At 39.7% G+C, this 144,179-nt stretch overlaps 3 protein-coding genes and 1 long non-coding RNA gene across 27 annotated transcripts; 2 read left to right on the top strand and 2 right to left on the bottom strand.

Moving 5' to 3' along the window:
- Positions 1 to 27,317: 27,317 nt before the first annotated feature.
- Dram2 (DNA-damage regulated autophagy modulator 2) lies at positions 27,318 to 54,861 on the bottom strand. 7 transcript variants are annotated; one of them, NM_026013.3, is made up of 9 exons: positions 54,739 to 54,861; positions 50,379 to 50,503; positions 47,351 to 47,495; positions 40,843 to 40,910; positions 36,475 to 36,614; positions 31,789 to 31,966; positions 30,966 to 31,048; positions 29,594 to 29,686; positions 27,318 to 29,084 (listed from the first exon to the last, which is right to left on the bottom strand). In NM_026013.3, exons 3-9 carry the CDS (start codon positions 47,479 to 47,481, stop codon positions 28,974 to 28,976), a joined length of 804 nt encoding a protein of 267 aa, NP_080289.1. In that variant the 5' UTR covers positions 47,482 to 47,495; positions 50,379 to 50,503; positions 54,739 to 54,861; the 3' UTR covers positions 27,318 to 28,973. The 7 variants fall into 7 exon arrangements, with proteins under 7 accessions (NP_080289.1, NP_001273915.1, NP_001273916.1 ...); NM_001286986.1 differs by having other exon boundaries at positions 47,351 to 47,492; NM_001286987.1 differs by lacking the exon at positions 50,379 to 50,503.
- On the top strand, positions 54,857 to 100,399 carry Cept1 (choline/ethanolaminephosphotransferase 1). Of its 10 annotated transcripts, XR_001783786.2 has the most exons (11): positions 54,889 to 54,979; positions 63,056 to 63,469; positions 69,157 to 69,304; positions 71,381 to 71,522; positions 82,566 to 82,650; positions 88,066 to 88,204; positions 89,772 to 89,856; positions 96,807 to 96,938; positions 97,351 to 97,509; positions 98,008 to 98,133; positions 98,915 to 99,679. XR_001783786.2 is itself a non-coding variant. In NM_133869.4 (9 exons), the coding sequence occupies exons 2-9, from the start codon at positions 63,131 to 63,133 to the stop codon at positions 99,032 to 99,034; spliced, it is 1,251 nt and encodes a 416-aa protein (NP_598630.2). In that variant the 5' UTR covers positions 54,857 to 54,979; positions 63,056 to 63,130; the 3' UTR covers positions 99,035 to 100,399. The 10 variants fall into 10 exon arrangements, 6 of the variants coding, with proteins under 6 accessions (NP_598630.2, NP_001280623.1, XP_011238638.1 ...); XR_001783787.2 differs by lacking the exon at positions 82,566 to 82,650; XR_003954431.1 differs by lacking the exon at positions 88,066 to 88,204.
- Positions 99,629 to 120,228, bottom strand: Dennd2d (DENN/MADD domain containing 2D). 9 transcript variants are annotated; one of them, NM_001278941.1, is made up of 13 exons: positions 119,946 to 120,209; positions 119,497 to 119,594; positions 115,611 to 115,786; positions 114,696 to 114,808; positions 114,018 to 114,087; positions 112,247 to 112,324; positions 111,293 to 111,433; positions 110,082 to 110,230; positions 107,651 to 107,828; positions 103,800 to 103,841; positions 103,354 to 103,438; positions 102,665 to 102,904; positions 99,629 to 102,123 (listed from the first exon to the last, which is right to left on the bottom strand). In NM_001278941.1, exons 7-13 carry the CDS (start codon positions 111,395 to 111,397, stop codon positions 102,053 to 102,055), a joined length of 870 nt encoding a protein of 289 aa, NP_001265870.1. In that variant the 5' UTR covers positions 111,398 to 111,433; positions 112,247 to 112,324; positions 114,018 to 114,087; positions 114,696 to 114,808; positions 115,611 to 115,786; positions 119,497 to 119,594; positions 119,946 to 120,209; the 3' UTR covers positions 99,629 to 102,052. The 9 variants fall into 9 exon arrangements, 5 of the variants coding, with proteins under 5 accessions (NP_001265870.1, NP_001087223.1, NP_082386.2 ...); NM_001093754.2 differs by lacking the exon at positions 119,497 to 119,594 and having other exon boundaries at positions 119,946 to 120,228; NM_028110.2 differs by lacking the exons at positions 119,497 to 119,594; positions 119,946 to 120,209 and adding an exon at positions 116,339 to 116,619.
- On the top strand, positions 116,746 to 120,673 carry 2010016I18Rik (RIKEN cDNA 2010016I18 gene). Its single transcript, NR_033207.1, has 2 exons — positions 116,746 to 116,855; positions 119,226 to 120,673. It is a non-coding gene; the product is annotated as an RIKEN cDNA 2010016I18 gene (long non-coding RNA).
- Positions 120,674 to 144,179: the final 23,506 nt, after the last annotated feature.

Genomic DNA, 144,179 nt, shown 5'->3' with positions numbered 1-144,179 from the left:
AGTTGTGTCCAATGTATGGTTTCTGCAATAGCCAAAATCCTTGGGTCCACTAAATAAGGGGTGAGAAAAGGGAATAGCTCCACTTACTATCACTTCTACTGTTCCACATGAAAACATTGTGTTTCCTGTGCCAGGAACTGTAAGTTTTGCTGGAGTAAAAATACTGGTTCCAACTTCTGGCTACTATAAATATGGCTGATTTGAACATAGTGGAGCATGTGTCCTTATTACATGTTGGAGCATCTTCTGGGTATATGCCCAGGAGTAGTATAGCTGGCTCCTCAGGTAGAACTTTGTCTAATTCTCTGAGGAACTGCCAGACTGATTTCCAGAGTGGTTGTACCAGCTTGTAATCCCAAGAGCAATGGAGGAGTGTTCCTCTTTCTCTGCCTCCTTGCAAGCATCTTCTGTCAACTGAGGTTTTGATCTTAGCCACTCTGACTGGTATGAGGTGGAATCTCAGGGTTGTTTTGACTTGTATTTCCCTGATGGCTAAGTATGTTGAACATTTATTTAGGTGCTTGCTGGCCATTCAAGTTTCATCAGTTGAGAATTATCTGTTTAGCTCTGTTCCCCTTTTTGATAGGGTTATTTGGTTTTCTGAAGTCTAACTTCTTGAGTTATTTGTATATATTGGATATTAGCCTTCCATCAGATGTAGGATTGGTAAAGATCTTTTCCCAATTTGATGGTTGCTAGTTTGTCCTATTGACAGAATCCTTACAGATGACCTGCAATTTTATGAGGTCCCATTTGTCGATTGTTGATCTTAGAGCATGAGCTATTGGTGTTCTGTTCAGGAAATTTTCCCCAGTGCACATGTGTTTGAGGCTTTCCCCCACTTTCTCTTCTATTACCTTCAGTGTATCTGCTTTTATGTGGAAGTTCTTGGACCATTTGGACTTGAGCTTTGAACAAGGAGATAAGAGTGGATCAATTTGCATTCTTCTGCATGATGACCACCAGTTGAACCAGCACCATTTGGTGAAAATGCTCTTTTTTCCACGTGATGGTTTTAGCTCCTTTGTCAAAGATCAAGTGATCATAAGTGTGTGGGTTCATTTCTGGGTCTTCAATTCTATTCCATTGACCAACCTGCCTGTCACTGTACCTGTGAGGAGCGGGTGCAGCCGCTGCCCCAAGATGGCGCCCCAAATGGCTGCCAGGTCTTATGACCTGCACCTGACTTCCTTATTATCTCAGACTTAGCCACACCCCAGTGGCGGCCTGCACTGCGCAGATGCCATGCCTCGTCAGCTCGCCTGAGGTGTAGTCACTTGCTGTGAACCTATGGACTGGAATGATTGGGAGGAGTCAGTAGGGTATTTAAGGCGTGCCCCCAGAGTTGTTAGAGGGATTCCTGTTCCTGGATTGCAATGCTAAGTGTTCCTGAATAAACCTGCTTGAAGAAGGACAACATGGTGTTGCATCTTTCCTGCTGGTGGGGTGGATGTGACATGTACCAATATCATGCAGTTTTTAATCATGATTGCTCTGTAGTATAGCTTAAGATCAGGGATGATGATTCCCCCAGAAGTTCTTTTATTGTTGAGAATAGTTTTCACTATCCTGGGTATTTTGTTATTCCAAATGAATTTGAGAATTGCTTTTTAACTCTATGAAGAATTGAGTTGGAATTTTGATGGGGATTGCACGGAATCTGTAGATTGCTGCTGAAAAGATGCCCATTTTTACTCTATTAATCCTGCCAATCCATGAGAGTAGGAGATCTTTCTATCTTCTGAGGTCTTCGATTTCTTTTGTCAGAAACCTGACATTCTTTTTCTTTGTTTGTTTGTTTGTTTTTCAAGATAGGGTTTCTCTGTATAGCCCTGGCTGTCCTGGAACTCACTGTATAGATCAGGCTGGTCTCGAACTCAGAAATCTGCCTGCCTCTGCCTCTGCCTCCCAAGTGCTGGGATTAAAGGAATGCGTCACCACTGCCCAGCAAACCTGACATTCTTGTCATACAGATCTTTCACTTGTTTGGTTAGAGTCACACCAAGCTATTTTATATTGTTTGAGACTATTGTGAAAGGTGTTCTTTCTCTAATTTCTTTCTCAGTCCATTTATTCTTTGATTAGAGGAAGGCTACTGATTTGTGTGAGTTAAATTTATATCCAGCCACTTTGTTGAAGTTATTTATCAGGTTTAGGAGTTCTCTGGTGGAATTTTTGGGTCACTTAAGTATGTATACTATGATATCATCCTCAAATAATGATATTTTGACCTCTTCCTTTCCAATATGTATCATTTTGACCTCCTTTTGTTGTCTAATTGCCCTGGATAGATCTTCTAGTACTATATAGAACAGAGAGGAGGAGAGTGTGCAGCCTTGTCTAATCTCTCATTTTAGTGTGATTGCTCCAGTTTTTTCTCCATTTAATTTGATGTTGGCTACCTGCTGTATATTGCTTATACTGTGTTTAGGTATGGGCACTGAATTTCTGATCATTCCAAGACTTTTATCATGAAGGGGTGTTAGATTTTGTGAAATGCTTTCTCAGCATCTAATGAAATGATCATGTGGCTTTTTCTTTGAGTTTGTTTATATAGTGAATTACATTGATAGATTTCCATATATTGAACCATCCCCAAATCACTGGGATGAAGACTACTTGATCATGGTGCATAATCATTTTGATGTGTTCTTATATTCGGTTTGTGAGAATTTTATTGAGTATTTTTGCATCAGTTTTCATAAGGGAAATTGGTCTGAAGTTCTCTTTGTTGGGTCTTTGTGTGGATTAGGTATGAGAGTAATTATGGCTTCATAGAATGAGTTGGGTAGAGTCCCTTCTGTTTTTATTTTGTGGAATAGTTTGAAGAGTATTGGTAGTAGGTCTTCTTTGAATGTCTAATAGAATTCTGCACTAAACCTATCTGTTCCTGGCTTATTTTGGTTGGGAGACTATTAATGACTGTTTCTATTTCTTTAGGGGTTATGGTTTATCTGATCCTGATTTAACTTTGGTACTTGGTATCTGTCTAGAAAATTGTTCATTTCGTCCAGATTTTCCAGTTATGTTGAGTATAGGTTTTTGAAGTAGGAACTCATGATTTTTTTTGTTTCTTCAGTATCTGTTGATATATCTCCCTTTTCATTTCTGAATTTGTTAATTTGGATACTGTCTCTGTGCCCTCTGGTTAGTCTGGCTAAGGGTTTAATCTATCGTGCTTATTTTCTCCAAGAACCAGCTCTTGGGTTTGTTGATTCTTTGTAGTTTTTTTGGTTTCTACTTGGTTGACTTCAACCCTTAGTTTAATTATTTCCTGCCATCTACTACTCTTGGGTGTATTTGCTCATTTTTGTTCTAGAGGTTTCAGTTGTGCTGTTAAGCTGCTAGTGTTTTCTCTCTCCAGTATCTTTCTGGAGGCACTCAGAGCTTTCATTGTGTCCCATAAGTTTGGGTATGTTGTGACTTCATTTTCACTAAATTCTAAAATGTCTTAAATTTCTTTCTTTCTTTCTTCCTCGACCAAGTTATCATTGAGTAGAGTGTTGTTCAATTGCAATATGTTTGTGGACTTTCTGTTGTTTTTGTTGCTCTTAAAGACCAGCCTTAGTCCATCATGATCTAATAGGGTGCATGGGATTATTTCTATGTTCATGTATCTGTTTTGTGACTGATTATATGGTCAGTTTTGGAGAAGGTACCATGAGGTACTGGTAGCTCTGCAACTATTCTTTCTTCTTCTGTGCCATCCTCCTACCAAGATTCATGTTGGATGTATGTAAATGCACATAATAATGTACCATAAGATCTTTAGCTTCTACTCAACTTTCTTTTTGGGAAAAAAAATGCCTTACAAGGAAAGAATAACTTTTAACTTTATCTTACCTGAAAGCTAAATGTTTTTATATTGGTTGATTTATTTTTTTAATTATTTATTTTTTTAATTAGGTATTTTCCTCATTTACATTTCCAATGTTATCCCAAAAGTCCCCCATACCCTCCCCCCCCAGCCCCCTACCCACACACTCCCACATTTTGGCCCTGTGTTCCCCTGTACTTGGGCATATAAAGTTTGCAAGTCCAATGGGCCTCTCTTTCCACTGATGGCCGACTAGGCCATCTTTTGATACACATGAAGCTAGAGTCAAGAACTCCGGGGTACTGGTTAGTTCATAACGTTGTTCCACACATAGGATTGCAGTTCCCTTCAGTTCCTTGGGTACTTTCTCTAGCTCCTCCATTGGGGGCCCTATGATCCATCCAATAGCTGACTGTGAGCATCCACTTAGGTGTTTGCTAGGCCCCGGCGTAGTATCACAAGAGACAGCTATATCAGGGTCCTTCCAACAAACGCTTGCTAGTGTATGCAATGGTGTCAGCGTTTGGAGGCTGATTATGGGATGGATCCCTGGATATGGCAGTCTCTAGATGGTCCATCCTTTTGTCTCAGCTCCAAACTTTGTCTCTGTAACTTCTTCCATGGGTGTTTTGTTCCCAATTCTAAGAGGAGGCAAAGTGTCCACACTTCAGTCTTTGTTCTTCTTGAGTTTCCTGTGTTTTGTAAATTGTAACTTATATCTTGGGTATTATAAGTTTCTGGGCTAATATCCACTTATCAGTGAGTACATATCATTTGAGTTCTTTTGTGATTGGGTTACCTCACTCAGGATAATGTCCTCCAGATCCAACCATTTGCCTAGGAATTTCATAAATTCATTCTTTTTAACAGCTGAGTAGTAGTCCATTGTGTAAATATACCACAATTTTTGCATCCATTCCTCTGTTGAGGGGCATCTGGGTTCTTTCCAGCTTCTGGCTATTATGAATAAGGCTGCTATGAACATAGTGGAGCATGTGTCCTTTTTACCAGTTGGAACATCTTCTGGATATATGCCCAGGAGAGGTATTGCATGATCCTCCGGTAGTACTATGTCCAATTTTCTGAGAAACCACCAGACTAATTTCCAGAGTGGTTGTACAAGCTTGCAATCCCACCAACAATGGAGGAGTGTTCCTGTTTCTCCACATCCTTGCCAGCATCTGCAGTCACCTGAATTTTTGATCTTAGCCAATCTGACTAGTGTGAGATGGAATCTCAGGGTTGTTTTGATTTGCACTTCCCTGATGATTAAGGATGCTGAACATTTTTTCAGGTATTTCTTATATTTTTGGTTGTGAGCCTAGCCTTTAACGGCTGAGCCATCTCTCCAGCCCTCAGGTATTTCTTAAGTGAGAATTTTTTGTTTAGCTCTGAGCCCCATTTTTTAATGGGGTTATTTGATTTTCTGGAGTCCACCTTCTTGAGTTCTTTATATATATATTGGATATTAGTCCTCTATCTGATTTAGAATAGGTAAAGACCCTTTCCCAATCTTGTGGTGGCCTTTTCGTCTTATTAACGGTGTCTTTTGCCTTATAGAAGCTTTGCAGTTTCATGAGGTCCCATTTGTCAATTCTTTATCTTCTTTTTTTTTCCTTTTTTTCTTTTTTATTAGGTATGTTCCTCATTTACATTTCCCATGCTATCCCAAAGGTCCCCATAACCTCCCCTCAACTCCCCTACCCACCAATCCCCACTTTTTGACCCTGACGTTCCCCATTCTAAGGAGGGGCATAGTGTTCACACTTCAGTCTTCATTCTTCTTGAGTTTCATGTGTTTCACAAATGGGGCATATAAAGTTTGCAAGTCCAATGGGCCTCTCTTTCCAGTGATGGCCGACAAGGCCATCTTTTGATACATATGCAGCTAGAGTCAAGAGCTCCAGGGTTCTCGTTAGTTCATAATGTTGTTCTACCAATAGGGTTGCAGTTCCCTTTAGCTTCTTGGGTATTTTCTCTAGCTCCTCCATTGGGGGCCCTATGATCCATCCAATAACTGACTGTGAGCATCCACTTATGTGTTTGCAGCGCCCCGGAGTAGCCTCACTAGAGACAGCTATATCAGGGTCCTTTCAGCAAAATCTTGCTAGTGTATACAATGGTGTCAGTGTTTGGACGCTGATTATGGGACGAATCTCTGGATATGGCAGTCACTAGATGGTCCATCCTTTTGTCTCAGCTCTAAACTTTGTCTCTGTAACTCCTTCCATGGATGTGTTGTTCCCAACTCTAAGAAGGGGCAAAGAGTCCACACTTGGGTCTTCCTTCTTGAGTTTCATGTGTTTTGCAAATTGTAACTTATATCTTGGGTATTCTAAGTTTCTGGGCTAATATCCACTTATCAGTGAGTACATATCATTTGAGTTCATTTGTGATTGGGTTACCTCACTCACGATAATGCCCTCCAGGTCCAACTTTTTTTTTTTTTCCTGTATCGTCTATTGAATATGTTATAATAAGGTCCAAATTCTTGTCAAAACAACAACAACAACAACAACAACAACAACAACAACAAAACAGGTGAATGTGCATATGATTTAGTTAATTAATGGTTTCATTTTCTGATCATTGTTCTATGTTTCAACTTGATTCTGCCTCTGTGATGCTCTCTAGATAACAATGCTACTTCCAACATTTGGTGTCCACTTCTTCTGGATGTTCCACCTTTTGTCACTATTAGTTGAACTCTATGACTTACTTGTGAGTAGTTTGGTAACTTACTGGCTCATATGACTTTTTTTTTGTTTGTTTGTTTTTTTGTTTGTTTTTGTTTTTTTATTTTCCATTTTTTATTAGGTATTTAGCTCATTTACATTTCCAATGCTATACCAAAAGTCCCCCATACCCACCCACCCCCACTCCCCTACCCACCCACTCCCCCTTTTTGGCCCTGGCATTCCCCTGTACTGGGGCATATAAAGTTTGCTTGTCCAATGGGCCTCTCTTTCCAGTGATGGCCGACTAGGCCATCTTTTGATACATATGCAGCTAGAGTCAAGAGCACCAGGGTACTGGTTAGTTCATAATGTTGTTCCACCTATAGGGTTGCAGATCCCTTTAGCTCCTTGGGTACTTTCTCTAGCTCCTCCATTGGGAGCCCTGTGATCCATCCAGTAGCTGACTGTGAGCATCCAGTTCTGTGTTTGCTAGGCCCCGGCATAGTCTCACAAGAGACAGCTACATCTGGGTCCTTTCAATAAAATCTTGCTAGTGTATGCAATGGTGTCAGCGTTTGGATGCTGATTATGGGGTGGATCCCTGGATATGGCAGTCTCTACATGGTCCATCCTTTCATCTCAGCTCCAAACTTTGTCTCTGTAACTCCTTCCATGGGTGTTTTGTTCCCAATTCTAAGGAGGGGCATAGTGTCCACACTTCAGTCTTCATTCTTCTTGAGTTTCATGTGTTTAGCAAATTGTATCTTATATCTTGGGTATCCTAGGTTTGGGGCTAATATCCACTTATCAGTGAGTACATATTGTGTGAGTTCCTTTGTGAATGTGTTACCTCACTCAGGATGATGCCCTCCAGGTCCATCCATTTGCCTAGGAATTTCATAAATTCATTCTTTTTAATAGCTGAGTAGTACTCCATTGTGTAAGTGTACCACATTTTTTGGTACAAATTTTGGAGCTGAAACAAAAGGATGGACCATCTAGAGACTGTCATATCCAGACAGGCTCCAGACACAAGTAAACCATCTAAAAGTTGCTAAGTGTGTCCTTGAAGAGAATGTTCTCTCCTGCAGCCATTAAGCTCAAGTTGCAGAAAATCAAACTGAAACCCTCATTGTAAGGTAAGCTGAACTACAGCGAAAATTTAAGTCTCAGCCTCAGAGTGTGTCGACAGTTAAAGTAAGGGCACTAATTGGCAAAGAATGGGATCCTATAGCTTGGGACGGGGATGTGTGGGAAGACCATGTTGAAGCTGAGAATTTTGAATCTTCAGATTCTCAAGGGTTTGCCCCACCCTCAGCCCCACCCCTTGAAATAATGCCTTCCCCACATGAGGAGATTAATTCTGCAGAGTCTGATTAAACCAGCAATGACTTTCACTGAAGAAAATGCCAGACAAGACAATACTGATGTTTCTCAAGGCCCACCAATCGTTTCTTCTAGACCTGTAACCAGACTCAAAGCAAAACAGGCTCCTAGAGAGGAGGTAGAAAGTGTAGTCCATGAGGAAATTCACTATGCTACTAAGGAGCTTAATGAGTTTGCTAATTCACTCAAGCAGAAACCTAGCGAATATGTGTGGGAATGGATTTTAAGGGTGTGGGATAAGGGTGTAAGGAACATAAAACTAGAGCAGGCTGAGTTTATTGACATGGTCCCTCTGAGTGGAGATTCTAGGTTTAATATGGAAGCTCGCATAGTTAAAAAAGATGTCAAAAGTTTGTTTGAATGGTTGGCTGAAGTGTTTATCAAAAGATGGCCTACTGGAAATGGCTTGGAGATGCCTGACATTCCGTGGCTTCGTGTTAATGAAGGGATTTTAAGACTTAGGGAAATTGCAATGCTAGAGTGGATATAGTGTGTAAAACCTAATGTTCCACAATGTGAAGGTCCAGAAGATATGCCCTTTACCAGCTCTATAAGATGCAAATTGGTGAGAGGGGCACTAGCACATTTGAAGGGTTTTGTTCTTTCCCTTTTCCTTGTGCCAGACCTTAGCATTGGAGATGCTGCTGCTCAATTAGATGAATTAAATTCAATGGGTTTAATTGGATTCCAAGGTAACAAGGGCCAGGTGGCAGCATTGAATCACCAGAGACAAAGTGATCCTAGTTATTATAATGGACAGCGTAGACAAAACAATGTTTATAATAACATACCAGGTAATGGTCAGCACAGGAGAGGTGAAATTTATAGTGGCATGACTCGTTTGTACCTTTGGTACTGGCTAATCAATCATGGTGTTTGCAGGAATGAAATACATAAGGAAGCCTACTGCATATTTGTTTGATCTGTATAAGCAGAAAAATTCTCAAACAAATGAAAGAAAGGCTACATTAGATCATGGTAAATGGCAATCTGGGCCAGTGAATCAATTTCCAGATTTGAGCCAGTTTGCAGACCCGGAACCCCTTGAATGAAGGGGTGGCCAGGTTCTGCTAAGGAAGGATCCTGATAAGACACCCAAAGGTTTTACTGTTACCCTTTCTCCAGTTCTTCTCCAGAGGGACCTACGGCCTTTTACAAGGGTAACTGTACACTGGGGAAAAGGAAATAATCAGACTTTTGGGGGTCTGCTGGATATTGGTTCTGAGTTGACACTGATCCCAGGAAATCCCAAGAAACATTGCAGCCCTCCAGTTAAAGTAGGGGCTTATGGAGGGCAGGTGATTAATGGCGTTTCGATTGATGTCTGACTCACAGTAGGTCCAGTAGGTCCCCAAACACATCCTGTGATCATTTCCCCATTTCTAGAATGTATAATTGGGATAGATATACTCAGAAATTGGCAGAATTCTCATATTGGTCCCCTGAACTGTAGAGTGGGGACTATTATGGTTGGAAAGGCTAAATGGAAGCCTTTAGAATTGCCTCTGCCAAAGAAGATAGTGAATCAAAAACAGTATCATATTCCTGGAGGCATTGCAGAAATTACTACCACTATCAAGGACTTGAAAGATGCGGGGGTGGTGGTTCCCACCACATCTCCCTTTAACTCTCCTATCTGGCCAGTGCAGAAAACAGATGGATCATGGAGAATGACAGTTGATTATCGAAAACTAAATCAGGTAGCAACTCCAATTGCAGCTGCTATACCAGATGTAGTTTCGTTACTCGAGCAAATTAACACATCTCCTGGCACCTGGTATGTGGCTATTGATCTGGCAAATGCCTTCTTCTCAGTACCTTTTCATAAGGACCACCAGAAGCAATTTGCTTTCAGTTGGCAAGGCCAACAGTATACCTTCACAGTTTTGCCTCAAGAATATATTAACTCTCCTGCCCTGTGTCATACTTTAGTTAGAAGGGATCTTGATCGTTTGGCTCTTCCACAAAACATCACATCGGTGCACTATATTGATGACATTATGCTGATTGGACAAGTGAGCAGGAAGTAGCAACCACTTTGGACTCATTGATAACACATATGCGTATCAGAGGAAGGGAAATAAATCCAACCAAAATTCAAGGACTGTAGTGGCTATTCCTGGTTGTCAACTTGACAATATTTGGAATGAACTACAATTCGGAATTGGAAGGCTCACCAGTGACCCTTATCTGGAGGCTTGGAGATCCTTATCTGGATCTTGGTTTGAAGATCTTGAGCCATAGTGGCTATGGATTCCAGAAGATTGAATCTCCGAGTTAAGGAACACACCTTTAATCTGGGCTATGCCTTTCATCTGGGATTAAAGGTGTGGTGGAACACACCTTTAATCTGGGCTACACCTTTTGCTGGAGACAATATAAGGACATTGGAAGAAGGGAGTCTAGCTCTTGCTCTTGCTCCTGCTCCTTCGCCTGCTTGCTACGTGAGACTGAGTAACTGCTAGATCCTTGGACTTCCATTCACAGCTGCGACTGAACAATTGTTGGGAATTGGGCTGCCGACTGTAAGTCATCAATAAATTCCTTTACTATCTAGAGACTATCCATAAGTTCTGTGACTCTAGAGAACCCTGACTAATACAAGGCTGAAGTTCCTACTTCTGTGGGCCACTGACCTTCCCTCCCCAACCCCCCCCCGCCCTCCATCAAAGAACGTCCTTGCTATAATAGTTTACCTACCCCTTCCATACGCGCTGAAAACCTGAACACACAGCAGAGGGTGAGTGGGGCCTTGTGCCTGATGAGGTGGTTAGGGGCAGCCATGGATTAAGTGTGTTAACTAGTTTGTATATCCTCAGAGAATCAGCGCTCGATATATGGTACAGTTTCACCCATAGCCAGGATTCATGGGTCCAGGAATCAAGGGGTGGAAAACGGAATAGTTCCACTTACTATCACTCCTAGTGACCCTCTAGGAAAATTTTTGCTTCCTGTCCCCATAACTCTAGGTTCTGCTGGCCTAGAAGTTTTGGCTCCAGAGAGGGGAGTGCTCCTACCAGGAGCTACAACAAACATTCCATTGAACTGGAAGCTCAGACTTCCTCCTGGTCATTTTGGGCTTCTAATGCCCTTAAACCAACAGGCTAAAAAAGGAATAACAGTGTTAGGAGGGGTGATAGATCCAGATTACCATGGGGAAATTGGATTACCTCTTCACAATGGTGGTAAGCAAGATTATGTCTGGAGTGTAGGAGATCCCTTAGGGCGTCTCTTAGTACTACCATGTCCTGTGATTAAAGTCAATGGGAAACTACAACAGCCTAATCCAAGCAGGATGACAAAGGACGCAGACCCATCAGGAATGAAGGTATGGGTCAATCCTCCAGGAAAAGAGCCAAGACCTGCTGAGGTGCTGGCTGAAGGTGAAGGAAATACAGAATGGGTAGTAGAGGAAGGTAGTTATAAATACCAATTAAGGCCACGTAACCAGTTGCAGAAACGAGGATTATAAAGTAATATGAATGCCCATTGTAAATTTACTAATGCGTTTGCGATTGTACGAGGGATAGTTATATCATGTTAGGCGTATTTACAACCTTGTTATTGTTTCATATGAACATGAGATATTATTTGTGTCAAGTTGACAAGGGGTGGATTGTAGTGGCTATTCCTGGTTGTCAACTTGACAATATTTGGAATGAACTACAATTCGGAATTGGAAGGCTCACCAGTGACCCTTATCTGGAGGCTTGGAGATCCTTATCTGGATCTTGGTTTGAAGATCTTGAGCCATAGTGGCTATGGATTCCAGAAGATTGAATCTCCGAGTTAAGGAACACACCTTTAATCTGGGCTATGCCTTTCATCTGGGATTAAAGGTGTGGTGGAACACACCTTTAATCTGGGCTACACCTTTTGCTGGAGACAATATAAGGACATTGGAAGAAGGGAGTCTAGCTCTTGCTCTTGCTCCTGCTCCTTCGCCTGCTTGCTACGTGAGACTGAGTAACTGCTAGATCCTTGGACTTCCATTCACAGCTGCGACTGAACAATTGTTGGGAATTGGGCTGCCGACTGTAAGTCATCAATAAATTCCTTTACTATCTAGAGACTATCCATAAGTTCTGTGACTCTAGAGAACCCTGACTAATACAAGGACCATCTACCTCAGTGAAATTCTTAGGAGTCCAGTGGTGTGGGGCATGTAGAGATATTCCTTCTAAGGTGAAAGATAAGTTTTTGCACCTGGCCCCTCCTACAACCAAGAAAGAAGCACAATATTTAGTGGGTCTATTTGGATTCTGGAGATAGCACATCCCTCACTTGGGTTTGTTACTTAGGGGTATTTACCAAGTGACTCGGAAAGCTGCTAGCTTTATGTGGGGCCTGGGACAGGAGAAGGCCCTTCAACAGGTACAGGCTGCTGTGCAGACTGCTCTACCAGTTGGACTAGATCCAGCAGACCCTATGGTACTTGAGGTGTCTGTGGCTGATAGAGATGCTATTTGGAGCCTCTGGCAGGTCCCTGTAGGTGAATCACAGAAGAGACCTCTGGGATTTTGGAGCAAAGCTCTACCATCATCTGCAGACAACTATTCTCCCTTTGAAAAACAGCTCTGGGCCTGCTATTGGGCCTTAGTGGAAACTGAACGTTTGACAATAGGATACCAAGTTACTATGCGACCTGAACTACCCATCATGAGCTGGGTACTATCAGACCCTGCAAGTCATAAAGTGGGACGTGTACAGCAGCAGTCTATTATCAAACGGAAGTGGTATATACGTAATCAGGCCAGAGCAGGTCCTGAAGGCACAAGCAAGTTACATGAAGAAGTTGCTCAAATGCCTATGGTTTCTACTCCAGTTACAATGCCATCTGCTGCCAAGCTTGTGCCTATAGCCTCATGGGATGTTCCTTATGATCGACTGACCAAAGAGGAGAAGACTAGGGCCTGGTTTACTGATGGCTCTGAACGTTATGCAGCCACCACCCAGAAGTGGACAGCTGCAGCATTACAACCCCTTTCTGGGACAACCCTGAAAGACACAGGTGAAGGGAAATCTTCACAGTGGGCAGAACTTCGGGCAGTACACATGGTATTGAAGAATAAAAATTTTTACTGAACTCTTCTTCACCCCAGAGCCCGACCCCTCCCATCTAGGGATTGTTCCCGGAACACTCCTAAACTCTTCACCCCAGAATGCATTCCTGAACTCCTCACCCTAGAGTTCGAACCCTCCCAACTAAAGACTGTTCCAAGAACATTCTTGAGATAAGGGCCTCCTGGAACAACCTCAAAATAAACCGGGTACAATGCCAAATGATAGGACATGACCCCTTAGTTACGTAGATTCCCTTGGCAGAACCCCCTAGTGATGTAAACTTGTACTTTTCCTGCCCAGTTCTCCCCCCTTGAGTTTTACTATATAAGCCTGTGAAAAATTTGGCTGGTCGTCGATTCTCCTCTACACCACTAGTTGTATGAGTTTCGACCCCAGAGCTCTGGTCTGTGTGCTTTCATGTTGCTGCTTTATTAAATCTTACCTTCTACATTTTATGTATGGTCTCAGTGTCTTCTTGGGTACGCGGCTGTCCCGAGGCCTGAGTGAGGGTCTCCCTTCGGGGGTCTTTCAGTATTAAAGTTTGTTTGTAAGAAGAAATGGCCAGATGTATGATTATTCACTGACTCATGGGCTGTAGCCAATGGATTGGCTGGATGGTCAGAGACTTGGAAAGATCACAATTGGAAAATTGGTGAGAAAGACATCTGGGGAAGAAGTATGTGGATAGATCTCTCCAAATGGGCAAAGGATGTAAAGATATTTGTGTCCCATGTAAATGCTCACCAAAAGGTGACTTCAGCCGAGGAGGAATTCAATAATCAAGTGGATAAGATGACCCGTTCTGTGGACAGTCAGCCTCTATCCCCAGCCATCCCTGTCATTGCTCAATGTGCACATGAACAAAGTGGTCATGGTGGTCGAGATGGAGGTTATGGTTGGGCTCAGCAACACAGACTTTCACTCAACAAAGCTGACCTGGCTACAGCTCCTGCTGAATGCTAGATCTGCCAACAGCAGAAACCAACACTGAGCCCCAGATATGGCACCATTCCTCGAGGTGACCAGCCAGCAACCTGGTGGCAGGTTGACTACATTGGACCACTTCCTACTTGGAAAGGACAGTGTTTTTTTTTTTTTTTTACTGGAGTAGATACTTATTCTGGTTATGGATTTGCCTTTCCTGCATGTAACACCTCTGCTAAAACCACCATCCATGGACTGACAGAATGCCTAATCTATCGTCATGGTATTCCACACAGTATTGCTTCTGACCAAGGAACTCATTTCACAGCCAGAGAAGTACAACAGTGGGCCCATGATCATGGAATTCACTGGTCTTACCATGTTCCCCATCATCCTGATGCAGCTGGTCTGATAGAAAGTTAGAATGGCCTTTTGAAGACGCAGTTACAGCGCCAATTAGGTGGTAATAGCATGAAAGGCTGGGGCAGAGTTCTTCAGAAGGCAGTATATGCTTTGAATCAGCACTCGATATATGGTACAGTTTCACCCATAGCCAGGATCCATGGGTCCAGGAATCAAGTGGTGGAAAAGGAAATAGTTCCACTCACTATCACTCCTAGTGACCCTCTAGGAAAATTTTTGCTTCCTGTCCCCATAATTCTAGGTTCTGCAGGCCTAGAAGTTTTGGCTCCAGAGGTGGGAGTGCTCCTACCAGGAGTTACAACAAACATTCCATTGAACTGGAAGCTCAGACATCCCCCTGATCATTTTGGGCTTCTAATGCCCTTAAACCAACAGGCTAAAGAGGAATAACAGTGTTAGGAGGGGTGATAGATCCAGATTACCATGGGGAAATTGGATTACCTCTTCACAATGGATTATGTCTGGAATGTAGGAGATCCCTTAGGGCATCTCTTAGTACTACCATGTCCTGTGATTAAAGTCAATGGGAAACTACAACAGCTTAATCCAAGCCAGATGACAAAGGACACAAACCCATCAGGAATGAAGGTGTGGGTCAATCCTCCAGGAAAAGAGCCAAGACCCGCTGAGGTGCTGGCTGAAGGTGAAGGAAATACACAATGGGTAGTAGAGGAAGGTAGTTTTAAATACCAATTAAGGCCATGTAACCAGTTGCAGAAACGAGGATTATAAAGTAATATGAATGTCCCTGTCTTATTTTGCTAACGAATATATTTGTCTTTCTTCCAATTTCTTTAACATCAATTTGTATTTCTTCCAATTTCTTTAACATCGATTTGTATTTAAGTTGAGACACTAAAAGGATGTTCCCAAGGGACATTGCCCCATTGTAAATTTACAAGTTGTACGAGGGATAGTTATATCATGTTAGATGTATTCACAACCTTGTTATTGTTTCATGTGAACATGAGATATTATTTGTGTCAAGTTGACAAGGGGTGGATTGTAGTGGCTATTCCTGGTTGTCAACTTGACTATATTTGGAATGAACTACAATCCAGAATTGGAAGGCTCACCAGTGACCCTTATCTGGAGGCTTGGAGATAGAAGTGTCTGATCTGGATCTTGGTATGGAGATCTTGAGGCATAGTGGCTATGGATTCCAGAAGATTAAATCTCCAAGTTCAAAGTCATCTGGGATTAAAGGTGTGGTAGAACACACCTTTAATCTGGGCTACACCTTCTGCTGGAGACAATATAAGGACATTGGAAGAAGGGAGTCTTGCTTTTGCTCCTTCACCTGCTTGCTGTGTGAGACTGAGTAACTGCTAGATCCTTGGACTTCCATTCACAGCTACTACTGAGCCATTGTTGGGAATTGGGCTACAGACTGTAAGTCATCAATAAATTCCTTTACTATATAGAGACTATCCATAAGTTCTGTGACTCTAGAGAACCCTGACTAATACAATATCTTCTTAGCATCTCATGGAATCTTCTCAAAAATTAACCATATACTTGGTCACAAAATATGCTTCAACAGATACAAGAGAATTTAATTAACCCCCTTGTATCTTATCAGATCACCATGGATTAAAGCTGGAGCAAAAACAACAAATACATCAGAAATTCTACAAAGTCTTGGAAACTGAATAACTCCCTATTCAATGACCACTGGGTCAAGAAATCAATAAGAAAACAAACCTAAAGACTTTCTAGCATTCAATGAAAGTTAATTCACAACATACAAGAACTTATGGGGTACAATGAAAGTTGTGCTAAGAAGAAAGTTCATAGCATTAAATACTTTCATAAAGAAATTGGTGAGATCCCATATTATAGATTTAACAGTACATACTAAAGGTCTAGAACAAAAAGGAGCAAATACACTCAAGAGGAGCAGATGGCAGGACTCACTTATGGGGTGGTATGTACACCTCTCTATCTCCCGCCCTTATATTTTTCTCTACACAAAGAATAAAGAGGATGAGAAAGAAATTAGGGAAACAACACCCTTCTCAATAGTCACAAATAATATAAAATAACTTGGTGTGACTCTAAGGAAGTGAAAGATCTGTATGATAAGAACTTAAGTCTCTGAAGAAAGAAATTAAAGAATATTTCAGAAGATGGAAAGATCTCCCATGCTCATAGATTGGCAGGGTCAACATTGTAAAAATGGCTATCTTGCCAAAAGCAATCTACAGATTCAATGCAATCCCCATCAAAATTCCAACTCAATTCTTCAACGAATTAGAAAGAGCAATCTGCAAATTCATCTGGAATAACAAGAAACCTAGGAAAGCAAAAACTCTTGTCAAGGATAAAAGAACCTCTGGTGGAATCACCATGCCTGACCTAAAGCTTTACTACAGAGCAATTGTGATAAAAACTGCATGGTACTGGTATAGCGACAGAAAAGGAGACCAATGGAATAGAATTGAAAACTCAGAAATGAACCCACACACCTATGGTTACTTGATCTTTGAAAAGGGAGCTAAAACCATCCAGTGGGAAAAGGACAGCATTTTCAACAAATGGTGCTGGCACAACTGGTGGTTATTATGAAGAAGAATGCAAATTGATCTATTCCTATCTCCTTGTACTAAGGTCAAATATAAGTGGATCAAAAAACTCCACATAAAACCAGAGACACTGAAACTTATAGAGGAGAAAGTGGGGAAATGCCTTGAATATATGGGCACAGGGGAACAATTCCTGAATAGAACAGCAATGGCTTGTGCTGTAAGATCAATAATTGACAAATGGGACCTCATAAAACTGCAAAGCTTCTGTAAGGCAAAAGACATGGTCAATAAGACAAAAAAGTCACCAACAGATTGGGAAAGGATCGTTACGTACCCTAAATCAGATAGGGGACTAATATCCAATATATATAAAGAACTCAAGAAGGTGGACTCCAGAAAAATCAAATAACCCCATTAAAAATGGGGCTCAGAGCTAAACAAAGAATTCTCACCCGAGGAATACCGAATGGCTGAGAAGCACCTGAAAAAATGTTCAGCATCCTTAATCATCAGGGAAATGCAAATCAAAACAACCTTGAGATTCCATCTCACACCAGTCAGAATGGCTAAGATCAAAAATTCAGGTGACAGCAGATGCTGCGAGGATGTGGACAAAGAGGAACACTCCTCCATTGTTGGTGAGATTGCAAACTTGTACAACCACTCTGGAAATCAGTCTGGTGGTTCCTCAGAAAATTGGACATAGTACTACTGGAGGATCCTGCAGTACCTCTCCTGGGCATATATCCAGAAGATGTTCCAACTGGTAAGAAAGACACATGCTCCACTATGTTCATAGCAGCCTTATTTATAATAGCCAGAAGCTGGAAAGAACCCAGATGCCCCTCAACAGAGGAATGGATACAAAAAAAATGTGGTACATTGACACAATGAAGTACTCTCAGCTATTAAAAAGAATGAATTTATGAACTTCCTAGGCAAATGGTTTGTACCTGGAGGGCATCATCCTGAGTGAGGTAACTCAATCACAAATGAACTCAAATGATATGTACTCACTGATAAGTGGATATTAGCCCAGAAACTTAGAATACCCAAGATATAAGTTACAATTTGGGAAACACATGAAACTCAAGAAGAAAGAAGACCAAAGTGTGGACACTTTGCCCCTTCTTAGAATTGGGAGCAAAACACCCATGGAAGGAGTTATAGAGACAAAGTTTGGAGCTGAGACAAAAGGATGGACCATCTAGAGACTGCCATATCCAGAGATCCATCCCATAATCAGTCTCCAAACTCTGACACCATTGCATACACTAGCAAGATTTTGCTGAAAGGACCCTGATATAGCTGTCTCTTGTGAGACTATGCCATGGCCTAGCAAACAAAGAGGTGGATGCTCACAGTCAGCTATTGGATGGAGCACAGGGCCCCCAATGGAGGAGCTAGAGAAAGTACCTAAGGAGCTAAAGGGATCTGCAACCTTATAGATGGAACAACAATATGAACTAACCAGTACCCCGGAGTTCTTGTCTCTAGCTGCATATGTATCAGAAGATGGCCTAGTTGGTCATCACTGGAAATAAAGGCCCATTGGTCATGCAAACTTTATATGCCCCAGTACAGGGGAATGCCAGGGCCAAAAAGTGGGAGTGGGTGGGTAGGGGAGTTGGGGAGGGGTATGGGGGACTTTTGGGATAGCATTGGAAATGTAAATGAGGAAAATACCTACTTAAAATATTTTTAAAAAGAAAGAAAATATCATCCTTAGTGAGGTAACTAACCCAGATGCAAAAGAATATGCATGGTATGCACTCACTTATAAGTGAATATTAGCCATAAATTACTGGTACCATGTTACATTCTACAGATGCAAAGGAGCTAAACAAGAAGAAAGGCCCAAGAGAAGAAGCTTGAATGTCACTTAGAAGGGGAATAAAATAGGCAGATGAATGAGTGAACTGGGAAAGAGTGGACATAGAGAGGTGAATAGGTGGTTCAGGATCAGGTGTGGGGAAGGACAGGAAAGACAGCCAGATGGCAATGGAAATGAGTGGAAATATGCAACTGACAGGGATGAGGAGGTAGGGGGCATCTTCAGAAAGATATAGAGACCTGACATAAGGAGACCCCAAAAATCAATGGGGGTGGCCTTAGCTGTGACTCACTACATCAGGGATGTGGAACCTGAAATGCCACTCCTGTACATAGGCAGGAATCTCAATGAAGGGATAGAGACACCAACCCACCTACAACATGTTCAACCTTTAATTGTCTATAAGAAATGCAGGCAGGAAGGATGGAGCAGAGATTGAATGAATGACCAACTGTACTGTTGTGTCAACTTGACACAGACTGGAGTTATCACAGAGAAAGGAGCTTCAGGTGGGGAAGTGCCTCCATGAGATCCAGCTGTAAGGCATTTTCTCAATTAGTGATTAAGGTGGAAAGGCCCCTTGTGGGTGGGACCATCCCTGGGCTGGTAGTCTTGGGTTCTATAAGAGAGCAGGCTGAGCAAGCCAGGGAAAGCAAGCCAGTAAGAAACATCCCTCCATGGCCTCTGCATCAGCTCCTGCTTCCTGACCTGCTTGAGTCCCAGTTCTGACTTCCTTTGGTGATGAACAGCAATGTGGAAGTGTAAGCTGAATAAACCCTTTCCTCCCCAACTGCTTCTTGGTCATGATGTTTGTACAGGAATAGAAACCCTGACTAAGACACCAACCAATACTCAGCCCAGTTTGAGACTCATCCCATGGGCAAGCACCAATCCCTAACACTATTGATGGTACTCTTTTATGCTTGCAGATAGGAGAATGATGTCCTATGTGAGGCTCCACTCAGCATCTGACTCAGACAGATACAGACACCCAGAGCCAAATAGTAGATGGAGCTTGGGGACTCTTTTGGAAGAATAGGAGGAAGGATTGAGGGCCCTAAAGAGGATAGGAACTCCACAGGAAGACTGTCAGTCTACTAACCTGGATCATTGGGGCTCTCAGAATCTGAACTACTAACCAAAGAACATACATGACCTAGGCCTCCACGCACAAATGTAGCAGATATGCAGTTTGATCTTCATATAGGTCCAGAACAACTAGAACGGGGGCTATCCCAAAAGTTGTAGCCTGTACATGGGATGTTTTACTAGCTGGGCTGTCTTGGGAGAGGAACTGCCTAAACTCACAGAGACTTTAAGTGCTAGGGAGTGGGGTATAACCTGGGGGATCCCTAACCACTCAGAGGAGAAGGGGGGAATCGGGGAAGGATTGGGGAGGAGGTGACCAGGAAGGGGGCAGTGGATAGAATGTAAAGTTAGTAAGTAAAAAAATTAAGTTAAATTAAAAATTATACCTATTATTACAATCTATTATTTTTCTTCTTTTGAGAAATACATATTGCCATTAATTTTCATTTTCTCTTTATTTTTGAGATTATACTACAATTACATCATCTCTGCCTTCCCTTTCTCCTTTGATAGTGTCTAGATTATTACTAGTACCATGAACTCTAGTTTACTAGAAGGAACTAGATAGGCATCAGCATAAATGCTCTTTTGATTTACTGGTCTGGCATTTTTATTACTGTATATTCTTGGGTGTGGTTAACTTCTGGCTGAAATTTTCCTTCTAGTGCCTCTCATAGGGCTTAATTTGTAGGTGGATAATGCTAGAATTTGGTTTTACTATACACGTTTTTCTCCATTTTGACCAAAAGTTTTGCTGGCTATAGTCTGGAATGGCAAGTCCTATACTCTTAAGAGTTTATACAACATCTATCCAGTTCCATCTAGCTTTTTGCATCTACATTGAAAAGTGAGGTTTTATTCCGACAGGTCTGCCTTTATATGTTGTTTGGATTTCTTCCCTTGCAACTTTTAATGCTTTTGTCCACTATACATTTATGTGCTGTGGAGAATTTCTTTCCTGATCCAGTCTGTTTGTAGTCCCATATGCTTCCTGTACCCTGATAGACAACTTCTTTAGATTAGGAATTTTTTTCAATGATTTTGAAAACATTTTCTGTGCCTTTGACCTGGGTTTCTTCTTATCATTTATTTATTTATTTATTTATTTATTTATTTATTTATATTTTTTATTTATTATATGTAAGTACACTGTAGCTGTCTTCAGACACCCCAGAAGAGGGCATGAGATCTCATTTCGGATGGTTGTGAACCACCATGTGGTTGCTAGGATTTGAACTCAGTACTTTTGGAAGAGCAGTCAGTGCGCTTAACTGCTGAGCCATCTCTCCAGCCCTAGGTTTCTTCTTTTATTCCTACTTTTCACAGTTTTGCTCTTTTCAGTGTCTCAGATTTTCTGAATGTTTTGTGCCTGGATATTTTAGATTTAACACTTTCTTTGACCAAAGTATCCATTTCTTCTATCGTGTCTCCAATACCTGATACTCTCTCTTCCATCTCTTGTATTCTCTTAGTGAGGCTTGCCAGTGAGGTTCCTGAATTTTTCATTTCCAGATTTCCCTCAGTTTGCTTTTTAATTTTTCTTAATTGAATCAATTTCCACTTTCATGCCTTGAACTGTTTTCTTCTCAGGTATAGGATATGGGGCTGCTTTAAACTGTCCACAGCACCTAACTCTGATTTGCCTTAAGCCCTGGTAGGGGCATGATTTTGCCACCTGAAGAAAGCTTACCTTTGGAACTCTGGGAACTCTTGACAGGGTATAAAAATGCCAGAGCATGAAAGCCTGAGGCAGTTGCTTCGAGTACTGCTGCTCTTTAGAGATATCCTGATAATGAAGTTTGGACTTGCCCAAGGAACTTGATGCCCTTAATCAGCAGGAGTCTAATGAGTTTGACACTCCTTTTCCCTTCTGACCTTCTTCCTCTCCTGCCTAGTATTGTGGGGTTGGAAGAGTAGAGAAGTGTGGTGAAGTAGAATCCAATTTATTAGCTAAAAGTACTGATACAGAGCCATCACTACATTTTAGTCCTAGACTGTCTTCCTCATTTCTATCAGGCTTATTGGGGAGGTGGGGAGGGGGACCACTCAGGCATATATTCTCCTTAATTTACTGAACTGCGTCTTTGTGTTTTCTTCAAACTCCTTGGATTCTTTGGTGAAGTTTATGATTGTTATCTCAAAGTCTGTGTCCTAGTGTTCATCCAGGCAATTCTCTTTATTAAATATTTCTACAGGACTAATAAGACTTTATTAGTATTAATCTTTCATATTGTTGGTATTTTTATTATTGTGATAAAATCTGGGAATTCGGACTTTTGATTGCATGGGTAAGTTCCTAGAGGCTAGACAAGGCTCGTATGCAATGGAGTTAGGTAGACTGAGGGGACGGGCTGGTATAAAGGATGTACCTTCTGGTCAAAGCCTCTAGTGTTGGGGTGAAAAGGTGGCAGTTTCTTTCTGCTGCCCGCAGATCAAGATATAGAACTTTCAGCTCCATTAACAGCATTATGTCTGCCCCTACATGGTGATGTTTCCTGCCATAATGATAATGGACTAAACCTCTAGAACTATAAGCCTGACCCAATTAAATGTTTTTCTTTTTAAGAGTTATTGTGGTCATGGTATCTCTTCACAGCAATAAAATCCTAACTAAGACACCTACCTAGAAGTATGCTGTGTAGGCAAGTGGTGGCAAGACTAGGACCAGGCACCAGATGTAAGACCAAGGCTAGATCTGCTGGGCTGGGGAGAGGACATAGAGGGGGGAGTATCATGGAGACTCACAGGGCTAGACCCCAAAATTGGGGGCTCTGACTAGGTGAAGAGGTTGGAAGAAATGATTCATTTTCTAAATTATCAAATCCCTAAAGTGCCTATGAAGGCACAAATTTAGAACAATTGAGAAGATATTAAGTATATTAAGTTCATACATTTCAGGACTGGGGAGATGGCTAATTTGATAAAGTGCCCGATGTACAAGCATGAGAATCTCTGGCAGCTATGTAAAAGCTGGGCATGGTCATGTAATTTTTTTTTTCCTTTATCGAGACAGGGTTTCTCTGTATAGCCCTGGCTGTCCTGGAACTCACTCTGTAGACCAGGCTGGCCTCGAATTCAGAAATCCACCAGCCTCTGCCTACCAAGTGCTGGGATTAAAGGCATGTGCCACCACGCCCGGCCAATTCTAGCTCTTCTTCTTGTTTTTGCTTTTTAACTTTTTAAAAATTTATTGGATATTTTCTTTATTTACATTTCAAATGTTATCCTTTTTCCAGGTCTCCCCTCTGGAAACCCCCTATTCCCCTTCCCCTGCCTCTATGAGGGTGCTCCCCCCACCCACATACCCACCAACTCCCACCTTCCCACCCCAGCATTTCCCTATACTGGGCATCGAAGTGTCTCAGGCCCAAGGGCTGCTCCTTCTACTGATGTACAACAGACCATCCTCTGCCACATATGTAGCCAGAGCCATGGGTCAACTCTTTGGTTGGTGGTCCAGACCCCGGGAACTCAAGGGGTCTGGCTAGTTGACACTGTTGCTTCTCCCATGGGGTTGCAAACCCCCTCAGCTCCTTCAGTCTCTTCTCCAACTCCTCCATTTGGGACCCATTTGTTTATGCTTTTTAAATTTGGTTGTTAGCTATAGTGGTTTTTTTTTTTTTTTCCAAACAGGGTTTTGCTATGTAGACCAGGCTGGCCTGGAACACACAAGAGATCTGTCTGCCATCTCCAAAAGGAATATTTATATGATACACAAAGAAAGACAATGTGACTGATAATTAAAAAAACAGACATTATAAATATATCCTGCCATTGTAAATAATGAGGAATACATATTTTTAACATGTGTAAATCTCAGCAGAACTAATATAATCCAAATAGATAAAAAACAACAACAATTAAAAAAATGAACACTAGAATGGAAAATAATTACATCTTTATCTATGAGGAAATGCCAGTTAAACTCAAGACAATACTTTAGAATTATTCAAAATACCTAAAATTAAAAAGTGTCACTGTCATCAAAGGAAGATAAAGAGATACTTGGTAGTTATGAAATGTAAATTGGTATCATATTAGTACTCAAGAAAACACTCCAGTAATCTAAAAACTAACTAAATGTACACTTGTTATGTATTCTAATGCTCAGTTTTGGGTGTTTCTTATTAAAGAAATTAGAGTTGACATTGACACAAAACCTTGTACCAATAAGAATTGAAATTTGAGAGAAACCCAAATATGCTCCAATGGATGACTATTAAATAGTGTGGCACACTCTATACAATAGTATTTCATTTGTAAATAAAAGAGGAACCAATGCTACATTAACTGGTTGATGAATCAAAAGGCACTATGTATAATGTAGAGTTAATTTCAGAGGATTATATGACATATAATTCTATAATATATTCCTGAAACGGAAAGACTATGGACGGGAAGAGATTAGTGTTTTCAAGTGCTTAGATATGAGACTGTATGAATGGATTAAAAAGGGTTAGTGTGAAGGATTTTCTTTGTGACAATACAAAGTTCTGTATCTTAAATGTGGTCATACATTATACAAATGAAATAAACTGTCACAAAACTATAAACACACATACATGGTAAACGTGAGATTATAAAACCTAGATAAGATTATATTGTCATTGGCAATTTCCTAATTCCAACATTTTACCATAATTACATTAAGTGTTACAACTGGGGAAAACAGGGGAAAAGTGAATGGGGTTCATACGATTTTGGTAACTTCCTACAGTGTACATAATTATTTCAAAGAAAAAGTTTAAAATAAAGAAAATTGCAAAGAACAAAATAAAAAGCCACTTTCACTTTTTAATTAGTAACACCCCTCATTCCTTAGGGATACATTCCAAGGTTTCCATTACACAACTGAGAACAGTGTATAACTAAACCGTGTGTGTGTGTGTACACATATGTATACATATATGTACACAAATTCCCAGCTTCTTCTACTTAAAGGCATGTATGTAGCTATAGCTGTTAGTTTGAATTAAAAACAAAACTATCATGAATTTTTTTCTTTTTCACAATATCATGAAGAAACTTGTCCCTCCCAACTTCAACATATGGTATTTTCTCCTTCATCATTAAGTCATGAACTTTTACATGAGGTTTATATGAAAGATTTAATTTATGGCTTCTCTCTAACATATCTAAATTGCCAGCATTACTGCACTTGTAGTTTTTTTTTTTAAAGATTTATTTATTTATTACATATAAGTACACTGTAGCTGTCTTCAGACACACCAAAAGTGGGTATCATATCTCATTATGAATGGTTGTGAGCCACCATGTGGTTGCTGGGATTTGAACTCAGGACCTTCAAAAGAGCAGTCAATGCTCTTAACCTCTAAGCCATCTCACCAGTAGTTTTGAGCCACATCCAGTAAAGAAAAAGTTTTTTGTTTTTCGTTTTTGTTTTTCTTGTTTTTTTTGTTTTTGTTTTTTGAGAAAGGGTTTCTCTGTAAAGCCCTGGCTGTCCTGGAACTCACTTTGTACACCAGGCTGGCCTCGAACTCAGAAATCTGCCTGCCTCTGCCTCCCTAGTGCTGGGACTAAAGGTGTGTGCCACCGGCTTGCTGCAACTATATAGGTGGAACGACAATATGAACTAACCAGTACCCCCAGAGCTCGTATCTCTAGCAGTATATGTAGCAGAAGATGGCCTAGTTGGCCATCACTGGGAAGAGAGGCCCCTTGGTATTGCAAACTTTATATGCCTCAGTACAGGGAATGCCAGGGCCAAAAAGTAGGAGTGGGTGGGTAGGGGAGCAGGGGTGGGGGAGGGTATAGAGAACTTTTGGGATAGCATTTGAAATGTATATAAAGAAAATATCTAATAAAAAAAAGAAAAAGTTTCTCTCTCTTTTTTTTTTTTTTACATTTTTTATTACGTATTTTCCTCAATTACATTTCCAATGCTATCCCAAAAGTCCCCCATACCCTCCCCCCCGTCACTTCCCTACCCACCCATTCCCATTTTTTTGGCCCTGGCGTTCCCCTGTACTGGGGCATATAAAGTTTGTGTGTCCAATGGGCCTCTCTTTCCAGTGATGGCAGACTAGGCCATCTTTTGATACATATGCAGCTAGAGTCCAGAGCTCTGGGGTACTGGTTAGTTCATAATGTTGTTCCACCTATAGGGTTGCAGATCCCTTTAGCTCCTTGGGTACTTTCTCTAGCTCCTCCATTGGGAGCCCTGAGATCCATCCAGTAGCTGACTGTGAGCATCCACTTCTGTGTTTGCTAGGCCCCGGCATAGTCTCACAAGAGACAGCTACATCTGGGTCCTTTCAGCAAAATCTTGCTAGTGTATGCAATGGTGTCAGCGTTTGGATGCTGATTATGGGGTGGATCCCTGGATATGGCAGTCTTTAGATGGTCCATCCTTTCGTCACAGCTCCAAACTTTGTCTCTGTAATTCCTTCCATGGGTGTTTTGTTCCCAATTCTAAGAAGGGGCACAGTGTCCACACTTTGGTCTTTGTTCTTCTTGAGTTTCATGCGTTTAGCAAAATGTATCTTATATCTTGGGTATCCTAAGTTTTGGGCTAATATCCACTTATCAGTGAGTACATATTGTGTGAGTTTCTTTGTGATTGTGTTACCTCACTCAGGATGACGCCCTCCAGGTCCATCCATTTGGCTATGAATTTCATAAATTCATTCTTTTTAATAGCTGAGTAGTACTCCATTGTGTAAATGTACCACATTTTCTGTATCCATTCCTCTGTTGAGGGGCATCTGGGTTCTTTCCAGCTTCTGGCTATTATAAATAAGGCTGCTATGAACATAGTGGAGCATGTGTCCTTCTTACCGGTTGGGACATGTTCTGGATATATGCTCAGGAGAGGTATTGCTGGATCCTCCGGTAGTACTATGTCCAATTTTCTAAGTTTCTCAATCACAAGCACTGTATTTGACAAGTGGGACGCCATTAAAGGTAGAATACATAACATGTCTTAGGGACAAAGGGATGATTCATGGACCAGGTGACATGATACAAGATTTCATTACAAGACTCAATTAAAACTTACCAATTGTGGAGTTCTAGTAATATTCATTTAATATTTTTAGACCACAGTTGACTGTGTGTTTTCTTTTTTAAAGTGTCTATTTATGGTTTAGTTTTACATGTAACCTAAATACTTGTAAGAATTCTCCAATGAACTCTGAAAATTAAAAAACAAACAAACAAACAAACAAACAAACAAACATTTTCACCTGTTATTCCATAGCTGTCTTTGGCAGACCTGGCAAGGGATTTACTTTCAAGAATTTCTACTCTATGAATTATTACTCAGTATTATTTACTTCTCATAATACCATGGATGCTTCATAACTTAACTTATTGGTAGAGAGAAAACTACAGAAAAAGATATTTTCCCTATGTGGTTACATCATGCTTTTTTTAAAGGACTTAATCATGATCTATAAGCAATTTTTTTCTAGTAACAACATCAATCAATCAATCAATCAATCTTTACTAAAATGTCTCCCTTGTGACTGTAGCTTCCCATAGGTAAATACTCTATTTCTCTATATTTCTCTATTAATCTAAGTTATTTCTTCAAATACTGTTAAGGAATTTGAGATTCAACAACTTATAACTGAAGTCTACATCTCCATCATTTAAACAGTTTTCCTTAAATTCCTTCTTGATATATTTTAAACTTTTCCTTACCATCTTTTCTTCTGGTTTCAGCCCTATTTCTTCTAAAAATATAAATTATGTTAGTATTCATCAAGGATTACTTTACAAACTAATTTGACCCTGGATATTATTTAGGTCAACACTTCCTTCTTCTTCTTCTTCTTTTTTTTTTTTTTTGTTTGTTTTTTGAGACAGGGTTTCTCTGTATAGCCCTGGCTGTCCTGGAACTCATTCTGTAGACCAGGTTGGCCTCGAACTCAGAAATCCGCTTGCCTCTGCCTCCCAAGTGCTGGGATTAAAGGCGTGCACTACCAACGCCCGGACAGTTCCTTCTTTTTAATCCTAGTAGGCATTTAGAAACCATCCTGTATAACCATCCTTTATCTACACAGAGATCTAAATTGAAACTTTACAATCATTTTCATGACAAGAGAAAAAGATTCAGAATTTTATTTTGGATTTCAGTCTCTTCTTCAGATTTAGGTTTCAAAAGGATCACATTCCAATAAAAAGACTAAATATATGATCAAAACTAATCTTACTACTAAGTATAAATTTCTCTAAATGAAAAATCAAAGATTATAACTATAATGTAATTTTTATGTTAATAATCATATCCTTTTGTTTACAGACTTTGCAACCTTATTTAGGAACATTAATGTTTATTTCTATTATCACATTTAGTTATTGTGTATGTGTATTTGCATATGGAGGTCAAGGCCAAAGGATAACTTTTCTTTCTTTTGACTATGTGGATCCTACATATTGAACTCAGATAGTCAGGGTTAGCAGCAAGTAATTTACACTACTGAACAATGTCATCAGCTGTAACCTTTATTTTATAAAGAACAAAATGGTAGCAAATTTGCAAATAATCTCTCTCTTTTACTGGTAATTAAAAATTCTAATCTCAGAGACCAGACTTGATGAAATTATTATAAGCATATATGATAGATCTGTTAATATTCATGTGGCCAGAATAAATACCCATTGATTTTGTGTTTGTTTGGGGGTGCAGAGAGGCAAAATTTAAGCCATCAAAGAACTCAGATTATTTCAGGCAGGCTCCTATTTACAGAAAAGATTCAACAACAACAATAACAACAACAACAACAGCAACACATTTTTAAGTACTGTAAGAAATGTATTAATATAATAAAACTTCAGTTTTAAGCCGTGATTCCAAATGATTTGGTTACCAATGCTGATTACGGTGTGCCATGGAAAATGTCTCTCATAAAAGTACTCCTAACAAAAGATACTTTTAAAATAATATGTTTAAGGCCAAGTATAGAGACTACTCGGTGTACTTCAGGCTTTCATTGATAAAGTAGCAAACACTACAATGATATTATCCTTTGGTTTTATTTTCTGGATATAAAAAAGTCTAGACATGTTTTTAGATGGACTTCTTAACAACATCCTTTAAGAAAACTTACCAGATGGCTTATTACATTTTTCCTGATATCATGTTTCATTAGTGTCACTGTCAGCCTTGATTAATTGATTCAAATTTTCACAGTATAATAAGCAACTTTTGTGCATCTTTTCCCAGTCCCTGAGAATCACAATCATCACAGAAGACTTATATCCAGTTACTGAAAATCTCTGGAAAGCAGTGGTGTTCTTTCATTGTTAACAGGGCAAGGAACAGTGTCATAGAGGGTTAATCCATGTAAATTGGCTTCCACCCGCAAAGTAATTTTCTGGAACAGAAAAGAAAATTATATAGAAAAGTTTTGCCCTTCTGAGAGACTATCTCTTCACTGTGTGTCACAGGAACCCTTATGTAGTCAGAAAAACAAAATGATCAGATGGGGAACAGGAAGTCTCTGCCACAGGCACCATCCTGAGCACCCAGGGAAATGGAAAAAAACACGTTCTTGCCTCACTAAGTTTCCTATTTTTCTTTTGTAGTTCTTTTTTTTTTTTTTTCCCGTAAAGCCATGTGTTAGGGCTGGGTCTAGGTGAATAAACATAAATTATAGAATTTCTTCAGATATGCTTTGCAACTACATTATCAAGGGGGAAGCTTACTTGCAGCACACAACTTCCTCAAACCCAGGAATAATTTTACCAGAAGTTACTCTTATATCACATTCTTTGGTGCCAGATTTTAAAATGCTAATTTTCAAAATGAACAGGGAGATTGTCAATGAAATATTCTGTTATTCTATATGAAGGAAGTTCTACTGAACAGAATTAAAATTATTACCTGAAAATCACGAATATAAGTAAGGAAAAATCCAAAAAAGGAAAATGACATGGACCATTCTGCTGCCGTAGTAACCAGGTGAAGCACATAGCCCTGAAGTCCAAGAGAAAAAACAAAGGCCACTGGGTTACATCCTAGTCAAATAATAGATGTTAGTTTTTAAATTAGCAACATCAAATTCTTATAGGCCAATCTTCCTTCTAAAATTATTCCTTGAATTTTGAACATGTCTTGAGAATTGCAGTAGCTACTAGGAGTCCCTCCTGACCCATAGTAGATGTCTTTGTTTCACTTACAACAAATATAATTTCCACTAAATAACCAAGACAAAACAGAACTTGCACTCTACAACCAAGAAGTCACATCACCACCACCCCCCTCCAGCCATAAGATTCATAAACCAACATCTGTCATCCTTCCTTAAAAGGCTGAAGGAAGATCACAAATTTAAGGTCAGTTAGACTACTGAGTGAAATAAAAAAATACTCCCACCTACCTACACACATACATACATATACATACATACATACATACATACACACACACACACACACACACACACACACACACACACACGCATCTGAATAAAATTCATAAAATGACACTAGGAAGCTCAAGAATACTCCTAATAAACTTTCATAATGACTATTTGTTAAAGTTAGGCCCTGGTTCTTTCTCCTAGCCCCATGCTCAAAGAATAAGACTAGGATTCAAAATATATTTACAAATGCCTTCGCCATATAGCTATGGTCTACTCTGACTTGATCATAACCTGTTTATTTTAACCTCCATTCTGCTACATGGATGGTTACCTGTGCTCAGGTTCCATGCGTCTGTCTTCTTATATCATTCCAGGCCTATCTTCTGTGTCTGGCTCTATCTCATAATCCTTTCCCTCCCCTGATGTTCCACCTCTATTTCCTACCTAAGCCACAGGCCATAGGCTTTTTAATTGACAGATGATACATCCATACAGTACACAAGATATTCTCTCTACAGCTATTTTTAGAGTTTGTATACTAATTTACAACATTAATTATGTAGGGTATGAAGAGATAGTTAAATCGTTAACAGTGTTTGCTGCTTTTCCAGAGGAACCAGGTTTAGTTCCCAGTTTCCATGTTGGGCAGTTTGTTCCTACCTGTTAATATAGCTCCAAGGGATTCAATGCACTCTTCTGGCCTTTGCAGGCATCCATGTACACATGACACAGATACACGCAGTGATGATACATTTAAAATGAAAATAAACCTTTAAAATAATTACACACACACACACACACACACACACACACAAACACACACACACACACACACACACACACACACACACACACACACGGTTATACATTTTATAGACCTCAAGCTCTTACTTTGTCCTCCGGGTTCCAGTGTAGTTTCTGTACTACATCAGGACCAAAATCACTACTGTACAAAATTGATGAGCAAGTCATCACTATAAAAAAAGTCAAGGAAGACTCTTAGAGATCTGAAGGTTTAAACTTGTACTTTGTAACAACAACAACATCAACAACAACAACAAAAAAAAACATTTTAAAGGCTAACTTTAAAGGCTAGCTTTTATTACTTATTACTATGGTCCAATCCTTTTTTTTTTTTTTTTTTTTTTTTAAGAATTAATGTCATAGGCAGTCCTAAAATTAAAGATCTATCCAGAGTAACAAGGAAATGGTTTACATCATGTCCTTTCCTCTTTACTTAAAAATTAGTTGCTTTACCATAAATTTCCGCAGAATAATTTTTTGTAGTGAGCATAATAATTCTTCCTTGCTTTTTCTGAAGTATGACTATAAAGGTATCTTTGCTCCTAGCTCAGTTACTTAATTTCAGTCTGAATTTTATGAACAGTGTCCTTTAATCGAGGGTGACTTTAAAGAGACTAGGGGAGCTGAAGCAGTGCCTCAGCAGTTAAGAGCACATGTTGCTCTTGCAGACGACCTAGATTTAGTTCCCAGCACCCACGTTGAATTCCATGGTATGATACCCTCTCCTGTTAGCAGTGGCCACCAGGTATACACATGGTACATTTACATAAGTGTAGATAAAATACATGTGTGTGTGTGTGTATGTATATAACAATTAAAAAATGGTTCTTACATTGCCCCAAACTGCACTCACTTGTTTTGTTATTCTATTCTTTTTCAATAGTAAACAACACTTCACAACAAAGGATACTGCTAAGTGCACTTACTCCACACCAGATAACCAACAGTAGTCGGACCCAGAAGACTTGTTTGCTGTGAATTTTGGGCTGCATTTGGTAGGAAAGGATTGTCTGAACAAACATGTAAAATGAGCCCATACTAAAGGCAAGGACAGCTCCACACACATGTACAATAAATAGTGTTGATTTCTGAGGAGCAGAAAAAAGTCAGTCAATGAGCAAAACAAAGAACACATTGACAGTATATCATTTAAAAGCACAAGCCAGATAATTCATTAGGGCTAAGTGGAGATTCACAAATTACTTCCCCAAAGCACAGGAAGATTACAGTGAAACCAGATGAATTTATTTGCCAACAATAAAAATAATAACAAGTGTAGATACAGTTTCATTTATTTAACATTTTGATTGGGCTCTGTTAGGTGTCAGGCAGTTTTTAAAGTCATTAATATGTGAATGAATGAAATAGACACTTAGGTTTATATTCTAGTAAAGGCACACAAAAATAAATAATAAACCTCAGAAATAAGGACATCCCATAGTAATAGTGGTAATAATAAACACGAGGAAGAAGGTTAACGAGCAGAGATCTGGAACCAGAAGAAGATAGTTTAAATGTAATTTAAGGTCTTCATGGCACTATTTAGGTATTAATTATGCCACAGGGATCATTAATAGATTGCATTGATCCACAGACATTATTATAAGTTATGATGTTGTCCTTATTTACTTGCATTTCATTTCTAACATTATAATGTTACATCTGATTAAAAGAGACAACCAGTAATCTCAAATTTCTACAATCAGTGTTTAAAACCAAATTTTGGTTGAATCACTGTTTTTTGTTTGTTTTGTTTTTGGGGGGTGTTTGTATTTCCTTTGGTAGAAAAGGAATATTTGGCACAGGAGGATTATAATGACTAAGAGAACAAAGGAAAGGCAGGGTTCAGTTTTCTCATTTTGAATCAGCTGTACAATCTACAAACCCAGTTGATTTGCTATCTCTCTGTTAACTGCAACAGTTGATTCTCAATGTACAGAAATCAGAGATTTTGATTTTTCAGAGGTACCAGTTTCTCTTTTCACAGAGAGAGAGAGAGAGAGAGAGAGAGAGAGAGAGAGAGAGAGAGAGAGAGAGAGAGAGAGAGAGAAGAGGGGAAGGAAGGGGAGGGGAGGGGAGGGAGGAGGGGAGAGGGGGAAGGAGGGAAGAGGAGAGAAGAGAAGGTAGGCTAGTTGCTTGAATCTGATAAAACTAAATATAGGCATAGCCCAATCAATGCCACTATATAGTTCCTTAGCAAAACTCTTATAGTAAAAGTATAAAATAAAGAGTAGAGGGAAAATATTGAAACTTGAAATAGAGGCCTATAAAATTAAATGGAAATGGGAAGGAAAAGAGGAGGGTAAGGATAGACAGGTATCACTCACAGTTATTTGAGGGGTCTTATGGAAACCCATGGGAGTAGAAGCTTCTTAAACTATATACACTTATTAAATAAGTTAAACAGGATCAAGTAACAGGGGGATATAAAGCCACAAGAAGACATCTGTTATCATCAAGCAAAACTTACAGTGCCAGGAACAGGTTACATCTAATTGAGCTGCTGGTCAAAGGGGTCCCACAAGAACCTCTAAGCAACTCGGGATCTTGTCAAAGCTACTGTTTGCTCTCTACAAACTGATGGTAAGGCCCTTTTGCTGAAGACAACACCTACAAATCTCACTGAACATGGAGAAGCCATGCTGTTGCTTAACTAGAGCCTTTCCCCCCACTGACTAGTGTTCATGGAACAGGAGGGTGTATTCTGCAGTACACTAACCCAATTGCAAACTATTCATTCTACAATGGTCATCTGCCTGCAAGATATGCTGGTTCAACAGTGGTACAAAAGTTGTAGGAGTAACCAACCACTAACTGATTATGAGATGGAACCCATGCCTGACCTTGCTGGAGTGGCCAAGAACCTGGGATAGGTCATAGACCTAGGGAAAAACCAACTACTATTGTTCTACCAAAGGGACATAGCAATAAAATGACTTTTAATGACATTGGGCTATATTCATAGGTTAGGGTCTCACTCAGTTATAATCAGAGAAGCTTCCTCCTACAGGAGATGGAAATTATTATGCAGAGAGTAAGAAACCTTGGAACACTAAGTCCTAAATGGGATGACTTCATCAAACTCCTTCCCTCAGGGTTCAGGGAGTTAGGTCAAAGAGGAAGAAAAGAGTGTAAGAACCAGAGGAGATGAAGACATCAAGGAAACAGTGCTTTCTAGACACAACTGAACTGACACATGTATGAACTCACAGAAACTGGCAGCATTCCTGGGACCTGGCCAGGTCCAAGCCAGATGAGGTTCCAGCACTGAGAGTAAAAGTGGACATGAGCCCCCATCCCTAACCAAAAAGCTATCTGAACTTAACAACTTCTCACAAAGAAAAACGTTTCTCCAATGGAATCTCTGCAGGGTATACAAAGCACATTTAAGAACAAACCTTTTATTCGGCAATAGATGAGCAACACAAAACAAACTCAATGGTATTTTTGGTGATTTTTTTTTGTCCCATAATGCTTTGTTTGGGCATTTTTAACCTTTTGTTCCCAATTTTGTGTTTAAATGGTTTTTCTGTATTTAATTTGTGTGTGCATATGTTTTGTGTTTTTCCTACTTTTTGTTTGTTCTGTTTGTTGGTGGTTTTATTTTGGTTCCTTTGTTCTTTCTATTTTTTAGAAATTATTATTGGCCTGTTTGTTTTTTAAAGAGAGAAAGAAGGTGTAGAGTTAGATAGCTGGAAGGGTAGAGGAGTGGGGAAGACCTAGGAAAAGATGAGGGAGGGGAAATTGTTATCAGAAAACTATTTTCAATTTAAAAAGTTAACAATATACATGCGTAGCTATCAGTTTTATTTTTTTATAAATAAACTAGATATTAAAACAAATCTGCAGCTTATTATTATATCTTGTTTCATAATTTTAGATACTAGGAAAAAAGCTTAAGGTTACTAAGGACCCTTATGATGATTTACAAAAGGTCTGGACCAGCCAGCAGTGTAGGCGAGCATGGAAGGGAATATTTTTGCCTTTGAAAGATTGTTTCTTCTTGAAGCTATCCAATTACTGATATCTTCAAATGTCAACCATAGAAAGGTAACCCATATCTTCCTACTTACTAACCCTTCCAAACCTCCTGCAGGATAACTCTCCCACACGGGAAACATTTTTCTAAGTGGCACTGAGGACCCTTACTTCCCATCATTCATTTTGTTGAATATTATATACCCACTGTACAAAGGTATTCAGTGAACATTAAGTTAAAGTTTCAAATAACATATGATTATAACTATTGGGCTTTCCCATAGCCCAAATAAGGACCATATAAGAGTTATTTTCCAATCTTTTTAGCACCTTCAATGTCTCTCAAAATTCCTAGCATGAGAGCTTGCATGCACTAAGTAGTATGCAATATAGCAAAGAATCTTTATCTATCTCCTAAAATTATCTGTATCATTTTTAATACTGAAATATAGAAACTGACCAGAGAAAGCAGAGTTCAATTTATAATATTCACAGCTAATTAGGTGTCCTGCACAGTTTTTGTTCTTTCTCCATAGCAAAAGGTCATGGAGTTTCTTGACATGAGTGCCCAGCAAAACTACCTTTTTTTTTTTTCAGTCATCCTGACAACTCCCATTGCACACTTCTAGCAAATAAAAATTAGTTCAATGATAATTGACTGCTGGGTGAGCAAGGCATTCTCCTTGACCAAACTCTAGTTAGGTTTCTCTGAGCTCTTGCCAATGGGGCCTGATTTCTGGGGTTCAAGGTTCATCTCCACATTGTCTAGCTTCAGAAAGAATCCTGCCTAAATCAACCTAAATATCTTAGATAACAGCCAGTATAACTTCTTATCTGTCCTGTTTTCTATTAGGAGTTTTTCATCCACTGAGCCCTACTCTGTTTTTTGGCTATACATAATCTTTTTCAAATTTGAGAACAATTTCTCTTCCTTACTAAAATAATCCTGTAGCAGGCATCCCTTTAGCTATAAAAACTGTCTTCAAGAAAGTTTTTCTAACCATTTTTTAATAAATGCTACTTAATAATAATTTTCAAATAGGTTACAATTTTAAGAAAGAGGTGTGATTTTTGTATCTTTTTTGCTGTGTTAGACAGCAGGATCAAGAAGACATTTGTGCCCTAAAGCATGAGAGAGATAGATGGTGGCCGGCCTTTATGGGTTTTAAAGAAAGAGCTGGAAAAGGAGCAGATCCTCCCATCCTACCACAGGTACAGGAATCCCTGATTACAAACAAGAACACAACATAAATAATTATGATTCATCAGGAATATAACAAACAAAATAAAGTTTAGATCTACAATCTATTACTTATTCTGCATATCAGTTCTGTCTGATCTTGAAGTAACCTCCAATTAAGTATATAATGAAGTCTGTAAGTACCTGTTCTGAGTATCTGAGAAACACTTCTTATGATTTATGTTTATTTAGATCACCAAATATGAATTTTTCTAATAGTAAACGCAGCTGTTTCCATATGGCTCAGATGATACAGCTGAGTTCTGCAGGCTGCAGAGACAGGATCTGCATGTGACTGGGGACCTCAGCTTTCTACTTACTTTTCTACAGATACCGAAACATTGCAGACAGATACCTTCACTGGGTTAAAAAACAAACCTGGAAATTTGCCACAAGGGAAAGTCCTAAACAACTCAGTATCCCAAGTACAAGGCCAGCCTTGTTTAATTTGATGATAAGGTTCTCTTCAGGGTTCAGTGCATGAACTTGCTTGTAACGAACATACATGGTAGCAATGCCTGGGAAGAGAGAATTTGACAAAACAACGAAGTAATGAGTAACCACAAGAATAACCTGTCTGTGAAGTGTTCACAAAGGTCAGTCACTACCCAGAAACACAAACTGTCTTTTTAACATTAATGTTGAATGCAAAAAAAAAAAAAAAGAACAAAATAAAAAAAAAAACCTATAGATTTTAAAGAATTGTTTTACGGTCCCACCACAGAACTACTTGAATCCCTGTTTGGCAGAGTAAGCCACTTACTTTCCATGATTCTCATTTCTACAACTACTTAGTATAAAACTTACAAAATAATTTTGATGTCTTCTGAAGAAAGCTCTCATGATACTTTTATTAGAATAAACCCACAATATTTTTAGGATCAGCATCAAAGTCAACAGTAGAATCTGGATGGGCCAATAGGAAAGACCAACAAAATCTTACCTCCTCGTTCTTGCGTTGTTTTATTTCATGTTACCACAGTAGGCTAGCACATACAGCAGTCAATTACAAAAGAAACCAGATCCTTACATATATTGGATATTAGTCCCCTAACTGATTTAGGATAGGTAAAGATCCTTTCCCAATCTGTTGGTGGCCTTTTCGTCTTATTGACAGTGTCTTTTGCCTTACAGAAGCTTTGCAATTTTATGAGGTCCCATTTGTCAATTCTCGATCTTACAGCACAAGCCATTGCTGTTCTATTCAGGAATTTTTCCCCTGTGTCCATATCTTCAAGGCTTTTCCCCACTTTCTCCTCTATAAGTTTGAGTGTCTGTGGTTTGATGTGGAGGTCCTTGATCCACTTACATTTGACCTTAGTTCAAGGATATAGGAATAGATCAATTTGCATTCTTCTACATGATAATTGCCAGTTGTGACAGCACCATTTGTTGAAAATGCTGTCTTTTCCACTTTCCTAGTCAAAGATCAAATGACCATAGGTGTGTGGGTTCATTTCTGGGTCTTCAATTCTATTCCACTGGTCTACTTGTATGTTGTTATACCAGTACCATGCAGTTTTTATCACAACTGCTCTGTAGTACAGCTTTAGGTCAGGCATGGTGATTCCACCAGAAGTTCTTTTATCCTTGACAAGAGTTTTTGCTATCCTAGGTTTTCTTGTTATTCCAGATGAATTTGCAGATTGCCCTTTCGAATTCATTGAAGACTTGATTTGGAATTTTGATGGGGATTGCATTGAATCTGTAGATTGCTTTTGGCAAGATAGCCATTTTTACTATATTGATCCTGCCAATACATAAGCATGGGAGATCTTTCCAACTTCTGAGATCTTCTTTAATATCTTTCTTCAGAGACTTGAAGTTCTTATCATACAGATCTTTCACTTCCTTAGAGTCATGCCAAGGTATTTTATATTATTTGTGACTATTGTGAAGGGTGTTGTTTCTCTAATTTCTTTCTCAGCCTGTTTATCCTTTGTGTAGAGAAAGGCCATTGACTTGTTTGAGTTAATTTTATATCCAGCTACTTCACTGAAGCTGTTGATCAGGTTTAGGAGTTCTCTGGTGGAATTTTTAGGGTCACTTATATATACTATCATATCATCCGCAAAACGTGATATTTTGACTTCTTCCTTTCCAATTTGTATCCCCTTGATTTCCTTTTGTTGTTGAATTGCTCTGTCTAGGACTTCAAGTACTATGTTGAATAGGTAGGGAGAAAGTGGGCAGCCTTGTCTAGTCCCTGATTTTAGTGGGATTGCTTCCAGCTTCTCACCATTTACTTTGATGTTGGCTACTGGTTTGCTGTAGATTGCTTTTATCATGTTTAGGTATGGGCCTCGAATTCCTGATCTTTCCAAGACTTTTATCATGAATGGGTGTTGGATTTTGTCAAAGGTGGACTCCAGAAAATCAAATAACCCCATTAAAAAATGGGGCTCAGAGCTAAACAAAGAATTCTCACCTGAGGAATACCAAATGGCTGAGAAGCACCTGAAAAAATGTTCAGCATCCTTAATCATCAGGGAAATGCAAATCAAAACAACCCTGAGATTCTACCTCACACAAGTCAGAATGGCTAAGATCAAAAATTCAGGTGACAGCAGATGCTGGCAAGGATGTGGAGAAACAGGAACACTCCTCCATTGTTGGTGGGATTGCAAGCTTGTACAACCACTCTGGAAATCAGTCTGGTGGTTCCTCAGAAAATTGGACATAGTACTACCGGAGGATCCCTCAATACCTCTCCTGGGCATATATCCAGAAGATGTTCCAACCAGTAAGAAGGACACATACTCCACTATGTTCATAGCAGCCTTATTTATAATAGCCAGAAGCTGGAAAGAACACATATGCCCCTCAACAGAGGGATGGATACAGAAAATGTGGTACATTTATACAATGGAGTACTATTCAGCTATTAAAAAGAATGAATTTATGAAATTCCTAGGCAAATGGATGGACCTGGAGGGCATCATCCTGAATGAGGTAACCCAATCACAAAAGAACTCACATGATATGTACTCACTGATAAGTGGATATTAGCCCAGAAACTTAGAATACCCAAGATATAAGATACAATTTACGAAACACATCAAACTCCAGAAGAACGAAGATCAAAGTGTGGACACTGTGCCCCTCCTTAGAATTGGGAACAAAACACCCATGGAAGGAGTTACAAAGACAAAGTTTGAAGCAGAGACAAAAGGATGGACCATCTAGAGACTGCCATACCCGGGGATCCATCCCATAATCAGCCTCCAAATGCTGACACCATTGTATACAGTAGCAAAATTTTGCTGAAAGGACCCTGATATAGCTGTCTCTTGTGAGACTATGCCGGGGCCTAGCAAACACAGAAGTAGACACTCACAGTCAGCTATTGGATGGATCACAGGGCCCCCAATGGAAGAGCTAGAGAAAGTACTCAAGGAGCTAAAGGGATCTGCAACCCTATAGGTGGAATAACAAGATGAACTAACCAGTACCCCGGAGCTCGTGTCTTTAGCTGCATATGTATCAGAAGATGGCCTAGTCGGCCATCACTGGGAAGAGAGGCCCATTGGTCTTGCAAACTTTATAGGTATCAGTACAGGGGAACGCCAGGGCCAAGAAGTGGGAGTGAGTGGGTAGGGGAGTGGCGGGGGGGGGTAGGGTATGGCGAACTTTCGGGATAGCATTCGAAATTTGAAATGTATATAAAGAAAATATTTAATAAAAATAATTAAAAAAAAGAAACCAGATTCTGCTTTACAGATTCATCTTTCAAGGAAGGGCCAATTCCAACTTTCTACTGAAGCGTTACGACCATACAACTTAGAAGTTTAATAAAAATGACAAATTTGTGTTGCGTAGACATGAAGAGTGTAAATAGAAAACAAGTTTATAAATTATTTTTTTCTAATTTCTAGTTTTTCAATGTTCTTTTACATTTACTATGAATTATTTATGTGTGTGTGAGAGAGAGAGAGAGAGAGGGAGGGAGGGAGGGAGGGAGGGAGGGAAGAGAGAGAAGGGGGGAGTGTGTGTAAGTCACTAACCAGCCTTTGGGAGCTGGTTCTCTTCCCAGTATGGGTTCTGGGGATTAAATTCAAGGTCTTCTGGCTCAGTAAGCAAGAATTATTACTTCTGGAGCCATCTTGCTAGCCCCAGTTTCTCTTTTCATGCAAGCAAATAGTTTGTATTGAATTGATGAATCAAAGTATTTTAAGGGATCATATTTAATTTTTTATTAAATATTTTATTAAACTAACAAAAGTCAGGCTCACACACAAGACAGGAACTTGAACATAATACAGTATGGTAAGTTCTGCAGCATGATAATAATCATGCAGATTATTAACCAAAAATGAAAACACAATTCCATTTCTACTCTTAAACTTTTAAACTATTTATAATGAAAGAATTTAGTTGTAGTAAGTTTTAGCTTCAAGTTGTGATATCATATTAATTGCTTAAGAAATCTACCTAAGGTTTCAAGGAATGTTTGGTTGACCTTGCAACTTAGGTTTAGATAAGAAGTCTATTATAGCCATAAAAATATTTCTTCAAAGTGTATTTCTATAAATGGCATTTCTACTTGAGCTTCTCCCCACTGTGCCCCCTTGGAAGGCAGCAATATAACCAAGAGTTTTCTTTCTTTCTTTTTCCTTTTCTTCTTTTAGGAACATATTATAATCAATAATTTAATAACAACATATTCTCAAGTTTAACTAGAAAATAAGTAGTGATACAGTATTTAAAGAAGAAATCAGCAATTTGACTCTTCATTCTATTACTTACCTAAAACTGCAGCGATATTTAGCATTACTCCAAAGAGGCATCTTTCAGGAGGTATTGTCCCTGTGTCGCTGAAAGACAAAGAGAAAGTATATAGGGTTCTTACACCAGATACCCTATCATAACAGGAATTACTTTAAAGCCCTTTATTCTTTAAGAGAGAGAGAGAGAAAGAGAGAGAGAGCGAGCAAGAGAACATAATTTGAGTTTATAAATATTTGCCTACCTCTTTCTTGTCATATCAGATCTTTTCATTTCCTCAGAAATCAACAAAAACTAACTTAAAAGAGATTATCCTTGATTTGCTAACAGTATGCTGTGCATTTACCCAAAATAAAGTCCATAATAATATCAGTGTATCAACTTCACCAGAATATTCTGTAAGCAGCACTGACCCATTCATAGCTCTTGTGTCTTTGTACCCGCTGTGACTGCCTGTACTTCAATTAATACCTGTCCATCAATTGATCATTAAAAATATGTACCAAATACCATTCATCAGTTATTGTCTTAGGGTTTCTATTGCTGTGATGAAATATCATTACCAAGGCAACTCTTACAAAGGAAAACAATTAATTGGGGTTGACTTACAGTTCAGAGTTTTAGTCCATTATCAATAACGGTAGGAGCTGAGAGTTCTACATCTAGAACAGGCAGGCAGCAGGAAGAAAGAATGATACTGGACTGGCTTGAGCTTCTGAAGTCTTAATGCTCACTCCCAGTGACATACTTCCTCTAACAAGACCACCAATGCCACTCCCTGAGTCTAAGGTGGCCATTTTCACTCAAACCACCACATTCCACTCCCTGGGCCCCACAAGCTTGTAGTATATCATATTGAAAAGTGCATTTGGTCCAACTATAAATGTCCCTATAGTCTATTACTATATCAAAATTCTTTAAAGGTCCAAAGTTCAAAGTCTTTTCTGAGATCTCTCCAATCTCTTAACTATAATCCCTTGCAAAATCAAAAAGTAGAACATATAATTCCCACATACAACAGCACAGGATATACCTTTCCAAAGGAAGAAAAGGAACATAATGAGGACATAATAGCCTGAAAGGAGACTGAAATCCAGCTGGGCAAACTCCACACACTGCAACTCCATGACTCCTTTCAGCTTTGTTGACTGTAAAAGTTTTCTCTTGGCCTAGTTTCACTCCCTGTTAACAGCTCTGGCATCTCCAACATCTTAGGGTCTCCAAGCCAATTCGGTCTTCACCTTCAAAGCTTCATACCATGGCTTCTGGGGCTCCATGCAGGGACAGCCCTAACATACACCTGGCCTCAATGGCTTTCCTTAATCAAGGAGGAAGATTCCATAGCTCCTTTCTTATATCCTTGACTCTAAAGCTTGAACCACATGGCCAAAGCTGCCCAATTCTGCTGCTTTTTTGGGGCTGGAATATTGTTCTACTTTTTCAAATACATTTTCATCAGCTTCCTGGTTCTGATGATTTCCTGCCCTGCCTAAGCTTGGCTGTCCTGGAAGTCCCTCTGTAGATCAGGCTGACCTCAAACTCAAAGATCTGCCAGCTTCTGCATTCTGAGAGTCAGGGTTTCTATTCCTGTACAAACATCATGACCAAGAATCAAGTTGGGGAGGAAAGGGTTTATTTGGCTTATACTTCCATATTGCTGTTCATCACCAAAGGAAGTCAGGACTGGAACTCGAGCAGGTCAGGAAGCAGGAGCTGATGCAGAGGTCATGGAGAGATGTTCTTTACTGGCTTGCTTCCCCTGTCTTGCTCAGCCTGCTCTCTTATAGAACCCAAGACTACCAGCCCAGGGATGGTCCCACCCACAAGGAGCCTTTCCCACTTGATCACTAATTGAGAAAATGCCTTACAGTTGGATCTCATGGAGGCATTTCCTCAACTGAAGCTCCTTTTTCTGTGATAACTCCAGCTGTGTCAAGTTGACACAAAACTAGCCAGTACAGGCATGTATTACTACATTCTGCCTTAAACTTTTAATTCCTTTTCATAAATTGGAAATTTAGCTGGGTGGGATCTTGCCAAGAGGTTAGCACTCCCTTTAGTACATTTAGCCTCACCTAACAAGACAAAAGAACATTGTCATGTCTAAAACTTGGGTTTTTGCTAGTTTCTCTATGCCTGTTGCAGGGAGAATTCTACCACCCCAAGTGTCAAATTTTCATTTAAACTATATATTGGTATATACATACACATGTATATATTATATGTAAGCTCAGGTAAACAAGAAATAGTATAATTCTGTATGGCTTTTTCAAACATCCTTAGTGTTTGGAGGTAGGGACTGCAAATGAGAGAGAACATGCAGCCTTTTTTCAGGGTCTGGGTTACCAAACTCAATATAATCTTTTCCAGATCGATCCATTTACTTGAACATTTCATAATCTCATTACAGCTTAATTATATTTTATAGAATATTTGTATTATTATCTTGTTATCCATTCCTCAATTGAAGATTAGGTTGGTTCAATTTCCTAGTTATTGTGAATAGTCTAATCAGTGAATATAGTTAAGCAAATATATATTGAGGAGGATGTCAAGACATTTGAAAAATAATCCATGGAAATGTACAGCTGGGTCACATAGATGTAGTTTAGCTTCGTAAGAATTATAAACACCGATTTCCAGAGTAGCTGCATTCTCTTGCAAGTCTATCAACAGTAAATGAGGGTTCTCCTTTCTCCAGATGCCTGCTAGCATTTGTTGTCAGTTGATCTGACTGGTATATGTTGAAATCACAAAGGAGTTTTAATTTCCATTTCTCTAATTGCTAAGGATGTTAAGTACCTTTTGAAATATTTTTTAGCCACTTTTTCATCTTCTTTTGAATTCTGTTCAGATCCACTTCTTATTTTTATTGGATCACTCTTGGCTGTTTATTTTGTGAGTTCTTTACATATTTTGGATATTAATCCTCTATCAGATATATAGCTGGTAAAGACTTTCTCCCACTGTGTGGGTTCCTTGTCACTGGACTTACTGTTTCCTTTTTTGTTCAGAGCATCTTCTTATAGCCCAATGGCTTGTATCCCATCTGAAGCACTACTACTTGTAAATTCAGTTTTGAAGTGAATTTTACATTTCTTTATATCCTTTGGGACTGTAACTTTTTAGATAGCACCTACAAACTAAAAGAAAAATCCTTTGGCAGCATATTTAGTTGAAGCTACTTATATATCTTGAACATCAAAAAAATGAGCCTAAAAGAAGTATAATACTACAATTTAAATATCTTCAGGGTTATCATTAGAAAAGCTTATCATTAGAAAAATAAAAGCAGAAGGAGATGGGGTGGGGGGAAGTGTCCAGAGTGCCAGGAAAGACCACAGATGAGACCAGCAGAGAACTGAAACACTCAAAAGACACTTAGTAACTCCTAAGTTACAGAAAGTTCTGCAATGCAAGAAGACAAGTTGTCAGAGGGGAAATAAAAATGCTGACTGGTCACATCAATCTAAAATATGCACCTTCTTATAGACACAAGGAATTGTCTGCCTCCTTGAGCTCTGTATTTCTCTAATACAAGGGTGATCATTTGTCAAATTATTGCCAGAAGTGAACACTTAAAATCATAGAAAATTGGGGGGGGGGTTTATAAACATCTCTTAGTGCCCCCTATTTGTGCATGACTTCTGTGTGGTATCTCCATTATAGAAGCCACAGCCACATGATACCCTTTCTGAAGTACACTTACTTGTCAGAGTGTCATCTGACAGTTTTAATGGCTCAACTAAACCTTCTGGTTTATCACCTTTTAAAAGTTTGCCATTTTCTGTGTTAGAAAGGTTATCTATCAGAAGGGTCCTAAATGAGGAAATGGAACGAACAATTGCAACAAACACAAAATAAAAGAGGCTATATTTAGACAAGGACAAAAGTAAAAAAGCAATTGGGTCACCCTCTCTAGGACGGTGCTTCAAAGGCTTCACCTCTATTCCAGGTAGAATCATTTAGATGAGAACACAGGGACTGACAGCTGCGTTGTGCTCAGTGATGGTGTCTTTACCACCTGTAGCCCTACCTACCCCTATATAGCTCTTGTAACTTTCCTCTCTCTATTTAGCTTCCCTTTCATTATAAAAATGTTTTTAAATTTGAGTATCTTAGAATCCATTTATAATTATTAGTTTTTTCATATTCTTTTTGTGAATGCATAAACATATCTGGCAGTATCAAATTAAAAGTCTTACCTTGTTGTCTATTCAGCAATACCACATATAGAGAACTATACTGACATTCCAGTACAGTATGTAAAATTATACGATGTGGTCTTTATTATAACATTACTTCTAATAGCCAGAGGGTAGGGGGCATTACTCATTATGTTTAATACTTAAAATTACTAAGTAAAATATATTAACTGTGACAAAAACAAAGGGAGAAAGAATCCTTTAAAACCATAGATGACAAAACAATTTCTTAAAAAGAAAGCCATTAAATCGCCTATCACCTTCAGAGGCAGGAATGAACTTCAGGAGTGAAGAAGGGACTTCTACTTTATTTTTAAAGATATGCTCAATTTTAACGTATGACTACGTGTGTGTGCCTCTGTGGGCCAGAAGAAGGCATCAAGTTTCCTGGATCTGGAGTTACAGGGAGTTGAGAGCCACTCTGGACAGTGGGAACCAAACATAGGTCCTCAGCAACAGGAAGCAATTAATTAATTTATTACTAATTAATTAATTAATAACTAATTAATTAATTTAAACTTCAGATTTTATTCTCCTCCCAGTCCACCCTCCAACTGTCCCACATCTCATACCTCCTCCCCACCTACATGAGGATGTCCCCGCCCCAGCCCCACCCCACCCCACCTTTAAACTCCCTGGGGCCTCAAGTCTCTTGAGTTTTAGGTGTATCTTCTCTGGCTGAATCCAGACCGGACAGTCCTCTGCTGTATATGTGTTGGGGGCCTTACGTCAGCTGGTGTATGCTGCCTTATTGGTGGTCCAATGTCTGAGAGATCTTGGGGGTTCCAGGTTAATTGAGGCTGCTGGTCCTCCTACAAGGTTGCTCTTTTCCTCACCTTTTTCCGGCTTTCACCTAATTCAACCACAGGAGTCAGCAGCTTCTGTCCATTGGTTGGATGCAAATTCTCAACGGCTGGCTGAGTCAGCCCTAATGACTTCCTATTTGTAAGCAGTATTGTTTTGTTCAAAGTTTGTTGGAATAATTACTCCTGCTTCTGTAGTTGAAAGAGATGGGGCTGGGGAAGTTGGAAAGATGGCTCGGCAGTTACAGCACCTGATGCTCTTACAAAGGACCTGACAGCAACTTACAACCCTCTGTAACTCCAGTTCCAGGGGCTTGGATGCTCTTATCCGTTCTCCAAGGGGACCAAACATGCATGTGGTTCATATACAGTGCAGGCTAAACACTCAGAAAAATAAAGTTTAAAAGTGGTTATGAACACAGTACATGTGACTGATTATCCATAATTAAATTGTTGGTAGTTTTGAAATTTCAAAAATATAACTGTTGATACTTGTTTTGTCAGAAATATCTACCCAGTAGGTCATTGAGAGTAAGAACACAGTCCCTAGAGAAAAACTGCAGGTACAAATCTTGGTTCACCACTTACTGAGTTGTACCACTGAGCAAATAACATCCTGTTCCAGGACCTTACTCCTTCTGTGATTTAGATACTGAATGTATTGAATGTTTAGCCTATAGGGAAGCATTAGAGGTAGTTGTGGGCTCTTTAAGATGTGAGGCCTGGAAGAGGTCTTCAAGTTATTGGGTAAGTACACTTAAAGGGAATTACAAATCCCTGGCCTCCTCCTTGCTTGCTTTTGCTTTCAGGTCACGAGGTGAATGCTTTGTTCTCTATGTACTTCTGCCATCCTGTATGCTTCATCCCAGGCTCAAGGCAATAGGGCCAAGTAATCATGATCTGAAACCACTACAAGCGTGAGCCAGAACAGTCAATGTATAAGGATATATACATTTTAGATATCTATCACAGCAACAGAAAGATTACTACAGATCCTGACTACTTAAATGAGGCTAAATTTCTCTACACATGGATGATGCAAGGATTTAATTACCTACGGCATGAAGAAAACTTAGAACATTACCTTGTTACATAATACATTAATAACATTTGCCAATACTACTATGTTTTTCTAACATTACTATTGTTTGCAGCATTTTTTTTTAATTTACAAGAAAATTAATTCTAATTCCAGGTTCTGAGGCAAGCTCAAGCACTTATTTAGAAGATAAGACACTAAAAGTTTAGAACCTATTAACTAACTGATTCTTACCTGACAGTCCCCAGATTTTTCTATTTCATTGAAGGAATCAACTGCAAGTTCTATTTTATATTTCCTTTGCTATGATAGCAGTCTAAAAGCTTGAATTTTCAAATGAAAATTGAAATGCCAGAGTTGATGTAAACTATGAATCAATCCTAAAGACTAACTGGGGAAAGTAGCCCTTAACCTGGGCCTGTGTTCAGTCCCCAGCACTGAAGGTGGGGGTTACGTTTATATGATCAATATACTTCACTGACCTGATATAAGGCAATGCAGGGTCAACATGGTGGAGTGTTATTGCAGTGATATATGAGAATATGAAGGTAGCAAATGTCCAAATTACAAGGGCCGACGGAAGAAAACTGAGGCCTTGCTGAAACCACCACATTTCAGACAGGTCTTCTGAAGCAAAGAAAGCAAATGAGAAACAACAACGGGTAAGTTTTTCCACTCTGTGTTAGGCACCCACTCCCAGCCAGCACTTGGAACCTTACCCTCTGAGCATCCTCCCCACACTACCCCTGTATCACCGCTTCACTTTTTAGAACTAAGACTCATTTAGAGGCCATGGCCAGAAACTTGCTTTCTATCTTATCATTTCATACATACGTGCACACACACACACACACACACACACACACACACACACACACACACTCATACCAGTTAAGTCATGTCTATATTACAGTAATGTCAATCAATGGGACAGCTGATTTGGTGTAACCATTCATTTAATAAAAATATCCGTATAGTTCCAATACCGCTGATTTTTGGCCCTAATATTCCCAATCTACAATTTGTCAGATCAGTGAATGTGGTTTTCTGTTTCCTGGTGGGGAAGGGGAGCTACCACAATCTTTGTACTCTCTGGACTGGCAAGTATCTCACATGCTGATGAGCTGGCTGGGCAGTGTAACTTCCATCCTTAGAAGGAAAGACTGAGACATGATGAAAGGATTGACATTTTCATGTCTCTGTAATGCAGTTTCTTCAAAATTCAAAAGACACAAATCAGATGATCAACAGATGTGGTGGAGGATACCCGTAATCCTTGGCATCAGTGCCAGCATTGAGATGTCTAGATGGGAAACGTGAGGCCTTTGAGCTACAGTGGGCAAGTAGGGATGTCAGTTTGTGGTGTACTCAGCAGCAGAGCCATAATTTTCATGGTCAGACTTGTGGTAAACAAGAAACATGGTGTTTGGAACCAGATTCTTTTTTTTTAAAAAACTCTGTCTGCCAAGATGATCCTAAAACCTTGAAATCCTGAGGTCAGTGAGTGACTCTTCCAACCCAGTCTCAGCTGGCCTGCCTTTGTCCCTCCCTGGCCCCTCCCTGCTCCCCCCCCCACTCTGTTTTTCTCCTGTCAGTCTTTGAAACAAAGTCTCAAGCATTCCAGGCTGGCCACCTTAACTGTTGGGGTTCCAGGTGTGTACCACACCAGACCTGGTTAATGTGGTTTTGAGATCAAACCCAGGGCTTCTGGTATATTAGATAAGCCATCTACCAACTAAGCCATATCAGCATTTCAAGAAGATAGGATCCACAAAGTTTGAGTTGTGACTATAGATGGTAGGGAAAAGACAGCAAAAGATGTAGGGCTTCAAAGTGCAAAACTGCAGGAAAATCACCATAATGAGACTACCACAGGGTCAACCCTGATCACAGTTTAAGTTCCTTTATCCAGATCAATGACTGGGAGCACTACAGTCAGGAGCAAGATGACAAGCACAGCATGCTGCTAAAGGCCAACTACACTGGCTTCCTCTGTGTAAACTATGGTAGCCTGAGAGCAATGGAGAGTTGATAGATGATAGATAGATAGATAGATAGATAGATAGATAGATAGATAGCTTGTAAAAGGCAATGTTGATGGCAAAGGGGAAGTAGAAGAATATTTGCATGACACCAGAGTTCTCATGACTGAGGCGTAGCTGCTCTGCTATTTCAAGAATCTTTGCTTTACTTCCTCACACAGGGAAAAGAACTTCTTGTTGGACCTGCCTGTGAGTAATAAGTACAAGGACGGTACAAAATGGAGCAGTCTAGGCCCCGAGATCCTCAGTGAACTGAAAGTGACAGAAGAATACGACTATCTGCACGCTAGGCACTCTACAAACTGAACTACCCTCCCAGACCCCTTGAATGTGTTTTATGGCTTCCAAATATGAGCTTGTATTTGTTTGATCATTAAATTTGAAAGTATTCTAAAATCTAGCTTTTAAAACTGTGGTTCATGTAACTGAATGTGAGTTTATGAAAAATAATAGGAATAAAAGGGAGAGAAAATTATTTCTGGACATACAATCAGAAAGTAATCCAAACTCAACAGTGTAACAAATCTAAACATAGGTGAGGGTGTTGGCATAACTTCTGTACAACCTTCGCTTTGATTATACAAGGTATACTCTGTACCATGCACCATTGAACACTGCCTGAAACACCTCAGCTCAGATTCCCAGCTATTGTGTGTAGGGATCAATTTTTAGTGTTAATACAATGTTTTCTGTTCTTTAAGAAGCATAATGGTTTAATTAAGAATCAGAGTAGTATATCTTGATTGAATTGTTAGAATATTTGATCACACAGACACACACACACCTCATTAAATGATTTCAATTTAATCATTTGGGACTAGGAAAAAAAGTTAGGAAATGAAATGGTCTTAAATGTACCTTCTCCACTTTATACTACATATTTATGCAATGCAGCATAAAAAGGATAAAATACAATGTATCAACACTGAGAAACATAGAGGATGCTCCTTGACCTAGAGCAGCAGTTCTCAACCTTCCTAATGCTGTGACCCTTTAATACAGTTCCTCATGTTGTGGTGACCCCATCCATAAAATTATTTTCATTGCTACTTCATGACTGTAATTTTGCTACTGTTATGAATCATACTGTAAATATCTGTGTTTTCCAATGACCTTAGGGGACTCCTGTGAAAGAGTGTTTTTACCCCAAAAGGGTTGAGACTCAAGATGAGAACCACTACCCCAGAGTGTCAAATATTCAGTGGTTTAAACTTTAATGGATAACTAGAAAAGTACATTTCCCTTATTGGCATTCAAATTTGCTATGATCTTTCATAAATGGCAAAACCGTATGTATGCCAAAGAACTGTTTTACCCACATGGCGAAAGAAAGAACTAACTCCCATAAGTAGTTCTCTGACCTTCACATGTGCACCATGATACATTTGACCAGGAACCTGCAGGTGCATCCATACATATAGGGGGGTGGGGGTGGGGCGGATGGAGAGAATATGACTGACTTACTAACCTGGGCGAACTTCTGGTTAATTCGGGTTTCTAGTTTCTCAGAGCATGTAGACTGTGAGTGTGAACCTTGAATCAGTTATGGAAGACTTCATACAGATTCCAGTTTCTGATGGTATCTTCCACCACCTGGACGTGTGGAGAAAACAGACACATTTAAGTGGTCTCTCTTGGCTAAGAGGGAGAGACTTTTCTAGCCCTCCATTCATGGAGTGTGTACAGAGTCTTGAGATCCTGACATTTGAGAAAAGGTAGTTCAGAGGAAATGAGCTACATAATTAAGAGGAAATGTTTGCTTTTTAGCTTTTGAAAATATTACTCACTGAAATTGTGATACTTTTTGCATAAACTGTAAAAACACTCTCTTGAACACATAACCAGGAGATCAAGGTATGAGTCCTCCCTTCCTGTTCTAGTAGGAGGCAGAGTTCCATTCCTCGTCTTTCACTGGTTTGTTTTTTGCTATAAGCCAAATGCTTCCAAAGAAGGTAAGGTAACGGCTAGGCTATCCCTCTTGCTTTCGTTCCTTGTCTGACTTCAGCTTTGAGGACTTCACTCTCTTTGTTTTGGGAGGATAGGGAAGGTTGAGATATGGTTTTACCATTCAGTTATGGCTGGCCTAGAATATATTACTGTCTAAGGTATCTCAAACTTAAAATCCTCCTGTCTTATCTCCACATTCTTGGATTACAGGCACGAGCCACCATGCCTGGGTGAGGAACTTCCCTTTCTTTCATAGAAAATGTGTTTGGCATTTAAAAAGTTAACATGACCTATTCAGCATTTAGGTGTTTAGGTAAAAGGTATGCTTGAAACATTCTGCTCATCCCACTACTAGTAGGAGAGCCTCCTCTCCATTTTACTGCTTTTTACTTCTAAATCCTTAATATCCAAAATGCAGCAGAGGGCTGGAAGGATAGTTCAGTGTAACCCAGAGCCTATGTAAATAAAAGTCAGGTGGGACAGAGTGCCTGTAACCCTAACACTGAGGAGGAAGAGACAGGAGCATGCCTGAGGTTCACTAGTCAGCCTCCTCTACATTGCAAATTCCAGGCCACTGAGGCATTCTATCTTTTGGAAAGGTATATGACACATAATTTCCTCTGTTCTCAACAACCACAGGCATACATATACATCAGCACTTACAGAAAGACACTCAGACACAGACACACAGACATGCACACACAGACAGACAGACACACAGCAGAAAGACTATCTTCTCCATACAACAACTCCTAAGCTCTTTGCATGGAGAAGTAAGCAGTTCCTGAGAAAACTGGATTTGCACAGCTCTTCACTTCTATAGTATGAACATTTAGGAAGGTAAGTGAACTGAATGAGAGAGATGCTACTTCACCAACTGCAAACACAGGAACTCACCCATTTTCACTCAGTAATTATTGAGTAAACAAAAAGCTGACACCAATCATCTTAACTCCAGTAATGGGTTGGATTTTCATTTCAGTAAGCGGTATTATCATTTTCCTCAGATTCTTGGACATTATAGTAACTCTTGCAGAGCAGGCTCTCTCCCCACAATGCTCACATGCTACCACCAAATGATGGCAGTCCTATTTCTGTAAGTCATTCCTTCCTCCCTTCTACTCACTGTATAGTGTAACCATTCTTGTTTAGATTCTCCATTCCTGGTTGAACTGCTTTTCTTCCCCTCCATCCATTCAATCTGCATTTCCAAATTAACAAGTATTCCCCTCCGCAAAATCTTCTTAAAAGTAAAGCTGCGGGATCTTGGGCAAGCTTCAGAATTTATCTGAGCTAGTTCTTCCTTTGAAAAATGCAAATATCGTCAAAAGTTGTACCACACAGTAGTTACTAGAAAGGTACAGTTATTTAAATTAATATATAATAAAATTTCAAATTTCAGTCCTATATTGTAGTCACCACTATCCAAATGCTCAGACCCAGGCTAGTGGCTAGCAACTAGACAAAGTACGGGACATGTTTTTATCATGGAAAAGTCCAGCAGACTCTGCTAGAGAGTTGTTATAGAAGTTAGAGTGACAGCAAGGAAAGACCCTAACATACTGGTGATATACAGTTAATAGTAGTCTTTAATATTATCTGATATTTTTAGATTACATTCAATTTTTTGTTTTATATGTATGGGAGGTAAGGATAGGGGTAGGGGTAGAATGGGGGTTGGGGTGGAGTTAGAGGTGGGTGTATACATGCCCAGGAATCAGTTTTCTCTTTCCACTACATGTGTCCCAGGAAATGAACTCAGGCCATCAGCATTGCTAGTAAATATCTCACATGCTGAGCCATCTCACATATTTTAAGCCATCTAAAAGAATAGCTGTTTCAGTGAGGTTTATTCAAATACTGAGATAACAGATGTTAGGTTCCTTCCTAAGGTGGTCTTTTCATAAGGTGAGAGAGAAACTGTTCTCAAAATGTCAATTTTCACAACTGCCCAAACCGGTTCCCTTTTCAAATCCTGAAATCTATATACAAAGATGATACATTATCATTTCAAACACATGATTTTAAGCAGCACACAAATACTAGCCAATGAACCAACAGTGTCTGTGGCCTGAACACTAGAATGCAGCACTGTGAGCAAAATGTTTCCTTTAAGGACCTAATGCTTGAGATCTTTTATAATAGTGATCTATCAGCGGTAATTTTTAAAAAAAGTTTTAATTGTAGGAAGTCAATTTTCTTATTGTTTGGCACAGCATTTCCCTAACCCCTGGATGTTATCTTTTTTTAAAAAAATCCATAATTAACACTTTCTAATTATTGAGTTTCAGGCAAATTTCAAATTTCTGGGATGTAGTATTCTATGTGAAATATAAGTATAAAATACTATAACAATTCATAAATTGCAGTCATAACTACCCATACATGGCTGCATATAATTTTTTTGAGGTATTAAATACTTGTATGTGTTTAGGCTTTGAAGATTCTAGCTGTTTAAACTGACTGCTTAGAAGCAAGGCAGGGCTTAAAATATTGTTAAGAGTCTTTCGGAGACAAGTGAGAAACCAAAGTAGACAGGAAGAGTAACATGGAAGACTAACAACTGTCCAGTGCCTTCCCCTCCAAAAAGGAAACGTGAGAGCAGTCTCAGACCAACAGGATTACGAGTGTAATGTTTAACTATTTTATGGGTCAAAGCATTCAAGAACCCTTTTAAAGAGTGTTTGCATAGCAAACAAGAGGCCTTAAGTTCAATTTCCAGAACCAAAAAAGAAAGCTTTAAGATGACTTAAAAATATATAAGAAAACTTCACACAACAGTAAGGATATTTAACAAATTTTTTTGCATCTCTTACCCATCTCCTCTGCTTACTTTGAAGCTCCATGAGTCAGAAATCCAGTTACATTTTTTATTTTCATAAGCATTTAAAAGCCACTGGTAATAAAAAGAACCTTTTTAATGTTGTCTCTTCTAAGTGGTAATAACTAAAGAATAACAAAAGTGTAAACTCTGGATGTTCCAAGTGAATGAACAGGTGGCCCCAGGTTTTTTTCAGAGGCGAATAGAAATATCAGGCCACAAACAAAGCATAACAAGGACTATTTTCCTAAATTCTAATATGGCCTCTTGACAAATGTAACATTTTCCAATGGCTAATCTCAAAGCATCTAGTTTCACTGCCAATAAATTAAAATTTGATAACGCAGCCCCGATAGATTAAAAAAATGTTGCATTCGGTATGTAAATTAAAATTGGGAAAGCTGGAAAACTTATTCCTGTCTCAGTGCTTTACAAAGGAAAGCAGCTGTTAGGATTCCCAGGACTTGTGATTTCCTTTCAACTAGGGACCACTCCCTTTGAAACACAATCATGGGGTGGAGACAGAGCTCTGTGTAAACACAAGGTCACCACTGGTCTCAGTTTTGAACTTCCTCAGCCCCAACCAAGTAGAAATAAGGGCACAGGGATGACAAAGGGTATTAGGGCAAAGGTTTCCTTAGTTGATTCAACAAAAGCAACCCCTTGCACACACACTCCTAAGTCTTGTAGTACAAGAGTTTCACTGTCCCTGGCACCAGAAAAATATAAGGGACACCATGCTTGGCACGACGCATCGCTTGGGATGAAGTGGTGGTAGAGGTACTAAAGAAGAGAAAAAGTAGGACGCGGAGACCTCAGCCTAGTTGTCATCTCCCGTGATTCGTGGGTTCCCGGAGCTGGCTCGCGACTCTAGTCGTGGGTGTCACGAAGTTCACGGAACCAGGTGAAGCTACCGAGGTTCGCGTGGCTCGCGCGCCCGTGGGACCAAGGGGGCTCGCGTTGTGCCCTCGCTCTTGGCTTGCGAACCACACTTCGACACAGCACCCAAGTAGAAAACCTGCCGAGCGCCAGGCCAGGCACTTTTCCCCCTCCCACTCACCTTCTTTCCTGTCCCCGACCAGCCAGCTCCAGCCTCAAAGTGCAGAACAGGCCCACTGTAGGAGCCTGGGCGGAGCCCCGGGGCGCGCTCCCGAGTAGCTCGGAGGCGCGCCTCAACCTTTTCTGAGTCCCCCCTCTTTACGGCAATCGTGAAAGTGTCGTGAACGTGCTGCCGCCTATCAGTCACTCAGTCGCCTGGAGTCGGAGTTGCTATTTCTAGGCTTGTGCTTGTTGGGTTCGGGGTAAGGCTGCGGGGGCCCGGCCTAGGGAAGGGGCGGGGATGTTGCGGACGTGGCGGGGCGGTTTTGTCCCGGGAGGAGCGGAGCGAGGGCCGGAGGCTCTGGGCTAGACAGAACTGGGTAGCTGCGGACGGACTAGCTGAAGGGGAACGCCGTCCTTGCTGGCGCTGGGTGGCCTCGCGCGCGGGGTTGTGGGCACGGCGAGGGGCGACGGCCAGTCCCGAAGGCTCCGGAGTCGGAGGTGGAGGGGCGCCTGCGCGGTATGCGAGCCGTGGTCGTGGGAGGGAGCACCCCAGGCTAACCCCCGGTGAGCCGAGGGCTGGGGCGCTGGCTTCGCGGAACCGACCTTGTCTGGCGGGTCCACACCCTCCTGGCCCGGTGTTGCCAAGTCCAAGAACCGTGCAGCATCCTGTGCGGTCTTTGCTGTCCTTTTGGGAGGCGGTTAGTGATGTTTCCTGGCTCGGGCCACGCTTCTTGTTGGGCAACTTTTCTAGAAATTTCAACCCATATTGACAGGCTCAGAGATTGCCAGCTAGAGTTTTATTTCAGTCGCGTTCTTAGAAGGAGATTGCTGGGGTTTTTGCCTGTGTTCCCAGGAATGCTTGGCTGAACCTCAAGCTTTACATTTTACCGAGTTTGAGTTTTCCAGTTTGATGCTTGGCATTTTGATACCAGTTTTTACCAATGTTGTATCATTGCTGTTGAATATATGGCATTGCTAAAACTCTAACTCACCAGGCAACGTCTATTGCAGCAGGAGGCAAATTCATAGTCAGTTTTCAACGAGTATAGGAACTTTGTAAGTTGTTAGAATATTTCCTTTCTACTTTACAACTGTCAGGAATGTGTTCAGAATGTGTGTTGAATTGACTGGCTCAAACACAAGGAAACTGTATAAGACATTTGGAGCATTACCAATTTAAAACTATTGGCATTCGATGAGATTTGAAGCTTCAAAATCATTTTGCTACATATTTAGCCTATGCTGAGAATAACTGAAGTCCCTGTACAGCTGGTCATAAAGACACAACCCTTCCTTTTAAGAAACGAAGTAGGTAAATCTGACTCTCACATTACCAATTACATTTTATTGCATAGCACTTTCTTTTCTAAACTACATTTTGCTTTCTTCTTCTTCTTCTTCTTCTTCTTCTTCTTCTTCTTCTTCTTCTTCTTCTTTTCTTCTTTTCTTCTTTTTTTTATGGTTGGTTGGGTTTTTTTTCTAGACAAAGTTTCACTATGTATCCTTGGCTGTTCTGGTACTTGCTGTGTAGACCAGATCCGCACCAACTCAGGGATCCCCCTGCTTCTCTCTACCTTCTTAGTGCTGGAATCACAGGTGTGCACCACCACCCAGCTATATTTTGCTCTTTAAACTGGCTAGAAATGCTGGTGGTGCTCATTTTGAGGGCCATGCAGTGCTGTTTTTAAGAGAATATAAAAAAGAATACAGCTCTAGGCTTTTGGTCCCTCCTCCTCTGAAGTTATTTCCCCCTTTAAGGAACACACAATTTCACTTCAGCAAAACACCAGATCTAAGCAGTACTGTCTGCTTCTGAGTACAGAAAAGCCCCCCTGCCCCCAGACAAACATGTTTTATGTATCATTTGTTAAATAATGCTGAACTTATTCCTATGATCCTATTAATTTATTTATTTTTCTTTCTCTTGTTTTTCTTTCTCTTTTCTTCTATGGTCCCTTCCCTAATAGTCTCAGCCATTAGTATTTTACTTTAAGTAATGGCAGAGGTCAGAAAGCTGTATACCACTGAATCCCACTGAAATGCTTGTAAACATACTGTTGAATCAGTGCTGATAAAAACCTGGAACCCTTGTACATGGGTGGGGATCATGGGGGTGGGGCAGAAGGGAAGTTCTAGAATTTCACACAAGTTGGATATTGTGTAAGTTTACTTTATGGTCTGCTCAGCAGTTGAGTTTTCTGTTTCTGTTTTTGTTTTAAATGTGATACTTATCAGATGCCCCCTCCCACCCCGTCCATGACAGGACTAAAGTGGGTCAGACACTGTTACCCTGTGTTTTTCATGGGAGACTTGAAAACTTACAAATTGATGGATTTTAGTAAATTTATTCATTAACCATTGTTTCTTTGTCAAGCATATATCCATGCCTAATGGAAAAATGCTTTTGTCAGAAAATGACCCCTCTATGCCTCCAAAAAGTTATTTATACGATAACTTGGTTGAGGACGAGACTCATTCACCCCCACTCACACACCCTTTTGCATTTCCTGAGAACGTAGACTGCTATATCTTTCTAGGTCTAGAACAACCAAGTGCTCATTAAATACTAGAAGAATCATACTCAATAAATACTGATTTTCTTTTTCATGTCAACGGTGGTATGAGACTGTGGGGAAAAGAATGTTAACAAGACAGGAATGGGCCTACGGTCATGGAACTTAAGGAGCACTGTTGAGGGTAAAGACAAAATAAAGCCCTACAAACAAAACCTTCAAAGTCAGATAAGCGTTACAGGAAAGTAGAGCACTAGGGTCAGGTTGTAGCAGGAGGGAGGGTGTTTACTGAGTACAAGTGGAAAGGCTACCACAGCGGTCAATATTGTAAACTGAATTTCCACAGGCAGCCAATTTTTTTTTCAGTTTAAAATTACTTTCATAATTATGAAAGCCTGTTCTCAGTTAACAGGCTGTACTCTAGAATTGTAGGCTTTGTTACAAGCTCATTGGGAATTTTCCATTCAATCTAAGTAAAACTCGATGCTTAACCTCAGCCTGTGAACCCCTGCGTTCAGTGATGCTTCTCACTTCCTTTTCCTATCTGATGTACTTTTGTTCTACCTTTGTGATTTCCTAGGTACCCGAATAAGGCACACTTTACTGTCCCATTCTCTGCTTCTTGGACTATTCTTTATCCTGCTCTTACTACCGCGTTTACTCTTTTCTTCTGAAATGGGTAGAAAAGTTTGATGACTTCCACCCCTATTCAAAATGCATTCTTTCAACTCTTTTCTGTCTCAGCACTTTATTTTCTGTATAGTGTGTGTCATGCCGTGGTGTGATGTTACTGCTTGCTCACTGGGCTTTAGTACCTGCTGGGTGTGGGAACCTGACCATGCCTGTCTTGTATAGTAGGCACATTTGACACTTAGAACTTTCCTTTCATAAACAGTACCTTGACTCGTGTGTTTCTAGGCAATCAGCAATAACTTTTACTTTGCTGGGTTATTTTTAACTTTTATTTTTTTATGATTTTAATTTCTTCTGTAGTAAGGAACGATTTTCTGCCTACCTTGTTGGACATAGGCCTGACCACACACAATATTTGTAATGTCTTCCAAACTTCCATTCTCACACTCTTTATTCTTCCTCTTCTAAGCTCCCATTTGCTGCTCCTTTGGTGTACGTTAGCTTTCCTTTGGTAAAATTCAGATACCCATGGTCTGTAGTTGTTTTCCCATTAGCACTGGGTGCTCTCCCATGGGGTTGAAGAAGGAAAGGTGGAGATGACCTGGAACAGTGTCAGCAACTTCTGACTGTTGGCATAGGTTGAAAGTAAAGCAGTCATCAGTGTGTCTGGGATACTTGCGCCTGAATTCACATTTACAGTGCTGTTACTGGAAGCTGTACAGAGAGACAAAGTTGCTAGATTGAAATGTTCAAAAAACTCATTACCTTTTAAAAATGTATGGTTGACATAATGGCTAGGTCAGAAACAAATTCTCAACAATGTATTTTTCTAATGAACCCATAAAAGGTTAAGAGAAATTAGGTCATGAGGGGAAAATCTTAAAAGGAAAGTATCAGTTTGTCAGCTCGTCCTGCCAAATACTTAAACTTAAAACCATTAGGATCAGCTGCTTGTAGCTATCAGCTAAAATAGGCTAGTGCCCTCTGTGTACTGCCTTTAACAAAATAACAAACAATGTGAGGATGGAACAGATTGAGCCAACACAATAAAAATGGAACCAGCTCAACTTTTATTTCTCTTTCAAGAGGAATTCCATAAGAGCTGACTATAGAATGTCAAATATTAAAAAAAAAAAGTACCATCCAGTTTAGTTATAGAGAAATTGGCTACTATAGCCATACATGATGACACTATAATACTACTACTCAAAATATTAAAAAACGTATCATCCAGTTTAGTTATAGAGAAATTGGCTACTATAGCCATACATGATGACACTATAATACTACTACTCAGGAGGCTGAGACTGGAGCATTGAAAGTTCCAGGTCAGCTTGGACTACCAGCAAAATCTTGGCCAGCCTGGGCATACACAGTGAAATCCTATCTTAGAATATGAGGGGAGAAGGAGAGAGTAAAGAAATTAACTACTATACAGGTAGTTGTTTTGGTGATTGTTAGTCTGTCTTTCAATCTAAAGTGATAACATAGTTGTTTGCTTTTAAACATTATTTAAACATTGCTGTAGAATAACTCCTTGGTATCTTAAATTATATCTCTGATTATTCTTTGGAGATTTTTTTTTTTTTTTTTTTAGAAATTTGCCTAACCTGTTTAAAAAAAAAAACAAAGATGGAGATACATGATTGGCAGAGATTTTAGACATAAAAATGACATTAAATTTTTGGAATTGAGTAATATACATAATTTCTTCTGTATTATGGAAAGATTTTCTGCATACATTGTTGGACATAGGCCTGACTCCACATAAAAATTTGCAAGCAGTTAAGATAACTTTTGTTAATATTTGTTATATGTAAATCTATATTATATATGTATAAATCTATAACACACACACATATATATTTACATGTGTATATATATGTGTGTATATATATATTTATATATGTGTATATATATACATATATATATAGAGAGAGAGAGAGAGGAGAGATCCTGCTCTATATGTGACATTAACATTGTACTTAGTGCAAAGGTGTTCTTTCAACTTTTTTCACCTTTTACCTTAGTCCCTTCCTTTATTATAAGGCTTTATGCCATATTTCCCCATTATAAGGCAGACCCTACTGCTCTCAGGACTACCCTGCCAAGGCAGAATAAACTGGATCTTGTCAACAAAAAGGGAATGGGGAGGGCAATTGACTAGTTCCATTGTTAAGATACCCGAGATCCCAGATCACATTATAAATTCCCATAGCGCACTGTTTCTGGGAACTTCATATTCCTTTCCGGATAGTTTTAAACCTGAAGACCACAGTATGCCTCTTGGTATGGTTGGTTTGTTGCCAGTGTCATTGTAGTTCCATCAAGCAAGATTATCTTTGTTTTGTTGTAAATCTTCTGGTGTTATAGTCCTCTTATTCAGTAATGATGGGTTCCTCAGGAGAGTCTAATTTCTTTTATTCTTCATATTTAATCCTTTTAAATACTTTCTATTTTCTAGTTTCAGACTATGCTTTAAGTAAAATTACATCTCTCACCTGAACTAGTCTTCTGATTTCACTGAAAACACCTCACACTAAACACCGTATGTATCAACTGAGCATAATGGCATACACCTGTGGTCTCAGCTATTTTAGAGGCTGAGGAGTACGTGTGCAAGTATTCAAGACCAACTGACCTAGATAAACATAACAAGATACAATCTTAGTTGAAATTTTTTTTTCATACAATATACTTTTCATACAACACTTTCTCCTCCCAGATCCTCTTCATTCACTCAGCTCCGGAGCCTTTCTTTCTCTGTTTAAGAAACACAAAAACTCAAGAAACTCACAAACACACACACAAAAATAAATAAATCCATAAAATCACTAAATCGGAAACCAAAATATGCAAGTAAAAGGCCAGTTTGACAAAACATGTCCAAACAAAGCTTAACGAGAAAGAAAGTCTACAAAAATACCGTTCATTTTGTCTTGACCAATGAAGGGTAGATGCCATCAGAGAAAACTCATTTTTCCTTTGCAAGTGGGTGTCAGTTGCAGATAGCTTCTTGGTTAAGGATGGCCTTCATGCACACCTTTAAGCAGTGGACCCTATCTGCCTTGAATCTGTGCAGGCCTGATGTGCTTTCATGGTCACTGTGAATTCATATATGCATCAGTTCTGTTGTATTTGGAGGGCATTGTTTTCCTTGGACCCTTTAGGACAGAGTGCTCCAAATATCTCAACCTCTGCATGTTGCCCAGTGTGGGTTTCTGTATTAGTTCCCATCTACTGCAAAAAGAAGCTTCTTCCATGATGGCTGAGCAAGGCACTGATGTATGAATGTAGCGCAATGTCATTAGGAGTCATTTTATTGGTATGTTCCTGTAGCACAGTCATTCTCAACCTTCCTGATGCTGCAATGCTTTAATACAGTTTCTCAAGTTGTAGTGGCCCCCAAACATAAAATTATCCTTGTTGCTATTTCATAACTAATTTTCTTTCTTTTGTGAATTATAAATAAATACTTGTGGTTTTTGATCGTCTTTGGTGACCTCTGTATAAGGGTCATTCAACCCCAAAGGGGTTGAGACCCATAGACCAAAACCATTGCTTTATCAGAAAAATAGTATTTTATTTTTCCTAGTGCCTGCCTATCTAGTCTTAGGTTTTTGGCCACCCTAGCAATGTCAAGCAAGCATCTCATGGAGTAGACCTTAAATTTAGTAAGAGAGTGGTTGATTACTACTAAAACATTTATGCCACTGTTGTCCCAGAATAATGAAATACCATTTAAAAAACAAGCCAAAACAAAACCTCTTAGGCTAAGGGTATATTCTGAGTAGTGGAAAGGTTGTTTATCAAATAGGAGGCTCTCAGTTTAGTACCTAGCTCTTCCAAAAGGAAGGTTGCATGTAGTCCTTCCTTTGCTGACATTGTCCCTAGTTGCCCTTCCATCCCTCACCCCAAAAGATGACAAATTAGAAACTTCCCAGCTTCTTCTTTAGACATAAGTGGTCTAGCTGCTGTTTTCTTCTCTTCCACCTCTTACATTCAATCTCTAAGAATTTTCTGTTGATTCTTCCTTCTAAATAGAAATTAGTAGTTGACTTGACTGTCATTTGTACTAACATTTTTTGTTCCTAATATAAGCCCTCGTCACTTAAAACCATTGATATCATGAGCTAATTTGTAATTGTTCTTTCTATTTTGTCCATTGTAATTAATAAATATATAACTGTCCTTATTTATATTGAAAAGACTCACAATTATTTTCTTGTATGCTTAATTATAATAATTATGTTGTGTCTAGTCTTTTCTGATTCAGGTGCAGCACTTCAGGGAATAAGTACTCCAAGGTCCTTATGGCTGTCACTCAGTCTCCTTTCCTTTGTTTTCTTATTATTTGACGTCATCAGGTCACCTGCTGATACATGTGTATATAGTGCTGTTCGTCTAACTTTTTCTTTCTGTGTACAGTATCACCTGGAATACCATCCATAACCCTTTCCACCAATACAGGTTTTATCTTTGGATTTAGCTTTAATGGAAATTCTTATGTTTGTTTGACAATCACTTAACATCTATTGATTTGAAAATGTAACTAGTCTCTGCCTTAGTTTCCTTTTTTTCTGAAAAATTAGGATAATTAGCATACATACTCGCATAATACTTCTAGAATTATTATGAGGATAAAATTAACTAATTTATAAAGGGTTCTTAGTTTGCACATTATAGGTGCTTAATAAATATTATCTATATTGATCAAAGAAAAATGTAGTTTGAGAGGATGATGTTGTAATTTAGTGGTAGTTACAACACTTGCTTACAGGTACAAGACCCTGGGTCTAATCCTCATAAACACACACAGGTGCAGATGCATGTAAGATCATTTTAACTAAGTTATTCATTTAATATTAATTTACTAAGTTATCACCTCATTTTTATACACATGTATATATGTGTCAGCCCCTGTGTATAAAGTGACTAGCTTGTTTCCAACATTTGATCTCATTGTTAACTAGAAGCAGTGTAAGAGGAAATGTGAGCTGCAGAATCAGGTAAGTTGTGTTATGGAAGTGTATGACTATTAAAGTCCTATAACTTCGCTTAAAAGAAGTTTATACATTTCTTAGTAAGAGCTAGAATAAAATTAGATCCCTACATTAGCATCCTGTTTGATGTTAGTTCTGTTAGGCTGACTTTTTAATTTTAATTTACTGGTAATGTATCTCCTTCCAGCCCCCAGGTAAATAGCCACAGAAGGCTACCAAACAAGATAAATAATTGTCTCCAAGTAGAAGAAAACCAAGCTCCATGAGTGGGCATCGGTCAACAAGGAAACGATGTGGAGATTCTCACCCAGAGTCCCCTGTGGGCTTTGGGCATATGAGTACTACAGGGTGTGTATTAAATAAATTGTTTCAGTTACCGACACCACCACTGTCAAGACACCAGTTAAAACGGCTAGAAGAACACAGGTATCAGAGTGCTGGACGGTCCCTTCTCGAGCCCTTAATGCAAGGATACTGGGAATGGCTAGTTGGAAGAGTACCCTCATGGATTGCCCCAAATCTCATCACCATCATTGGACTATCAATAAATATCTGTACAACTATTTTGTTAGTCTTCTACTGCCCTACAGCTACAGAGCAGGTAAGAGTAACAATATGAAAGTTTATTATAGTCCAGAAACAATGTAATTGGAATTCTTAGGTCATTTTATGTAAGAGAAAATATTCTCATAGCTATATTAACTATTTTAAATATCCTATAAAGACTTCAATGAATTGCATGTAAGTCCTTCCTACTTTATATACAACTATTGCTTAACAGAAACACAAGAAAGGGGTATTTGAGATGGCATGTCTATAAGCAAGGCTTCTCAAAAGTGCTTCCTCAGCCAGGTGTGGTGTCACTAAGGAGGCCAAGAGAGAAAGATGATATGTTGGAAGCAGGTAGTGCCTCATAGCAAGTTTAAGACAAATCTTACCTGACCATTTGTTCCATATACATCTTACACAGCTTTTTTCTTTTAATTCCTCTTTTAGTATGCAAACATGGTTGATAAAGAGTGGATACATTTCTAGTTTCTTCTTTTTTGTAGACAGAATTTTCTCTAAACGTCGGGTTGGCTTCAGATTTCATAACTTCTAATCTTGTGATGAGATTACAAACATACTACACTACCATGCCTGGCTTATTTTCCCAAATAGCTTGCTATACTTCAGTCAGGATGTTTACAGAGCAAAAAACAATACAGTTGTATAATGACATCACATGTCCTTTGAGCCGATTTTCATGAGGCTGTCTGAAGCCTGGACTCCTGATTCCAATGGATTGGGTCTAGGTTCATGTATTTTTAAAAGGGAGCAGCAAGGAGGTGGTTGATGGAAATGGAAGGATTCTAATAATCCTAAGCCACACCTAGAAAGAGGGTCAGGGAGTAAGAGAGGGTTTGAGGGTAACCCAAAACATTAATAATTGATTGAACACTACAGAATGCACTAGGTAACCCTGGTTCCCTGTGATACTTTTCTTGCAGTTTTTTTTTTTTTTTAAGTGATTTGGATTTACTTGAGTACAGAGTAGAAAATGCTCTGATCACAGGGAAGTTTTAAAAATTGCTGTGAGGAAGCATCAAGGTGAGAAATGACTTTAGCACTCTTTCCATGCTCTGCATGGAAGGGATAATGTCCTTCAAAGCTGCATGGTAGAAATACTTGTTAGACCTTGCTTGCAGCTTTCTTCTGTGGTAGTCTGTCATCTCTGTGGTGGCAGTAAGATATCCAAGTCTAACCCTTTATTAAAGTCTTACTTGTGTTATAAGAATTAATGCATTCAGGATGTCTAGCATACAGTGCTCAGGAGATAGAAGCTGATTATTGTTTCATTTGGTCAGAGATTAAGTATATAACTTCTTCCCTATAGCTCCCTCCCATGCCTGATTTCATTGATGATATATACTATGTAGAACAAACAGCTAAGTCCCCCTTGAGTTTTTTTGTATTTTCTTTATCCATATTTTAAAATCAAAATTCTATAAATTTAGCACCCCAAAGAGATTCAGTTCATTATATCTGATTCTTTTCACTATTTTACCAGAAATGGTGGCAAAGATCTATGTACATGTGTTATGAACATTCTATATATTTTTATGCTAAATATTTTTTAAGCTTTTTGGTTTTTTTAATATTTTTTAGATTATATATAATCACATCATTTTTCTTTCTTCCTCCCTCCAAACCCTGCATCTAGATATCAGTCATACTAATAGAAATGATGGTCATTATTTGAATGGCTTTAACTGGCTTTGTTTTTGTTAGGAAAAAAAGGTTGAAAAAAAATTAATCAAAATCTCCATATAGAAATGGTGACCTGCCGGGCGTGGTGGCACACGCCTTTAATCCCAGCACTTGGGAGGCAGAGGCAGGCAGATTTCTGAGATCAAGGCCAGCCTGGTCTACAGAGTGAGTTCCAGGACAGCCAGGGCTATACAGAGAAACCCTGTCTCAAAAAACCAAAAAAAGAAAAAAAAAAAAAAAAAGAAAGAAAGAAATGGTGGCCTTGTTTAAAAATAGAGTACCAAAATATCCCTTTGATATGTTTGTTACTAAAATATTTAAATATTATCAGCTTAGTAGCTTAGATTTTGTTTGTTTCTTTTGTCGTTGGTTTTGGGTTTTGTTGTTTGTTGAGACAGAATCTTTTATGACTGATTACAAGCATGTGCTACCATACCTGCTAGGCTTTTGTTTTATTGCTTTTATTTAGTTTTACATTTTATGGTCCAGAGAGATAACTCAGTGGTAAAGATATACCTTTGCAGAGTTAGGCTTTTAGGACTCAAATCTGGTGGCTTATAACCACCTGTGACTCCAGCTCCAGGGGATCCAACATTGTCTTCTATCTCCCATGGGCATCTGCATAACATGCATATACCCACACATAGACACATTTACATACACATAATTCACCGTGTCTCTATTTTTTTTTTTTTTTTACTGTGTCTCTATTTAGTTTCTGTTTCCATGATCTGTCCATTAGTGAGAGTGGGGTGTTGAAGTCTCCCACTATTATTGTGTGAGGTTCAATGTGTGCTTTGAGCTTTAGTAACATTTCTTTCACAAATGTGTGTTGGTATTCTGCATGTCTGTGCAAGGGTGCCAGATCCTTGAGGCAGTTTGAGCTGTAATGTAGGTGCTGGGAGTTGAAATTGGGTCTTCTGGAAGAGGAGCAAATGCTCTTTACCTCTGAGCCATCTCTCCAGTCGTATTGCATATTTTATGTACATGAACATTAAAACTGAGTTGTCCAGTCACTAGTGAGTTGCCAGTTTGAGGGAAGCTTGTAAGGTAGCAGGAAAGACAGTGGTGGCAGGTACAGGAGGCAGCTGGTCACGTCGTATCTTCAGGCAGGAAGCAGAGAGAGATGGATGCTGTTGCTCAGTCACCTTCCTCCATTTTCCCTTCTCAGTCCAGGATCCCTGTGCTTGGGATGGTGCCACCCATACTGAGGGTGGAAGGGTGGAGCTGGTTTACTCTCCGCAGTTAATCTTTTTGGAAACAGCTTCGTAGATATACCCAGGAATGTGTTTCTAGGATGATTCTAAATCCAGTCACTTTGACAGTGAAGATTAACCATCACACACACCTTTCCTTACTATCCTTGCTTTTCTACAGGATTGGCAAATTGGCTTTCTTACATGCCTATCAGAGTTTATAGAACCTGACTGATACATGTGTTCCTTCCTTTGCCAGGCTTTTAACTAAGCTGAGACCACACTTGGAGTAGGAGGTTTATTTTGAGAACAAAACAAAACAAAAGAAAAAAAACCCTGAGAATTGTAAAATAATGAGAATGAGGAAAAAGTAATTAAATATTAAGTATTTTTACAGATTTACAAAAGGATGGAAAAGATAGAACCAAGAAAACCTTAATCTCTATTTTTTGTGCTTAGAATTGTTATTTTGCTTTTTCCTGACAGTGTGTACACACTAATAGTTGAAGTCATCTGTTTTCATAGTAACACTCATTAAAATCCTAAGTAGGCCCAAGAAGGCCCTGTGTTTTATTTAGCTCTCTAGAGCAGAACAACAATTCAGTAGCATTTTTGTGGTGGTGGGAGTGTTCTTTGTATGGGTAAGGTAGTATTTAGCTATTTGATTTGAGCATTTAAAAATATAACTAAAGAACTGATTTTTTTAAATCTGATGTTACTTAATTTAAACCAAAATATTTACACATGACTAGTGGCTACTATGTTGGGACAATAACACCTAGAGGATGCTGAGTCGTTTAGGAAGAAAGAATAATAGAACTGAGTCCAAAAGAGAGGCTCCTTAGTCACAAAGGGCTCCTTGACCATTTCGATCTGCTTATGTCATGTTATATACAGCATATTGACTTTAGGATTTGTAAGTCTGCCTTCAGAGAGGTATGTACTGTGTGGTCCTTTTTATAGCCTCAGTGTTAAGTCCGGAGCACCAAGAAAATGTTTAAGGGAAGATCATTCTTGTTTAAAAACTAAGTTATAAATAGATTTCTAACAGAAAAAAAATCTCTTTCCAGTATAGCATATACTGAATATTTTTAACTCTTGAATATTAATATCATGTAACTTGAAAATTACCATCTAAGAAAATCCTGTGATAATAACATTTTATTCATAGTCTAGACAGGAAAATATACAATATTTAATCATTATTAGGGTTTTATTTTTTAAGAAAAGACAAAGTATTCTTTAATGCTGTATCTGAATAAATATTTGAAAACTAATGTTCATGGCCTCTGCAAACCAAAGCATTATTGTCCTGGTTCATCATCATTTTACCCTTGTAAAAGTATGTTAAAAACAAGTTTCTTGATATATAGAACGTGGGAAAGATATTTCTATTGTTGGCTATTCGCAAACATTCTCAGAATGCATTCACCATATTGGGCACCAGAAGTCCTGCAGTGAAGAAGTGAGAAATGTATTTAATGCTGTAGAGACTAGTACTTCCCTAATAAAATGAAAGGAAGGTAGATTTTTGTTGTTGTTTTGTTTTGTTTTGTTTTGTTGGTTTTGATTATTTAGGCAGCATTTCTAGGTGTGGTGACTCACTCCTGTAATCCCAAGTCTTAGGAGGGAGATAGAGGCAGGAGAATCAGGAATTCTAGGCTAGCCTCAGCTACCTATAGTTTTGATTCTAGCAGCTTGAACTATCTCAGACCCTTACTCATAAAATAAGAAAGTTTTTGGTTAGGCATGTATTATAGGTCGGTATTCCCAAAATTTGGAAGGCAGACCCAGAAGGATTTGAAGGCCACACTTAGCTATATAGAGTTTGGGGATAGACTAGGCTACTTGATTCCCTATTTTAAAACAAGAAAGATGAAACAGACACTTAAGAAGCTCAGGCCGGCCATGATAGTTGGGTAGCCAAGGTTGGCCTTGAATGTCTGATTCTCCTTTCAACTCCCAAATACTAGAATTATAAGTAGTCCTACCATGCAGGACTAGTATGCTGATTACATGCTGGGAGAAATTTAGAGGAGACAGTGTAGTCTCTCATGAGAGTTCTGAAAAATTCCTGCTAAGTGCGGTTATCCTTTGATATTTGTAAAGGATTGATTCTACAGCTTCCACACAGAAATCGAAGTCTGCAGATACTTAAGTAGTTTTTCTAAAATTGTCTAGCAGGCATATAATCCACGTGTACCCTTCTATATTCTGTAAAGAATCTCTGGATTACTTGTAATGCTGAATACAGTGTACATACTGCTAAGTAGCTATGTGTGGTATTATTTTATAAAGTAAGAAAAATGTCTGTCTGTATTTGGTACAGATGCAGATTTTTGTACTTTAGAAATTTATATTTCTGGTTAGGGAACCCAGAGACATAAGGGAATTCAGAGACATGGGATATTTTGTACTTAAAGGAGACCTTCCTGAGCACCATTAAAAACAGGGAATTTATGTCTGCTAACAATCCCAGTTACTTCAGGCATCAGTAAGTTCTTTGTTATTTAGTAGTTCAGTCATCTCTTCCACAGCTTTCAACCAAGAATACTTACATAGAGAATGAGGAGACAATCAGGCTGGCAAGATGGGCTCATTGGGTAAAAGCAGTTGCCTCTTGGTCTGAAGACCTGAGTTAATTCCTGGACTCACATAGTGGAGGAAGAGAACCTTTGACCTCCACATGTTTTCTGTGCATGCCCATAGGAGCATGCACACACTCATACACACCAAGTAAATGTAATTGAAATGAAGACTAAATATCTGATATTAAAGAAACATTTGGCCAAATCTAATAATGAAACTATTCGAATGTTGTTGCTGTTATCTTTTTTTGCAGGCACCTCTGTGGGCTTATATTGCCTGTGCTTGTGGCCTTTTCATTTACCAGTCTCTGGATGCCATAGATGGGAAACAGGCCAGAAGAACTAACAGTAGCTCTCCTCTGGGAGAACTTTTTGATCATGGCTGTGACTCACTATCGACAGGTATTGTTGCTTTTTAATGCTGAGAATTATTAACTGATAGAAACAATATGATAATCAATATTGCAATAAATAAATTTAGTTCTCAAGCAAATGATATTTATATTAAATTTTAGTGGGGTTTTTTTGAGACTCATGGTTCTGGTTAATGCTTGTTCATTGCTGGCATTATTGGGAAACTTAATTACTTGGTTTGTTTTATTTTTATTTATTTATTTTATTTTTATTTTTATTTTTTCTAGTACTTGGGATTCATACCCAGGGCCTTGCATATGCTTGGCTAGGCAAGCTTGCTACTTCTACTACCATCTCCATTCCAGGACCTTTTCTTTTTAAAATCTCAGAGTATAATTGTCATTTTCACAAATCTCATAGTTCTAGATAAAAGTACAATAGTGGATGACTGGTAGTCCATGTCCTTGTATTTAAGTGAATCTTAAGTATAGATAGTTAGGAGTACATTATATACTTGAATTATAAATATGCAGTAAGGGCCTGGATGAAGACTGATGGGATCAAGCCTGGAGAAGTGGCATACAACCTGAGGCTTACAGCTAATAGTAAGTACTGTGTTGTGTGTTGCTAATTTACTAAGGATAGATTTTAGGTGTTCCACCACAACAGTGATGCATAGATTAATTTTTTAATTCACAGGCTGTACACATATTAAAATACCCTGTTGTACAAATGTAAAAAAAATGCTACAAGAAAAAGTGCTGACAGTGGTTTTTGTTAGCACAGTTGAAGTATAGGTGATATGTCTGTATTTGTAGTATGTTGCGACTTTTTCAAATAATACTTGAGTGTATTTTTAGAAAAAAAAAACATTATAAATGAAATTGAGGTAGGTATTGTGGTGTACCTGTAACAGTCCTATCGCCTGAGAAGCTACAGTAGAGACTTCATAAGTACAAGGTCAGCCTGAGCTGTGTGGCAAGCGTTAGGCCTGCCTGGGCTAGGTAATAAGATCCTCTTTCAAAATCACAAACAAAAAATGAATTTCTAACTAGTATTCTTAACAGAAGTGTTTCCCTCCTTATTTTAATTTTATTCTTCAGTTGTTCTACCAGTTGTTATGGCATTTAAAATATTTTTTATGTCTTGCAAGTTTTATGTCTTGGGTCCAGATTTACATATCAAAATCATTACTTTATTGTGCTCTAATGGTAGCTTGCTTGTTAAAAGAAGAAAAGCAACAAATAAATTAGATTAAGGAAAACTCCAAATTTTCATTGAGTGAAAACTAGTTTGTTAACTTGAAAGACTATTAGAGTTTAATGAGGAAACTGCAGGATGACAAGCATCTTATTTTTGAAAATTGAAGTAATAGTCATGTAGCTTGAGTTTCAAACTAATAGGAAATCATTTTCTTATATATGAGACATAGTGATACCTGCTAAATAAGAAAAGACAGTTTTCTACTCTGAAGCAAGTAGGCCACTTTGATGCTTGTTAAAGCTCCCTAGTCTTTTCATTTTTTGTTTTGTTTTTGATTCTCTCTGCTTAAATGGCTTGTGCTTTTCTCAGGAGGTGGTCTTTGCCTGTTTTGTTTTCTAAATCAAGTGTGTATGTGCATGAGAACCCAGTATAGCTGTTTTCAGATGCCAGAAGAGGAAATTAGACCCCTGTTGCTAGGTTGTGACCACTGAACCATCTCTCAAGTTCCTATTTGTACTTTATTTTATATTTTTGAGACATGGTCTCCCAGTGTAACTAAGACTGGCTTTGAACTCTTCCTGCCTCAGCGTCCTGAGTGCTGAGATAGGTATGTGCTTGGTAGCACCTGCAGCACCCTGACACCTTTTACTACTCAGTTAGCACTGCTATCCCTAAGTAAGGAGAATTCTCAAAACATGTTCAAGTGTTTTAGTTGCTTTGAAAAACTTTGCTTCAGCTAAATGACCTAAAAAATCATTAAAAAAAAAAAAAAGAAAGAAAGAAAGAAAATAAGTCGTTGAAATTATGGTGTAAAAAATACAGAAATATCACATAACTGAAAAGAGATTATCTGTATCTCATCTAAGGTGATTTTCAGCTCTATAGATTCCGTTTAGTTTTCATTCTCATTTTCTTCTGCAGTTTTTGTGGTTCTTGGAACTTGTATTGCAGTACAACTTGGGACAAATCCTGACTGGATGTTTTTTTGTTGTTTTGCTGGGACATTCATGTTCTATTGTGCACACTGGCAAACATATGTTTCTGGAACATTGCGATTTGGAATGTAAGTAATACTTAATGGTGATTTTGTTGCTTTCTAATATGGAGAATATTGCTTATAGATTTAAGTATTAAGAATTGATCAAATCACTAAACTAACCTGTTTTTAAAGTAAACTAAATATTTAAAATTATTTTTTTGTCATATGCCTCTCTGTATTCCTTTGGAAATGAAGTGCCAGAATCATACAGTAAGCATTTTGGAAGGATAATAAAAAGCAGTAGGCCCTCACTCATCTTCACAGGTCTTTACAAATTTACTTTTTTATCTAACTGTCTTTTTATCTAATTCCATATCTTATTTTGTGATATAAAACTTATTTTCAAGAAAGAGTTTCTGAACTGGAGCGATGGGCTCAGTGGTTAAGAGCATGGCTGCTCTTACAGAGAACCTCAGTTCAGTTCCTAGTACTCACCCATAAGTGCAGCTCCATCATATCTGAACCCGTTTTCTAAATCATCACATGATTAAAAATAGTTTGGGGCTTTGTTTGTAGAAATGGGAGAGTTTAAATACTGTGGTTTAATTACATTTTAGTGTTTTATACTGTTTTATTTACAATTCTACAAAAGAATAATCTTCTAATAATATGTTTGATACTGCAATATTTTTCCTGCCAGCAAAATATCTGAGAAATTACAAATGGAATACGTATAAAATTTTTGACCTGAATGGAGAGTTTGCACCTGCCGATCAGTCCTTTCCATGATGATTAATGATGTATGATTAATGTAACCCAGTCTTAGAATGTGACTAAGGATGCTTTTCACTATCCAGGTTTTGTTTTTCATTTCTTTGTTTTGTTTTGTTAGATTTATTTTTATTTGATTTGTATGGATGTTTTACCTGCATATATATCTGTGTATCACATGCATTCATTTTTTTTAGAAACAGAAGTGGAAATCAGGTCCCTTGGAACTGTAGTTAGAGATAGTTGTGAGACATCTGTGGGTGCTAGGTGAGCTGTCTCTCTAGCCCCCACCATCTGGTTTTTAATTAATTATTATAGAACCTATTTATTCTTTCCTTTTGGTTTGGAATAAATATAATTTTTTTAAAAAGAAAAGGCTTTATTCAAGAAATGTCAAAATACAAATGTCTGACTACAACACATTTTAACATAGTCCCTAAACCCCTAATGGTCTTCTTTATTTCCTTACTTAGAGCGCCAGCAAGAATTGTTTTCATAGACCTCAAAAAGGCTAGACAACTTAGAAATTCACTTGGTTACCACAAACTCCGTTTATATGATTTTTGCTAAATTTTTAAAATAGAACTTAGGGACCATTGAGATAGCTAAACAAGTAGAGGCACTAACATATAATAGGAGTTAAATACTTACACAAATTTTAAATAAACTTAATAAAATACCTGGTTACTAATATTTTTGGTGTTAAAATTTTAGATGAAATCTCTGAATACTTTCAAAGCAAAGAGATTTAGAGAATATGGTTAAAGTCTTTTAAGGTCTTATCAGAAGACAGTGGCATGATGTCCATATTAATATTCTGTCTATGCCTTCATCAGGCATATATGGAGTCATTCATACTCAGAAAATGTTAGCCTTCTAATTTAAAGGAAGCAGTGATTGAATGTTTATAGGTTTGTTTTCAGTAATGTTTTCATAGCCTTTGTCTTATAATATTTTCACAGTCATCTTGTGCTTTAGGTAAAACCACAAAATGTTAAAAATTCTAAGATCATTTGTTTTTTCATAATTCAGTATTAAGTTTAAGTGCTACTGGGTTTTCAGAAATGCCATGATGTTTTCTATCTAGATTTCACATCCTTCATGGTTCATTTCTTATGGTCTCAGGGTTTTGGGTGTTGTTTTGTCCTTTGGACAGTGGGGGGGGGGTGAGAGTGGGGGTATGTATATTTTGGGTACTGAACCTGTGTTGGATGTAACTTCAACTTAGTTACAAACCAGTCTCTGTTCAGTTTTCTCTTTCCCTTTCAAGAAATGCTGTGCCAGCTCTATGGTGTGGTAACCAAAGAGAAAGGGAATTCAGCATGAAAGTAGTAAACAAACAACAAAACCAGTAATGGGCAGTAGTCCTAGGAACAGTTTAATATCACAGCTTTATACCTTGCAGTCTTAGAACTGCCTGTGATAAAGTTCTTACTTGGAAAACTGTGCAGTCCCATGTTAGATCATAAGATGACTGTAAGGGAATAGCAGAGATAAGACTAATGAAGACCCAGAAAATCTTGCTTTTTCTACTTTGCCAAGAAATTTGGTTTTTATCCTGATCTGCAAGGAACTTTTGTAAGACCTAAAGCTAGGAAATGACAAGAAATACCTTAGAAAGATCTGGCAGCATGGCAGAGAGTAAACTAGGGTTAACTGTAACAAAAGCAAAAAGACCCCCAGTAAGCATCAGTACAATTAACCTGAGGTGCTGCAAAGCCTATATTAACCCAGGAGCAATGTTCTTGTATGGAAAGGGGTTGATGGTCAAAGAGTTCAGAGCTAGACACTATTTATCTAGGTGTATGGAATGAATAAAAGTACAGATACTACACTGATGTCTCCACAACTTCCCTTCATTGCGAGGTTTTATGGAAAGTGTAGAAAGGCACCTCAGGAGAAGAAACCTACTTAAGTGGCAAATTCTATCCAGAAAAAAATGTCTGTACGGGATGGCAGACATAAGAATGGCAGAAAACTTAGGAAGTGGGCTTGGAAAGAAAGCTGTGAATAACCTTCTTTGAACAACCAAAATGGGAGGCTTCTTGTTGGAATGAAAAGCCAGGAGATTCATGAACTTTAAGAACAAATGATGTTTGGAGCTGCCAGGATTCACGAGAGTAGAAAAATGTATTATGAATTTGGCAATATGAATGATCCATAGTAGTTTCTGTGTAGTGGTGAAGTAAGGGCTAGATTGTAGCAGGATAAATAAGTTAATGTTTCATTACAATCTCTATCACATTACTCATAAAATACATAGAGGAGAGGACAAAGGACACACAACACACACAAATTACACATGCCATAGAAATTACTAGAAATTACCAAGAAACGGAGAAAATAAGAATGATTTGTGTAGCAAGATAGATTGAGATGTAAGACTGTAAGTATTCTAGGATAGGCATATATATAACTGAGTGGTAGAAAGCTTGTCTAGTATACCTGAAGTCCCAGGTTCAATCCCTAACATTGTTAATAATTAATTTAGTAAAATAACTTGTAGTATCAAGGCCAAAGCAAACACCTAAATTTAAATCAGATACCATAAGAAAAACTGTACAAGTATATTTTGAAGTAACAATGAAATGCCTTTTTAAAGTAAAACTGAGCTACGACAATATGCATGGAAAAGTGCCATTAGTACTTTACACCTAACTAGCTACTCATCAAAACAGAGCAAAATAAAACAGAACAGTATACTAGAGGATAGAAAATACATAAATCCCCCCTCCCCAGTACTACTGGAGTTCACATGTTTTTCTCAGTACCATATATAGTTAAGTATAGGATAGATTAAATTCAGTCAGTTTTGTATACATGAAAGAGAAAATATTCTTTTTGACTAACAAAGAACAAGGTCAATTCTCAGCTCTGGTTTAACTAAAGACATTTTTATATATGGCTTCTTTCTAGTTTTTCTTAGGGAAAATGAAAGCCACCTTAACTTGAGAAATACTACTTTTGAATACTTTTATTTGAATTGTTTTAGTGTCATTTATAAATGGGTGAAAGGGATCCTTAACATGTCTCTTTTGCATGTAATAAATTCAGATGTTTATGTTCTCAGTACTTTATAAAGTAGAATGTTTTCCAAATAAGAAGCTTGGGGAGATGGACATGGTGGTGCATGCCAGAGCTTTAGTAGCTGAGGGAAGAATAGTGGAAGATCAGAGCTAGCCTGGGCTACATAGGGAGACTCTTTCAAAAAACTGAACAAAAAATTAAGAAAAAGACATTTTTGTTCTTCTTAGTCTCATTATTTTTAGTTCCTATTTTAAGTTCATAGTATCTTGAACAAATAGAGAAAACATTTAATTCATAAAGGCTAAAGAGATGGCTCAGTGGTTACAAGTGTCTGCTGTTCTTTCAGAGGACCAAGTTTTGGTTCCCAGCACTTCTGCCTGGCAGCTGACAGCCACCTTTTATTTCATCTCCATGGGATCTGACACCTTCTAGCCTCTAAATATAATAAATCATTTTTTAAAATAGATTTTAATTCTCTGTGGCTAAATACTTTCCATTTAAAATCTAGCATTTTGAGAAAACAAACATGCTTTGGGTACATACTTCTCAAGTTTATGAGCTGCTGTGGAGCTAAAAACCTCCTTTCACAGAAAATGGTAGTGACTATGACATCTCTGCAGACCCTTGTCTCACATCCTGGTAGACTGAGTCGGTGTTGCTCTAGCCCTGTACATTTTACTGGCCTTGATAGGAAGGATTGAGGAAAGACATAAAGTCAGAGAACTCAATAGAAAAGCTGGGCTAGTGAAAGAAGAAAAGTGTTAGGAGTTGACACAGAAGTATAGAAGTACAAAGTCCCTTCAAATGACCTGGAGTTGGCAGTGCCAGATGCAACAGAAGTACTGAAAGTGAATAGAAGTCATTCTGTACCCTGAAACAAAGGAGTATTATGTGCTGTGAGATATATTGTATTCCTCTCCCATTTACCACAGCGTTGTTTTTTAAAAGAGAACTACTGTGATTTGAAACTCACAATTGTAATCAATCATCATTACTATGGTTTAGATTATATGAAAGTTCTTATTTCTGCTCTTAAGTCTTAAATCCTATATATCTAGGTGTTTTTAGATTGATATCATACAGGCATATATATATATATGTATGTATGTATGTATAATTTTGTTTAGTTAGTTATTGAGATAAGCTCTTACTACACTGGAACTCACAGTGTAGACCAGGCTGGACTCAAATCTGAGATTCACTTGTCCTTCCTGATTGCTGGGATTAAAGATGTATGCTGTCGTGCCCAGCAAAATCGTTTTTTTAAAAAATGAAATATGCTTATAAATAATTTGTCTTTATCTTTTAATTAAAACTATATTTATACAAAACACTGACCTTAAAATGTCTCCCACATTGTACAGGCAGAACCCTTTTGTTTGCTTGTTTGTTTGTTTCTTATTTGGAGATAAGGTCTCTTTCTAGCCCAGGCTGAGCTAGAACTCACTGTGAGTAGGCAGACCTTAAACTCATGGTCATCCTTCTGCTTCAGCATCCCAAGTGCTGGGATTACAGAACTGCACCACCACAGTTGGTGGGGCATTCGCTAAATTTTTTTGAGGGGACAAAGAAAGAAGCAAAAATTTCAAGTTATGAGGAGGGGTTATAAGTTGAACTCAGGCCATGATTTTTTTTTTTTTCTATTGCTGTCGTAACTAAAACAACTTGTGGAGAAATGGGTTTATTTCATTTTGTAGGTCAGTCCGTTATGAAGGCAAGGCCAGACAGGAACCTGGAGGCAGTGACTGAAGCAGAAGCAATCAAGGAGTGTTCTTACTGATGTGCTCTCTATGGCTTGTTCAGCCTGCTTTCTTATACAGTTCGGGACTACCTTAACCAGGGGCAGTACTTTACCCTGTGGGCTGTACTGCATCAATTACTAATCAAGAAAATGCTACATAGGCTTGTTTAGGCAGGCCAATCTGATGGAGGCATTTGTCAATTGAGCCTCTCTATTCTCAGATGACACTAACTTGTATCAAGTTGACAAAAAAAAATGTTTTTTATGTGTTCTTGGATTCAGTTTGCTAGAAGTTTATTGAGTATTTTTGAATTGATATTCATAAGAGAAATTGGTCTGAAGTTTTCTTTCTTTGTTGGGTCTTTGTGTAGTGTATGTATCAGAATAAACTGTGGCTTCATAGAATGAATTCTGTAGTGTTCCTTCTGTTTCTATTTTTTGAAATAGTTTGAGGAATGTTGGTATTAGCTCTTTTTTATTTTTTATTCTTATTTATTTATTTAGATGATTTTTTTCCATTTTTTATTAGGTATTTAGCTCATTTACATTTCCAATGCTATACCAAAAGTCCCCCATACCCACCCACCCCCAATCCCCTACCCACCCACTCCCCCTTTTTGGCCCTGGCGTTCCCCTGTACTGGGGCATATAAAGTTTGCGTGTCCAATGGGCCTCTCTTTCCAGTGATGGCCGACTAGGCCATCTTTTGATACATATGCAGCTAGAGTCAAGAGCTCCGGGGTACTGGTTAGTTCATAATGTTGTTCCGCCTATAGGGTTGCAGATCGCTTTAGCTCCTTGGCTACTTTCTCTAGCTCCTCCATTGGGAGCCCTGTGATCCATCCATTAGCTGACTGTGAGCATCCACTTCTGTGTTTGCTAGGCCCCGGCATAGTCTCACAAGAGACAGCTACATCTGGGTCCTTTCGATAAAATCTTGCTAGTGTATGCAATGGTGTCAGCGTTTGGATGCTGATTATGGGGTGGATCCCTGGATATGGAAGTCTCTACATGGACCATCCTTTCATCTCAGCTCCAAACTTTGTCTCTGTAACTCCTTCCAAGGGTGTTTTGTTCCCACTTCTAAGGAGGGGCATAGTGTCCACACTTCAGTCTTCATTTTTCTTGAGTTTCATGTGTTTAGGAAATTGTATCTTATATCTTGGGTATCCTAGGTTTTGGGCTAATATCCACTTATCAGTGAGTACATATTGTGTGAGTACCTTTGTGAATGTGTTACCTCACTCAGGATGATGCCCTCCAGGTCCATCCATTTGGCTAGGAATTTCATAAATTCATTCTTTTTAATAGCTGAGTAGTACTCCATTGTGTATAGATGATTTTTTTACCCACCCCCCCCCCACTCCCCTACCCACCCACTCCCCCTTTTTGGCCCTGGCCTTCCCCTGTACTGGGGCATATAAAGTTTCCAAGTCCAATGGGCCTCTCTTTCCAGTGATGTAAACTCCAGAGTTTATTCCACCCTTCAACTGTACCACATCCCATACCTCCTCCCCGCTCCCCTGACTCCATGAGATGTCCCCACCCCAGCAGACCTCTAAACTCCCTGGGGCCTCCAGTCTCTTGAGGATTACATGCATCTTCTCTGACTGAACCCAGACCCAGAAGTCCTCTGCTGTATATGTATGTGTTGGGGGCCTCATATCAGCTGGTGTATGCTGCCTGGTTAGTGATCCAGTGTCTGAGAGATCTCATTGTTCCAGGTTAATTGAGACTGCTGGTCCTTCTATAGGGTTGCCCTCCTCCTCAGCTTCTACCAGCTTTTCCCTAATTCAACCACAGGGGTCAGCAGCTTCTGTCCATTGATTGGGTGCAAATATCTGCATCTGACTCTTTCAGCTGCTTGTTGTTTCTTTCAGAGGGCATTCACAATAGGTCCCATTTTGTGAGTGCTCCATAGCCTCAGTAATAGTGTCAGGCCTTGGGGCCTCCCCTTGAGCTGGATCCCACTTTGGACCTGTTGCTGGACCTTGTCCTCAGGCTCCTCTCCATTTCCATCCCTGCGGTTCTTTCAGACAGGAACAATTATGAGTCAGAGTTTTGACTGTGGGCTAGCAACCCCATCCCTCACTCAATGCCTTGTCTTTCTGCTGGAGGTGGGCTCTACAAGTTCCATCTCCCCACTGTAGGGCATTTCATCTATGGTCCCTTCCTTTGAGTCCTGAGAGTCTCTCACCTCCCAGGTCTCTGGTACATTCTGGAGGGTCCTCCTACCAGGAGAGGTTGCCTGTTTCCATTCTTTCTGCTGGCCCTTAGGGCTTCAGTCCTCCCCCACCAAGGTCTGGTAGAATTCTGCACTAAAGACATCTTACTCTGGGCTTTTTTTGATTGGGAGGTTTTCAATGACTTCTTCTACTTCCTTAGGGGATATGGGTCTGTTTAGATAGTTTACCTGCTCTTGATTTAACTTTGGTATGTGGTATCTGTCTAGAAAATCATCCATTTCATCTAGATTTTCCAATCTTGTTGAGTATAGGTGTTTGTAGTAGGATCTGATGATTTTTTAAAAATTTTCTCAGTTTCTTTTGTTGTGTCTCCCTTTTCATTTCTGATTTTGTTACTCTGGATTCTATGTCTGCCCTCTGGTTAGTTTGGCTAGGGGTTTGTCTCTCTTGTTGATTCTCTCACAGAAGCAGCTTTTGCTTTTGGTGATTATTTGCATCATTCTCTTTGTTTCTTTTTGGTTGATTTCAGCCCAGCATTTGACTATTTCCTGCCTTCTACACCTCTTGAGTGTGTTTGCTTATTTTTGCTCTAGAGATTTCCGGTGTGTTGCAAAGTTGCTAGTGTAGAATCTCTCTAATTTCTTTACCAGGGCACTTAGTGCTATGAATTATCCTCTTAGCACTGTTGTCATTGTATCCCATAAGTTTGGCTATGCTGTGTCATCATTGTCATTGAATTCCAGGAAGTCTTTAATGTCTTTCTTTATTTCTTCTCTGACCAAGTTATCATTGAGTAGGATTGTTTAGTTTCCAAGGGTGTGCGAGTTTTCTGTTGTTTTTGTTATTATTGAGGTCTAGCCTTAGCCCATGGTGATCTGATAGGATGCATGGGATTATTTCAGTCTTCTTGTATCTGTTGAGGCTGATTTTATGACCAATTATACGGTCAATTTTGGAGAAGGTTCCATGAGGTGCTGAGATGAAAGAGTAGTCTCTTGTTTGGGGTGAAATGTTCTGTAGATATCTGTCAGATCTGTTTGGTTCATAATCTTTATTAGTTTCACTGTGTCTCTGTTTAGTTTCTGTTTCCATGACCTGTCCATTGTTGAGAGTGAGGTGTTGAAGTCTCCCACTATTATTGTGTGGGGTTCAATGTGTGTTTTGAGCTTTAGTTAAGTTTCTTTTATGAATGTGGGTGTCCTTGCATTTGGGGCATAGATGTTCAGAATTGAGACTTTCTCTTGGTGAATTTTTCCTTTGAATATGAAGTGTCCTTCCCTATCTTGCTTAATAAGGTTGAAAGTCTCTTTTATTTGATAATGGCAACTTCTGCTTGTTTCTTGGGAATTAGGATATTGGTTTAGAATTGGGGAGAAAAGGGTGGAAAAGGAAGATTCTAGAGTAGAAATTATCAGGCAGTAGAACAAGATGGCCAATTTAATTTGGTTTTTGAGACAGTAATCTCAAGCTGAGTAGGTATAGGTGGCCTAGAATTCCTGATTGTCCTGCCTATACCTGCCAGGCACTTACATCCAGCTTTTCTATTTGATTTTTTTCTCCATCCAGAATAGATGAGAAAATGGTCTTCATTATAGTATTGTTTCTCACTTCTTTTTTTTAAATTTAGATATTTTCTTTATTTATATTTCAAATGCTATCCCACCCTTTTCTCCCCAATTCTAAACCAATATCCTAATTCCCAAGAAACAAGCAGAAGTTGTATGATAATTGCCAATTGTGCCAGCACCATTTGTTGAAAATGCTCAATTTTTTCCACTGGATGATTTTAGCTCCCTTGTCAAAAATCAAGTTACCATAGATGTGTTTGGTTCATTTCTGGGTCTTCAATTCTATTCCATTGGTCTACTTGTCTGTCGCTGTACCAGTACCATGCAGTTTTTATCACAATTGCTCTGTAGTACAGCTTGAGATCAGGCATGGTGATTCCACCAGAGGTTCTTTTATTGTTGAAAATAGTTTTTGTTATCCTAGGTTTTTTTGTTATTCCAGAAGAATTTGCAAATTGCCCTTTCTAACTCAGTGAAGAATTGAGTTGGAATTTTGATGGGGATTGCATTGAATCTGTAGATTGCTTTTGGCAAGATAGCCATTTTGATTATATTAATCCTGCCAATCCATGAGCATGGGAGATCTTTCCATCTTCTGATATCTTCTTCAATTTCTTTCTTCAGAGACTTGAAGTTCTTATCATAATTACCTCCACATGGACCTACCTAATAGTTTGAGATAGAAGAGGTAGGAAAATTAGCACAAGATTGTGACTTTTCAAAATGTTCATTGCAGCCACTAGAAAGAAAGAAAGATTATCTTCTAGTCTTATAGGAAAAAGACATGTTTTAAAAATTGGGTGCCAGTGGGGTGGAATGTAGTTCAGTTGGTGTAAAGCTTGCCTAAGCATTGACAAGAACCTGGGTTCCATCTCTAACCTGGGTTGCATTTCCCACCTAAAAAATAGGATTAATGGGACTTGGTTATAATCTTAGCACTCTAGAGGATAAGACTTGGAAGAACAAAAAGTTAAAGTCTTCCTTGGATAAATACAGATTTTGAGACCAACTGAAATAGGGACCTTGAGTTTTTCTTCTTTTTTTAAAGTGTTTTCCATGGTGATATAGGCATAGAATTACAACACTGGGTAAGCAGAGGTAGGTAGATCAAGGTCACCTATGTTATATAGAGATTTCTAAGCTGCTATAAGCTATATAGACTCTAGCTCTAAAATAAAGAAATAATTCCTAGGCAAAGGAACTGAAGATGTACTGCTAGCACCATGGTAAAGTGCTACCTAACATGCACAAGGAAGGATCTTGGTTTGATCCTCAAAACTGGGCATGATAAATTACTCTGTTGAAAGGTGAATAACTTGCATATCACAAATTGTTATTTAAATCCCTTTATATCTTATAAAATAAGGTAGTATATTTAAATCAAATATATTTTTTAGGTATCTCTATTTCAACTCAGAAATAAAAATGAAACTTTCAGAAGTTAGGGGCTAAGAATGTAGCTATCTACAAGACGGTCTGCATGGTTTTTATTGTTAGAGGGACCTTTGATGTAATTAAATTGCATAGCAAGTAACATTTGCCACTCATCAGTAATTGACTATATCCTTAGTACTAATATTTCCAAGTGCCTACTTACAAGTTGTTTTATTGTGTTATAGTTCAATCTTTTAAACTACTAATGTGATTTGAATAAGAAATATTTGTGTGTGCACAAGGATATCATCAGAGCACACAAATTGTGTCATTTAGTCTGAATGTCTTTTTAAATGGAATGCTTCCTTTGAAGTCTAGTTTTTACTACCTGTTTTAATAGGGCTCATTAGAAAAATATCTGAGTAAAGTTATTTTGAAATGTTTGTTTCCTTATACATAGATTCGATGTTACAGAGTCCCAGATCCTAATTATATTATTCCAGCTTCTCTCAGGAACCGTGGGGCCTTGGTTCTGGAACTTCACGGTAACTGCTAGAATATTAATGCAGTTTAATGAACAATGGCGTGAATTCAATTAAGACAGCACCTTTGTCATGCACAGAATAATTGAAAAATGAAAATTCAAATGTGTCTGGTGTTATTTTACAGATAAGTGTTATTAAAAAATAAATGATTTTTAAAATAATAGGGCAATAAAAATCCACCCTATCTATCTATATCTATATTTATATATGCACATATATGTATGTGTATATATATTATATATATATAACAAAACTTTTCAAAAAAACACTATCTCTGATGTGGATAGCAATGTTGTCTCCATTTACCTGTAGTACTTTAACATTGTTGGGAATCTATGTGATATTTTTAAAACAAACACCTTCCACCATTTTTATCTTTTATCATATTTATCTTTTCTTTCATATATATGAAAGAAATATATATGCATTGATTGATTGTTTATATATACATATATTGCTATTTGGAAACAGCAAGCAGAGTTTTGTTTTTCACATAATTGAGTGACCTCCATTTAGGAAACATTCTGCTTACTTTCTTAACATCTTAGCATGTCCTTTCACTACTGTAGTTCTGCTTGGATTCACAATAATCTTAGTGTAAACAAAGCAAAACAAACAAAATAACTCCACAGCTAGAAGCTAGACTCTTATAGTCTCAATTCTGTTTCTTCTAATGTTTTCCTCTCTCACTTGTGATTTTTGAAATTCCCCTTAGCCCTTTTGTTACTATAGCCATCCTTTGAATGCCTTCACTTTCTCCTTTTTTCTCCAATGTATATTTCCCTAATGAAGTTCTAACTGCTAATATACTGTTTTTCCCCCCTCTCACTTTAGAATTGTAGTTTTGACATTGTGACTTTTAGGAAATGTTTCCCTGGTCAGGGAATCCAGAACCCCTTAAACTATAACAGGAAAGTTTACAAGCAGGGCTAGAACTTACATTCATCTTATTTTGTCATTCAAGAATGTTTCATTTGTTCATATGAAAAGCTGACAAGTCACTCTGACTGTCAAGGCTGCATTGCCTTTCTTCCACTTTGTCAGCAGAGTATTTTTCTGAAAAGCGCATTACAGCATTCTAAACCCAGTTACTCAGCAACAGCAAGGATACTCGTGGAGACAAAATATCCTTGGGACATGGAGAATTCTGAAACATATATTAGTAGGTTCTAGGAGCAAAACAAAAGCCACATTTGACTTGAGTTTACAATGTGTTTGCATAATTATTTAGACCTCACTCTACCCCTCTTCACCCTTTTCTCACCACAGACCTTATCTTTATGCCATTATAATTTCTAGAAAATTGGTTTTTGTTTTGTTTTCGGGGGGTGTTTTTTTGGTTTTTCAAGACAGGGTTTCTCTGTATAGCCCTGGCTGTCCTGGAACTCACTCTGTAGACCAGGCTGGCCTTGAACTCAGAAATCCGCCTGCCTCTGCCTCCCAAGTGCTGAGATTAAAGATATGCACCACCACTGCCCGGTGACAAATTGTTTTTGATGGTTCAATTATTATTGCTTACAGCTAACCACATATCTTTACCTATATTATTAATGAGACTAACAATCAGAAAAGGCGCAGCATTATTTACTTCCATGTGATTTTTATTTTTATAAAAATAAAAATAAGAGACATTTGGTTCAGGATTTAACTCAGTGGTTGAGTATTTGCCTAGCATACCCAAAGCCATGACTTTGATCCCCAGCACCAGAGCTCTGTGTGCTATGCTAAAATGTTTTGGAAACTAATACATTTAAATATGATTAACATTTTTTAATTGTGCTCTATTTTCTCCAGATATGCTGCTTTTACTTTTATAGGTACTAACCTTTAAAGGTTTCATTTCCTCCTTGTGGTTATTAGTTTGTCATACTTGATCATTCCTTTAGTGATCAGTGATTTTAATAACTGGAATTAAATCACCGAGTATGTTCATTTAGTTTTTTTAAAGTGGAGGAAAAACACTTTAGAAAAATTATTAATTTTTTTCTAAATGAATTTACTAATCTTTAAACTATACTCTATTGTGTACTGTATACTAGCAATGTTTGCTAAAATTGTACTACAGAACCATCACCCTGAAGTGATACTAAAGAATATAAACATAGGACAAACATTTATCTCAACTGATTGATGGATTGAAAAGTTAGAGTTTCAGAATGGCATAAGAACAGCACTCCCCTTACCTATCAAGTTCACACTTATGTTCTCTGTAACTTATGAAAAGCAATGTTTTTACCTCCTAGGGTAGCTGTAAAGATAGAAGTATTAAAAGCACGTAATGCACTCATGGCATTCTACCTGACATACAGAGAGTCTTTATTTTAAAGCCTTAGCAACTTCCAGTTCTATACAGATTTTGTCAGTAAGACAGCAGTTCTTTAACTGCATACTGATGATGCTAAATAGAAGACCCTAGGTGCTTCTGTTTTTAAGGCTGCCCCTTAAGTCTAGGCCTACTCTGGTTCCTATTTCAGAGGACTTGGGGCATATTTGTCTCTGTTGATAGCTTTTAGTGGGCTTTCTCGTTTTAAAATTTTCTGAGAAATTCTGAGGATCCATAGTTCTATGGTAGGTAATCCTGATTTTAATATTTCTCCTTATTTAAAAACTGAACAGATTTGTTTTCTCTGTATATAGTGTTTGAATTAAAAATACTTTAGTTATCATTGAGCTGTGTAGTTAACATTAGCTAGTATTAATAAAAGCTTGTCATGTACCATTTGCCCCTTCTTGAGGGTAGAAAGTAAAATACCTTGGCTGATCTTTTCAGTCCTTAACACTGCATCTCACCCATAGCATTTGACTGCCACATTCATTTACAAACAATTCTGTAGTTAATAATACCCTAATCGTTGAATGTGATTCATGTGAATATGAGTTTGTCAAGTTGATAATTTTTAAGGGAAAAGCTTGTTTTTGTTAATGTAAACTCATCAGTCAGATTGTACAAACTAAGGTAGTTTTTTGTTTTTGTTTTTGTTTTTTTTTTCTACTGTGAATTTATACCTACTGCATATTCTATGTTAAATTATGCTAATAGTAAGCCCAAGTTACAAAACAGTTATATTTAATATTTACCTGTAATAGAAATAGTTATACCTACAAATTAGCTGCAAACATTACCTATCTTTAAAAGTACTTATGACACCTGTAAAAGAAAGATAGATTAAATTACCTTATCTGGGAGGGGAAAGCTGTGTTAACAGAAGATGATGAATATTGTTATCATGTCTTGTGGATTCAATGGTATCCCTCATTACAAATTGAATTAGAACTCAAACCAAATGCATTTGTGCAATTACTATTTCTCTGGAAGATGATAAAATTGAAACTTGGAAAATAGTCAGGGACTAGGTTGTCACTTAGTGGTGGAGTGCTTGTCCCCCTGTGGTAGGCCCTGGATTTATCCCCAGAACTGTAGGAAGAGGTCAGGAAATTTCCTCATAGTTTAGCTTGGGTTATTACACTTTATTACTTGTAAAGGCAGTTTTCTTTCTCTGATGTAATAACTGTCCTGATATGGAGATTTCCAAGCTGTCAACCTGTAGTGTTTGGTGGCTCCTGAGATTTTTATGTCAGCTAGAGAATTCACTGTTCCCTTATTTAGAGGTTAAAATAGCTCATATTCATTTAAGGACATTGTGTTCTCTTTATATCAATGTCTGGCTATGTAGCCCGTGCTGGCTGACTTTGAACTTGCAGTTCTAATGCTTATGCCTACAGAGTACAGGCCACTGCCACCATGCTTGGTTCATTCTCCTGGCTATATCTTAGAATCATGTTGTTAGAAACAATTTGATATGGCTTAGCAGTTGAGAACACTGGCTGCTCTTGCCAAGGTCAATTCCCAGCACTGGCATTTTGGTCCACGACTGTCTATAACTCTAGTTTCAGAGGACCTGACACCCTCTTCTAGCCTCTGACACCAAACACACACACACACACACACACACACACACACACACACACATACATATACACACACACACACACACACACGCACACACACACAGGAGCATAAACATATATGCAGCCAAAACACCCATACTTATAAAATAAGATAATGGCAGAATGTTGAAGAAGTAATTGATCCATGGGCTTAGTGTGAACTTTGACCTGATTTTGACCTTGGACTGCCACCCTCATAGTCACTGCATCCACAGTCTAGGAAAGTTTAGACTCCACAATCTATAGTTTTTGTTTTTTGTTTTTCCTTCTCATCCTTTTTCAATGGTAGCCGTCTGAATAGTGTTTGTGTCTCTGGTTTGTAGTAGTTTAGATATAGTCTGACAAGAGTTTACATTTTGTATTGCTCACAGTCCCTGAGAAAATTCTTGTCCTTTAACAATGTGTTAAATGTAGGTAGAAATAGTAAATTGTTTTAAATAAATATAGATAAAGTATTGATTTTAGTAAAGATATCAAACCATTTTCAAAGATAAAGAAAATTTTATTTTTTCCCTCTGAATCTTCAGGTTCTAGCAAACTAATGCAACAGAAACTTAATTTTATATTAATAGATCTTTGTTTTAGGTGCAATTACACTATAGATTACTATCTTCAAGGATGTTTTTTTCTTAAGTGATGGTTATTGTCCCTTGATTTTGAAGACTAGTCATTAATTCGGCAACATTACCACCTTTTGTTTCCATTTTGAAAATAATAATGAAATAAAAATTTGAGTGAGCTAGAGCAGTGACTAAGTAGTTAAGAGCACTTGCTCCTCAATCTCAGCGCCCATGTGATAACCCAGGCAGGAAAACAGGACGGAACAGAGTCTAAAGCCGTCTTTGGCCTTTGCACAAACAACTGGCTTCGGGTGTGCACACATTACCCAATCATGCAGAAAGATATACACAAATAGGACAAATCCTAAAAAACAAACAAAAACTGATTACAGAGATCTCAGATTGCTACTTAGACAAATACCCCTTCTAGAAAGTGCTCTTTCCTGCATGGTCAGTGTAAGAAGTTGAGGCCCCCCCGTTGAGTGTTCCTGTAAACTCAGTCCATACTGCTGGGAAGGTAGCAGAGTAGCTGCTATGTAAGTGGCAATCTCCTTAACACCATCAGTAGCTGTTGTTTATTGCTATCATCAGGAGCAATGATGGACAGTTTTTATGAAGGGAGTTCACACATTTGTTCTAAATCCAGTAAGCAATTAGAAAAAAAAAAATACACCCATCTTCCAACTCCTAGGTTTTCCTTGGCCCTTTCTCCCACATACAGGGGCAATATCTGAATAGTTTAGAAAATCTTCCAGAATTTGTCTTAAGACTCCCTACTTTGAGATGTTAAAGAGCTTTCCTGTTTCCTTTTGCTCTCAAACTCATCCACTGTACAAAGACTAAGTGTGTGAGGTTTCTCCATTTTAATTTTGTAATTCTATACTTCTGGCCCTTCCCCTTCCAAAAGGCAACTTCATATATCCAGCAAAATGTAAGATGTCTACCCTCCACCCAGGACAGAACCGATCATCTCTGACACACCTACCTGCTTAGTCCTCTGAGTCTGCTACTGAGTGTAATTCCCCTATTGGCGTCACCACTCACAGGTCAGCTCTACAGACTCTCTTTAGCTAACTTCAGTACAGCTTTTTTTCAATAAATGTATATATCAAAATGATTACATTACTATTTGCTGCCAACTATGCATTTATTTAAAAATCATTTACCAGCAAATAAAGGTCAGTAGATTTTATTTCGAAAGAACTGGTCTCAAGCCAATTCTGTGTGTGAGAACTTACACATCCTAAAGTCGTGTGGATTGCCTGCTTTAACTATCAAGTGTTTAATGAGGCTCTGTTCTGTACAAACTGAACCTCCTTGCTGTTGATACTTGGCTTTTCTTAGATTTATTTTTTTATAGTTAATAAAGTATCCACCTTGTTAGAAAACTAACCCCATAAAAAAAGTGTAGAGTGGGAAATACCCTTACTCCCCAGCTGCCTCGCAGTCCACACACTGCCCTTCCCAAATAGCCAACACTTTCCTTAGTTTCTGATGTACTTCTAGAAATACATTGTGCAATTACTGGTAAAAACAAAACAGAACAACTATTAGTTTATATTAGTCTTTTTTTTTTTCTTCTCAAAACATAGGCTGTGCACATTGTGGAACTTGTTTTTCACTTAGTATTTGATACTTTGCCATTTCAGTACTCAGGGTGTGGCTGTGCCACCTCAGAAAAGCTATACACTGTAGAGCTTAGGTAACCACACATTCATTAAGGAATTTAAATTTTTTCTACTTCTGTAATGAATAATCTTGTAAAAAGTATACCCGTAGAATAAATCCTTTCCCCTAAAGTGTTTGGATTCCATGATGTAAGAACAGACTGTCACTCCCAAGCTTTTGGGGCATGCTCGTCTGCGGAAGGGAAGGAGTACCCACGGAGGTGCTGTTCCTCAGGCTTTTGCCCAGGTTGGGTTTTTGTTGTTGTTGTTTTCTTTTTTTTTTTTTTTTTTTTCTTCTTCAAACTTTCAGGCTCCTAATTTCTCTTGCCCGCTCCCCACACCTACCTCCCTTTGCACTGTCTCTTCTTGACCATCCGGTCATTTCCAATAACCCTACCTCAAAGCTCATACTCAGCTACTTTCAATCATCTTTCCTGAATGTGAGGGTAGTTAACCGAGTGAGAGTAAGGATCTGATTCAGAACTGGTTGATTTTTTTTTCCCACACCAGTAGCACAGTGAACAGTAAATCAAGGGGGCAATACATTTATTTTCTTTCAGTTAAAGGTCACCATTTCAGTTGCTACTGAAGAGAACTTACTTCAGACTGTGTAGCTATGCAATGTAATTCTCTGCTTGATACTCAAAATTTAATACATACATATACCTTTTCTTTTTTGGTGGAAAAGGTTAAGTTATAGAAAATTTGCTTTGGAGAGGGGGGTTTTTATTGCTCTGAAATTTATCAAATTAAATTTAAAAGGCTCTAGATTTTATGTGATTTTGTTGATATCAAAATTTGGATGCCTCCTCTTCCCCCTTTGCTCCATATGTGAGATTTATCTTCTGTTGTGCATGATAGAGGGATGCTGCTTTGCTTGCGAGTAATTAACTGGGAATTGTGTTTTGAGTAATTCTGCTCTTTTGGCTTTTTTGTACCTAATCAGAATTGATGTGACTGAAGTGCAAATCTTCATAATAATCATGCATTTGCTGGCAGTGATTGGAGGACCACCTTTTTGGCAATCTATGGTAATTCCGTTCACATCGTGTATCCTACATAATGCATGTTATCTTCTGCTTGTGTTTCTAATCTAGGGTAATCCAGTTAAAGGGTAATGTTCAAAGTTATTTTTACTGTTTTCTGAGAATGAAAGTTACTGCAAAGAGTAGGAAGTTTCTTTTTAGAACATGAGAATTATACTCTTTGGAGTTCTATGTACACTAAGTGTGCTTTGAAGGCCATTGAGATTCTGAGTCCTTAATGACATCCTTTTTTACGTTCAAGGAAACAACAGGTAATGTGACAAGTAAGTTAAGTAGTGACATAATTAAATACTTTTTTCTTTTTTTCTCCTTTCTATGACTTTATTAGGTCTCTGTCATGTGCTTAATGCTGAGTAACAAATTTAGGATTTATTATTTTAAATTACTCTGGCACAGGAAAAAAGGTATAAATACTGCCAAATTATTTCAGTGTTACGGATTATTTTAAATGTTAGGACCTTTTCTTCCTGCCCTGAAATATATTACTCTGTATATACCCCACCCCTTTTAACCTGCTGTGAGCCTCTGAGAGAATATATGTGGCCCAGAGACACAAGCTCTGAAACCAGACTGCCTGTTTGATCCAGGCTCCGTTGTCCCTCACTCTAACTTCTGCCTGTTAGATAGCTGTCCAGCTTAGTTTCCTCTTCTGCAGTGTGGGGTAATGATAGGACCTACTGCGTGAATGAGTTCCTATGTGCAGTGCCCAGGTGAAAAGACCCCCAGTGAGAGCAGATGCTCCTGGTGTGATAGCTTCATTTTGATTTGAGCTTGTTTTGCTTTGCTTTGTTCTGTCTGGGAAGAGGGATCAGACTGGCCTTATATAAATTATCCTTCTGCCTTAGTTTCGCAACTTCTGTGATTAAGGAGAGCACCTCCACTTCACAGTTTGTTGAAGTATTGTTCAAGATTGGGCAGGGTAGTTAGTACTCCCTAGTTACCAGTTAGCTGCTGTTCACTATCACCCCTTTAGTAGTTACTTGATGCGGTTGTACTAAAAATGGTTAGTAATCCAAGATTAATATAATTCTTAAAAGTCAGATTAATTTCAAAATATAAAAGAAATTTGCTAAGACTTTCCCTTTACCCAATTCACTTCCTAATGGTAAATTAGGTACTTCCCTGTGTATTTATTGCCGAACATTAATTGCCTTTAGTTCAGGAAATGAGCTTTTAAAGAAAGAGAGAAAGGAATAAAAACAATTTGCAGTCAGCCAAGAAAATTCTGAAACCATTCTTCAGGACACAATAGCATTTGTGTGCCATAGATGTCACTGTAGACATCTCTTGGTTTTTTTTTTTTTTTTTTTTTTTTTTTTTTGTGACTGAAATACAGAGAAATTTTACTACCTTTGTCCTTTGATAGATGAGCTGCTTTTGTTCATCCTTTAAAAAAATGTTTAGCCTTTTAGGAAGGAAAAGTAAATTTGTTTTCCTAAATCTACATCATAAAGTCTAAATTCTACTCAACTTTCTCTTGTGACCCTAAAATTTTTTCTCTGGAATATCTTAAAAATAGATGAAATGCCTAAATTTTTAAAAGTATTTTAATATCCATAAAATAAGAATTCTGCTTGAAGTTTTGAAAACCATTTTAACACCTGCCTTATAGAACTAAACATTAAATATGATATTATATCACATATACATATATTTTAAATATAGTCTATATATCAAAATGAAATGTTATACTCATATTTTATTTCTTATTATATCACATATACATATATTTTAAATATAGTCTATATATCAAAATGAAATGTTATACTCATATTTTATTTCTTAGGGAGTGCCTAGCAGTAAATTAATTCATATAATTTTACCTTTCTTAGTAGAATTTGTACAAGTAAGCTATGTAAACAGCTTTTTCCAAAGGTCAAAGAATCCTAGCATGTGTCAGGTAAAGGCAGTGGGTCAGAAGTTGAAAGTCCTCAGCTACATAGTGAACTGTGTCAGATTGGGCTCTTTAGCCTAGACTCATAATAGCAACAAAATATCAAATATTTATCCTATCTTTTCTTATAATTAAGATAATATAATGTGTTTTAATCACGCTGGAGGGTGGCTTTTTTCTTACTGTCATCTGTTTGATTGTTTATTAAGGCTAAGTCTTAACTATTTATGTTCCCCAGGCTCATGATCCCCTTGCCTCAGCTCTCAGGTTCTGGAATTAGATCAGTTTAGCAACTTGCCTGCCTTTATCAAGATATTTTCTAAAGTTGTGAAACAGACTTAGTATATTTTGAAATTTGATTTCTAAACCATGCAGTCCAAATTCAAAATTAATATGGTTACTATGATTAGAATGTGTCAGGAAAAGAGATCTCATGATCTATTAATATCTCTATATTGTGATGTTTGCATCATTAAACTAAAAGGAAGAACCTAACTTCTTTTAATAATTGGAGACAGTGAAATTATTTTTTTCCTCAAAAATCTCAACTACTATACAGATTATTATTATTCCTTGTCCTAAAACCTTAGGGCCAGAAGTGTTTCAAATTGTGGGTGAATATATACCATCATTTAATTCCTAGTCTGAAAATCTGAAATTAGAAATGTTCCAAAATCTGATTTTAAGCATCAAGTTTTGAACTTTGCAGCATTTTTTAATTTTAGGATTAGTAGTGTCCAAACTCATTTTTCTTTTTACTTGGCTAAGAAGTTTACTATTGAATGAATATATATATATACATACACACACATACACACATACACATACACATATGCATATATATATATATATATATATATATATCCATTATTATTATCTTTGGTTCAGAAACTGTGACTGCATGTAGATCCCATCATTTGTGTCAAAATGGACAAAATGTGTTTATTTAGAGCTCACATAGGAATTTTACATCCTTTTTTAAAACCTCTGCCCATAAAATAGGCTTTATTTTCCAAATCATTGTTAAATTATAAGAATTTTACCATAACTTAGGTATCACATTTATTGTAAAAGTAAACAAAAACATTACAAATGTCTTCATAAGTTTAATTTTCCAAAAGATCATTGTTTTGCAGAGGTGAGTGATTAACAGCTACTTCATTTGCATGACCCATTCTTTGCTACATTTTTTTTCCCAAAGAGATGGAGTTTTAACTAAAGGTTATAGGTGATTTTATTGCTATTTCCTGGGGTTTGTTTTGTTGTGAAAGGAATGCTTTAAATCACAAAAGTTTAATTCACATTTCAAGAAATAAATTTTTGTTTATTGCTTCTTCCTAAAACATCTGTCCTTTGGAACTGTCTTAGAAAAGGAGTAGGGGTCTGGATATGAATATGTAAATAAATTAATCATGCAATTCACTCATGGTTATTTACAGTTGAGTTTGTTTGTTTGGTTGGTTGGTTGGTTGGGTGGTTGGTTTATTGCTAGGTTTTTCAAGACAGGGTCTCTCTGTTTAACTCTGGATTCACTTTCTGGACTAGGCTGGCCTTGAATTCAGATCTGCCTGCCTCTGCCTCCCCAGTGCTGGGATTAAAGGCGTGCCTACTTTTGACTCTTTTAAGTGCAGTCATTGATTAAATATTTTTCTTCCTTTTAGAATTATCTAAAGCAATTAGGTAAATGCTGCTATAGCTAAATTATTTGAGGTTGTTTGAAGGAATGAATATTTTCTGTAGTATTTATTTGTATTTATCTTTTTGAACTACAAGGCATTTTTTTTTCCTCTATCTTGGGGATTAAGTACTTCAGGTTTGCTAGCCAAGTGCTCTACCACTGAGCTGCAACCCCAACCATAAAATGGGAGACTTTTAAAAAAGATTTCGTTTACACTTAAGTATTTTTTCTTAAATTTTGGATGTTGTAATTATGTTAACATTTTTAATTATTAGAATTCACTTAAAATAATTTAAATGAGGCTAGAAAAATGGTTCAGTAATTAAGTGCAAGTGCTGCTCTTCTAGGGACCCAAATTCAGTCCCCAGCACCCACAGCAGCTGGCTGATAACTACCTGTAATTCTAGCCTTGGGGTCTGACACCTCTTTTGGCCCCCACAGGCACTGAATTCACATGTACCAATACATATGCATGCATTATTAAAATAAATTTAGAAATCATTACTATGATTTATAAATAAGCATTTCTACGTTCTTTGCATAAAATATCTACTCTTAAAATCATTGTTTTATATTCACAAAGCTTATTCAGTTACTGTGTATCTTTAAAATCTAACAAAATGAAAACATTGTATTTGGTAGAAGAGCTGAGAATTTAAAACTTTTTCCACTCTAACCTTTTTAAGGTCAGTTGTAATATATTGATATTTGAGTGCATACATGTACTGCCTGTCACAAGGCCAGATGATTTTCCCCTGACAATAGAAAAGACATCAGAACTTAAGGGAATGCTTAAGTTTCCCAAGTTTGGAAGACTACTGAGATTGTAGGCAGGCTTGAGGAAAGGGAGTTTTCAGATAGTTCCTTGGCTATTTCTATAGAGTAAGTACTGTTTGAGGAATGATAATGATGAGTGAGATGGTAGAGGAAAAAATGGTTATAACAGACAAAATGTGCAGACCTTCCTTGATCCTGAGTGTGAGGTAAACGTAAACGTACTTGAAATGGCTTTGTTTTGTTTTTAAGTAGATCAGTAGTACCAGTTTGCAGGGGTCACCTGAGTCATCATTGTACTTTGCCTCACATTTTCCTGTGTGCGTTACCTTTTCCATGCTAATGTGTTTAAGGTTGAAGAAAGATAGTTCTTTGTATTGTCACAAAACATGAATTTAACATACACAGAGAAAGGAGCAAAATCTGAATCTTCATTCCAAAATACATACCACCAACCATGACCAGTGAGAGAGATGACTCAGACAGTACGGACACTTGCCACTAAAGGCTGATTACCTCGTTCAACGATGCTCATGATGGAACAACTTCCACAAGTTATCCTCTAATTTCCACATGACTCCTGTCTTCCCCCAATAAATATTGATAATTTTAAAAATCAATTCAAAGTAAACCCTGCACTTGAACTTGCATTTTATTGGATGTAGCTAATATGACAGAACTGATGATAGCCCTGGAGTGTTTTGGATACCTTGCTCCAGAGTCTTAAGTTTCTAGCTTACTCTGTAATCCAAGCCTTGTGTTAATTGTCCTGGCTCTTCTAGTGTTTGTGTTTATTTGTTCTTCCAAAAGGACACAAACATGTATGATCCTAAAGCAGTGTCCCCAAGTTGTAAATATAAGTAATGGTGTTTGATCGGGTTAGTAGTGTCATGAGTGACTGTTACAAACAGGGTACTGATACACTTGTCCTAATATGGATACCCCCTGTATTACTCTTATTAGGTGAGTGTCATATTTCTTCCTTTGCCAAAAACACCCATTGTCTCTGTGGAGGGAGAAAGGGGGCCAGAGCGGGGTGGCAGAAGACTGGGCTACGGTCGGGAAGGAGCAGGATATTGAGTTACAGGCAGGTGCATCAGATTTAGATAGGAATGTCCCTAGTTTTCTGAACTAGAACAGAAAGTCTACAGTAGTTCAAAGCCCATTACTACTTATTATCTCCTCTCTTGAAAAGCTTGAATTTTATTGGGCTATAGGATAGTAATATAGGAATTAGGCAAAGAGGAGGAGAATTTGAGGTGTACAAATTTCTGGACTTCATTTTAAGTGGAGCTATTTCATTTAGATAACTAAACCCCTGCTTAGTGTGACTTGAGATTCAAATTGTAATTTCCACTTTCTGTTTAGAGCTGCAGTTTTACAAGAGGGGATAGAGTTGTATAAAAAAAATGAGATCTTGGGAGTTTTAAAGGAATGGACCCCATCCAGACATTTTAGATTTGTTTTCCCAATTTTATTGGAGTTTTATATTACAAAGAGAAACATCTTATATCCTATTTTGTTTTAAAATATAGGCAAATAACTGTTTTAAATAGTGTAAATAGACCTGCTTTAAATGTTTTCATTGTAAAACCACATTACCTATCAAAGCCTTGCAAACTTTTCTAATCTTGTTCTTATAATTACTTCAGTATATCTTAGTTCATCTTACATTTGGACAAATTTTGAAACCAGAAAAGCAAAGGAATAAAAAAGGGGAAACTCTTTGGTGACCTCAAACATTTAATATGTCTTCCATTTTAAATAATGAATACTATGCTTGTAAGATTAAATATATATTATAAATTCACTCAGTTGAATCCCCCACCTTCCTTTAGTGAATCACATTTTTAGTATACAGTCACATAGCAATGTATTATTTACTGTAAAGTAAGCTTTACATATTATAGTTGGAGGTATACATGCAAAGCTGCTGCACTAGTTTAGGAATACATGACTTTTTTCTTTTATCTGTAAATGCCACTTCAGTTGCCCTCAGCTTTCACTAGTGGGTTATATCCCAAAGGTCAGAGTTGGAATTTTTCTGCATAGAACTTTTCTCCTTTTTCATTCTGTACTGTACTAATTACAAATATAATTTACAAATATCTCTATTACTTATGCTCTATACTGTCTAACAACTATGAAGGTACTACATATTTATAAGTGGAAGTCAGAAAATATGCAAAAGAATGTAAAGGCACTCCTCTAAGAGAGAAAGAAAGAAAAAAAGAAAGAAAGAAAGAAAGAAAGAAAGAGAGAGAGAGAGAGAGAGATAAGAAAGAAAAGAAAGAACAGTTTCACAAGACAGCTTCTTCATTCACTGTTGCCAGACCCTAGATCCATTCATAGAGCTTTACTGAACTTACAATGCAAATTAATAACATTGGGATTTTGTGTTAGAAGTGAGTCTTGTCTTTTAAGACTTGTTATATTGCTCATAATGAGAACAGAGGGAAATTTTCATTACATTAGTATTAACTATAAGGAATAGAGAATATTTGAAAGTATGAATAAGTACTTGATTGTACTGTTTTCTTAGTTGAATGTGTATATATTTTAATTGTCTTTTCTCTCTACCCATTGAAGATTCCTGTGTTGAATATTCAAATGAAACTTCTTCCTGCACTTTGTACTGTGGCAGGGACCATATTTTCCTGTACAAATTACTTCCGTGTAATCTTCACAGGTGGTGTTGGCAAAAATGGGTCAACCATAGCAGTGAGTATACCTTAAGATTTACAGATTTCTAAACCAAAACTACTTCTTACCATTACTTTGTTTTTCATTTAAAATATAGATAATCATTCATCAACTTAGGACTTCTATTACGCCTTTAAAGTATATATTTATGAATACTTTTATATGTTCATAAGTGTACATGTTTTGTGTCTATGGGCACAACACACATGACTTTAGAAGGTATAACATGCTTTGTAAAAATAAATGACACCTGCCAAGCACAGAACTGTTTGTGTCTTAGTGGTTCATTGCAGGATTTTTTTTTTTTTTTTCATTTGCAGTTCACTAGCAGCCACTGTGAAGCTTTGGGAAATTGGGGTAAAAGTGTTTTGTCGTGGATCCATGTAGTGTGTCTGACAGCACTAAATGTTCTTAACTCCACTCTGTACAGGGAACAAGTGTCCTTTCTCCTTTTCTGCATATTGGATCAGTGATCACGTTAGCTGTTATGATCTACAAGAAATCAGCAGTTCAGCTTTTTGAAAAGCATCCATGTCTTTATATACTGACATTTGGTTTTGTGTCGGCTAAAATCACTAATAAGCTTGTGGTAAGTGCCTCAGTTTTTACTCTTTTAATATTGATCTTATGTTGGTTTTGTTAACCTGAATTTCATTGTGTGGCTTCCTAAGTAGTCCAAGAGTTTGCAATAAAATCTCTTAATATCAATGCAGGAGCTCTTTTCACCCTCCTGACACTCCATACTGCGCAAGCTCTGTATCTTTTCAGTGTCCTATTGACTCTTTAATTTGGTCATTCAGTTTATGCACATTCTTTGGTCTCATCGAGGACACACATTGAACCTCTTTGTACAAACGTCTTTTCACCAGCATAGTTTGCATGATCATTCTCTTTCTCATATAATGTTAACATTATTATGGCTTTAATTTTACAAACTCAACAACTATTGAAATTGTTAAATGCTATGAACTATTTAATTCATTCTTGAAACTCGGTATTTGTGCATAATAGCATCATACTGATTTACTACTTTGCTGGCAGTTCTAGAATGGAAGTGCCTAGTTCATTGATTTTGTTCTACTCTCAGGTTGCTCACATGACGAAAAGTGAAATGCATTTGCATGACACAGCATTCATAGGTCCAGCACTTCTGTTTCTGGACCAGTATTTTAACAGCTTCATTGATGAATATATAGTACTTTGGATTGCCTTGGTATGTATTGTACTCTTATTTTGTAAGCTACTTGTTTTCTTGTTTGAGTGAGACAGTCCTAAGAAACCATAGAATGATAATGATGACTAGAAATGCCAGAAACTACATTTGTAATGTGTTGAGAGTTCTTTGTGACATCAGTGTTAGCCAGCATGTATGTTATTCTTACTAGACTTAAAAATTCCAAATTTCTGGTTGTATGTAAAACAGAAGTTCAGACTAGGATCAGCCATCATCACTTATTTATAAATTGACTGTGCCCTGCTTTCATGCTGCACTGGCAGGGCTGAGCAGCTGTGGTAGAGACTACATCTCAGAAAGCTTGAACTATTGTGCTGAGTTTATAACTTAGCAGTCAGGTGCTTGGCTAGTGCACATGAAGCCTCATGTTTGATCCCCAGCACCGTTTTTAAAATCAGTCATGATGGCAATGCCTGAGAGACCAGTACTTGGGAAGTGGAAGACAGGGAGGGGATCAGGAGTTGAAGATCTTCCTTGGTTACATACTGACTTTGAGGCTAGCCTAGACTATAGAAGCCTCTGTCTCAAAAAACTAAAGTAAATAATAAAATGCTTGACATAATTGCTGTCTTTATAAGGAAGGATTTGTTAACCCTTAGTTAATAAAGGAGACACCAGGAGGCAATTGATTTACTCAACTGTATGAAATCGAAAGGTGACTTTGGAGAGAAGAAAGTCAGAAGCCACGTTCTTTCCTTCCAGGAAGCATAGTATGACTTGTGCACATTTTGAGAATAACCAAAATCTCTTCTCTTTGCAGATCTTCTCTTTCTTTGATTTGATTCGTTACTGTGTCAGTGTTTGCAATCAGATTGCATCTCACCTGCATATACATGTCTTCAGAATTAAAGCCTCTACAGCTCACTCTAATCATCACTAAGGATGTGTCTGGGTTCTACTAAGCTCATGGTTCCTGCAAGAAGGAATTCGAACATATTAAGGACAACAGGGGTGGATAAGAACAAATATAATTTATAATAATCAATGTCATATAACTTTCATTCTTTGTTACTGGTAACACTCCCTAACTGTCCTGTTTAGAATGGGAATTTCAGGCCCCATCCTATAAACTGAATATGTTGTCAAACAGGGTTTGGCTCCAGAAAGCATGCAGGGAAACTACCGAGTGTTTGTGATTATTCAGAATATCACTATCATAGGAGCACATCCCCACTGGTGGTAAATCTAATGTAAAATTTTTGCAGGCCAAAAGATTGTTGCTTTATGATTTTAACAAATCATCATCTTTTCGTAACACCTTGTTTATTGTCTTCTCAGATGTTCTTTTGTAAGGAGCTCAGCTTGTGGCACATACATCTTACTAGCTTGTGAGGTGAGAGCAGTGATAAGGACCTTAAATTTAGATGGAAGGTTTCCTGTCTGTATATTGTTGAGGAAGTGATTTTATTATCAATCAAGAAATGGTGTTTCTCACGGGCTTGGGAAATCTTGATAGCATGCAGATAATGTGGTAACTTTGTCAATCCATTTTATTTTTTTAAATAAATATATGATCTCAGAACCAGCTTTTTTCTCAATTTTATTCAGGGGAACTGTAAACTAAGTTTCAATGTTTTTTAAAAGTTAAACAAATTTTATTTCTCTTCTTTAACAATTAAGGAAATATGGTCAGCCGTGTCATCATGGTGTGTTCATTTTTTTCAACCTATGGGTCTTTATTTTGCAGTTATTACCCCATTATTTCAGTAATTGTTCAGATGGGGTGGAGGTGGGTTGTCACTTTGTACTCTCCATTTTGGTATTTAGACTGCGCTTTACCATAGGAGCCAGGTTTCTCTGTGAATCACATTTGCTTTCATTGTATACATATTTTCTGTTTCTTTAGTATAAAGGATAGTGAATCCCAGCACTCAGAGGTAGAAGCAGGAAGAGGAGCAGAAGTTCAAGGTTATCCTTGACTGGAGTTGTAGGCTAGTCTGGGCTATATAAGACACAGAAAATCGGAGGGGTCAGGATATAAAGATAATCTCTGACAAGGCAGGAGAAAGAAGAGGTAATCCTCCATTAGTACAGTTATATCTATTGTTTTATTTGATTAGTTCAGCAGACCTAACAGGTGTTTATACCTAGTGGAAATTGAGACCTCAATTGGCTACCAGTTGTCACACAGTATTGCTACATTTGAGAATGGAATTTAGGCTGTCATTCTAGCTATTTTTTGTATCACTCCAAAGCTTTAAACTGAGGTACTAGAGACTAACTGAAATAAATACATGTGTTCTAGATTTGTTTTCATCACAGAGGAATCTGAAAAACACTGTGTATGTTTCCTTTGGTCAAAGATACTACAAGCATCAGCCAATGGTTTCTTTGTAGAAAGACACAGCTGGCCCTGGTTGTTGAATTCACATACTTAATGAAGTATCAGAATCATTCAACATTGTGGATATTTTTGCAAAACATATTCCCAGGCCTTTTTTTTTTGGGGGGGGGGGCGGGGGTGGTGTGGTCTGAACAGGATCCCACAGTAGCTCAGGCTGGCCTTGAACTTTCTGTTCCCCTGCCTTAGCCTCCTGAATGCTAGGATTGTAGACTGTGCCATCACAACATGTTCAGGTTCAGTCTCTAATTTGGTAGATTATATTGGAGCCTCATTATTTTCACAGCTCTAACAGGATTCTGGTCCTCAGGCTGAAACTTTTCAAGACCTAAGTGGGTTTAGCACTCACATCTACAAACCATCTAGAAAGATGTAATGATTCCTAGAAGTTGCAGAAGTAGTAGTTGGGCATGGCGTGTGGAAATTTCCCACCTGCAGTAGGAGTTTGTGATCTCCAAATCAGAGTGTAACCTTCCCTTTTGTAACTTTATTCCAACCCCCATATCATCTGCATTCTTTGGAATTCTGAAACTTGTAAGGGCCACATTAAAAGATAGGCAAAACATTTAAAAGAATTCTTGAAGAGAAGATGCTTTTAAAGATGTTGGCCATCTCTTGAAGGGTTTAAACAAAGGTATAGAAAAAAGAAAGCCTAGGTAAACTACTAAATACCATAATGGGGAAAAACTGGCAGTGCAGGGATTGTTCGACCTTTAGCTAGAGAATGGATCTAAAGTCTTAATAAACACTTGATGAGATGACCAAAACTGAAGTTAAAGGACTGGCCCTGACTAGGTTATGGGCAGTCTGACCTGTTGATGGAAGTCTTGGAGTAATAGCCTGCAAGGACTTCTGTTGATCAGGAATTCTCCTATTAAACAGTCCTAGGCCCCAGCTGCCACCCTTCTGGAGCTGTCTCTGCTCAGAATTCTGGGAAACACACCAGATAGTACAAACTCTCTGCTGAGGCCATTCTGATCAAGATCTCTTACTCTTCTTATGGGAAGTGGAGCTGCTGACCCCCGGTTTTGTGATTCCACGTAGCCTATCATGACCAGGTCATCCTTCATGTCTAGTTCAGTTTTTTCTCCCATGCAGTGCCTCCTAGATTGACAAATAACAAGGTTTTCATCTTTATTCTCATCCTCACGTCAGACCACTATTTTGTACATGGGTCATTGGGCCAGTGTTCTGTATTGAGGATTTTATAACAGAGGTTCATAGGAGACAGCAGTGCTAGCAACTTCTAATTAAGCACCCACAACAGCTATACACCTGTACTACTATCTCCCACTATGTCCACTCTGCCAAAAAATGCAGCTTTGAGTACAGTTCTGAGTTTGGATGTGAGCTTTCAAAGTTCTGAGAAGCCCTGACACCAAGGCTCCCAGATTCACACACCACTTTGAAGTAAGACTGCATTATCAGTTGGAAGAAGGCCATGGATTCCAGGGCCGAAGACCTCACTGATTCTGTCCCACTAGAAGGGCCAAAGTCCAGATTGGCCTGTGGTTCTAGCTGTATCTCTAGACACTCCTGCTCACCACAGCTTTTACTTCACAGTCTTTCTCTTGATTTCTTCTGTTTCTTCTGTTCCTCGTACTCAAGTATTTTCTTTTGGAAGTAGCCTGTGGGTTCAAACATGTGTTAGAGGGATCTTGTTTGTTAGACTGATGCCTATGAGCTCAGAGTGAATGCGGTTCTGAAGTCTAATCTGTGAAATTACATGTCTATAATCCTAGCTATTAGGAATCTAAGGCTACATAATGAAACTTTGTCTCAAAAACAAACAAGCAAAAAACCAGAAAGGCCCCACAAGCTCCAGGATATCTAGGCCCTCCCAGCAGTCAGAAGGGGGCCTACAAATAGTAATTAGCTCCAGAATAAAACAAAGGAGAGCCCAGGCTGCTGGGCGATAAACAGACATCCCTACAAAATACCAGCCCCCGAAAGCATTTCCTCAGGTTATTGCTATTTACCCTCACTGATGGAAGTTACAACTGTTGTATTTATGCTTAGGTATTTTAAAACCTACTTTTAATAGGGATTTTTTAATGTTTTGCCCCCTCCCCCTCTCCCCTTCTAGTCTATCTGCCACTGTAGAGATATCCTTCTGGGACTCCTCTTAAGGGAGACATTTGCCCATGATTCTGGAGGCTCTATGTGTACCTGCAGGAGGGTTCCTGCTCTTCTCTGCTTCCTGGATGAATAGGGAGAAAAGTTGTGTCTTCACAAACTTCTTCACAAATCGGCGCTTGGTCTTGGAGGTAACAGCCTTACAGAAGGATCGTTCTTGGAAATGACCTTGTCCACTGGCCTCCCGTTTTATATAGGAGGCATAGTGGCCCACAGTCTTGACAAAGAACTGTACAAAAGGGCCTGAAACATGCTCATTGATTTGTTCTGAAGCTATAGGAGACAAGACAAAAATAATAATAATAAGAAGAAGATCAATAGAAGGGTGAAATTACCCAGATTCACCTCTAATTTTGGTTTTCATTGCTGTCCAGAAGTTCCTAGGAGAGGCATATAATCAGAGTAAATAAGTCATTTTATAGGAGTGTGAGCCTGGGATGGCTCATGCCTACAATCCTGACAGAAGGACTGCTACAAGTCTGAGACACATGCCTCAGACAGGGCAGGTGGGGGAGGGAGGGAGAGAGAAAAGAGAAGAGAGGGAAGAAGAGAGAGAAATAGGAGTCTAGGAACCTGGGTATGGATCCTCTATGATCTCTAAAAAACAAAATCTCATATTCAGTATCTAGTCCCCTCACACAAGCTACTAAACAAGTTGAGAATAATGTCCTCAAGCTCCCTGGAAAAGCATAAAATCTTTAAAAGAGGAGCCTAGAACTTACTCTTTAACTCATTTATCCCTTGACCAAGAGAGTCCAAGATGTCATCCTGAAGTTTTGGTGGTAGAATATCTTTCTCATCACCAACCTAGGAGAGAATAGAGCTACATTAATGTCAAGCCGTCTGCTCATGAGGACAGGAAGAGGAGGAGGAGAATGTGAGGATGAAATGACTGCTCCTCGGAGAAGAACAGAAGCCAGTTCTTTGCCCCCAGTTTCAACCCAAGCATGAGCAAGAGGTCACTATCAGTGTATATTACTTGCTCAAAAGACACTGTCCCTGATTGCCTCATAGAGGATAGAGGCCTCTGGATCTTTGCTGAGGCCTCATGAGGGGAAGACAGCACAAGACTTTCTCAAAGTGTCTGTTGAGATCAGTGAGACATCAAGTGACTTAAAAGGCTGTGTTGATGGTAGGCCTGCAGGTGCCCCTGAGTGCAGACACTTACCGACAATAAGAAGGTTCCTTCACAAAGATTCACTAACAGGACCTGAAACAAACACAGAATGGCTTCATCTCTTCATGAATCTCAACTATCAACACCTTTTCTGCTCACGACTATACCTGAAGCCCAGGTAGTAGCAACATAAGCATATACAATTAGCATTTCCTGCCTTGCATTTTCATCCCTTTTTTTCCTAGAAACTGGAGTCCGCGGGTAGGAAGTGTGTGTGTGTGTGTGTGTGTGTGTGTGTGTGTGTGTGTGCGCGCGCGCGCGCGCGCGCGCAAAGGGAGCTGAGAAATGACCCAAGGTGGAAGGGAATTAAATATAAAGACGGTATAGTCATTCACTCAAAGCAGTGAGCATGCCAGCCGTGTTGCTGCGTGCCTTGAACCCTAGTACTCTGGGATCCTGAGGCAAACAGGAAGATTGACTTAAGTTCCAAACCTAGAATGGACTACACAGACATGATCATCATCAATAAATAAGTAAAACAGGAAACCACAACAACTCATAGGATTTGTAGAAACTACTTCCTAATTCAGAGCATGCCCCTGGTGCACACACAATATTTACTGGGCATGTTTTACTTAATTGTAGCCATGGTTCTCTGTAAAACAAGCACTACTTCATTTTGCAGATGGGATAAACCTAGAGAAGCTCCTCTCAGATCCAAAGGAAACGCCAATTCCCCAACTCCAAAAGGCAGTCCAAATATCCAGACATGAGTTCATCCTAGACTATAAGTGGATTTTGGGTAGTTAGATAAAAGCCAGCACTCCTCAGAAAATAGTGAAACCTATTCCTATCCTTGGAAAGCAGTCCTTTCCATTACTTCTCACAGAAGGGACATATGGCTACCTATAGTACCTATCATCCATCCTATCAAAGCCAATGCTGGCCTCCAGGCTCCCTCAGTATCATGGGTATCTGTTATACATTTCAAAGTCCTCACTAACATGCTAGCCCTTCTCACCTCTGCCCTAAGCTTCCATCTACTCATCCTTCCTATAACCCAGCCATTCTCTGCGCTTGCTATTCTCACCCTTCTCCCCCACCCCAATTCTTACTGTTCTCTCTCTTGCTATGCTCCATTATCTATTGCTTGCTATCTCACTCCACTTCTCTAGCCCTGGCCATGTCCAATCTGCTGGCTCTGTTCAGTCTATTTCTTTCTACCTCTGCTTGAGTATCTTCCAGATGCCTCTGGCAGTTCTTTCATATCTATAATTAAAAACCTTAACCATATCATGAAACGGTCATGTTAGCAATTTCTTTAGTGTGCCTCTGGCATACAATTCCCAGAGGCCATGCTGCTGAGAAATAGCAGACTGGTTTCCAAGCCTAAATTGTGGTCTTTGGGATCACATCCCTCTCTTTAGCTCTCCTTCAATGTGTCCTCAGCCTGTCCTATGGTCAGATCAAGGACAGAGGAAGTCATGTTTTGATCTTTTGACACTTGTAACAACCATATGTACAATTTCCTAGGGGTCTATTAGAAGCTCCCTCAAATTGGCTGAGAGTGGAGGTAGTGTACATACTTAGCATACCATTGCCTAAATACAAATAATTAACAACTGACAGCCTTGAAACTTCCATCTAGAAACTCAGCAAGGGAGGAACATGAGCCCAGTGTCAACAGGAAGAGGACAGGAAACGAAGCAAGGGGACTGTGCATGTATAGGCTGCAAATGAGACACACAAGACTATGTTCCTGGACCATCACCACACGGCCTGAGAATCATGCAGTTTAGACCAGGAGACAGTCATGTTGCTGATTCCTCGGAGTATTGTTAGCTAATTGGACCACTTCCAATATTTGAATTAAAATCTTTTAAGTAGGATTAGATTTTGACATCTGAAAACTCATAAACTTGGACATTATTCCTTGGTTCTGCTTTGAGACAGGATCTTATGTAACCTAGGGTGGTTTTGAACCCTGATCTTCCTACTTTCACCTCCTGAGTTCTGCGATTTTAAGCAAGAGATACCACAACCACCCTGAATTAATTTCAAAACTAACACTCAAAAACAGCAACAATGACACTATCAAAAGAATACCAATAGCCACAGATTTGCTCACCAAGGAACCATAGTTCTCCAGATTCTGTGTTGGCATTTAATGTCTATTTTGAGTTCCTATTTTCATTTTCTAACCTGAGTCTTGATAATAGAATGAAGGATCTCTACATGTTCCTACTTCCAAATGTAAGGAAAGAGAAACTGGAAAATTTGCCAAAACATAGCCTGCACTGTAATTATCCATCATCAGAGGAGAAGAGCTGAACTAGTCCAGGCCTGAAGCCACATGTATCCATACGTTTGAATGCTTTGATGCAAGGAAAGCTATTCGTTAGGGGGTGGGGAGAAATGTTTGCATAAATATTTTTTGAAGTTGTTCCCAGAAGCCTTTTCAGAATTCTGGTCATATTGTCTATAGAGTATGTCCTTTCAGGGAGCTTATGTGGAGAATCAGAAAACCTTGCACCCCCACCCCCACTCCACAACACACACACACACCATATGGACTTCTTCCTTTATCAGTCTTGCCCATTTCTCAGAGCAGCTGCAAAGGAAAAGAAAAAGCTCTTAACTAGCAAGAGCCAGAGCCTTACTGGCCCTGTCTGTCTTCCTGCCTGGCTATCAGGGGAGGAGCCCCAGCTCTGGAGGAGAGAAGTTACATAACTTCTGGGGTTGAGACATTTTACCTTTTATTGCTAAAGTGGGGCTGATACCCTGCTCCAGTTAATCACGAGGCTAAGGGTTGTTCACAGGGCATGTGTACTCAGCCCGAGAGCTGGAAAAACTAAAGGAAACATCCTTCTTTCCTGGCCAGTAGCAACAGCTAAAGAAGGGCCTTTCTCTGAGTTCCACTGTGGCCTTCTCTAAGCAGTAGGTTTGCTAGAACTTACCAACCTCTTTTGTAAAAGGGGAAATCCTCCTTCTGGGACTACTCCTCCCACTCCTTTGGTGCTTGCATCAAGATACCTCACCAAGTAACTTGTTTCTGCACTGTGAGTCAATGGTTAACCAGGGCTGAGCTTTCCGATCTGTCCTGTGTTCAGCTATAGTGATATCCTATCCTTAGATCAGAATAAATATATGTTTCCAGTTGTTCCAACTTTGGGGGTAGATGTATGTGATTACTGCCCATTTACACAACTGAACCCTCTTCTATGTCAGGGTGATTGCCAAGAAACAAGAAACAATGAATTTAACTGAGCTATGAGCTACTCAGAAAGATGGTACTTGTTGCAAATATCTTCATTTTCAAGACTTAGCAATTTACAAAAGGGCTTGTTTCCAAGGAATTTGAATACTAGTGGTGTGTGCATTGTACAAGCCAGCTGTGGTCATTCATTTAACTGAAAGCTCACCCAAGTGACTGTTCAATAGAAATAATTGGCTCATAAGACCATCTCATGAGCTCAGAATAAGCAACAACTTGCTTGCTTTCTTCTTCTTCTTCTTCTTCTCCTCCTCCTCCTCCTCCTCCTCCTCCTCCTCCTCCTCCTCCTCCTCCTCCTTCTTCTTCTTCTTCTTCTTCTTCTTCTTCTTCTTCTTTTCCCCTTCCCCCAACAACTTGCTTTCTAAACCCAAAGAGCATTCATTCAAGAGAAGAGTGTCAACTCTGACTGAACATGGATGTATGTCAGGTGCCAAGCTAGCAGCTTAGCCATGTCTTTTTCCCTTATCTCTAGCAACTGAAGACACTTATCTCCATTTTCCTGATAAAGGAAATTCAGGTTTAAAGAAATGTATTGAGCCCCAAATCACACAGTTACTGACAGCAGAGCTGGAATATAAATCCAAGCCCATCAACCTCTAAATCATGTACTCTCTTTGAGGCAGCTTACCTCTTCCATGGGACTGTCCATAACCTCCTGCAGGAAGCGCATCTGTACCCCAACCATGAAGGGGGTAGGGCAGCAGACAGTGGCCAGAAGGCTCTCAGGGACCACAGGGATGTATGTGTGTGCCCAACTAAATGGGTAAAGCAGAGCTGCAGCAGCATGGATACACTGAGACAGGGTACTGGAACACAGAACAGAGATGGTCAGCAAGGCTTCTGTTCCTATCCACTGGCTCAGAGCCCCACACCTACAGTAGCTATTGGCAATGCTCCTGTACTGGAAAAAATTCAAGTCTGGAAGCCACGCTGATCACAGAGCTTGCAGCTACTTGTTGCTAAGAGAAGGGTGGAAATCAGGATAGGCAAGCCTCCACTAACCAGGGTGGGGTCCCCTTTAATCTCTATTCCCAGCTAGTTCTCTCAAGTCATTACTGGCTAAAAATAAAGGTGGCTCAGAAGAGGGGAGGGAGGAAGACAGGCCTGCATTTAAACTGGGATATGATTGAGCCTCTGCTCTGCAAAGGACTGGGCAAACTAGAAGAATAACACTGGCCCTTCTTTGAAGAACTCACAATGCAGTGAAGAGACAAGCCACTTAACACCAGGCTCTGGTGAAGAGGCAGGGTCTCCATGCACAGCCATGTCCTACCATGCCTCTCTGAAGCCATTTGAATGTGGCCAGGTTAGTCCTTGAGTTAGCTTGGGAAATTCCTCGGTTCCAGGAACCGAGATTCAGAGATTCTGGAAAGTCCCATAGAGGTGACACCTCAAGACTTTGCTACATGGATTCCTCTTGTCATTACTATCCCAGTTACAACTCAGTTGCCTTCCTTACCCGAACTGTGGCCAGCCTCAGTCTCCAGCTTTCCTATGCTCCACTAGCTCTCAAGCTTTTCTCCAGCCAAATTACCCCACACCCAAGGCCAATAAAAACACAGATGCGGAAACCTTGGTATCAAGCTAGCACTTCCTGAGTTAGAAAGTCTCTGAGTGCTTCCCTAACAAACTGGGCTGGTCAGAAGTCCCCTTCCCAGCTCCAGCCTCCAGGATCTGAAAACTGTGCGGGAAGAAAGTAGGAAGTTGTAATATTTCCTGGAGAAAGTTTGTTCCTGAAACTTCCTAAATACTGACCAGAAGTACCTAGTTGAAAGCTGAGTCCCAGTTACCACAAAAACTTCCTTCACACAGGGCCCAGAGTAGAAGAACCACCTCCAAAACAAAAATGATACCCCTTCCTACAAGATTTAGCCTATGATAGTTTCCTTCTTGGTTATTGATGATGGCATTATTCTTTAACACACAGACCCCTGAACCCTGGCCAAGCTTCCTTTCTTTGGGAACTCATGTCATTCCCTTGATCCTTTGTTGTTTGTCAACTTCCGTTTCTGTTTCTGAGTACCAGGGCTTAGCTCAAAATTATAGCTTCTTGCTGACGTTGCTCAAACCTCCCAGCACTCAGTAGGTAGATCTGCTCATTGGCAAGCAGATATCTGTGAGTTCCAAGCCAGCCAGGGCTTCATAGTCAATCTTTTACTGGTTTTATCAATTTCTCTTCTCTGCCTGCTACTTGTCTCTCCACATCCTTTCTCGGACTCAGATCTTCTCAAAAGCAGCAACCGGCACATTATAACTTCCTGCTTCTCTTACACACGGGTATATGCTCAACTGAGAACTGGTGGAGATTGGTAGCTCGTCCTCGCCAATCTGCACCTGTTGGAGTCCAGGATGTCTACCACTGTGCGTTATCACCTTTAGTCCCCATCACAACCCTATAAGGCACCGTCCACATCATTTCCATTCTATAAATAAATAAATAAATAAATAAATAAATAAATAAAATGTGATCTTGGCTTCGAAAAGTTAAGAAGCTGATCTAAGGAGAACCATAGCTAAAGGTGGAAGAACAAGATTTGAAAGTCATTCTGCTGGTTTCAGTACATAAGCTGAAAACTAATACATAAACCTTAATCTACTTATGGGTAAACACAGTCTTCTTGCTATCTCCTCAATGCTTGGCATCTGGCAAACAGCTGACATGCAATAAATACTTGCTGAGTGAGTTTACAAATGGATAGATTAGCATATCCTCTGTGCCATTATACAACTTCCTGTCTTCTCCTACACCCTCTTTCCTCACTCAGCCTAATCTTGAAAGGACAGAATCATGTCTGCATTTACTGTGGCTGGCTGAGCCTGTGTTATACCAGGAACATGCCATGTCCTTCTTAGATAGTCAGGCCGCAATCAAGTTCAACTCTGGAGATGGCTGGACAAGTTCAACTACCTATTTCTCTAGGCCTAAAATGCAATCCAGGAACGGGAAACTGGAAAGCACACACATGGGCCCTAGATTCTGACTGCCTTCACGAAGTCCCAGTATATTCCCTTGATCCCAGGGATGCAGCTTAGTGTGGCCAGTCAGTGGCTGAGCTTACCTGAGACCCTCTGCCAAAAAGATGATTTTTCTTTCCAGCACTGCAGAGGCAAAGATCTGAATAATCTGCTCCAAATGGAGACAGTGTAGCAGAACACTGAAGTCCACGTGTTCAAGGTGGGAGTCTAGGGGCCGTGTCAGTGAGATGAACTATAGGAAAACCAGAGAGAAAAGGTCCAGGTAATAAAAGAAATCACAGACCCAGGCCAGGCCTATCGCATTCTTTCTACAGGACCGATAGGGTCTTAGCTCACTCATCAGTGGCTTCCTTCTGCTCTGAGGACAGCTGGGTAGAGTCTTTCCTGTGGCTCATGAGGTCCAGCCTGGGGAACCTGCCTATCCACAGGCTTCACTGTGTGCAGGCTCTAAAGCAGAGCTCTTCTGCCTAGAGCCTGGCCTGGGTCAGGCCTCTCATGCATTGCTTTCCTTTCTTCATTATTATCCCTCAGATCCAGAGGCCCACCTTGGTCATCTTCAGACTTCATCTTTTTCTCGTTGTACACTCACTGCTTTTCCTTTCTTTGTGGCTATCTAATCTTTAACTGTGTGTTCACCAGTGTGTTTACTCATTTCCACACTTCCTGGTGCGCCTTCTTTATGAGACCTTTAGCTACATGAGGTTAGAAGCCATTTGCTTACCACTCTTTACCCAGAAAATGCATAACTTGACACAGAGTACATAAGTACTCATTTTTCCTTCAGTATTTTTCCAGCAGCTGACAATTCCTAGTGACTCCCTGATTCTTCTGTGGGGATGACCAGATTCAAAGGTGCATGTGGAATTTCCAGTCTCAGAGATTCGGAATGGAATTCTACTTGCTGCCTTGAGCTCTTTAGTGACTTAGACCAACAGTACTTCATGACATGGGTGTGAACTTAGGGGTAGGGATAAATGATAAGAAGTAAAACGGAAACTACGGGAGAGCGATACAGGACACTCACAGAGAATAGTTAAGTTAGTTACAGTGTAGGAGCAACTGGACATTTGGAGACTAGGAACAAACTTAGCACCATACATGAGCACAGACAAAAATTTAGCAGACTGCAAAGTAAGTAGTTGCTGGTGGGCATCAGGTACAGTACATTTAGGTGATTTTTTTTTTTAGCTCTGCCAATAATTCTAATGCCTGGCTCAGCTTCCCTATACTTGAACCTGATGAGTCAAGGCGAGAGGAACCAGCCAGGAAGAGGACTGCACATTTATTAACCCACCTCTGTGCCTGAGTCAGGAATGAAGCTCTTAAGGGTGACTGTCTTTCCAGGTGCAGGAAAGGCTGCCTCTCGGAGACCTTGCATGAATGGGTAGATGACAGCCATGGAGATCTGATGCCTCTTCTCTACTTCATCTAGTATCTGCAGGGGAAGGACCACAGGAAGGAAGGCTTAGAGGGATTCTACTGAGTACTCAGGACTCTCACGCTAGTCCTGTCAGTTCTCTAGTATTTTCTAGGCCCCTCTATAACTGGCTTTCATCTCCTGGACAAAACCTACTTTTCAAAGACTTCTTTTGATTTTTCTCTCATATTCCTTTCTCTCCTAACACCGACATGAAACTACTAAGCCTAGCAAGTCATTTCCCATGTTGGCCTAACTTTTTGGGTATCACTGTCCCATTTCCTCTGGACTGTCATCAGGGTGAGGCTACCATCAGCCCTCAGTGTAATTCACAGAAGTAAGATCCACCCAAGCCGAAGCCACTGGAGTTCCTCTCCACACCCAGCATTCTTCTGGTCACCAAGATAGGTCAAGTTCATTTTGGGAGACTACCTTGATCATAGCCCCAGCAATACTAATCATCAGTTTCTCCTCTAACCTCATCCGAGTTAGGGTACTGTCTATTATTTGCCTTCAGACTTGTGGGTTTCATTCTCTTGTGTGAAAAATTTCCACATGTTATACCTCATCTGAGCCTCATAGCAATCAGGAAGATAAGAGGAAGGATGGACAATAGCTCTTTCTTCAGGAGAAACAGCCTTCTAGATTTCCTTGAAATAGGGTTGAGCCCAGGTCCCTCCTGTCTCCATTTTACCCAATATACTTGATGCTGGCTGGGCTATCGGGAAGGCACTCTACCAAGAGCTCAAGTTGCAAGGCAAGCTGCCAGGCAAGCAAGAGAGCTGAACAGGCCTGCCTAACAGGCTCCAAGGAATTTTGTCCTAGCCCTACCTTGGAGAACAAGCCGAAGCAGCCGATGCAGCTGATGATGCAGTACACTTTGGGAAGTTGAGGACCAGGACCGGCAGGCTGGGGAGGGACAAGAATTTCCTTTAGGGCTGCACCCTCCACAAGGGTTTCTCCCACTTGAGACTAATGGGACAAAAGGTAGAGTGCTACAAATGGGATTAGTTCATGAAACGAACAGCAGAAGGATTAAAACAGCCACCAAAGTCAAAAGATGATGGTTAGTTTACAACTGCCATATTGTGCAACCAGTCCAAATGTCTTTTAACAATTGAAAAGAAAAGGATGGTGTGTAATATAAACAAAATGGAGTATTATTCAGCTAATAAGAGGAATGAAATTATGACAAATGGATACAGTTGGCAAAAGAAACTAGGCACAGAATGTATTTTCTATCTCATATGCAGGATTTGGATTTTAGAAAAGAAGACATAAACAAAAGACATGAGAGGCTGGAGATGTGCCCCAGTGGTGATGGGCACATATTGCTCTCCCATAGGATCCAAATTCAGCTCCCAGCACCCACATGGATGGCTCACTGAAGTCTTTTATTCCAGCGAAGGGGATGTCCCTCCTTTGACCTCATAAGGTATGCACACACATTTACACATATACCACACACACACACACACACACACACACACACACACACACAGACATAATTAAAAATAAAATAAGGTGGCACACGCCTTTAATTCCAGCACTCGGGAGGCAGAGGCAGGCGGATTTCTGAATTCGAGGCCAGCCTGGTCTACAAAGTGAGTTCCAGGACAGCCAGGGCTATACAGAGAAACCCTGTCTAAAAAAAAAGGGGGGGGGTACAGGAGGGTTAGAGAGATGACTCAATGGTTAAGACCATTTGCTGCATTTGCAGAAGACCCAGGCTTGGGTCTCAGCACCTACACTGCAGCTTGCCACCATTTGTAACTAACTCAGTTCCAGAGAATCTAGCTCCCTATTCTGTCCTCCATGGGCAACAGGCATGCACACAGTGCACTTGCATACATGCAGTCAAACACTCATACACTTTTAAAATAATAAAGGAAAAGGATTAAAAACATGAAATTAGAGAGATGAATGTTTGGGAAGAGAAAAGGAACTGGTGTGGTGGGCATGGTCACACATAAAATACATGATCACACATAAAAAAACCCAACTATGAAGCCTATTTGTTTATACAATGGGTATGTGCTGAGATGAGGAGGAAGAGAGAGAAGAGGGGGGAGGAGAAGCAGGAAAAAGGTGATAGTGGCAGCCTTCTGGGGCTAGTAACCCAACGGTAAACACTGACTCATGGCCAACATGAGCTTAAGTTCAGTGAGAACAAAACCAAGTTTGTCTTAGCCATGAGGAAATGTCTAAAGAGGAAAGGGCTATAAAGGTGTCTAGAGAGTCCTTGTCCTGAAAGCCAAGAATTAAACCTTATCATTCAAATCTCAGAGTGTCTGGGAGGCTCCATGGAACAAGACAAGCAGGCCTGGGTGCAGAAGACTACAGTAAGAGGGTCCAACTGGAACCTCTTCCTGTGTGTAGAATTGTTAAGCTGGGAGGACACAGGCCAGAGCCTTGTGGTAGCAGAGGAGAGGGGCAGCACGTCCTTGTTCTTGTGGGATTCCTGAAGGGACACTAACATGGCGGCACATGCTGATGTGTATTCTCCCTACATGCACCATTCCCACCAAGCCTAAGCTTTTGTAGCCGTGTCTTTGGCAAGCCCAGCCTTGGAGAGGAAGGGGCGGTTCTGAATTGCACCAACCAGGAGGCGCCTGCAGTATCCGATCTTCCTGCTCCCATCCACATTGGTCAGGACAAATGAGAAGGTCTCCCTAAGAGAGAGCAGACCAATGGTGTTCATTTGCTCACTGGATCCTAAAACAAGAGTGAAGTCAGCTTCAGAGGAGGGGAGAGGAAGACAAAGGGGAGCTGCTGATTAATCATGGGGATAATCACAGCAGTCACTTACTAAGCACTTGATGGTGTCAAGCTCTAATGCATCGCCTCATTCGAGACTCAACTAAACATTTCTGAAGAAGGTTCAATTATTATCACCACTTTAAGGACCAGGTAAGTAAGGCTCTGAGGTTACTTCTTATCTAAAAATTGAAGTCCTGGTCTGCTTCCAGTGTTCATGATGCAAGCAAGAACCATTTCCTTATTGTAGAGGCCAAAGTCTTTCTCTCCAGTCCAGAGTAGAAAAAGATAAATAAATAAAAACATTTTTAAAAGGCAATTTCTTCTTCTAGGAAGAGGTAAGAGACTCTTTAAAGTCTTCAGAGAGAAAGTCAAGTCACAGCTTCAATCATTTGTCTAAAGGATCCCAAGCAAAATATTTCCCTGGCAAAAACTCAGCATTCATACCAGGTGAGGGGACAAGAGCCACGCATTTGCCCTTCTATCCAAATCTGATACCCTTTCCTGCAGGCTGAGTGGTTACCTGGGATACTCTGTGAGTGGTGCCCACTCATTTCCATCAGGGAAGCAGAACAAAGGGATGGCACTGAGCAACCGGTCCTCCTCCTCCTGCTGACCTCGGAGCAGGTTCTCCCTCTGTCAGGAAAAGACAGTGGAATTTAGGCAAAGAAGCAGAGGTCAGAAGCCTGTCAGCCTTCTTTCTGACCAACATGGGGTACAAAGGTGCCTTTGGTTGGTACCATACAGTCTGAACTCTAAGTCTAGCTGGAAGAACCTCAAAGAGAAAGCAATTTGTTCTGGGCCACATCAATGTAACCTTGGGTTGGAATTCAGTATCCTGAGGATTTACATATTCAAAAAGAAGATTAGAAAGGTCAGCTGGACCAACCTCCTGAGAGGGTGGCATCAGAGAGAAACCACATCATAGAAAAGAAGCAACCCTTCCAGTTGCTAAACCTTCTAACAAGAGAGGCTGGTAAGAAGGGGACATTACGCCTCACCCAGTGCATGATCAGGCAAGAAGAGATCTAATACTTTGGGAGACTGATCTTAGGCTGTGCTTGAGTCGGGGGCCTGCTTGATTCTCTACCACACAACCAGGAAGGCCATCCCTTCTTAGTAGTTCCAGCAGAAGCTGAGTTTTCCTGTAGGAAAAGGTGACTGAGGTGGAATTTGGAAGAACTGAAGGTTTCCCACAGGGGCAAGAGCATTGTTTCCCTGCTCCAGAGTTTCAGTCAGTCCTTCACAAAGCAGTCAGACCTAGATTCTCTGGGTGATTACAGAAAACTAGGGCTGGGCTACAAAGGAAACTAGAGCAGTGAGCTCAGGGCTAGAGCCCAGGCAGCGTGGTAAGACATAGAACTCCTCTATTACCTTTTAAACACACCTTCGTCCTCCCACCTCCATCCTCAGGCCCCACTTCTCCCTCCATCCTTACCTTGGGAAACTGGTAAGTGATCGTGGGCTCATAGTCATCCCCTAAACGCTTTTTCTTTAAAGAAACAACAAGAAGGTATTCAAAGAAGTGCTGGCCTCCAGCAAAGCTAGATGGAGAATGCTCCTGGATCCTTTCTGGCTCTGTGACAGCTTCCCCAGGATTGTTCTGGGATTGTCCTAAAATGGAGATGCAAGGGTCTCTTGAGTATTCTTTCCACTCCTCCATTCTGTAGTGCGAGCGAGAATCTGGGCAACAACCATGCCTCAAGGCTACAGTGCCAAGCCTGACCAGGCACCACCAGGCAGGATCAGAGCCAAGGGGGCAATTTCCATACCTGCCCTGGGAAACTTGAAACTGTGGAGTGACACAGGAAGAAAAGAAAACACTGATGTAGAACCGAGGAGCCATGCCATGCTGTGGAGGTTCTTGGAGGCCTGATGCCTGACACTGTATAGTCTGCCTGATGCAACAGTTCTGGGTATTTTGTGAGCCCTGAGTAAATTTGCACTAAATAATCAGAGTAGACCCATAGGGCATTTTTTGGTAATTATAGCAAGACCTCTGCAACAGACGGGACTAGCTCTGCAAACTGATAAGGCAATCCTCCTGGCTTGACCACATGGGGGCCATGTGGGTTTGAGCATATAAAGGAAAAAGAGGATCACTACAGCAGGAATCAGCCCATAAAAAGATCATCCGAAAAAGGAAGTAGGCAATCCAGTTCTGACCTGCTCGAAGTCGTGGCAAGCGATTTCGGAGCAGCCTGAGGGTTCGGCCTACCCCTTGTCCTTCCATCATTCTGAGCTTTGGGGGCATGGATGTTCTTTCTCCTTCAGGCTGGCCACAGAAAGCCTGAGAAAGTGCCTTCTGCCTTGGTCTCCAATCACAACTTTATTGAGCTGAGCCACACGCTGTCTCCCAAAGGCAGAGAGCAGTTTCCATCCTGTGTACTCCGTAATTGAGCAAGAAGGATGTGAAAGGACCCACGAGGCAGCTTAGTGTGGGCACTGACAGAAGCAGCATCCTGGCACTACAACTCAGCTCTTGGCTCCTCCCAAGAGCCCCAGGGTGTGGTAACAGAAAAGGTCATGAGCAAACATCTCAAGGCACAGCTGCTTCTGGGCCAAGGGCTTTCAATTCCAGTGCTTGCAGACCATGTGGTGAGTTTATTTACAAACCCAGGCAGCGAGGGATGCCTGTGAAGATCAGACTATGGACTCCAGTGCCTCGTGGGGCACAGCACAGGTATTTTACATCCCTCATCCTCCACTGCTCACGATCACCTTTTCAAGCAATCGTCGGGAGCTGCAAAGTCCCACCAGGCCAACTGGCGAATCTAAAACATCAAGGATCTTCAGGAACCCAGGACTGAACACTTCTTGCAGCCAAGATGCCAGATTGCCCTGATTCAGATAAGTAGACTTGCCCACTCATTCTCTAAATGTACTAATAACTTGTAACAGGAGAGGCCCACCTCTGAGAGGCCCAGATATACAGAATAGCTGTGAAGGTGATTACTTCACCCACTCCTCCCTGGCAATCTTTCCTGATCTAAGGCATAAATCTCTCTCACTATTCCAGGGTTCCGGAAGAATCCTTTCTCTCACCATCTTTACTAAAAGGAAGCAATGACTCGGGAAATCGTCCCCAGCTTAGAGTAGGAGCCTAGTTGCATCAGCAGCTGTAGGGGTACAGAGCATCTTCACCCCTCCCCTACCCCTGCTCAGCCTTTCCTCTGGTTGGGCCAGGACAAGCTAAACAGCAGGCCCAGTACTATGTCTAGAGATTGAGGAAGAGGAGAAAAGTAGTCGCTGATACCCTGGGTTATTAAACAGAAAGTCCTGAATAAGGAAATGTACAGGATAAGAGGAAGGAGACTTTGCCCAGAAGTAACTTAATGGGGAGGGAAGAAGTAAAAGGATCTGGTGCCTGTGTCTGCCACTCCTGCAAAGAATTAGCAGCCCTCTGGGAGGGAGTGTGTTGCTATGGTAAGAAGGAAGGCTGTCACCCTACTCCTAAGAGCACTGAAACTGTGGCACTGGTAAAATGCAGGACTCAGAAACCCAACATTGACTTGTGGCGGAAGCAGCAATCATAGTACAGATGATGAGAGTTGGGATCTTGAGAACGGGGAAGCAAGACACCACAGAAAGTACTTGTGTCTTACTTGTAGCCTGTATAGACATGTTGCATAATCTTTACTGGTTGCCTTACGGAGCAAGAGCATGCCTAGTACAGAAAGGAAAACCGAGGCATTAAGTCACTCGGAGGCAATTGAAAATGAACAGGATCTGTACAAAGTGAACGTCATAAAAAGTTCCAAATCCAGGCTCAGGCCTTCTGGTGTATTACACAGTAAACATCTCCCGGTAGGAAGAGGTAGTGGGTGGAGTGGGATGGGTGGCGAGCAAATGGCTTGGGGGGCCAGAGTCATCTTCCTGGTCATCCCAGAAGCTCAGGAAATGTCTTTTCCTCAGTCCTTGGGGCTGGCTTTTCACTCCATTTCCTCCTGCTTTATCAGGAGAAACAAGGGACCAGCAATGTCAGAAATCCCAGACCAATGAAAAGTAACTAAGACCTTTGGGCTGAGGCTCAAGATCCAACAGAGTGTTTTCTCCTTCTCCCCCTTTCAAAAGGGGTTCTCACAGAAAAGCACGAGAAGGATCAATATGCATCAAACTCCTCTATAGTAGAAGGCACCTCACTTGACCCGGATGCCCTGGAATGGATTATTATCCTCAATTTTAATTGAGGGAGGAGCCACTCCTCTAGGGAAGTCAGGCGTCTGGTTATACTTGTTCCTCCAACAGGAAGCCCCTCCCACAACCACCTGAAGGAAGAGAGGGGACTTTAGGGAACCTTGATCTGAAAAGCTGTTGTGTGTTCTTTGCTGAACTGCTAGCAACCCAGAATCACCGTAACAGTCTTCCCTACCAGTGTTTTACACACACACACACACACACACACACACACACACACACACATCTCTAAGACAAAACAGCCTGAGCCAGTGAACCAGAAGGGGAAATCCCCCAGGAAGCAAGAGGACAGTAAGAAAGATGAAAGAGTCACACCCATATGACCTGACAGGTGCTAAAGTTGTGACCAGGTACATATAGAATGCCTGCCTTCCTGTTCCTCCACCACAAGGAAGATCCTCCAGGTACCATTGCTAGCCATATGCTGCTGTGAGGGTAAGGTGGAGAACAACTGAAATGTGTCCTCTGAGCCCTAGGAAGCAGACCCTAGCCATTCAGTAGCAGATTACTCAGGTCCAGGAAGCCCAAGAAAACCAAGCCAGAACTCTGTAGCAAAAAGAGGACTTATCTCCTCCCAACATACTGCTCCAGCCATTGCTGCCCTCTCCCTGGCACGCAGGTAGAAGAGGCATATGCCATAACGACCAGGCTGGAAGAGTGTGGTAGAAGCGAGAAGGTACAAAGAGCAGAGCAGTCACAAGTCCCTACAGTTACGAGAAGGAAGTACCGACCTCAGCTCTGAGGCCTCTTATGAGAGGGGGCCACTGATATCTTCACTTGCAAATTCAGGAAGAGGCGAGCTCTCTGGGAATGACTCTTACAAACTGGTTTTTTTTTTTTTTTTTTTTTTTTCCAGAAGCATGGGCTCTGTCTGAACAAACCCGAGGGTGACAGCTCAGCCATAGCACTGGCCAGACATAAACAGCAACAGATGTTTGTTGAATGAATGGATACATTAATGAATCCTAATTGCCCTTCTTCCAAGTCCCAGTGCTCCAGATAAGGAGAAAGGAAACGGATGGCACATCTAATTTCATCCCTATAATCCACCCTGGACAGGGAAAAGATTCCAATTTTACAGGTCAGAACTCAAGGTCCGGATTGAGGAAACAGCTGAGCTGATCTACCTGGCTGCTCTACTGAGGTCAGTGCTAAGGGCTTGGGGAGACCAGTTTTTGTGGCACGGTTATCTGCAAGGCAGGGACAAGCTGGATCTCCTCGGGAACTGAAAAAAAAAATCCAGTTAAGTAGGGAAGGGAAGCGCCTCCCGGAGGGCTTGACGGCCTAAGCTCTTTAGCCACAAAGTGGCTGCACCACAAGCTTCCTGGATAGAAGGACACGTGGCCCTTGGGGCCCCACAACCTTTGTAGGTTTCTGGCCACCAGGTTCCCCCTTGACCCAGCAGATCTGTCCCCTTGTTGACCTCTACCTGTTCCCTTGAGCTCACCTGCCTCCTGCCCAGCCCTCACAGATCCCGCCCAAACTGATCCACGTTCCTGACCCCAGTGCCGCACCGAGCCTATAGTTCGGGGGACCCCACGCCCTCTTTCCCCCGCGCGTTGTGGCCCGCACTAACCCCGCTGGCCGCGTTTCAGTCTCAGGCTGGCTCGGAGGCGGCGGCCGAGCCCATCCATGGCCCCTCCAGTGCCCAGCGCCTGCTCCCACGTCCGCGCCAGCCCCGCCCCCCAAATCCTTGACCTTCTTGGGGCCCTGGAACTTTCACTTTCACGCGGGAGGCGCAAGGAGGGGGTGGGGCGGGGCAGCGCACCTTCCGGGCTCCTGCCCAACCCCTGGCGCACCTGGGCTGGCCGCTCTTCTCGGGTCCTCACCCTACCCCTCTGCGCCTCTAGGCTCGGGGTGCCAGAGGGCGCCAGCGCGTCCATCCGGGAGGGGCGGTACCATCTCATTGTCACCCTTTGTGAAACTTCACCTTCTGAAACACTCTGGTAGGTGCCTAAAGAGAGAGACCCCTACCTCCAGGGCAAGGACTGGAAGATGCGCCTCCCTGGTGTTTCCAAACTATCCGGAGGAGTAGAACTCTCAGACCGCATGCCCTTCTAACCAACTCCTCCACGCCTGCTCTTACAACTATTCAGAGTCGCTGGCTACTTCCAGACCTTTTTGTCTTTTCTACTTAGGCACCCCAGAAAAGGGACTGAAGAAGTGGATGAAGGTAGTGACCCTGCCTTCCAATCGATTTTGTTAGTCCACAGATGAACATAATACCAGCCAGGATAATACCTACCTGGCTGCCATAAATAAAGATTTCTCAATGTCAGAGAGTGGGATTAAAAAAACTTTCTGTAAACTGTTATATGACATAAATGTAAAGCATTCCTATGGTCAGCATTGCAATGCAGCTGTTCTCTGCTCATCTCCACTGACTTCTAAATAGGCTCAGGTTTTAAACTGCAGTTATTAACTATGGCACTGTGATAAGCACCTGCTGGGGGTTCTGTGGTACATCCTTTCTTCCTCCCAGGTTATTTGTAAGAGAGGGATAAGCAGAGCCAACTTAAACCCTCCACGTTCTTCCAAGGTCTTAACCTTGACTTCAGGAGTGAGACACAAACCAAAGCAAAATCCCACAAGATGACTGTGATCCACAGTCCTCTTCAGCCTCTTCATGCCTCATCCCCAGGTGGTTCCACAGCCCTCAGCTCTATAGTTCAGAAGGAGCTGGGCAAGCAGCCCTTGCATTAAACTGACCACTATGAGTTGCCTTTACTCTAGGTGCAAGCAACTTGCATCTAATTTTAATTATATAGCGTAGTTCTGTTTCCCATTCTCTGGATTCTTGCATGAAATAACATGAAAGGATGTGGCTGTCTCCAAGTGCCTTGTCTTATGAGATCTGCAGCTTCTCTATCTCTCATAAGAGAAGGGGCTGCTCAAGAAAACCTTGTCTAACTTGTTGATGCTCTTGTGCTCTTGTGTCTTAATTGGTCCAATCTAATTTACAGTGTTCCCAAACAGAGCTTTCTTTCTTCAAAAGAAAAACCAGATGATTATGAATATATGTGTATCAAGAAGACAAGAACAAGAAGATTAATGGAAACTGTTGAACAAGTCTTTATATGGAAACAACCCCAAGGGTTCATTAATACAAAATAGGTGAATTGTGACACATACACACACACACACACACACACACACACACACACGTGTTGTTTATGCAGCAACAAAATTAAATAATCCCTCAGTGCATGCAATATTATGTCCATACTTACAAGTATGAGCAAGAGATACCAGACACAAAAGAAATATGCTTCAGTTTATATAAAGCTTAAAACAAAGCTAACCCACTGGATGGGCAGTCAGGATAGTACATCTTTTAGGGAGGAAGGAGGAAATAATGGTGGGTGAATACTATGAGACCTCTGGTGGGATTTTGGGGATGACCATGTCTATGCCTAACCTGAGGGTAAGGATATTCACTAGGTGGTCATTCTTTGCACTAAAGATTTAGGAACTTTGCATAGTTGTATGAGACTTTCACTTAGAGTAATGTCAGGATGACAGGTAATGACAGCAGTGAAATGGAGGTGGAAAAGGGCCAAGAATGAAATGAAATATTATTGAAATATGAGGAAGTAAAACCTATATTTCTGAGAAATATGAATAACAGCAGAAGAATTCGTTGTTCTAGAAGTGAAGGGATATTTGTGTTTAACGTGGTGGGTTCTTTGAGAAAGACAAGAAAGCATTTGTGGGCAGATAGGAATGTTTCTCTCCCCCTTGTAGCAAGTCCACTTCTCCCCATATATTTCTGTTTCTACTTTCATGGAATTTTTCAAAGTTAGGTTTTTCATGTGAGAAAAAAATGCTGTATTTATCTAAGTCTGGTTATTTTACTTAATATGGTGATCTCCAGTGCATTCATCTTCTTGAATATGTCATAATTTTTCTCTTCTTCACAGTTGAACAATACTTCAATGTGTATAAACCACACTTTTTATCCATTCATGCTATGGATCGGTACCTAGGCTGATTCCATAACGTGACTATTTTATACAGCCAAACAATGGGCATGGGTGTATAGACATCCCCAGAGCTTCATGTCATGAGAAGTGGAAAAGAAGAAACCTGTCAGCTGGGAACTCTGTGGAAGCTTTTGCCAGTAGGCAAGCAAGAATTTCAGCCCAATTACCAAGTGCCTAAGGCCATCTCCCTCCAAGCCATAATCCTGATGATTTTTCTAAGAAGAAAAAAGGAGAGGGAGTCTAAGTAACCTTTTGAGAAATAGCTTAAGAGTCAACAAGGTTCTCTCTCTGTCTCTCTGTGTCTGTCTGTCTGTCTGTCTGTCTCTCTCTCTCTCTCTCTCTCTGTGTGTGTGTAAGACAATTGCTTATTCTCCCTTGAGGCGAGCATGCGCACAGGTGCCTCTTACCTCCCCTTCTTCTCCCTTGGGAAGCACATACTCCAACCTGGGCATGTAGCATTTCTTCTGAGTACTTCTCATTCTCATAATAACGCTTAGGCCTATATTAAAATCATCATTTAACAGATTTTAATCTCTTCTTCACTATACTGACCAGTCTCAAAATTCTCTTCCATGTCAAGGCCCTCTCCTCTAATTTGGCCTGAGTCGAGGTACTTACAAGTCTAGGAGAAGTGAAGCTGGTGAGGGTAGCAGTGTGGGACTGTCACCACTGACATCCCTCTTATATGTTGACTTCTGCTCCTTTAGGTATACACCCAAGAGTGACTTAAGAAAATTATGTGGTAATTCTAGTTTTGGTTTTCTGAGAGATCTCTACTGTGATTTCCATAGTGGTTGTACTAGTTTACATTTCTATTAGAATTGTTTCTTTTCTCCTACATTCTTTTCTTTCTTTACTTTTGTCTTCTTGATGATGATTTTGACTGAAGTGAGATACAATCTCAGTATAATTTTGATTAGAATTTTCTTTATGACTAAGAATGTTCAAACATTTAAAAGATGTATTCCTTGGCGATCTATATTTCTTCTTGTGAGAACTATCTGAGATAGATGTGGTGATCAACACTGGCAATATTTTCAACACTTGGGAGGCAGAGTCAGGAGGATCAGAATTTCAAAATCATAACTACACAAGGAGTTAGAAGCCAGCTTGGGCTACATGAATCCCTGCCTCAGAAGATAATAGACAAGCACCAACAAAAGCTAGACCACTGCTATATCTGAACTACACATCTTTCAAGACCCACCCTTGGTGACCCATTTCTATTAACCAGGCTCTCCACATAAAGTTGAGCACCAGATGTTTAAACATATGAGCTCTTTAGAAAATTTCAGACTCAAAGCACAGCATTTTGCCCCAGGTACTCAGAGGCTAATGGTAGTCTCATAGTGCAAAACTCAGTCAGTCCTATTGTCCCTTCCCAGGGAGTCACAGCTGTAGGCAAAGGTGTTTCCTCCCTTTTCTGTGTAGCCTTTCTGCTTCTCCATGCTTTGTAGGGACATTATCATCAACTCCTATGCTCTTCTCTTTTTCCATGATAGCATCTGTGCTCTGCTATCCTGACTGATCACACATACGAAGCTTCTAATCAGCCATCTTTGCCACGGACCACCCCATTCAGGTATGGGGATCCCTAGAATGAGGGTCCTTGAAGCTAGGTGGGTAAGGATTCGGCAGTGACAAACAGAAACAAACACAGAGGCAGTTTGAATCTGAGTGTATTCTGCAGCTCTCAAGCAGGAGGTTTTACACATTAAAAACAAAAACAAAAACAAACAAAAAAACACAAACATTACATCTCTTAGAAACTATCCAATGAAACAATCACAGATACCAGCAAAAATCATTTGGAACAGTAAAGCACAAAAATCATCCAAGCATTACAACTCTGAAACTACGTATTCAGTGAATGACAAATAGAACAGGTAACATCATTATAAATCATCAAAATATAAAAATTCTAAAAGGATGTATTCTGTGGGGGTTGTTGTCCACGGCTAGTGGCATATTTCCAGGAGCAGGTTAATAAATGTTTAACGATCAGTGCTCTTAACCACTGAACTAACTTTCGAGCCCCATGGTCAACTATTATTTAACATCTAGTGCCTGAATTTTTATAATCTTCAATGTATAAATTCAAACTATTTAAATTCTTTCTAATTATGGCTTTCTTTACCATATACCAAAATCCACCTCCGATGACACGTGTAGCCATATGAAATTTTATTGTTGGGAAAGTTTTTTTTATCATCATAGTTTTGTAAATGATTTAGAAAGTAAAGTGTTGGTTTCCCTGGGGATAAGGTCATGTTAGTGGCCCCATCTCTAGGGATGGTTTCTTACCCATTATTCTCGCTTAAGATCTTGGCCTAGGCTACCAGGAACATGTAAATAAGAAAAGGAATAAGAGGAAACAAAACAGATAGATTGCCATGAGAACTAAGACTCAATATTTTTTCTCCAGCGAAGAGTTTCACAACTGGTTCCAGGAGGCCTCCCTCTCCCCATTTTGAGGTCGATCGCCTCAGTCTCTGGAACTTGTCACACAGATCCTACTGGAAGTGGTATGGCACATCTTATCCCCAAAGTCTAAAATTCTGCTTTAATTGGAAGAAAATTGGAAAGGAATAAAAGAAATAAATGTAAAAATGATACATTCACCAATAACGAAGGGAAAGCATGAGAGACCTTAGTTTCTGTAAAAGCAAAGGTTTTCTCCTCCCCCTTTATTCTTCTCCCAATCTCCTCCAGTCTGGTGTGTGTGTGTGTGTGGTGTGTGTGGTGTGTGTGTGTGGTGTGTGTGTGTGTGTGTGGTGTGGTGTGGTGTGGTGTGTGGTGTGTGTGTGTGGTGTGTATGTGGTGTGTGTGTGGGGTGTGTGTGTGTGTGGTGTTGTGTGCTGTGGTGTGTGTGTGTGTGTGTGTGTGTGTGTGTGTGTGTGTGTGTGTGGTGTGTGGTGTGTGTATTGAGACAGGGTTTCTCTGTATAGCCCTGGCTGTCCTGGAACTCACTTTGTAGACCAGGCTGGCCTCGAACTCAGAAATCCACCTGCCTCTGCCTCCCAAGTGCTGGGATTAAAGGCATGCACCACCACACCCGGCTTCCAGTCTGGCCTTTTAAGTGAAAGAAAAGTCTTCTCCTTTTTTTTTTTCCTGTGTGGGGAAGTTGGAGGATCTTATAAGCAAACACACACACACACACACACACACACACACACACACACACACACCCTTACTTCACTGAGGGATGCAGTGGAACATGATAGAATGAACTTAGGCATCTGATATTCACAAATGTGGACTTCAGCCCCACTTCTGCTCACAGTTCATTCTTGGTTTAGGCAAGCTCATGGCCTCATTTTTCCTGAGAGCATAAAACCACCTGGCAGGGCTGTTGTGAAGAGTAGAAAGAGCATGCTTGAATGTGTATGCAATCCAGGTTCTTTTCTTTACTCATCTTTTAACCCTTAACTCATTGTAGTCTCAATACAGTTTAAAAACAGAAGGTACGAGTGGTTGTACAAGCTTGCAATCCCACCAACAATGGAGGAGTGTTGCTCTTTCTCCACATCCTCGCCAGCAACTGCTGTCACCTGAATTTTTGATCTTAGACATTCTGACTGGTGTGAGGTGGAATCTCAGGGTTGTTTTGATTTGCATTTCCCTGATGGTTAAGGATGTTGAACATTTTTTCAGGTGCTTCTCTGCCATTCGGTATTCCTCGGGTGAGAATTCTTTGTTCAGTTCTGAGCCCCATTTTTTAATGGAGTATTTTGATTTTTTGGAGTCCACCTTCTTGAGTTCTTTATATATATTGGTTATTAGTCCCCTATCTGATTCGAGATAGGTAAAGATCCTTTCCCAATCTGTTGGTGATCTTTTTGTCTTATTGACCGTGTCTTTTGCCTTGCAGAAGCTTTGCAACTTTATGAGGTCCCATTTATCAATTCTCAATCTTACAGCACAAGCCATTGCTGTTCTATTCAGGAATTTTTCCCCTGTACCCATATCTTCGAGGCTTTTCCCTACTTTCTCCTCTATAAGTTTCAGTGTCTCTGGTTTTATGTGGAGTTCCTTAATCCACTTAGATTTGACCTTAGTACAAGGAGATAGGAATGGATCAATTCGCATTCTTCTACATGATAACCGCCAGTTGTGCCAGTACCATTTGTTGAAAATGCTGTCTTTTTTCCACTGGATGGTTTTTGCTCCCTTGTCAAAGATCAAGTGACCATAGGTGTGTGGGTTCATCTCAGGGTCTTCAATTCTGTTCCATTGGTCTACTTGTCTGTCATTATACCAGTACCATGCAGTTTTTATCACAATTGCTCTGTAGTACAGCTTTAGGTCAGGCATGGTGATTCCACCAGAGGTTCTTTTATCCTTGAGAAGACTTTTTGCTATCCTAGGTTTTTGGTTGTTCCAGATGAATTTGCAGATTGCCCTTTCTAATTCCTTGAAGAGTTGAGTTGGAATTTTGATGGGGATTGCATTGAATCTGTAGATTGCTTTTGGCAAGATAGTCATTTTTACAATGTTGATCCTGCCAATCCATGAGCATGGGAGATCTTTCCATCTTCTGAGATCTTACCCAGATGCCCCTCAACAAAGGAATGGATACAGAAAATGTGGTACATTTACACAATGGAGTACTACTCAGGTATTAAAAGGAATGAATTTATGAAATTCCTAGGCAAATGGATGGACCTGGAGGGCATCATCTTGAGTGAGGTAACACAATCACAAAGGAACTCACACAATATGTACTCACTGATAAGTGGATATTAGCCCAAAAACTTAGGATACCCAAGATATAAGATACAATTTGTTAAACGCATGAAACTCAAGAAGAATGAAGACCAAAGTGTGGACACTGTGCCCCTTCTTAGAATTGGGAACAAAACACCCATGGAAAGAGTTACAGAGATAAAGTTTGGAGCTGTGAAGAAAGGATGGACCGTCTAAAGACTGCCATATCCAGGGATACATCCCATAATCAGCGTCCAAACGCTGACACCATTGCATACACTAGCAAGATTTTATCGAAAGGACCCAGATGTAGCTGTCTCTTGTGAGACTATGCAGGGGCCTAGCAAGCACAGAAGTGGATGCTCACAGTCAGCTATTGGATGGATTACAGGGCCCCCAATGGAGGAGCTAGAGAAAGTACCCAAGGAGCTAAAGGGATCTGCAACCCTATAGGTGGAACAACAATATGAACTAACCAGTACCCCAGAGCTCTTGACTCTAGCTGCATATGTATCAAAAGATGGCCTAGTTGGCCATCACTGGAAAGAGAGGCCCATTGGACTTGCAAACTTTATATGCCCCAGTACAGGGAAACGCCAGGGCCAAAAAGTGGGAGTAGGTGGGTAGGGGAGTGGGGTGGGGGAGTGTATTGGGGACTTTTTGGATAGCATTGGAAATATAAATGAGGAAAATACCTAATTAAAAAAAATAAAAAACAGAAGGTACGATAACACTCCTGCTTCTGGCCATCTCTCAGAAACCCCAAGAAACACCCAATTCTAGCTCTGCCAGGGCCAAAAAGGGGGAGTGGGTGGGTAGGGGAGTGGGGGTGGGTGGGTATGGGGGACTTTTGGTATAGCATTGGAAATGTAAATGAGCTAAATACCTAATAAAAATGAAAAAAAAAAAGAATCCATAGAGACCCAAGCTATTTTTCTTCCTGCAATTTGGCACATCTGTCCTGAGATGGACTGCTACTTGTCTCTGTGTCGCATTGCTTAACTTGGTCATTGACCTTGCCTTCAATTTTACACCATGATAGCTGAGAACAGCAATTACATTTTACGTAGAATTTGCTGAGAATGTAAGTCTCTGTTTTGTGATAAGAGAACCTGGCAGAAAGCTGAACCTAAAGAGGAAGTACTGCAGCTGTTGAGGGGTACACGGATATCCCCCTCCTGAATGCTTCCCTTCTTACCTCTTGACCTAGTTGCACATGGCAGGGGGCAGCTGACCTACTCTAGTGGAAATGCCCTGACCAATGTGCCACATATCACATATTCCAGAATGACTCACAGCAATGTTTACTCGGTTGAAGATAGGACTCTACCTTCAACTCCATACATAGGCTCTCATCCAGTCCTTTGGCAAAGGAGCAAACAGAATCATGAAAGCAATGTGCCTTCCCCCCATAATAGACCTGTCAGGCTCAATAATGCCATCTTAACTTCTTATCATCTTAAAATATTCTCTTCCCAATGAGATAAGCAGAAGTTCAAGTTGAACAGCCTTCTAAATTCTTGGCTTCTGATCTGTGACAAATAATTTGAGCCATGCTCTACCTAAGCACATATCTGCCTAAGCACATTAAACAAAGATGCTCTTTTATACTGAGACAGAGAACACCTGAATCCAGCTTTGCAAATTGTTGTCCCAGACAAAGGCACCTGCCCCATACCTACTAGGTTGCTCCTTTCTAGTTTTGGAGAAGTCTCTTCTTGAATGAAGATCTCCTGTAATTGGTTTACTCTCTGTTTATCCTCTGGCCTGGTCTCATTCTGGGGCATGTTGTCACTCCTTATACTATTCTTCATCTATTCCTCATAGTTCCCTCTACTGCAAATCATTTCTTTCTTTCTGTTTTCCTTCCCTTCTTCCTTCCTTTCTTCCTTCCTCCCCCTTTTCCTTCCTCTTTCCCTCCCTCATTCCCCCAATTGCCCTCTTTCTTTTTGCTCTGTTTATTTACTTTGCTTTTTTTTATTTTTTTTTTTAAATAGGGTATCATGTAGCACAAAGTTGACTTCAAACACAATATATAATCAAGGCCAGCCTTGGACTCTTGATCCACCTCCTTCTGTTTCCAGAGTACTAGTACATAGCACATAGGGCCATATGTGACTTGATTTGCATTATATGCTGCTTAAATGACTTTTTCTGAGATTTCTTTGACTTTCTATAACTGGATATTCTCCAAGGTGCCAGTTCATGAATCCATATATTTTTAATGAAAGCTTTAGGACTTAGCTTACTCTTGTTCCCAAATAGTTTTTATAATTTAAATTAACCCATTTATATTCATCTATGTTCTGTCATGTGGCTTATTGCTGAGTCTCAGTTTTATACATCTTACTTCTTCAGCATTTTGCTAGTGAGTTTCTATCCTTTGTGTCTGACTGATGAACATTCCAGCCTCATACTCTTTCCCAGAGTTCCTACCTCTGCTGGATATCCTGACTAGCCTCTCCTGCTTTTCTACAGGCCACCAGCTTCTTATTAGACCATTCAGAAGGGGTTGGAGGGAGTGTTTACAAAATATAATACAGCCATAAAAATAACAATACCCGAAGAGCATGTAGTCAGATCTCTGCCCTTATAAAAATCAGAATTTGAATGATACAAAATCTTTACAGAGTGCACAAAATGATCACCCCAACAACTTTTCTCTCAATTTAAACCAGAGCTTCTTGTTACAACTCCAAATCACACAATTTCCATTGTTTTTCAAGACTATCTTAATTATTACACACATAATCCTGAGGTTGCTTATTCAATCACTCTCGACTTTCCTGGGATCATTTCCAGAGGGCTATGTCTTCCTTTTCCTCCTCCTCCCAGGTTTACAGAAAATACTACAATATGACAGGATAGATTCACATGGCTATACAGTATGTTTGAAAATTTATCCCACATGAATACCTACATGTCTGATGTGTTTGAGAGACTGCTGAAATGCAAAAGCTTCAGTATTTTCTCAAAGGATTTTCTCCATGACTGGATCCTAGACTATGAACCCAGGAATATAATTATCCCTTCTTTTTCTCCTCCCTATTTCAGCTTGTTGGAGCAAGACTACATAGTGGGATCTTACTATTTTAATGTGGTGTATCACTCATAGGCTTCTCCACTGGATGTGTGATACACCTGAAATCTTGTTATGAGTGTATGATACACCTGCTGTCTTGCTGGGGAGATTCTTGCTGAAGACAGCTGCTATCTGTTCACACATACACTTGTGCAAATATCCAGGATGCATGCCACTTCTCAGTGACTATCTGGGCTACTTTCTTCACAGTTTTGGTGTAAATACAGTCCATGATGAGGGGATCTATGCAAAAATACTCACTCCCATACTTCCCTTGTCTGTTTAACTATTGATGGACACATAGACTGACTCCATATCTTAGTTATTTTGAATAATGTATCATTAAACATGGATGTGCAAATACCTCTATGATATACAGACTTAGATCTCTGTGGATATATACCCAAGTGTGAAATAACTGGATCATATAATAGATTTTTTGAGAAACTACCATAGAGATTTCCATAGTGGATGCACTAATTTGCATCATCACCAGCCATCTGTAAATATTTCTCTTTCTCTACATCCTTATCAGAATTTGCTGTTGTTGGTTTTTGTGATGTTAACTGTTGTGATTGGAGTGAAGACATTTGTAATATTAAAGTAACTGAGATATATACACAGAGGACCAAATTAATCCTGCAGAAATGAACAGGGAGCCGGGCATGGTGACAAATGCCTTTAATCTCAGCACTCGGGAGGCAGAGGCAGGCAGATTTCTGAGTTCGAGGTCAGCCTGGTCTACAAAGTTAGTTCCAGGACAGCCAGGGCTATACAGAGAAACCTTGTCTCGAAAAAAAGAAAGAGAGAGAGAGAGAGAGAGAGAGAGAGAGAGAGAGAGAGAGAGGAAGGAAGGAAGAAGGAAGGGAGGAAGGGAGGGAGGGAGGGAGGGAGGAAGGAAGGAAGAAAAAAGAAAAGAAATGAACAGGGAAGCAACTCTATGTGGTGGCACACACCTGTAATCCCAACACTAGGGCTGAAGGAGGAGGATTCATATAAGTTCAAGGCTAGTTAGTCTCTGTTCTGTTGTGACTTCTAGGCTATTCTGCACTTCAAACTGAGATTCTGTCTCAAAGCAAAATAATGAGCAGGTAGAACCAGAAAAAAATAATGAGGAAGAGGAAAAGGAGGGGTAGAGGAAGAGGAGGAAGGGGAGGAAGAGAATTGTCTTTATCCTAATAGAGCTGACATTTTGGTGGGAATGAGGTACTTGGATTGTAATGAGTTTGCTTTAGTGTGGTATGTTTGTTTCAGATGATGGACTAATCCTGATGCACTATTTTTTTTTTTTTTACTGAAGTTCTTACATTAGTGTTAACTATTCATCAGTACAGTCTACAAGTTTTGATAAATGTATGATGAATTTTCTCCTGGCTACAGTGTCATATAGACTATTTCTACTGCACTAAAATCCTCCTCCATCCTTATTTTCATTCCTTCCCATCTCAATTACTGCTCTTTGTACTGTCTCCATGTTTGCTTTTCCAAACTGTCATAGAATTTGAGTCAATTGTATCTAGCATTTTCAGACTGGCTCCTTCCACTTGGGGATATCTATTTAGCTTTTAAAAAGCCTTCCTGGATACAGGATGAATTCATAAAGAAAGGACTGGAGAATATATTTGGGGTTTTTAGCAATTTGCAGATATAAACAAGTTCCTTTACATGTATCAGCATTGTAAATATTTGTTGAAGAAATAGGTAAAGCCAAAACTATGAGAACAGCATTAGCAAATGATCAGTGCACACTTAAATTAAACTGTAATCTTACTATCTCTATTAAAGTTAGGGAGCTGGTGGATCTCCTTGACCATTCACTCAAGAAGAGATAGCTCTCAGGGCTTAATCACTTCATGTGCTCTGAGGATTATGCTAAGTATTTTACAAATATTATCTCAAATCACTGTTGCTAAAGATCCCTTGAGCACATATTTACTATTTTTCCCAACAACAGAAGAAGAAACAGATGCAGCAAAGTTGAGAAACTTGTCCAAATTTCTGTAGCATGTGATGTAAACTGTAAAATCACACCCAATATAGGCATCATAGGTCACATCTGTAATCCCAGCACTCAGGATACTGAGGCAAGATAATTATTGAGAGTTCAAGGTCAGTCTTGGATGTATAGTGAATTGTGGCCCAGCCTGGGCTTCATAATAAGGCCTTCTTTGAGAAACAAAACAAAACAATGATCAGATAGAAGCCTTATCTCCAGTTTCTTGGAGCTTTCTGATGGGTTCTCATGTGGTTGATTAGTGGAGCAGTCTTCCACACTGCCATGGTATCCTCATACAAACATTCTGTGTGGCACTAGGCAAGTCTCACTGTCTTGCCCATTTCTTCTTCCTCCTCCTCCTCCTCTTCTTCCTCCTCTTCCTCCTCCTCCTCCTCCTTTGTCTCTCTCTCTCTCTCTCTCTCTCTCTCTCTCTCTCTCTCTCTCTCTCTCTCTCTCTCTCTCCCCCCCCCTCTTGTCTCATTGTCTTGCCCAATTCTTATTTTCTTGCATTCTCTCTTTTTTCTCTTTCTTTTCTTTTTTCTTTTTTCTTAAGATAGGGTTTCTTTGTTTAGGCTTGACTATCCTGGAACTCATGCTGTAAACCAGGCTAGGCTGAAATTCAGAGCTCTGCCTACCTCTGCCCCACAAGTGCTGGAATTAAAGGCATTCAACCACCACAACCTGGCCTTATACATTTCTATTTCAACACCAAAGAATTCCTCAAGAATTATAGAAGTTGTTTTGTTCCTCTAGATACATATCACAATTCCTAAAAGTCTCAGAGATGGAGGGTCACTCTAGAAGCAAGACAGATATCCAGTTCTCTTCTCTTCTCTTCTCTTCTCTTCTCTTCTCTTCTCTTCTCTTCTCTTCTCTTCTCTTCTCTTCTCTTCTCTTCTCTTCTCTTCTCCTCTCCTCTCCCCTCCCCTCCCCTCCCCTCCCCCCTCCCCTCCTCCCCTCCCCTCTTCTCTCTTTTCCCTTCCTTCCTTTTCTTCCTTCCTTCCTTTCCTTCCTTCCCTCCCTCCCTCCCTCCCTCCCCCCCTCCCTCCCTCCCTCCCTCCCTCCCTCCCTCCCTCCCTTCCTTCCTTCCTTCCTTCCTTCTCTTTTTTCTTTCTTTCTTTTGTTTTGTTTGTTTTTGGGTTTTTTTTGGACAGGGTCTTCCTGTGTAGAACAAGCTGGCATGGAATTTGCAGCAATTCCCTGCCTTACTCTTCTGAGTGCTGTTATTAAAAACATGCTTCCATGCCTGTCAGAAAACAGGTATGCTGCCCACAGACCTCCCATCTGTCTGGTATCCCAGACCCAATCCACACTTTTACCCCTAGCATTGCAACAGAAACAAGCTCTAGCCTTCCCTCCATCCTGCCCACATCTTCCGTACATCACACAGACTATCCCCTCCTAACCTGCCTCCTGCCAGTCATTGCTATATCTCAGACACCAACTCCAGTAGGCACCTCTGGCTAACCTAAGAGCTGTGCCACTCAGAGCAACAAGTAGGCTGAAGACACACCCACACCCCTTCTACTGCTCTTGAGAGCCAATCTCCAATGTCATCTGCATTTCTCTAGCCAGAAACCTGCTGGTGTCTAACCTTCTTCATTGACTTGATCCCAAGGGGATCACAAAGACCTTCTCTTCAGACCTTTCTCCCTACAACTTGCCCTCGTATCCCAGTCTGAAACCCCTGCATGCATTCTCTATGAACACACCAGCTAAGCAGGCTAGGAAAGCAGACAGCACACCACCATTACACTCTCATAAAATCCAAAGAGGAAACAAAACTTAAGGAACAAAACACCCACCCAACAAAGACAAATTCAGAACTTAACACCTAGACCTATCACCTAAGTGCCAAGACTATTAAACCCAGCAAAACACATCACACACACACACATCACACACACACACAGACACACACACACACACAGACACAGACACACACACACACACACACACACACACACACTTCTTATCAACTTTCTACTTAGTTGTACATTTTCCTAGAATTATAAATTTCTCAACATTTGAGAAAAGGAAACTCAAACATCAATTAATTTCATCATTACAGGAGCTGAAATATCAAGATTCAGGATTTGGTCAGAAATGCAATAGGGAAATTAGGTTTGAGAATTCTAAAATAGTCCAAATAAAGCAGTAAAGTTTTTTTTTTCTTTTAAGACAGAGTTTTGCATAGCCCAGGCTGCTTAAACCTTGCTATATTGCTAAAGACAACTTGACCTTCTACCTTCTTGTCTCCAACCCCTAAATGCTGGGATTATAGATGTGCAGAACATTCCTAGGTTAATTGGAACTGAGGATCAATGGACTAAGACTGTGCATGGGAGGCACACTTTCTACAAACTTAGCTACACCCTACGTTGCAACAAGCAATATAAACCAATTAAGTGAACACATACAGTAATAAGATTTATTAACCCTAAATCCTTTTATACAATGTAGTGCATCTTATATATTTATAGTCTTTTTAGGTTTTTATAATTATTTTTTATATATTTAAGACAGTATTTTATAACCCTCTTAGTAAGGTTTTCTTCTTTTCATCCTCCTTTTCTTTCTCTTCCCTTTCTTTTTCTTCATTTGTAGCACTCTAATATGCAACCCAGACTGGCTTGGAACTCAGAATCCTCATACCTAAGCCTTCCATGTGCTGAAACATAAACATATGTAATTATAGAGGAGATTTATATATATATTTTAATTTTATTTTTTTTATTATGTATTTTCCTCAATTACATTTCCAATGCTATCCCAAAAGTCCCCCACACCCTCCTCACCCCCACTCCCCTACCCACCTGTCTTAGTTAGGGTTTTACTGCTGTGAACAGACACCAGGACCAAGGCAAGTGTTATAAAAAGCAACATTTAATTGGGGCTGGCTTACAGGTTCAGAGGTTCAGTCCATTATCATCAAGGTGGGAGCATGGCAGTATCCAGGCAGGCATGGTGCAGGAGGAGCTGAGAGTTCTATGTCTTCATCCAAATGCTGCTAGTGGAAGACTGACTTCCAGGCAACTAGGGTGAGGATCTTATACCCACATCCACAGTGACACACCCATTCCAACCAGGCCACACCTATTCCAAGAAGGCCACATCTTCAGATGGTGCCACTCCCTGGTCCAATAATATACAAGCCATCACACCACCCATTCCCGTTTTTTGGCCCTGGTGTTCCCCTGTACTGGGGCATATAAAGTTTGCCTGTCCAATGGGCATCTCTTTCCAGTGATGGCCGACTAGGCCATCTTTTGATACATATGCAGCTAGAGTCAAGAGCTCCGGGGTACTGGTTAGTTCATAATGTTGCACCTACAGGGTTGCAGATCTCTTTAGCTCCTTGGATACTTTCTCTAGCTCCTCCATTGGGGGCCCTGTGATCCATCCAATAGTTGACTGTGAGCATCCATATGTTTTAGAGTGTGCATGCATGTGTGTGTGTAGAGGCAGGAAGATACCATTAGGTCCCAGGAGTGGTTTATAGGTTTAAAAATATTAATAATTACTTCAGAGCACCCAAAATGCATCCAAAATGATTAAGGAAAAGAAATCAAAAGCACCTTCTCTTGAAGTAATTTTACCAAGATTTGGCTTAGATTTGAATTCCCTACTTCTTTTTTTCTTGTGGCTTCATCATCTCTCCTGCCTGTAATTTGTCAGTTGGATGACTATTAATCTGTGCCTGCCTAAATACTGTCCTGCTTGTCCTTGTGTTTGTGTCTGTTTCTAACAAAGGATTTTGTCTGTATTTATTGAACAGCAGAGAGTACATCACATGGGTCAAAAAATGAAGGATATAGTCTTGGGTAGTTTTGTGTCAACAGACACAAGCTAGATTCATCTGAAAGGAGGAAATCTCAGTTGATAAAACGTTGTAAAAAGATCCAGCTTAAGGCATTTTCTTATTAGCGATTGATGAGGGAGATCCTAGCCCATTGTGGGTGGTACCATCCCTGAGATGATGTCTCTAGGTTCTATAAGAAAGCAGGTGGAGCAAGGTATGGAGAGCAAGCCAGTATGCGGCATCCTTTCATGACCTCTATATCAGCTGCTGCTTCCAGGTTCCTGCCCCGTTTGAGTTTCTGTTCTAACTTCCTTTGATGATAAATGTTCTGAAAGCATAAGCCATATCAATACTTTCTTCCACAAGTTGCTTTGGTCATGGTGATTCATCAGAGCAATAGTAGCCCTAAGTCAGACAGATAATTCATAGTCATCTTTAAAAGAATTTTACAAGGGATGAAACTGTAATGACTTCAATTGACCTGAACTGACCCAGATAATAAACAATTACTATCACACAGTATGTAAATGCTGCTTCTAGCATTTATTGTGAATATTTGTTTTAATAAGATTTCTTTTTCAGCTACTAGTTTCATTCAACAACTGACTATTATATCATATGTACATATACACACATGCTTTGCTCTTTGGGCCAACGCCATGCAAAGGTAACAAGATTGATGTTATGCATTCGTTTAGATTGTAAAAGATAATTACATGGGAAACCCAAGGCAAATGCAGTTGGTTGTTACATTGCTAAAGATAGGTTAAACAAAGGGGCTGAATTCACAGTAGAGTATCCATCTTACATCTTACATAACCTCAAGTCATATTAACTTTGTTGTGAGTCCCACAAAAATTTTCATCTTTTTGAATGTAAGAGATATTTTCATAAATATGCATCACCATACAGCTGGAATTACAGGTGGTTGTGAACTTCCTGATACTGGGAACTGAATTTGGTCATATGCAAGAGTAGCATGTACTATTAACCACTGTTTTATCTCTGTAGTCTCTTACATATGAATTTTAATTGTCAAATATAAATTAAAATTCTTTCCTATTTGAATTTTAATGAAATCTCTTCATTGCACACTTGTTTTCCACATCCTATTCATCCATCTGTACCTTATGTACCTAAATAATATCCATTCTCTTGCCCTTTATTAACAGGAAGAATCTGTACTTGTAGAACATCTAACTAGAAGAGACAATTTCAAAGTCACACATATGTCCCAGGCTGATATGGCTACTGCCTAAGGAACTCAAATAGACAGTTTTAGGAGTGCGAAAAATCTCTATATAATTCTTCTGCCAGCACTGGTCTCCTTGTTGGGCTGAAGCCTCCTCCATAGACAGGCAACTAGAAGCTGCCAGAACTCAAACCTAGGACATCTCTCTTTTATAAGCCCTTGTCTTGAATGCAAGAAAAGTAGCTGATAGATGACTCCCTTTTACTTCCCGGTTTTTTCATATTGAAAAATTAAACAGCATTGAATAGTGAATGCCCAATTCAGTCCTAGAACACAGATATTAGTTTGTTTGTGTTATTTGACTCATACCTGACTCCAACATCTCTGTGTTCACTCTTATGGCAAAACTCAAGAAAGGATTAAACCTATGTTCCAGCAATTTTCTTTCTCTCACCTTCTTGCCCCTGCCCAGCCCTAGAAGTATCTGAAAGAACAACTGGGGCATACAAAAAAGCTGTTGCTAAGTGAGCACAGAGTGTAGAGGAAGCCAAGGAAATGATGAAAGACCCTGAAATGTAACCACAGGAAGAAGGAGGAAAGGTCACTGAGGGCAGGTATTTGGGTGTGAAGGTCTAGGGCAAGACTGGATTGCAGCTGTGTCACCTGTTCGGGCCTTAGAAACTGTTCTCTCTTCCTTCCCTTTTGGTGGTCACTTAGAGGTTTGTTTCATTTTAATTTGAGAATTTAAAGTCATCTAATGTAAAAAGATAAACATGAGCATGTACAGTGTGTGTGTGTGTGTGTGTGTGTGTGTGTGTATGTGTGTGTGTATGCCCCTATGTCTATTAGCTGCATGTCCTAAGCAAATAAGGTGTGCTTAATAGGCATGGGAAAACAAGAGGTGAACTCCATATTGGCTGAAGTCTGTTGTTATGGCAGAGCTGTGTTTCAGTCATAATATAATCACCACAACAGTAAACATACAGAGTTCCTATAACTATCTTAGACCAACATGTCTAACCAAGAGGATTATTACTTATTCCCCGATTAATTATAATGACATCTCCATATCATCAAACCTGCAAAACTGCCCACTATTATTATGCATCTGACATTATGATATGTCTAGAAAACACTATTTAGGGACAGAAAGGGACGATAAGAGCTATTCTGAGAAAATATCAACCCATGTCTTGAGTTTCATGCTTGGCCCTTTCCAAATACATGAATAATCCTTCCCTATGTTAAGATGTGTTAATAAAACATACCATCCAAATTCTAACAGTATGTGTTTCTCTTAACAACTGGAGTCAAGCCCATTTCTCTGAGTATACACTTTACTTTGCATAATAGACTTCAACTTTGCTTCATAGTGACTTGTCCTGAAGTTCTTCACTGCAGCATAAGTTAAGCCAATTGACTGTGATGGGTGTGGTGGCTCACACTTGTAATTACAGCATTTTCGGGGTTGAGAAAGGAGGATTGTTATGAGTTTGAGGTTAGCCTGCTCTTGATAGTGAGTTCCAGGATAGCCTGGGCTATGAAATGAGACCTTATCTTGACAAAGAAGAAATAGTGGTCAGAGAGATTGCTCAGTGGAGTGGTTAGGAATGTTTGTTCCTCTTGAAGAGAATCTGAGTTCAGTTCCAAGCATCCATACTGGGCACTTTTCAACTATGTGTTACTCCAGATTTAGGGGATCTGATGACCACTTCTTGATTCAATGGACACCGCACTCATGAGTGCATACCTCCACACAGACACACCTAAGCACATATTAATAAAAACAAACAAGAAAGAACAGGCTATGGTAGTACATGACTAATTCAAACACTTGGGAAGTAAAAAGAGGAGAGTCAGGAGTTCAAACACCATTCCCCTCTCCATAGAGAGCTTGAGACCAGCCTGAGCTCTTCTCAGGATGCACAGCATATTGGTGGTAGTGTACCAATACCAATACCTGTCCCCAAACTCGGGGTCCAGAGACAGTTAAAAGTTCTAGCTGTACAAACATGAAAACCTGAATTTGATCCCTGGAACCCACGTAAACAAAAAAATGTTAAGATGTAGCACTCACATGGCAAGATGAGAGGCAGAAACCAGGGCCAGCTAGCTTAGAGACTAGAATTCTTGAAAGACCCTCAACAAGATGGAAATAAGTACCAGCTACCAAAATATGTCCTCTGTTCTAAACACAGACACACACACACACACACACACACACACACACACACACACAGGAGAGAGAGACAGAGACAGAGAGACAGACAGAGAGACAGACAGAGAGACACAGAGAGAGAACGCCCTTCGGAGTAAGCTGAACTCTTGAAACTACACATCCTAATAAGATATGTATAAAGGACAGCCTCAGCATTAAGTGCTGTTCTTATCAGACTTAAAAAAATAACTTATTTTAGCGTTTTAAAATGTAATTTTAAATTAGCATACAAAATATTAGGTGTCACTTTAGTGTTCTCAAAGTGCTTTAGCAGATTCTCCTCAACCATCTTCTCCACCCCTAATCTCTTGTAGCCTCCTCAACAAACTTTAACAATTTAAAATTACCATTGCTATTTATGGGTGAATATGGATGTATGTATGACAGGTACATATGTGAAGGTCCGAGGACAATTTTTAGGAGTTCTTTGTTTCCTCCCACCAAGTGGTTGGAGATTGAGCAAAGGCTGTCAGGTTTGGTGATAAATACCTTCACCTACTGGGCCATCTCTCCAGCTCCACGATTTTCTAAGAGTCAACCTTCCCCATATTTTATCTTTACATCTTTACATCTTATTCTGAGACATCTTTACGTCACTGCTTGTTATTTCCTGGGTGCCTTGCTGATGGGTGGAGGGGGCTGAACCATATGAACCTGTCTGAAATCATCCCTCCAAAGGGTTTTCATACCCAACACGACTCTCCCAGATATCACAAAGGCCAAGGGAAATAGTTGATAAGAGCAGGGCTTAAATAAGATTATTGGAGCTAATATTATTGCCAAATAATCCCAGTACAAATATTAGTTTGCACAACAGAGCTCACGAGTGTCCTTGCATGTGAGACGAAGCAGGATATAGTAGTAGTCAGCAGCTGCTGGACCACATGAAGGATGTGAGATCTGAGTAGCAATCAAGCTGCAGGCAGTGTGAGAAAACACAAGCACCAAGTTCCCAGGGTGTATGTGAACATGCAGCTTTTACAAAAAGGCATAGGGAGTGGGTGTGCAGTGTTGGTCTGCCATGCTCAGAGGAAACCAAATGCAAATTGCTATGCTTTGTAGAGGTCTTAGTTTCCAGTCTCCTTTTGTCAAGAAAGTAGAGACTTGCTGCAAGAGGCTGAGCACCAAGTGGGGGCCAAGGTTATTTAGTAGCTTGCTTTAGAGAAGGAGGTGGAATGCTCACCACAGCACTAACCAGAGGAAGTTGTCTGCTCCTCAAGGTCTTTTTGAGACTTCCGGTCTTTGCATCTGATGGAACAGTTTGCGCCAGAAGTGAGTCCTCACTTGAATCTTTCTGAAGACAGAGATGGAGAGGTGAGAAGGACTATGAATGATCAACAAACTGCATCCCATGCTGCCTTTGAGCTGCATGCTGACTAGGGGTGGAGGGGAGAGCAAGCTTTGCAAAAAGAAACACAAAGTGTTCGGTCAAGAACTGCTGAAGCGCCGGGCGTGGTGGCTGGCACACGCCTTTAATCCCAGCACTCGGGAGGCAAAGGCAGGCAGATTTCTGAGTTCGAGGCCAGCCTGGTCTACAAAGTGAGTTCCAGGACAGCCAGGGCTATACAGAGTAACCCTGTCTCGAAAAACAAAAACAAACAAAAACAAACAAACAAACAAAAAACAAACCAAAAACCAAACCAAAACAAAAAAAGAACTGCTGAAGCTAAATCCTGGCCTGCCATTTGAAAGCTTCTTGGGAAACTCCTTCCCTGCGAAATGGGAAGAATGTGATGCCTATTGACTGTGAGGGTGTCATAACATTCTCATTTTAATTTCTGCCATTTCTCCAGTTTCCAGGATTGCTTTAGCCTTCTTCCTGTATTCCTGTTTCCAAACAAAACTTAAATTCTGATTGTGTTTCTTGTTTTTTTTTTTTTTCTAAAGATCAAATTCTGATACCTAATCTTTTTCGATTTAAGTGACCATTCAAATGTTTTCCCAAATGCACATAAACAAATAAACACACACACGGGGGTGGGGGGTGGGGGTGGAGTGCGATTACTGCTTTCAGCTTTGAAATACATACCATACTCCTCCTGGTTATATACATTATTCACTTGATACTTTCCTTGTCTCTTTGGACAACTAAACTGGCCTACCATCTTCTACGTGGATCAGTGAGTGGTAGAGGCAGCAGACTGACCTTTTCATAGGCCACTGCATTATAATTTGAAATGGTACACCTCTCTATGTCCCTCTCAAAGTCTTTCTATCAGCTTATTTATGAAATCTTCCAGACTTACAGAGTTATTAGAGATTTTAGGGTATGATCCTGGGCCCCGGCAGCTCTCACAACCTAGATTCAGCCACCTGTCCTAAATGGGCCAATTAAAGAGAACAGTAAGTAATACTGCAAGTAAAAAAGGAGATTTAGTCACTGTGGACACATTGGAGGGGGGAACAGAGAAGTCTGATGACTGTCTCTCTTCTTCCAAGTCATCTACAGGGTACTGATATGAAGCTTAGGTTTAAAGAGAAGGCCAGAGGCATGCATAGCTAAGCAAATGTGGTTCAAGTTTGGTCTCACCTATTAGTGACCCCTCATTGTTTCTCAGCTCCAGTCTCCTAAGAGGTAGTCTGGCAAATTGCAGAACCATGTGAAATGTTTTCCTGGAACACAAATTCTTTTTTTTTTTTTTTTCTGGCTGGCACCAGGGCTTTAGATTTTCCCTTCTTGAAACAGAAAAAAAAATCCTGGGGAAATTCCAATTCCTTGAGGTTTATTGTTTCATTAATGTGATAGCCAAATGGAGGGTCACAGCTGTCTCTTTACAGGGATGTTCTTTTTTTTCTTTTACACTGCCACCTGATGTTGCATCTTCAAATGTGTTGGGCTGCATTTATAGCTGCCCTGGGACGTGTGTAGACTTTAGGAGGCATGTTGAGCAAACCTAATTCACAACATTAGGACAATTACAAAGATGCCATTATGTCCAATCAACATACCTGTGAACATGTGGTGTGGAGGAGATACTTTATAATAGACCTAGGAAGTTAACCAATGATAGAAATCACTCTCTCCATGCTGGGGTATTATCTGCTTGACCTTGCATTTGCAAAGGTCTTGTTGATGTTATCCTAATTGCAGTGAACTCATCTTTGGAACTGCTCTGTTGTAGGTGGAAAAAACTATTTCGTAGTAATTGTCCACTGCCTCAGGCTCATAATATCTCTCCAAACATACCTTAGTTCCTTCTAACTTCCATTTACATTTGACCTCTATATCTTACCTACTAGATAAAAACACTTAGAATGCACAGATAAGCCTGAAAGATGCCCAGATTCCATGAGCCCTAAAACTAAGAATGCTATAAACAACTGTTTCTGATAGGAGAGATTATCTTAGATTGTAGTTTATCCACCTTGTGACTCTCCTGATGTATTCTGTAGATAAATGCATTCATGACTTTATTTTGCTTTGTGATTTCAACAATTCACATCATCTCCTTTACAACAGAATGCTGATCTTTATGGTAGTTTCTGAGCCAGTTATATTGGCACAGAATAATAGTCTTATTTCTTGTAAAGCATTACTGATAGTTTATGTGGATAGATCCTAGTTGGCTTCATTTTCAGTTTAGAGTCCAGAAGTGCTTCATTTCATTAAACAGAAAGGGCTAGCGGGAACATAAGAAAGCAGAAAAAGAACAAAAAAGTGAATTGACAATTTCAGTATTATTTTCCTTACAAGACAGAGTCAACGAGACATAATAGTACCAATATAACTGATTGTATTACCATTAGTGACTTCAACTGTCATTTTATGTAAGGCTTAAGGCAGAGAGACTTTATTGCTGTGCAAAAGGAAGCTAATAATTTAAAGGATTTGCACACCATGACTTTTCCCCCTGATCTCTTAGAAGTTTGGTAAAAAGCTCAGGTTCCTTTGGAATTTTATTATGAGTGATTCCATTTTGATTTTTAGACTGTTTTATTGGGGCCTAGTGTAATTAGTTGAATCTATGGAATACTGTAATTTTATTTATCTGTTTGTATGTTTGTGTGTTTTGAGAAAGGACATCACTATCTAACCTTGGCTAACCTAGAACTCACTGTGAAGAACAGGCTGACTTTTAACTCACAGAGATCCACCTGCCTCTGCTTGCTAAGTGCTGGGAGTAAATGTGTGTACCACCACCCTTTTCTGGAATACTGTAATTTTAAATAAACATGTTAACATCTTTCTTCTGAGTTTGTTGGTGTGATATAATGGCACTTTACTGGTTGTAGCTTTCAGAAAACTTTTTGTGTTCTGGGTGAAAAGGAACACAGTTAACTGGCTTGACTTATTTTGTCTCTTTGCTGTTTCTGCTGACTTGGGAACTGACATTGCATGTGGAAGTATAGCATCAAGCTTAAGACTAGGAAACACAAGGAAAAAGGGGAAAGAGATAGTTTGTGAAAGGTCATGAGTTAGTTTGAATGTTCATAGACTCTTGTGCTTATTTAGTACTCAGTGATGATGCTGTTTTTGGATGTTGTGCAAAGTTTTGGACATGAGGCCTTCAGATGTAAGGCCACAGAGACTCAGGGTTAGAGAGCTATAGGCCACTTCTGGCTCTTCTCTGCATCTCTGATGCCTGATAGGTTGAGATGTACACATCAAGCAGCAAGGTCCTGTCACCACTGATGGCACCTCAGACGTCACTCATCTCCATGAAACATGAGCAAACCAAATCCTTCATCCCTAAAGTTGCTTTTCATGAGGTGTCTCGTTGAATGATGAGAAACTGATAGGCCTTGGTCTAACTAGATACCCAAGACATATAAACCCATGCAGTTCTGCAGTATATAAAATTCTGTACTAATTGGCACCTAGGTTTTGGC

Source organism: Mus musculus, chromosome 3 (genome assembly GCF_000001635.26).
Source record: "Mus musculus strain C57BL/6J chromosome 3, GRCm38.p6 C57BL/6J".
Classification (NCBI taxonomy): Eukaryota; Metazoa; Chordata; class Mammalia; order Rodentia; family Muridae; genus Mus; species Mus musculus.
Note: the sequence above shows the minus strand (reverse complement) of the source record. Positions and strands in the feature narration are given on the sequence as shown.

What these genes read in the sequence shown, in the direction of transcription:
- Dram2 (NM_026013.3), bottom strand. Translation starts at nt 47,481, where the DNA reads ATGTGGTGGTTTCAGCAAGGCCTCAGTTTTCTTCCGTCGGCCCTTGTA. An exon ending in TGGAGTAAGTGCACTTAGCA is followed by an intron (nt 31,049 to 31,788) that starts GTATCCTTTGTT and finishes CTTTTTTTATAG; the next exon opens with TGATGACTTGCTCATCAATT. An exon ending in ACTGGAACCCGGAGGACAAA is followed by an intron (nt 29,687 to 30,965) that starts GTAAGAGCTTGA and finishes CTTGGACTTCAG; the next exon opens with GGCTATGTGCTTCACCTGGT.
- Cept1 (NM_133869.4), top strand. Translation starts at nt 63,131, where the DNA reads ATGAGTGGGCATCGGTCAACAAGGAAACGATGTGGAGATTCTCACCCA. An exon ending in GCCCTACAGCTACAGAGCAG is followed by an intron (nt 63,470 to 69,156) that starts GTAAGAGTAACA and finishes CTTTTTTTGCAG; the next exon opens with GCACCTCTGTGGGCTTATAT. An exon ending in AAATCACTAATAAGCTTGTG is followed by an intron (nt 97,510 to 98,007) that starts GTAAGTGCCTCA and finishes TTCTACTCTCAG; the next exon opens with GTTGCTCACATGACGAAAAG.
- Dennd2d (NM_028110.2), bottom strand. Translation starts at nt 116,426, where the DNA reads ATGCCCCCAAAGCTCAGAATGATGGAAGGACAAGGGGTAGGCCGAACC. An exon ending in CTTGCCACGACTTCGAGCAG is followed by an intron (nt 115,787 to 116,338) that starts GTCAGAACTGGA and finishes TCTCCATTTTAG; the next exon opens with GACAATCCCAGAACAATCCT. An exon ending in CCACTCACAGAGTATCCCAG is followed by an intron (nt 114,088 to 114,695) that starts GTAACCACTCAG and finishes GCTCTCTCTTAG; the next exon opens with GGAGACCTTCTCATTTGTCC.